Source organism: Alligator mississippiensis, chromosome 11 (genome assembly GCF_030867095.1).
Source record: "Alligator mississippiensis isolate rAllMis1 chromosome 11, rAllMis1, whole genome shotgun sequence".
In the NCBI taxonomy this organism is placed as follows: domain Eukaryota; kingdom Metazoa; phylum Chordata; order Crocodylia; family Alligatoridae; genus Alligator; species Alligator mississippiensis.
Window position 1 is genome coordinate 30,749,828 of NC_081834.1, and position 111,520 is coordinate 30,861,347.

A 111,520-nucleotide genomic window follows, 5' to 3' on the forward strand; every position below is an offset into this window, starting at 1 on the left:
CACTAAGCATGACTATAAAACACATGGCCCATACTGGGCAAACATGCTGATAGGAACCTTATATATATATATATTTTTAATTTTATTAAAAACCACACTTATGACTCTACACTTACCTGTCTGGGAGGAAGGATACTTGCCTGGTGGTAGAGCCAGACAGACTTGATGATTGAGCTCTGCTCAGTTGAAATTTTGGAACTTGACCATTGGTCTTTGCCCAACTAAATTTGGAACTGATTTGGTCTTGAAGAAAAGTATGTCCTTTTGGATAGGAGCAAAAGAGACAGGGGGGCATCTGAACCCTAAGGTCTCTGGGTCTGGGCCTTGCACAAGAATACCTGCCTCAATTTGGAGGGGATCCAAAGCCCCAGACCAACGGGTCTGGGAGGAAGGATACTTGCCCAGTGTTAGAGCCATGCAGACTTGATAACCGAGCCTTGTTCAGTTGAATTTTGGAACCTAACTATTGGGCTTTGCCTAGTTGAATTTGGAACTGATTTGGCCTTGAAAAAAAGATGTTTTTAAAAAAGAAAGTTTTTATTGCATACAAGTGCCAAAGTGCTGCTCAAAAGTGTGTTTGTGTATTACCTATGTTAAAATTTGCAGCAGTTTAGAAAAAAGGTACATGCATAAATTCTGGATGAACTTATTGTGGATACTATATGCAAGTGGCTATAGCCATTTTTTAATTAACAAAGTTATTGTTTACAAAGTTGCTCCTCATTCCCATGTGATCACGAAGTGCAGGGTCTGACAGTAAGGAGAGGGGGAAAGGGCTGCCAAGGGAAAAAGCTTGTGGGGAATCAGAGAGCAAAGAGGTTACCTGCCCCCCTCTTCTGCCCCCCCTCCAATGTATTTTCCCTGCTATAGCACTGGGAGGGAGATAAATTCAAGGCAAACTGCCAATAATTAGATTCTATATCTGGAGAATGATAACTAATTTACAGGTTTTCCATATACAGAATCTAGTTACTGGGGGGTCATCTTATAACCAGGTTCATCTTCTATTTGAGTAAAGAAGGTAGTTTGTTGTGGAGGGACAGAGGGAAGCCCCATAGTGAGGGAGAACGTGGGGCTCGGGCAGGGGCAGGTGGGACATGGGACAGAGCCATGGGCGGCTCGCTTGGGGCTGTGGGGGGAGGGGGGCTCCCACTGCTGCGTACACCCTCAGGGGAGGCATGGGGGCATGTGCCTGCCCCGCCTCGAGATTTGTGCACAAGACGAAGGCAGGCTGCCTGCTGCAGGCTCAGGGCTGCGCCAGCCTCTTCCTGGCAGAAGGCTGGTCCAGGGCTGCGCTTGAGGCAGGCAGTAGCAGTGCTGGGAGGGGGGCTACAAGGTGGCTACAGCCACCCAAAATTTGCTGTAGCTGCCCCATAACCCCCCCTCCCAGTGCCATTGCCACCCACCCTGAGCACAACCCTGGCCCAGCTGCCCCATTGGGAAGAGGCCAGCACAGCCCCTGGCCCTGAGCCCACAGCAGGCAGCCCACCCTCACCCCGCACACAAATCCAGAGGGCACATGCCCCACCATACTTCCCCCGGGGGTACGCGCAACAGCAGGATCTGCCCTCCTCCCCACCCCCAGTGCCCCCAGACGTACCACCCATGGCTCTGTCCCGCACCTTGCCTCACCCCAGCTGGGCAGCACCTGCCCCTACCCCACTCCCTCCCTAACCATGGGGGCCTTGATCCGTCCTCCATGTCCCTTCCCCCCTCCCCCAGACTTACTAGCAAGACGCTGCTCTCCAAGCTGCCAGGCTGTATATCGGCTATCAGATCAGTGTCAGCCGATATGGCTGGTTAATAATCAGCCATCAGTATCGGCTAAAAAAAAAAAAAATCTTTATTGGTCCACCCCTAGGTAATCACATTCACTTTTTAAATAATAAATATTTTCTGGAAAAATGTTTGGAAAATAGTGTTACACATGGGTCTCTTAAAAACTGAAACTGAAAGGCAAGAAAAGCATACTTCTTTAATAACTTGTGTATACACTTGCATTTAATGAGACACCATCTAGGACAGCATCTTAACATCTACTGAAAAAAAAAAAGAACAGGCCTTTTAAGAGATTCAAATAAAAGGCTAGAAGCTGTTTTTGTTTAAAAGCTGCTCCTAGGCATTGATTACTTCTGTGTCATTATGGGATAAAATTTCTCATCACCTGTATATGCTTTAGCAACTAGCTTAAACTTAGCATTCTACTCTATCAACCTCCCAAGACGCTTATTACAAGTAATTGACCTTAAGCTGTATTAAATTAAAGTTTTGTCAATAGTTCCCTCTAGAAGTCAATGCAAGACAGTGTCTAGTTAAAGGAAATATGAGCATCATTAAAATCAAGTAAATGCTAATGCTGCTAACTTTTTAGATGTAATGATACAAGAGATCAGATTGGAATACTTTCTAAGTGCTTTAGTTTGGGCAGTACTCCTCTGCATTTTGTTAGCCTCAGAATAGAGCCACTTCCACCAACAATAAAATTGTGTTAAACCAGATCTTTCTCTTCACCTCCAGACTGGGGACTAATCTTCATACTTTAATGCTGGACAAAGCAGTGATGGAGCAGCTTCCATTACTTGTTTCCTGTTTATAGCTTGCAATTTTTACCTGACCCTCTTCTATTTGCTCCATCTTGGCAAAGTGAGCACAATGGAAAGGCTAGAGGGCAAGTTATTAGAAAGCAAAACAGATATTTATTTTTATATTGTTAGAACTCTAGGGTTCTGCCAGGTTCCCTTTTGTGATTATTCTTGTTCAACACGTGAACATAGCCCACAGGGGAGACAGTAAAGAATTTAGGGTAGAAGTGCCATCAGTATACTGATGACACTTCTACAGGACATGTTTTCCACATCTGATGTAGAAAACAACATAGTTTTCTTATGTTCCCAATGCTCTGACAAAAAAGAGAACGGGACTGAGCTTCAGCTTAACTAAGGTATAAAATGGAGGTAATACTGAAGAGCAAGCAGAAGCAACTTGGCAAGCTAACAGGAACTGCTGGGTCCTGCAACTGTGGGTGGGGGATGGCCAATCTTGCCAGAGGTTTGCAACCTGCCCTGGTATCAAACCCTACCATGAATTAGTGGCTTTCACTGATAAATGTAGTGCATCATGAACTATCTCCTGCTGGATGTGGACCTTGCCCTAATCATCTGCATCATGTCCCTTCCAGTTGTACTGAACCCCGGAACCCCAGAAACTGGCACAGGAAGCAAAAGAGGAAGGCTCCCAATTTTTGTATAGAGGATACTGGGGGGTTAGAATCACAGACCAATGGGCTAAGATGAGGAAACTCACAGGTGAATAAACATTAGGGTACATACATGCAGGATATACATAACAGGTAATAAACAGTGACTCAGTGGTGAAACCATTCAGAAGCAGATAGCAAGGTAACAGCAAACACTAACAACGTACCATATACGCTGAAGAAACCTTACCCACCCACCCCCAACTCAAGAAGGAACTCCAAACCAGTCTCTGGCCCCGCAGAACACTTAGTAACAGTCTACTTTGGCTCCATGCTTGAGCACCGCTGTGGATGCTTCTAGTCTCTGCCACATCTCTCTCCAGCAGCCACCTCTCACTGCCACTCTCCAACTACCAAGTCATTTCACATGCAGTCCAAGCTCTCCTTCGCTTCCTCTCTTCCCCAGCAACCTTCTGGGAACTGTAGTTTGTGCTCTGACATTACAATCCATTACAGGCTAGATTAAGGCAATGTACGTTATTTGAAGATTACTCAGAAACCTCAGCTAGAAGAATGCACCAACCTTCCTATTTAGAAAAGAATATGAATATTAAAAACTGCAGCTTCTAAACTACACCACTGTTCTGCTTCAAGGTATATTTCAAATATTTAGTTTATTTAATACAAATCCAAATATATTTGCAATCTGAATACATGAAAACTACACCATTTTTCTTATGTACCCTCACATAAGAAATGTACTAACTAATTTGATAATTAGTTAAGAATCTTTGTGTTAAGAAGTCTACAGATTCAACTTCTAGGGAACTGCAGGTCAGGAAAAGAGACACTAGTTGTTGATATTATTCCCCTGGAGTTTCACAGAACTGGGTTTCAGTCTACAGTAACAGATTAATTTTGCCAAATGATTACTTGACCTTGAATTAAGAATGAAGAGCTATTTACTAACAGCTAGCTGACAGGCTTGAATGTTTACTACAGCTGACTATTAGGATTTAACATTCCAATACTGCCAGATCAAATAGTAAACAGACACTTAAAGTCATACACTTTCCTTTCTCATTTTATTTAACCTTTTACAAACTGAAGTTGGTCCCAACATTTTGCAGCCCTAGCTCACTTCTGAACTGTAGAAGAGAGGATACTTGATTTAAAACAGGAAGATGCCTGGTGTTACATTAAGCTACTGTGACATGAATTATAATATACAGAATACTCTCTTTAAAAGCCCCTCTTGGCTTATCAAGATTCTAAGTTGTCTAATACTATACATCTTTTGTGCTTAGCTGTTTCAACATGCTCAGTGAAGTAAAAAACTGATGCATCACCTCTGTATTATCATATTATTATAACAGGCATCCATTATGCATAATCTCGATACATAGTTACCATATTTCCTCACATACATGACACCCTGGAATAAGAAATGCACCTTGTTTTTGAAAGGCAAAATGAAGAAAAAAAAGATTTTTCTGGAGTTACAGCTGCATAGGGCACAGAGAGTCTAATCTTCAGCTGATTCATCCTCCCTTTCCTGCTTTACTAAAAGCTGAAATCCTAACTGCTGCCAAAGACTGGTCCATGGGTGAATCTATAATTCTAAAAGAGCCAAAGAATCCACAAAGCTATGAAATAGAGGAGAGACTAAGACCAGCTGGCAGACAGTAAAATTGCCTGAAGAAAGGTTAGCTTGATTACTGAAACATCAAAACCATTAAAAAGGAGAGATAATTGTTAACACCTGCAGAGTGAAAAACTACTAGCCTTTCAGTCAACTGACTACAGCAGCTGCCTGGATAGTAATGCTGCATAATAGAGCAGAAATCAAATCGGGGTACTTCTATTGCAAGCAGGAAATCAGCTTCCCTGCTTAAGACCTGTACTCCCATTTTGGGAGCCTGACTTCTTGGGCAAAGAGATGTGTGTGTGCATGCATGCGATATGCGAGTAAATATGGTATTTCCCTTCCCTTCCCCTCCATACTTTATCATCGGGACAGCCAGTGAGAGCCAGGAGGTGACAGAACCAAGCATGTGATGGCCTTAAAAAGAAATGGCAGTAAATCTGTATATTATTAACCTGGATCCAATTTACTAGGGCCTTGTTACACAGTAATTTTGGGAGGCTCCTAGACCTCTTAACCCCTGGACTGTCTGCAGATTAACATCTTAAAGTGGTTTTAAGTGCTCATTATGTGGCTCAAAGTTTCACCACTCCAGGTCAGGATTCTCTCTGATTTGCACTACCCAGCCCCTGTTCCATTAAGTTGTGGTCACTCCCCACACACATGCTGCTCAAGCTGAAGTCCTCCAGTATCCCAGGATCTCTCACACCCACACCCACAGAGCAGGGATAGAAGCTTCTCCTGGGTTCAGCATCCCTCTAGTGGCAACTCCCAGCTATAGCTCCTAGTCCTGCCCTGCTCAGCAGGCTTCTAGTGGCAAGTCACAGTTGTGTAGGTGGGGGACACTCAGAAAAGGGTGTGACTAGACTATGGGTGTGACTGGTCCAAAACCAAAGCTAGCACTAACACTGATCAACAGCTGTGCAGCTCACATTGTAAGGTATAACAAGGCCCTTCCACGGTAATTTTGGTCAGCTCCTGGAGTTCTTAATCCCTGGATTGTCTGAACATCAACACTTAAAACTAGTTGTAAGCATTTGTTATGCGGTTCAAAGTTATACCACTCCAGGGCAGGATTCTCTCTGATCAGTGTTACCCAACTTGTTACAGTAAGTTGTAGCCACTCTAGGCTACACTTTAGTGTAAACATCCCACCCACCCCTTCCTCCCCCGCTGGCCCAGATGAGGCCCACTGCTCCCCAGTGCCCCTCATAACTGACATCACTTTTTTTTTTGTGATATAATGCACAAAACACGTTTTTTATCATGCTTTGCTCAGAGACCTCTGCAGTTTTGTTTTGAAGAGGAACTTATTTTGCTCCATCAGATTCAAATAAAATCCTGAATAAAAAATTATGACAAGCAATGCCTTTGAAATTCAACTGATAATGTGGGTCAATTAATTCTAAATATAAACATAAGATTTACTGCACTAACGGTTTTGTTCAATTAAAGCTACAACATCCTAAATTAATTTTGCAACATACTATCCCATTAATAAAATGCTTAATACAAAGTAAAGTGGATTAAAACTACATCCTTCCATTTTCAATTTCCAAAAGAAAATTCCATTCCACGGAAAATTTAACTACTGCCTTCAAATAATCCCTTTTCATCTTTTACAAAGACCTTTCTGTTTTCTTTTGCGAGTCATCATTGGTATCACTCAAGTACCCTTTAACTGTAAGCTACTTCATTTTTCTCTAAAAACAAAAGAGGTAAAAGAAGAATTTTTATGCGACTACAATAGCTCAGTGAAAGGAAAGGAAGACACTCAGAACTGTGAGCTGCAATGTTTAAAACGTATTCTAATAAACAAGAAACCACATTAAGCGTATTGTCCTGAACTACTGGCTCACTTCAGGTGTTGACAGACAGGCCTTTCCTGATACTCTTAAAACAGATTTTAAAAAAGAAATGTCCATGCCCTTTTCCATCTGGGATTTGTTTTTCCAACTACTGCAGAAAGATCTCTCCTGTCCCTCTCAACTATGAATAACTTTAGTGTATGCTTTTTCTGCTACTCAATTCTTTAAGTAGCGAAGCAAAACTGGCATACCTGACAACTGCACATTGCAGCACGAAAGGATTTGAACACCAAGGGTAAGACTGACCAGAATATTTAATTTCACTGTGTTAGGTACTAGCTGGCAAAGCTGCAGAACATACGTAGAGGCATAGGAGCTGTCTATAAAGTAAAGAAACACAGTGTTTTATGTTCAACTAACTTTTGGAATACTAGAAACTCTAGCTGAAAATTTCTGCAAACTATCTGAGAATAGCTTCTGAGCTTGGAAATCTTACTACTCTTGGGTGATGAACAGATTTGCAAACCTTGATAAAAACTGATCATATCACACAGTAACCTGCCATACTGCTTACAGAAAATCAAGTTGATTTGTACACAGATTACCTATTTTGTCTTCCATTAGTTTGTTCATAGAATAAAATCTGCTCAGAGCAGTAATCATGCTTGGAAGGTCCTTTGTAGATGCTACTGTGAATATATATTAAACGCATTTAATAAAATGCATTCCCCTGCAAGCCATAGCAGCACTTGATTGTGGGTTAGGATTAGCTTATTCTGTCCTTCCGTGGCGAGTAGAAGCAACGGCCACTCTCCATTGAACAGAGAAGGCAGGTGAAGAAACCAAATGCCCAGCGCTGGCTGGCTGGCTGAGTGAAGCAAAGCCTCTGAGTAAATTCTGCTTCTAATGAAGTCAGAGAGAGTTTTGCCACTGCCTTCAATAGAACCAGGATTTCATCTAGAGGTACACCAATACATTGGTCCTATATCAGATCGATACTGATATAGGGAAAATTGAAAGTATCGGAAATCATCTTTTTTTTTTTGCCTGATGCAACCGATAATGTGGCCGATACATGCCCCATGCATGCACACAGCTGCAACATGCACAGAGCCAAGAGCGCAGCCCACCAGCTTAGAGACCATCATCTGGCTGGTAAATCTGGTGTGGGTGAGGGGGTGGGGGGAAAGAAAGGGGCCGGGGGGGGGGGGGGAGGAAGGGGTGCAGATCGAGTCCCCTAGGGTGAGGGAAGGAGTGGGGCTGAAGCAGGCACTGCTCAGCTGGGGTGGGGCGGGCACAGGACAGAGTCGTGAGTGGCTTGTCCTGGGAGTGCAGGGGCAGCTCCTGCCCTGCACACACCCCAGGAGGGCATGGGGGGGCATGTGCCCCCAGATCTGCATGCGGGGCAGGCTGAGGCCGGGGCTGCACTGGGCTCTTTCCAGCAGAGGTTGGGCCAGGCTACACTGCGCTTGGGGCACACGGTGGCGGTGCTGGGAGGGGGAGTTGGGGGAGTACAGCAAATTTTGGGGTGGCTGCAGCTCCGCCCCATAGTCCCGCTCCCAAAGCAACTGCAGCCCACCCCGAGTGCAGTACAGTCCAGTCCAGCCCAGCCCCCTTCGGGAAGAGCCCAGCGCAGCCCCGGCCCCAGCCTGTCCTGTCCCACACAGATCTAGGGGCACATGCTTATGCCTCCTGGGGCGTGGGCAGAACAGGAGCTGCCTCCCCTCCCCCCCCTACATCACCTAGACAAGCTGTGGCTCTGTCCCATGCCCTGTTCTGTCCTGGCTGAGCAGTGCCTGCCCCAGCCTCACTCCCTCCCTCACCACAGGGGCATTGATCTGCCCCCTCCTCCACACCCCTTTGCCCACCCCAGACTTACCAGCCTAACACTGGTTGCCAAGCTGCCCAGCTACATATTGGAATCGGATTGGTATTGGATGATATAGCTCCTTAAAAATCAGCCATCAGCATCAGCCCAAAAAATTTCTATCGGTGCACCCGTAATTTCATCTTTTATCTTCAGGCCAGGATCAGAAGATAGGAATAATTTTCACTGACCATGGACCTAGCACTGAGGATGGAAAGGGTGACATGTAGAATGCTGGGGAGGACGGACTGAGGGTAGCAAACAAACAACTGATAAGGAAGCTGGAAGGATAAAATCCCTCAAATCTAAAGGTGGGGGGGAGGTAGGGAGTAGAATGTGTGAGCAGCAGAAGAGACAACAGAAAAGAAAATCTGGAGGGTTTTACAGTAAATAATATATATACATAACAGTGTTGCTTATTTGGCATGCAGAATGGAAGTAAATAAGTAAATACAAATTGACCACTGATGTAAATACTTATGGATATGTACAGCCCTCAGGTTCCTGTCAAGTTGCCAATTGATGCCCTTGCTGCCGCAGAGGTTGTGCACTAGTAGATAATTTGTCAACTGACAAATTATGCTCCTGCAGCTAAGTCTCAGATACATGGGCATGTATTGCTTTGAGGCTTGTAGATATCAAATACTCTGCCTTAGTACACAGAGCACAGTAGTGGAGTTCAGAAGACATGGCAGTATCTTTTTTCAGAAGCATTTTCCAGTATATCAGTAGTAGATTTGCTGTATTTTTCATATAGAGCTAAACAAGAGCTTCTGCGATTTCTCTAGAGCCCATTAGAAAATTCCATTTTCTTCCAACATTCTCAAAAGGAAACAAATAATTTTTAAAGGCAAAAAATGGTAAACATATAAGCACAAGAAGGTTGGATCTACAAATCTAATAGATGCAGCTCCATTTTAATTCCCTTCAGAATGCTATTATTCTTGTCCCATCTGCAGGTGAGGGTAACAACCTGGAGCATGAAAAAACTGCAGACATTGATTTACAGGCAATCAACTCATTTTGTTTTGTGACACCACCATTAAACTGCAATAACTGCTATGAAGTTTCCTTTTTCAAATGCTTGGAAAGTATCAACTACTCAACAGAGTTCAGATCCATCTGATCAGGTACTCACTGAAAACCTTTCAAAGTATATCCCTGTACAATTTTTAACATCATGCTATAAAAAGTGGTATGATGATACAGTTTACTCTTCCTATTTGTCACTCTTTTAGATAACTGATTAAATATCCTCTCTTACATTTTTATTAGTAAATTCAGTTTTACTTCATAACAAATGAAATTAAGGAAATACAGTTTTCCCCCCTGATTCATATTCAAATTCTCACCGAAAACAAAAGTGAGTATATCCAAAAGCATTGGACCATGTCATATTAAATATTCTAGTACAACTATTCTCCTTCTACTAGGATGAACAGTTGTTAAGACCCCGGTAGACAAAGCCGTGGCTGTGATGATCTAGTTGGGGCTGGTCCTGTTTTGAGCAGGGGCTTGGACTAGTACTTCAGGGGCAGCCCCGGCCCGGGGGCCTCCCGCTGCGGCGCTCGGAAAGGAGCGGAGCAGCCAACGGGGCCGGGATCTCGGCACAAGACCCTTCCGCCGCGAAGTCAGGTCTGCAGCGCCCGGCGGAGCCCGAGCCCGAAGCTGCTTCCCAGTGCCGCCCCCTCCCCCGCGGGCGCGGGCGCGGGCGCGGGCGGCGCTTACCCGCCGACGGGGCGCTGCGGCCGGGCTCCCCGAGCAGGGGCGCACACAGGCAGCTGAGCACGAGCAGGGGCCCGGGGCCACCGCGGCACGTCCGCGCTGCCCGCTCCGCCATGGCGCGGGACTGAGGCCGGGCCGGCAGCGTCCGCCCGCCCGCCCTGGAGCCCCGGCCGGCCCGGCCCACCCCCGCGAAGGGGGGGCGAGGGGGGCGGCTCGCGGCAGCCCCGCCCCGCCCCCGCCCCGCGCACCTGGGGGCGGGGCCACGGCCGGGCCTCAGCACCGCGGCCCTAAGGAGTCTGCGGGAGGCCGGGGGGAGCGGCACCCCCCACAGCCGGCTCCTCCCTCCGCGCCTGCAGGGACCTCCACCAACGTCGGTGACAAATGGCAGCGCCCAAACCGAGTCTAAATCTTCAAACATTTTTTTCCCCCAATCAAAAGTGAGGTTATTTTCAGGCTGTGAGGGAGGGATGGTGTAGGGTGGGCTAGGGAATATGCGGCAGTGTTTGGGGGTGGGATCTTTTCTTGGACCCGCTGTATAGTTAGGAGACATGTTGGACAAGCTTTGAAGGCCAGGTCCCCTGCCCTGAGGAAGGGCATCTGGCGCCCACAGCCGCGGGTAACCCCTCTCCCGACTGGCCGGGTGCGGGTGGTCCTGTAAGAGATGCCACCCGCAAGAAATCGCTGCCTCTTTATTTCAACCCGTTTTGCAGGAACTACAGAGTTCAGTTAACTTTTGGACTCTGAACAAAACATTTTATTTCAGATGGAAACTGTTGACATATCAAAAGAAACTTTTTATTTCAGTTATTTTAACCTTTCATTCAACAATACTTTAAATTAAAGCTGGTGCAAGCTTGTAAATGGCCTAAGATACTTCTCACACTACTCTGCATGGAAAGCTCAATAGAAAACATTTTTATCGGTCTTTTCCCCTGCATTAATAATGCAAAGAGTGATTAGAAGGTCAAACTGAGTAGGTTGTATTTTTCTCAATGTTGTCATTGATTTTTTTCCCCTCAAATCAATATAATAAACATGCAGTGCGAAAGAAATATGTCCAAACTGAAAATACTAGAACCTAACATATTCAAAATAATATGGAAATTGCTTTTAAGATATCACCTGAGAATACTTTCAAAAGGAGACTGGACCCTCACCTTGCTGGAGTTATTTGATCCCAGCAGTCTTTCCTGCCCAGAGCAGGGGGACTGGACCCAGTGATCTCACCAGGTCCCTTCCAGCCCTAAACTTCTGTGAATCTGTGAATTTAAATACAAGAGCAGAAGAAGACAAAGCAGCTTCTATTACTTTTGCCTATTCCTCAGCCCTTAAGTTAAAAACAGGATAGGATACTGATGAAGGTACATGTATCCAGAGATTTACTCTCAGAAAATGATTAATTTTTTCAGCAAAGATCATTTTCAGCGAAATTGTATCTCCCTTTCAACTTCCTGGTACAAGTGCTGGAGTGGCCAACTAGGGGCCATGCTCTTTGTCTCTAGTGGGTTTTACAAAGTAGAGAGAGGTCCCACACAATATATTGGTTCAAATTAGTACGCTGGTGGGGGTGAGGTCGAGCCTTGTGTGTTCTCACAATGACCACGATTTTGATTCCTTTTAAGATATTTATTAAAACTCCTTACTACACATATAACACTGCTTAGCTTTAAGAAATACCACAAACATTAAAAACACAATAACTACATATATCAGAAACAATGCTCCAAACGCACTTCCTTCCCAAACAATGCTATAAGAATTAGTATTGCAAAAACAGTTACAATTACAACTAAAGGCTAAATTCGAATCACTACTATTATTTCTCATGCTACACTTACAATCCTAGAATTCCGAGAAGCCAAACCTAGATATGGTTTCATTCCTCAGTAATACAATTTAATGGGCTGGCCTCAGTAGTACGGTTCAATGGGCTGGCCTCAGCAGTGATAGGAACAAGTCCCCTTCCTTCCGTCCCACTCAGGCACTCCGCGGCTTCAGCGTGAACTAAGAGATTCGTGTTCACGGAGAGGGTGGTTCAGGTGATCAGTCTGATCTGGCCTACACTTGCGATTCTTCCTTTGTTGTTCTGCAAGTGAGGTTACCTCCAAATTGGGACTGTAGGTTACAGTTTTTATTGGGTGAGTTGCCGTCTTGGGCCCCTCCTACTCAAACCTGTCACTATTCCCAAATCTGGGCTCGGATCCTACTCAACAGGTTTCTTGCTAGGTGGTCAGTTTGTCTTCCGCAATGGAATTTGTCGGCTGACTATTTAGTTTATCTTAAATTTTGCTTTGGAAGATTTTCCATAGCACTGCGGTGACCTTTCCTTTACAACCCCATTTCAAAAGGCCTAGGGTTTGATATCTTGGAATGTTTGCTTAAGGGTCATTTTTTTGTCCTTAGGTTAACTTGTTAAAAGCCTCTAGAGATAAGATCGAGGACCAAGACTTTAAGCACGTTCATTGCAAGGCCAGGGAAAACAACGAACCCAGATAAGATGAACCTTGCCGTTTGTCTAAGTTGGCTAATGGGCATTCAAACTGTTACATTCAATATGACACTTCTTGACCTGCTGCTCACAAACAGGGATGAATTGGTGGGGAATGTAGTAGTGGATAGCAACTTAGGCAGCAGTGACCATGAGATGATTGAGTTCAGGAGCCTGAGGAAAGGAAGGATGGATAGTGAACTTCAGAAAAGCAGACTTGGACTCGTTCAGGGAACTCATGGGCAGGATGCTCTGGGAAACCAGTCTGATCAGGAGAGGAGTCCAGGAGAGCTAGCTGTACTGTAAAGAAGCCTTAATCAGAGTTCAGGAACAAATCATCCTGATGCTCAGAAAGACTAGCAAGTATGACAGAAGTCCAGCTTGGCTTAGCAGGGAACTCTTCAGTAAACTAAATTACAAAAAGGAAGCCTATAAGAAGTGGAAACTTAGACAACTAGGAAAGAATATAAGAGCACTGTTCGGGCATGGAGGGTTGAAGTCAGAAAACCAAAGTGCAACTGGAGTTACAGTTAGCAAAGGATGGGAAAGGTAACAAGAAGGGTTTCTACAAGTATGTCGGTAGCGAAAGGGGGATCAGGGATAGTGTGGGTCCCTTACTGAAGGCAACCTAGATGATGCAGAAAAGGCTGAAGTGCTGAGTGCCTATTTCCCTTCAGTCATCACAAATAATGTCAGCTCCCAGACTACCACACTGGGCAGCACAGATTGGGGATGAGGTGAGCAACCAAGTGGCAAAAGGAAAAGTCAGGGACTGTTTTGAAAAGCTGATCTTATACAAATCCATGGGGCCAGCTGGGATGCACCTGCAGGTGCTGAGGGAGTTGGCTGATGTAATTGCAGAGCCACTGGTCATCATCTTCAAAAATTCGTGATCAGGAGAGGTCATGGATGATTGGAAAAGAGCAAATATAATGTCTATCTTTAAGAAGGGGGAAAAGGAGGATCCAGGAAACTACAGACCAGTCAGCTTTACCTCAGTAACTCGAAAAATCATGGAGCAGATCCTCAAGGAATCCATTTGTAAGCACTTGGAGGAGAAGAAGGTGATTAAGAAGAGTTGGCATGGATTCATCAGGGGCAAAGTCATGCCTGACCAACCTGATTGCCTTCTATGATGAGGTGACTGGCTTCGTGTATGCAGGGAGACCAGTGGATGTGGTATATCTTGATTTTAGCAAGACTTTTCATATGGTCTCCCACAACATTCTCACAGGCAAGCTAAGGAAGTACAGGCTGGATGAATAGACTGTAAGATGGATAGAAAACTGGCTGGAGCATCAGGCTCAGAGGGTAATAATCAATGGCTCAATGCCTAGTTGGCAGCTGGTATCAAGTGGGGTGCCCATGGGGTTGGTCCTGGGGCTGGTTTTGTTGAATGTCTTCATCAGCGACCTGGAAGATGGGATGGAGTGCACCCTCAACAAATTTGCAGATGAAACCAAGCTGGAGGGAGTAATAGGTGCACTGGAGGGTAGGGCTGGGATTCAGAGTGACCTAGACAAATTGGAGGATTGTGCAAAAAATCTCATGAGGTTCAACAAGGACAAGCGCAAAGTCCTCCACTTAGGATGGAACAATCCCATGCACCAGTACAGGCTGGGGACTGACTGGCTGGGCAGCAGCTCTGCAGAAAAGGACCTGGGAGTTACAATGGACAATAAGCTGAATATGAGCCAGCAGCGTGCCCTTGTTGCCAAGAAGGCTAATGCCCTACTGGGCTGCACTGGTAGGTGTGTTGCCAGTAGGTCAAGGGAAGTGATTATTCCCCTCTATTCAGCACTGCTGAGGCCACATCTGGAGTATTGTGTCTAGTTTTGGGCCCCCCACTACAGAAAGAATGTGAACAAATTGGAGAGTGTTCAGCAGAGGGCAACAAAAATGGTTTGGGAGCTGGGGCAAATGACTTATGAGGAGAGACTGAGGGAACTGGGCTTATTTAGTCTAGATAAGAGAAGATGGAAGAGATTTAATAGCAGGCTTCAACTACCTGAAGAGGGGTTCAAAAGAGGATGGAGCTAGACTGTTCTCAGTGGCGGCAGATGACAGAACAAAGAGCAATGGCCCCAAGTCACAGCAAGGGAAGTTTAAGTTAGATATTAGGTATTAGGTGATAATTTTTTTTTTAACCAGGTTACCTTATAGAACAGAAAAAAACACGAGTATACCCATTTGTACATATTTTTAAACTTCCTAATAACATCCAGAATATTAAACAGTACTTCATAGTTTATCATCCTCATGTTCTTTATTAGTAAGTAACATTTTAAACATTTTTGTTTAATTTTTTCTTATTCTCTTTGTCATAATAAGCTGAATGCTGTATTTGAGTTATGTTTGTGCAGAGAAAGAATAATGCAGTCAGCATAAACCATCTGAAAAAAGGCTGCTTACACAGTAATTTTTTTCAAGAACAGTTCTAGTTTCTGGTTATATTGATTAGTATGCTCTACAGTAAGCAGTGACATTTCATACATTAAGAACCTCTTTACCATTTTTTTAGGCTTGATAATTTCTAACTTCATATACACTAAGAAATTGATTCTTCATTCTTTGCACAGTGAAACCTCCTATTGATTTTAGGTGTTCAAAGATGTACAGCTTGACCCTTGGTTTTTATCTCACATGTGATATTCAGTACAAGATTATAGAATAAAAATATGCATTTTTGTCTCAAAATGTAGCATGAGAATATAGTCCCGGTCTTATATTATCAGCAGATGTTTCTGTGTTTTTTGAACACACTAAAAAATCACTCACTAACATTTCCCCTGTTCATCACAAATCTGTAACTTGATTGTGACTAGTCCACCACTGCATTGCACCATGTGTATTTGTATCTCAGTTTTGCTGTTGATAAGCTATGTATATACTAACAATATGTAGGAATTGCTATTGGTCTTTTATTGTCACAGTTTATGGTTAAAAGTATTGGACATAATACACTATCCGCTTTGCAAAGGAGAACTAAATATTTTTATTTCTTAACTTTGAGACTGATTGCAGATGGATCCTAGCTAGCTGAAACAAATCCTGCATGGTATAAGAGAAGTGCCACTAAGTGCCTAGTGTTACATGCCCATCATTTTGTTGAAAATTTATATCAAGGCTTATGTTTAAGTATTTTTATTATTATAGTACATAACATTTCTAAAATACTTTTCTACTGCTGTTCTGAATTTGAATATAATATTAAATGTAATTGTAGGATTAGGGATATGATTCTGTGTGCCCAAGTAATTGCATAATATTTTAATTTCTGTTATCTTTTATAGGACCCTTTTTACTAAAAGTAAAGAGTTTTGAAGGTCCCAACTGAAGTGACTTCTATGAATCTTTCTTCAGTGTTGTTACTGCAGCCAGTAAATTGACAGTTTCCACTATATAGTTGAGAGTATTTTAACTTGAAAGCCAGCAGTAAAGTTAATTACAGATAAAAATAATGAGCATCTCAGTCCTATTAGAAAATCAGAAGAGTTTTTCACAAAATTCTGTGAAGTATATTTTTGGCAGATTAAAGTAAAGTGGTATGAAATGAAAGAGTAGAATATTCAAAATGAACCTTTAAAAACCTATTTTAAAAGTCATTTCTGGAAAGTATGCAATAATAGAAGTAGTGACTAGAGAAATTAAAAATCAGGGAAATCTTTAGAGATAAAGTTTAAATGGAGAATATTTTAAACTTTTTAAAGAAAATGAACAAGTTTTCATTTTTAAGACAGTTAATTGGAAATCTGTTCTGAGATTACAAGAAAGAGAAAAAACAAAAATGGTACTGCTGTTATCTGAAAGCAAAAGATTCTTTTACTGAAGTGATATATTTGCTTACTTGTAAATAGTTGCAAGGGAGTCTATTATCCATCTTATCTACTTATATAGCCCACTTTACCATGGTATCCACGCACAGACTTGAATGTATTTATCCTTACAGCACATCTCTAATAAGTAACATCCCTATTTCACAAGCCATGGCTGCTTGCAATGTTAAAAAAAACAAAAAACAAGAAGACACATTTAACCAGAAACTCCGGCTTCAGTGGGCTTTTTAGTACTTTTATAAAGGGGAGTCAATCAGCTATTAGATAAAAGTGCCGCACCCCCCCCCCCCCCGCGTGCACTCGATCTATACAGACATCAGATGAGCCGGGTCCAAGTAACGTGCTGCCTCTTTTGGGTATGTGCTGGGCTCAGTGCAGGAGTGTGCCAAGTTTAAAGTAAAGCACCAGGGTTGTTTTGTTGGGGGTTTTTTTAATGTCTGCAAGCAGCCCAGGAGGCCCAAAGGAATTAAATCACTTCACTGAAGTTGCACACATCTGTGGCAAAGCTGGAACTTCAACCAAGGACTTCAGATTCCCAAGCTAGTGTCTAATGCATAGATCTATCCTCCTTCCCTTTAGCCTAAACCAGGGCTTGATTAACATATAGGCAAACTAAGCACATACTTGGGCCCTTTGTGAAGAAGGGGCCTAGTAGTGCTTATTTTACATATTATAATTATTGAGTGAAAAAGAAATATAAATTACAATATTAAGTAGGGGCCCACTAGTTTGTTTGCAAGGGCCCACTAAAGGGTTAATCTAGCCCTGGCTTAAGCCATACTCTGGTCAGTGTAGGTCAGTGCTTCTATTGCACAGAGGACCAAACCACTCAGTAGGGCAGATCCTTGTGTCCATGCAGTTTCACTAAATGAAGTGGTTTTCCAAGGAGGTACCAAAGACACAAGCACAAAGGAGTAAGGCCTTAGTTGATGTAACTCATATATATAGGGACCTACCTAAATCATGGCAAGACAAAGGGATTTTCGCAGACCGTTCACCATGCACAGAACAGATTTTGTGGTCTTTTTGCAGTGAGCATCCCCTCACCAATGATTGGCTGAGGGGCCCTGGCAGCCTTGCCCCTTGCTGCTGATTGGCCCAGAGGCAAAAACCACAGCATAGTTAAATAGCAGAGTCTGCAGAAATAACAAATAAATGTCTACATTATTATAAATCTAAGTATTAAATTTAAATCTAAATTGAAATATTTTGTGAATATAAATTTATACCCAATCTGAATTGTAGCTAATATCATCATAATGTATTATTAGCATTCTACAAAAAGTTTAGTAATACTAAATAATTCTAACCTTGATAGAAACAGTTCATATTAGTTGTTAACTAGCATGCAGCATCCACCAATATTTGCAGCTGACATCTTTTGTCTTTGTGGTCTGAACACTTGTCCGTATACTGAGATCACACATTCTGCAACCACTGAATTTGGTGGAATGGTAAGGCAGTGTTTTGCCAAGTTGTAGAGATGTGAAAAGTGATCAGAAATGGAGTCCCAAACCACAGTCAAAGGCATCTGGCACTCTTTGCAAAGTTCATGTAAGCAGAATGTTCCTTGTCATGCTCTTTCTGCCATCCAGGGATTGATTTCAGTCGCTGAGGGTCAAATCTCAGTCAAGATACCTGGTTAGGGTAAAAAATGCAAACAGCACTAAAAAAGGGAGGCACATGGTTGTTTAAACCACAGTGGTCGTGACAGTACTAGCAGTACTGATTCAACTTCACAGCTATTGCCTAGAATAGTTCTCGTCTCCACTGGTTATCACATTGACAGTCTGAAAGTTGTGATGGTACGTCTTTGACCCGATTTATCAAACCCACCTGCGTGTTGTGTGCTTGGTGAATCAAAGCCTGTCTGTCAGCTTTCAAACCACATTAGAAGTTCCATTAACTGGATCACAAACTTAACTTGATCTTCAATGTCACCCTATCTTAGGAGATCATGTAATTTAGGTATGTACTGTGTGCTGGGTGTGATTTCAAGCTCTTTGCACACAGATTGCTGATAGTACTTCATATTGCACAGTAACAAACTGCATTAAACCACAAATTCCATCTTGTAGGCACTGGCTGTGGTGGAAGTGACACAGTCGCATGTAGATCCCACTTTGATTGGCAATGGACCCCCTGTAGTGAAGCTTACAGCCTGTACAATATTTGAACTCTTTTTTAAAAGAGGAAACCAAACTATCCACATCAGGAAAGGATGTGTTCATTGCAGGTGATATGAATTGCATTGGGCATCATTCCATGGAGCACATCAAAGAAAGCTTTACACGTATATGTTGCATTATCAGAGAGAAATGCCAAAATCTTGTTAAATTCTAACCTGTAGTTTACAACAGCCTTTATACAGCGTGTGCCATGGTAGAAAAACTGACAGACACAATGTGAACCAGCTGTGTTTGAAAAGCAGGCCGGTCACAGTCTGTCCAGCTTCTAGGTACAAGTAAAGTGTGCAGAACATAGTTATCTTGAGTATCTCTTGCTTTATCTGCTACAGTCAAGATTGATTCATATTCTGGTAGTGCAGATTTTGTAGACTGAACATGTGAAGCAATAACCTTGGTGAAGCTTGTTTGCACATCGGAAACTGCCAGCATTTGGCACGTTTGTTCAAGTAGTCCTGGCAAGCAAGGTTCTTTGGGCAGATATATCTTTTATTAGATCAACTAAATCATTGGAAAAAAGTTCTTTGCCATCTTTTGGGCACAAACACCCTTCGTCAGGGACAGGGAGACTCTGCTGCTGTTATATGTTCTCCAAGGTACAAAAGAAGCTAATTTATAACAAGCAGATCTGTGAAAATGCAAATGTGTGGAAGTTAGGAAGCCAATGGGTAGAGATAGGAGGGGAGAGGGGGAAGGAGGGAATTGTGTGAAGAAATGTAAGTGATCAGCTACAGGCAGGTTACTGGGGTGTCAGATGTCAGGCAGGTTGTAATGTGTCATAAATCCAATGTCTGTATTAAGTCCATTTTGTATCCAGTAGATTTATGAAGTGAAGTTCATAGGGTCATCTACGAAAGGTGTTTTGTAAGTTCCCTTTGAGGATTAGAACTGAGCGACTGGAGAGAGAGTGGCTGTTTTGTGAGAAATGCGCACCCACAGGTGATTTAATATTTTTGTTCTTTGATGGATTTTTGGTGTGCATTCATTCTGGTATGCAGTTGTTGCTTGGTTTCTCCTACATATTTTCCATCAGGGCATTTAGTTAACTGGATGAGATGTACTGCATTTCTGGAGGTGCAGCTGTAAGATCCAGGAATGGTGTTGGTTCTGTTGTGGAATGTAATTATTGTGGGACTGGTAGAGATGTGTCGGCAGGTTTTATATTTCTTGTCCTGGCATGGTCTGGATTCATTCGGTGTGGTTTGGGTCATAGGAAGTTTGCTTCTGGTGATGAGGTTAGTGAGGTTCGGTGCTTGTTTAAAAGCTAGGATGGGTGGTTCTGGAAAGGTCAGTTTAAGAATTGGAGAATACATAACATTAGCAGAGTCTCTTTATGCCTGATGAAGGGCGTTTGTGCCCAAAAGCTTGCAAAAAAACTTTTTTCTGACTATTTAGTTGTTCTAATAAAAAATATCACATCTAGTCAAAGAACCTTGCTTGCCTATGTCCTTAGACCAACACAGCTACAACCAACAACCCTTCAAGTAGTCCCTTCATTTAGGGTTCTCATTTTTCTCCACAGGAATGTTGGAGGCCACAAATATAGCCTCTCTTGTCAAGCTGCTTTCTGTACTTCTTTTAAAGATCAAGGACATAGTCATTTATTTTTTGCTCTGACTTTCAGCCTCTGCAGTAGCCTTTCACTTTATATGTGATTTAGACTCTAAATGCTAATCAACGCTATTTTTTCTTGACACATCCAGAGCCGCATTGCATGATGAACAAAACAATTTACAGGCCCTCGCCATTCGCAGGGCATATGTTCTCGTATCCCCCATGAATGGTGAAATCCACAAATAAGGTACTGTGTTCATGAATGCAGTGCCCCCAGCGGCTGGATGGGGGGGAGGGGCCATGGCTCCAGCAGCGATGGTGGGAGCACAGCAGCGGCAAGCTCAGAGCTCCCGAGGAGCTGCTGTAAGCGCATAAAGTGTATTTAAAACGTGGGTTTGGCATTCACGAATTTTTGAAATGGCGAATGCCGAACCTGCAAATAGCAAGGGTTTCCTGTACTACCATCTGCATACCATCTGCATGTAGGGAACTGCCTTACATGAACCTGAGCTGACATGTATTCAGCTTACTTGGATTTCTTTTCACGCATCATCTTCAGACTGCAGCATTACACCTGGCTTTTTAAAAGATGGTACTGAAACCCTTTCACTTTCCTGACTGGCACCTTCATTAAGTCCACATCACTAGCTCAGCCTTTCTTGAGCCATGTGCTTAATGGCTGCAGGAATTGCCACACTTTCTTTGTATTCCAGTAAGCTTTTTTTCTTTTTTCTTTTTTTTGCAATTCTGTGCAAAATTGTGGAAAATACCATTTTTCACAGGGATTGCGGAAACCACTGTTCTTCATGGTTTCCACAAAAATCACAAAACCATGATTTAAGTAGGACCCTACTCATATGCCAAGAGGCAAGAAGGGAGAAGAAGTACAGGAAAAAAAAACAAGGAGGAAACAGACTTGAGGATATAAAAGCTAAATATAGGTATATCTCCCCTCCTACTTTAACTTAAACACTGAGCAAATGGTGAGGGGAGAAATGTAAAGATACACCAACATACACCAACAGCCTGACTCCTTTATCCCTATTTACTTATACATCACATACACAATTGCTATCCCTGGGGTCACTACCTTAAGGCAAATATTTGTTATTTCTGCTCATGATACAGGATGCATACTTCTCCAGTTGCAAAAGGCTCTATGAATGATGAATAATTCATATTAACAATGGACACTGTTTTTTCAGTAGATGTATATCATTTTATACATGTTTTCAGTTTTGGGGGTTTTCTTAATGCATAGGCTTTCATAATCCAATGCCAAGTAAATTGGCATTGCATTATAAAATTGACTGGGTCAAGGGGAAACACATAAAAGACACTTCTTGTCATCTTCCCAGAATATAAAACTAAACTGAAGGTACAACAGTAAATCCAATAGAGTGCAGCCATAAACATAAATTGAACTTGTTCTCTGAGTTGTTATACCCATTAGATAAAGGTGGTATTGCTTCTTTTTGCAGGTATGTTGCTGCCATTTACAAGTAAATTAGAAACAGTTATAGATCAGGGGTTGGCAATGTTTTTGGGCAGAGTGCCAAAAACACCCGCAACCTCAAGTTGTAAGATGTTGCTGTGCTAGGGGTGGACAGTGGGGGAGCCACAAAGGTCCCGATCCTTGTTCTGGCAGTGCAGCCCTGGCCCCTTCCCGAGGTGCAAGTGCCAAGCAAAATGCCTCACGTGCCACATTCTGGCACGCATGCTGGGTGTTGCCTACCCCAGCATAGATAGTTTAGAAATTATTACTGGGAAAGTAGTAAAGAGTTGCATTGTATCTTCATTATATACTGATCTTAACATGTTTTATTTTGCTGCCAATACATTTAATACATGTTGTGATTAACATTCCTAGTAGGTGACTTACTAGCTAAGAATGAATACTGGCTCAAAACATTTTTACCATGCACTCATGAAATCTACACCATCCTGGTTTTAAATTTTACTGTACAGTACCATCAAGTCATACTGATGCTTCAAGCTGAGAACCTTAATGCTTATTTGAAACACGTCTGTTACCATGAAGAATCACATGAACTTTTGGTGTTAAAATACCATTACATTTAAAGAAGCAAAGTACTTATGCTCTTCGTGCTATGGTCATAACCTGTTCTACACATGCTAAAGAGAGAGAAAGGAAGATAATTAAACAAAACCAACACAGACATAATGTTAAAAGTAGTAAGTTCCTACAAAGCTTGGAGATCTAAATTAGGTTCAGCGTAGTCAAATTTTCTCTGTCCCTGGGAAAATTGAGAAGACCTTTGGCAGGTGTTACTATAAAGCTGCAAGGTTCTCCAGCATGTATTTACTATTGAATAGATTTTTTTCTATTCTTCATCAAATTATCACCAAAAACTAAGAAGAAATTGACTTCAGCTTATTACAACTTTTCTATATAGTTCAGATGTTAGATAAATGCTGTTTATTGAACAGCATATTAGCAGTGCTGCAGGCCCTTATTCATCCTGTAGGCACTATCCATGGCAACAGCAGAGACAGCCTCTGCAGAATTACATTAAACTGCTCTGCCTAGGTCATAAATTCCTTAAAAAGCCATTAATACAACATTTAAAACATTTCCTTACCAATATTTTAAATAACAGAACAGATCCTTTTAAAATGTAGTATTACTCTTCACCATTTGATTATATATGTACTTAATTACATCTGTCCACCCAGAATAGAATGCAGATTAAAAAATTACGGAGACAAAAATATCACAACTAGCTTCCCTCTGCTTTTACAGTTTTGCTTATTGTGAATACAGTGTTCAAAACATTCTAAGCATTTTGGTTCTTCACCATACTTGAATGTTTGGCTTTAAAAGTCTGCAGAGAAAAACCTAAACAAAGTAACTATTTCCCCCCCACAATTTCATTATTTGTCTCCATCCATAGCTTGTTTGTAAAAATACATTAAGTTACCCAACAAATGCCCCTTCCAAGTATATTTATATTGAGTATATAGAGTGCGCAAAGCTAATGACTGAAATAGATCCTCACAAGTCAACAGTATGATGAATTTCTAGTATATTCACTAGTATGCCTAGTTTCCTTTGCAGGTTGCTTCAGTTTCTTATTATTCTATTTTGGCAATCACCTTTGGGACCCTATCGGATACCTATATGGCTTTCATCATTCCAGCATCTATATCCCTCAGTGATCCTAAAAAATGCGATAGACAAATTTTTAGCATTCCCAAAGAAACCTGTATGAAATATTTACTGTGCCAGGAGCATCGGTACTGTACATACAAGTGATAGCTTCATTTATGTGGAAAACAGTTGTCTGTACTGCAAAGGTATGACTATCTCATGCATACATAGCATAGCTTAACTTTAAACTGGCTAATTTAGGGACTGATGGCAGCATAACTGTGGTAACAAAGTTCAGAGTAAGCTTTTACCAGAGTTCCCAGTCAGTGTGGAGGTAATAATTAGGGCTGTGTGAAGCTTCAGGCCCCGATTCCATTCAGCAGAGATTCAGTCCGATTCAGTGGCCGAATCTGAATCCAAATTGAATCAGGAGACCCTTTAATCTCTCCAAATCAAATCAGAACCCTCTGAATTGATTCGGAGAGATTTGGACATAGAAACAGATTTGGTGATTTGGAAATAGAGACAGCTTTAAATGTTTTTTCTACATACCTCTAGGTAGCAGGCAGCTCATCAGTGCTGAGATGCTGGGGCAGATGGAGCATTCCACAGGAGCGCAGGGGCTCCCCAGCACACTCACCAGCAGACCCAGAAGTGGACAAGAAACACTTCTGGTGCACTTCTGGGTTCACTGCTGAGCGGGGGGCGGGGGGGCCATGCTCTTGTGGGATGCTCCATCCGCCCCAATATGTGTTCACAAGCTGCGCCTGGTACCTCGAGGTATGTAGAAAAAACATTTAAAGCTGTCTATGGCCAAATTGCTGATTCTCCGAATCAGCATCGAATCTTCAGATTTGGATTCGGCCGAATCAAATTGGGGACAGTGATCTGAATCAACTAATCGAATCACCGTCCCCAATTTGGGCCAAATCCGAATTGAATATGACCCTTTTTGCACACCCCTAGTAATAATCACCAAGCCATGCAAGTGTCCTCAGTGGCCACGTGCAGTCCGTCACTGAACTGAGGCAGCAGGCAGTCATTGACAATATGCGACATGGTATGTGTTTTGCCACAGCTACAGTCTGGATTGTCACAAAAACCCCAACGGTGGAGACTGGGTGCACACAGACCTTGCTTTGTCTGGAACCTATTCAGCAAGGCCCACTGATGACATGGCAGGTTGAAGCCAGGTGGGCAGATTGTAGATCTGTGATAAGGAACTTGTTTGGTAGTAAAGTTGACCTCCATTCCTTGCACCAGAGGGTTTCCAACATGGGGTCCTGGTGTGGCAGTTTGGATCACAGTGGGTGTCATGATTGTAGACATGCAGCAGGTGGATTTAAGAGATCATCGTATTGCGGCAGACTTGGATTGGTGTAAAACTCCAGTAGCTTGCTAGTTGCAACTTCTCATTGGCTATGAGAGGGAACAATGTTGCTCAGGACTGGGAGCCATGGTAGAGGAGTCAGTTGAAGAGCTCCCAAAATGATGCGCATCATCAAATGTAGCTGCACATCAATGAGTTTGGTGTGTGATGACTGGTTCCAGACCGGTTTGCAGTACTTTGCCATAGAGTACAAGATGGCAAGAGCTCACATCCTTAGGGGTGAGGCCCTTGTGCCCCACGATGACCCAGCCAGCTTGTTAAGGAGGTTGTTGCATGTCTTAAATTTCATTGCTGTCCTTTTCAAGTGTTCATGGTAGCTCTATGTCCAGTCTAGCATCACTCCCAGGTAGATGGGTTGTGCTTTGTGCCTCAGCCTCTGACCATTCAGGTAGATGTTCAGCTTCCAGGCAGCACTGGCATTGCATAGGTGGAAAACATTAGATATTGTCTTACTGATGCTTGGCTGGAGGCACCAAGTCTTGCAGTTAGGGGTGCAGTGATATATTGGTTGGCTATCAGATCAGCACCAATAAAAGGGGAAATAATGTTATCGGGTTTTTTTTGCTTGTTGTAGCCGATAACTGCAGCTATGTGCCCAGAGCACCCTGGTGAGCGTAGTCCAGTCCGTGTGTCCTGCTGCCAGCCAGAGCCTGCAGATTAGAGTGAGTAGCGGGATGGGGAGGAGGTGCTGAGGAGCAGTCATAGGGCGTTGAGCTCAGCAACAAAGGGACCATTACCAGCTCCAGCTGCTGCCATGGCAACACTGCTTCACATGCACTGCCATGGCAACACCAAGCACGCAACAGGGACCTGAGCACCAGGGCTGCATGCGGGTGAGGTAAGGTGCTACACCAGGGACACTGCATTCCCACCAAGCTCCTTTGCAAAAGTGGCTTCTCCCTGGCAACCATGGGAGGTTGGTTGCATGGAGCCTGCCAGCACCGAGGCAGCAGCGTATCCTGGGGCTCCAAATGTGCCTGGCGCCACTGTTCGCATGAGGGTCTGCTCCACCCACTCAGGACAGTAGCATGGGCTGCGCAGACAACAGGGCTGCGGGTAGGAGCTGTGGGTGAGGGAGCAACATGCGTGGGAATAAGGCGGTCACTGCCTTCCTCACAGAGGGCCAGAGCAGGCAGAAGGCATGTTTACGTGTTATAAATGCAAAACAAAAAGATTTATGTCAATAGTTTAAAACACTTTGCACTATTACTAAATATTGGTTATCAGATCAGCATCAGCTGATATGGTTGGTTAATCATTGGTTATCGGTATCAGCCAAGAAAATCTTTATCAGTGCACCCCTACTTGCAACAGTCAGCCAGCTTTGTGACGTCACTATTTACAGCATGTTCTAGCTCAGAGAAAGTCTGCACCTGGAATTCACAGCAGATGTTATCAGCATAGATTGATTTCCATGACTGGGTTTGTGACAGGTCATTGGTGTAGAGGTTGTACAAGATTGGAACAAGCACATATCCCTGTGCCTGCAATCTAAGCCTAGCCTGAGCATCAAATTTATCCTCTCTCAGCAACTAAGCTTATATTGATGGTCAGCAGTAGGTCATTAAATAATCCCAGGGTTCTAAATTAATTGGATGTAAATATAAAATATTTTTAAAGACCACTGTGGAATACATATTCTTCAACTAGTAAATGTTTACACAAATTTAGCTTGGCATTTAGGCATCGACTAATCAGATTTCTTCTAAAAAGAAACTGAAAAAAATTCAATATATATTATAATTTATATGCAGCAAATGTACTATGAAATAAATGAGATTTTTTCATATCATTTAATTTTTATTTTTAAAGATTCTGAAAGAACCTGATAGAACAACATTTTTATTTGAAGAAACAAGATGAAAAAAAATTGTTTTGGTTGAGACTACAGTAATTTTGGCCATATCTGAAGAGGTTTTGGGGTTTATTTTTAATCAGTCAAAGCTCTCTTGGATGGGTAATACAAAATAAAGTGCTAAATGACTCGGTGTCTTTCAGCCAATCATATTTAAATCCCATAAACATGAGATTTCCATTGGAAAAAGGCAAGATATGCAGTGTTAATCTAGAGAAAAAATGAGGACTTAAAATCCAACAGAAGACAAAAAGATGCATTCAGTTCAGTACCACTTATGAGTTGATGTTGTTTATCATACACAAAATGTTGTTCTTCAAAAAACCAAGATATTTTAAACTGAGAAAAGAGACTGTTACATATATGGTATTTTCTGCTGACCCTAGATGAACTCTTCTGTGAAGGAGAAGTTGTGGTTCCTCACTTTTTGTAAGGTTTCCAAATGTTTCTTCTGTATTTCTTTATTTGATATCTCAAACATGAAAATTTGAGCTTCAGTTTATACAGACACAAGTTATTTTTGTTCAAATATTTTACTTCTTTTAATAGTCAAGTGTCTGGCTTGTCAGTACTCTTTTTAATACCAATAGAGTGTTGTGATGTTATTCAAGGTCCAGCGCTTAGAATGTCCAAAGCAAATGGATAAGGTTAATGAGAAAGGGATGTAATCTTTTTCTGCAACGTTGTCAAGCTAGCTGTCAAGAAAACAAGGCTATACACCATCTTTGCTCACTGAAATGCAACAACCTGGGTGTGAAAGTACTCAATTTAAGAATTCTTCTATTTTGACAAACATATCTTGGAAAGACAGTTTAACATTTTATTCCCTTACAAGTCACTTGACAGAAGTATGTTTCTGACTTGTGAGAGAGATCTTTACCTATTTTTAGCCAGTATTTATTTCAAAGCACATATCTTTTGTGGAAGATTATAGTAGAAGTGTTTACTACAAACCAAATTAGAAATAGTCCTACTGCTTGCAAGAATACTAGTCAAGTAGACATAACTTCTCCTTACTGAATGTAATATGCCAAACATTACAAATAACCTATACATGCACTTAATTCTGTAGAAGCACAAGCACCTCCCTAAAATGTGCTCCAAGCTTTTCACAAGTCATTGTAACTGTCTTTTTTTTAACTTCTATTCTTTACCACATAGCCATAAATTATTATTTTGAGTTGCATGTTCCAAACTAATTCCCTCAAGAATCACTGTACTTGGATGCTACAGATGAAGTAAGAATATTCATTAAACTTTTAAAATTTTATTGTAATAAAAATAAGCATAAGAAATAAAGAGAAGTTGCAGAACTGAAATAATTCAATGTAAGAAATGGCAAATCATGGACATGGTGATTTGTATGACAGTAAGCATCTGCAAAACAAAAACAGGAAAAAGCCCAACTCCTCCACTGCATCAGTTTTTGCAGGTATCCACACACTGGAAATACAAATGATCTGTTACTGAAACAGGTCCCAGGTGATCTACAAAATGACCAATTACATATTCTATTTATCTTTTTCTTTTTGCTCCTTTTCCTTCTTTTCACGTTCAGCTTTTGCTTCTTCCTCCTCATGCTGTTTTATCAACTGTTCCACCTCTTTTTGCTTTAGAACCCTTATAACTGTCTTTCCATTCTCTCTTGTCAATGTTGCAATTTCAACTGAAACAGAGAGAAAGCATATGGTTGACACCTGCATTTTTATAACTGCATTAGATAGTTTTAGAAAAAAGCAACAGCCAAAGTTACCATTACTAGTTAGAACTGTCAAAAGGAGTCAGAGGGAGCCAAGCAAAAAGCTCTGACAGCCAAGGGTACTGAATTCAGCTCCTTTGAACATCTCTGCCTATGGCCAGAATCCTATCAACTTCAGTGAACACATCTAGGGAAGGTCAGTAAGACTGCTCTCATATGACAAAATACTCTAATGCTCGTCTATAAGCTTAAAAGTCATTGCTGCATCCTCAAAACCTGCCACTGTCCATTGAAATCATGAAGCAATTTAATAGCTGATTTGCTAAGAATCCACCCCCCTTATCTGTGACTCAAGACAATTGTTTTTTCCCACAACCAGTTTGCTAGTCTTTTCACAGAAAGCATTTAGGATTTCTCAGCAAAATAAGTTATTTCAAGCTGAACTAGAGATATGGAAAAGCAACATTGTTTACCTTTCTCTGCAGAGAGTTTACTAACATCCATGGTTTTGTTTAGGACCTTAACAGCTAAAGCAAGTGCAGACTTCAAAGTCATTTCCCCTTCTTTGTAGTCTTGCTTTAACATTGACACTGCTGCCTGTAAAACAATGTATATAAACAACTACTATAAAAAAGCTTTTTTTCCTGTCAGATGTCAGAAAATATTAATGACAGTATTACTACATGAAATGTTTTATAGCAATTATGTTTGCTTTGTAGTAGCAACATCTGTGTAACTGGCACAGCCCATCAAATCTATTAACTATTAAATACATAAACTGGTCAAGTCACTGATTTACATTTATGTCTTCCTTAATAAAATAAAGCAAAATAACTTACTGCACTGTTATTCCCAATACATGTGGCTTTCCACCCTCCATAATTTCCACTAGGATCACTCTGATAAAGCTGAAATCCATAATGCTTATCCCAGCCAATGTATAGCAATGAAACACCAAAAGGACGTTTTCCTGTTAAAAACAAGGGTATTAACACACCAAATTTAGTAACAAGAATTGTCATGGGTGACATTAAAATATCAAAGAAAACTATTAAATCCTCTTATGTGAGCCAGGATTTCATACAGCTATCTATGCAGGTCTGCTACGTTAGATAAGCTCCACTGCAAATCCTTCCTTTGTTTCTTCCAAGATGTAAGGAAAAAAAATAAGCTGGAGACTTACTTCACTTTAACCCGACCAGAAATTCAATTCCATGACCAGAAACCAGCTCAGTATTTTAAAAATCAAACCTTCAGGAAACATCCTGAAATTTCTATCTTAGAAGTTTCAGAAGACATGCACTTTGACGGGCCATATATCTTCACTACAAATATACTGGATGCTAGGACATTTACTGGATTAGGGATTCTGGCATTTAAAACAGTGATTACTAGCATAGGTGAAAACACCACAATTCTCACATTAGGAAACACTCTCTGGGACCCATGGCAAATTAACAATGCCAGTGCTCCCCAGCTGCTAAATGTATGAACCTGTACAAAGCTGCGGTGGCATAACTGAGGTGGGTGCTGAGGCAGCAGTCCTGACCATGTTTAGAGGGAGCAGGGGGGAGAGGGAAGCTGAGGGAAGGCCAGGAGTGCAAAAATACCTATTGTTGCAACAGCGGTTGATTGCCATTGGCAGGGTGGCAGCTGGCATTGTCTCATTTGCTGCAGCAGCCCAGGGTGTGGAGCTGCCCTTTTAAGCCCATCAGGAGCCCCACAGGCCAGAAGACATGGCACCACACCCAGGGTTGGTCAGCGGCTTGATTAAACACATCGGCACTATCCGGTTGCAGATCGACCCCATGCATGAGCCCAGTGCAACTCATCTGGCTTATGGGGCTGGATGGGTTGATCACTACAGACCTAAAACAATCTTCCTCTTGTGCTATGGGTGAGGTTAACGCCCAGAAAGTTTAAGGAACCCTGTTTACAAGGTCCTACATTTCAGCCACTAACTTCTGAGCAGTGACTGAATGCTTGTATCTACGTTAGAGGGTAGGGCAGGATGGCACCTTACAAACATAATGAGTTTAGAGGCATGGACTTTTGTAGGCAGCAACTTATTTCATCAGATGATTTCATAGTGTAGCACAGCTTCAAAGCACAGCACCTAATGAAGTAGGTTGATACTAGTTAGTCTCTAAGGTGTCACCCTTCCTTACTTCAGACTAACATGCCTAACCACCTCTCTATATCAATACTAGCAACCTTAAGATCTGTCCTTTACTATTACTGTACTACTTCTGTCATACAGAAGTTAATTAATCCTTGCAAATCATTTTCTCAGGTATCATTTGCTGCTTTAGAAGTTTATAGGGCAAGTACATGACTTAAGCATTGTAAATGGCCCTATAAAAATTATTCCCAAGACATTTAGGGGCCTCTAAAAAGTTCCACGCATTACCTCCAAACTGTGTATAAGCTTGCTTAATGTCACACAAGGCTGTTACCAACTGCTCACAAGGAATTGGTTCTTGATATTGCAACAAATACCTATTGTTAACAAGAAAGATATAGTTAATAATGTTTTTTATTAAAAGATAAATTCTCTATTCTTAAAAATAAAATGTTTTGCTGAGACCAATGATAGCTACCCAAGTAAAAGAAGGGTTATTACAAGGGGATGGACAATTAATTACCTAAGGAGAAATGAGGGGTCTTAAAATATTACAAAAATAATAGTTAAAACTAAGCATGCCTCTACATTTAGAATTTTTACCACAAATTCTTACTTATAGACATTCTTCTCACCATGTTAAAGTATGCTTTACTAAAATGAATGTGATTAAATTAATTATTGAATAATAAACCTGATCCTTACAGGTCATCAACGCATACACAGCAGAAGTTAGGGGTACATGTACAAATATGGCTTAACATCTATTATAATAAAGGGCTTAGTTGGTCTGTCTGTAATGCTTTTGGCCAATTGCGCATGTGCCACCAAAAGGGCGGGCAGCGATTGGCTGCAAAGGCCCAACTTTGTGGCAGCAGTGAACACCTGAGCAGCAGGGCTTCTCCCCACCTCCCAGCCTGAGAATGAGGGGGAAAGGTCACGGTGGCAGCACCCCCCACTGCCCATCCCCAACACCCCCTGAAACAGCTGGCAGGGAGGAAGGGGAACGGGAAGGGGGCCCTGGCAACAGCCAGCAAGGAGGGGGAGGCGGTGGGGAGAGAAGGCTGCACAGAGCCCAGGTGGGCACGGAGTGGGGGGGAGACAAAGGTGGGGGTCATGGTGGCAGTTGTTCTTGGGGCCGGACAGCAGGGAAGGAAGGGAGGGAGGGAAGTGGGGACAGGGGTCATGGTGACAGTGCCCCACCGCCCGGCCCCAACAACAGCTGGCAGGGAGGGAGGAAGGCAGGGGAGCAGAGAGGAGAGAGGATGGAAAGCGGGGGGAAGCCCTGTTGCTCCAGAGAGGAGGCAGAGCCAGGCAGGGAGCTGCCATGCCGAAAGTTGGAAGAGGAGGTGGCAGCAGCAGGACTGTTTACATGGCCAGCTCCAAAGGGTGAGCAGGAGGTAGCGGGGGGCACGTAAACATTCCCTGAAACACTCCATCATTCATGACGGGCAATTGGCTAGTTTTATATATAACGACTTCATACTTCACAAAGGGATCATAAAATGGAAAAAAAGTATTTTTTTTAGAACAAGCCACAACTATATTAGAAGACTTTGTATGACAGTATTCTCCTTATTTACTGAGACATATGCTCTTTAGGTATTTATCTAATCTCCCACTATTGTAAGGTGTAAAGATATTCCAAAGGGGATATGTCATCTCCACCCTTGTATATTTTTAAGCATCTGTCTAACCTGCTCTTGACTGGGATGGTTTAGTTAAGGACAACTGCAGCTTGAGCAAGAGGGTTGGACTAGATGACCTCACAAGGTCCCTTCCAACCCCGCTATTCTAAGATTCAAAAAGGCACAAACAGTTTTCTGCTTCCTTAGTTTGATTTGTCAAATCCTCCAAAACTGGAAAAAATATATATTTATGGAGTAGGTAAACATATCCTAAAATGTGGGCAGAAGTTAAAGAACATACTTTTTACGTTAGTAAATACACACAGCGAAAAAGAATAGCTCTTCCCTTGTTAAGTAATTTATACTGAAGTCTGAGTTACTCTGAAGTTTTTAAGTAAAACTACAAAGACATACCTTTGTGCAATCAGTCTCAGTTCATTTGTTAGAACATTTGCATCTGAAGTTATTCCTGCAACACTGCAAGCCATATCCCTGAAATACAAATATATAAGTATATTGAGTTCTTATTTTTGCCAAAGCAAGTTATACCTTCATGCAGTACTTCAAGGAGAAGCAACATATTTGCATATTGTTTATCAAAACCACACTTGGAAAGATTTTAAATGTTCACAAGCTCTAGCCACAGCACTTTATCTGATGCATGTATGTTACAAGTACTGTATAGGAAGATCAGTAATATTGAGATGATGGACTTTATACACTGTACGGGTTTATACAAACATGTAGATTAATGCAAGATTATTAAATTCTAAATATCAATAAGAGATCTCTAAAGGAGCCATTAGATATGCACACTACTACTTTGCAGGCCATAATTAGTGTTCTGCTAGAGCCTTTTAATCAGCTCAAACAATGGGATGCCTAATAAAATATCTAAAAATTGTATATGAATGGAAATTTCTTATTGATATGTAGGTGCTTGTTCAAATAACAAATTGTCTGATTGTCACCGGAATAACATTTTGAGAGAAATAACTATTTCAGATGAGAGTAGTACATTTATTTTTAGCAGAATGTGCCACATGTCCTTGATAGTTCGAAGAGGTTTTAGCTTAATTAACTTACTCGTGCTGAATTTGAGATGTCTGCAAGACATCAACTACTCAAAGCAGAAGAGACAAGAAAAATAAGCCAGACAGTGCATTTAAGGGGGAAAAGGGGAGTAGTATGAGGAGATGCAACTAATTTCTAGGGCTCCGTGAAATGGCTGTGTTCCACTTCAGTTTCGGATTCAGCCATTTCAGAGGACAGTGATTCATTTTGGTGTTTCAGATCACTGTCCTGTTTCATTTTCGCCGAATCTTCTGGAACGGGCTCCCAAGGGAGGTGGTGCTCTCCCCTACCCTGGGGGTCTTCAAGAGGAGGTTGGATGTGCATCTAGGTGGGGTCATCTAGACCCAGCACTCTTTCCTGCCTATGCAGGGTGTCAGACTCGATGATCTATTGAGGTCCCTTCCAACCCTAACATCTATGAATCTATGACTGTTTCAAACAGGCTGCAAGCTTTGCGCAGCCCTACCCAGCTGGGCAGGGCTGCAGGGCCCCAGCAGGGAGCAGGACGGGACCGTGGGCAGCTCATCCAGGGGAGGGCCACTGCCCTTTGTGCAGGCAGGGAGGCCCCTGTGCGGATCTCTGATCCCTGTCACGCTGGGTCGTGGGGCAGGGAAGCAGCACAGAGCTGCAAGCAACCCTGGTCTCTGCCGCACGACTCAACTCCGCAAGGAGCAAAGAGCTGCACCGGGGGTCTCCTCATCACCGCTGCCCACCCCACGGTGTCTCGGTGACGTGGGGCTGCATGGGGCAGGCAGCAGCGGCAAGCAGACCCCAGCACAGATCTCTGCTCCCTGTAGAACCAGGTCGAGCAGTAGGGATTGCCCCGCCCCTGGTTCTATGCCCCCAGATCTGTCTGCCGGGTTGCAGCAGGCTGCTGCTGCAGGCTGGGGCCAGCAGCAGCACCATAGTCTTTCTGGTACTCGGCACAGTTTATGCCAAGCAGCTGCCGCTGGCCCCAGCCTGCAGTGTCAGCCTGATTAAACCCCCAGCACAGATCAGGGGCCTGTGCCCCCTGGGAAGAGCTGGGGAAATGATCAGAAAGCTGGGGGAAATCGAACCGGGAGCTAGATGTCAATATCAAAACAGTTCGTTTCCACCTCCCTCCTCTTAGTTTTTGTTTCCCTGCAAGCCTGGCTCTGAAACTTCCCAAAACACTTTTGAAAAGTTTTGGAGCCTTCTGAATTCATTTTGGAGCTGTTTTGGAGCCTTCCATTTCGATTTGGATTCCATGTTTCGGGTGCCGAAACACCTCTGAAACGAAATGACTGCCAAAATTTCACACAGCCCTAATTACGCCTTTGACCACAGGAAACTACCCACTGGATATGGCCCCATAACCAGCCCTTGGCTGCCCCAAAGATCAAAGGAAATGGAAGGCAGGATAAAGAGTCTCTTATATTCCACGTGCATCAAGGCAACTGAGATGAACTCAAATTACTGAGCCCCACGTTGAGGGCAAGAAACAGTTTCTGATAACTACTAGCAATAGATATAGCTCCTAGAGCAAGGCTGGCAATTATTTCCACTGGAGGGACACTTAACAAGTTTTGATGAGCTGTCAAAGGCCACAAGGATACACTTGTTAAACTCCTAGGCCCAGGCCCTTAATGAGTGCCCCACCCATTGTCACCATTCTGAGATCAGTAGTCCCGCCCCTAATCCCTGACCTTTTGCCACAAGACATCCATCCCCATGAAGTACTCTTTCTGGAAGAAGGGAGTGTAGCAGGGACCTGGCCGAGCCCTGTACTCACCAGGGTGACAACTGGCAGCATGCTCCACATGCGGTGGACTCCTGATCGGTCCCGCGGAAAAGTGGCGAGCCCATGGGCTGACAGTGCGCTCCACCACACCGTTGTTCCCTCCACAGGCCAACCCCCCAGGCCAGGGTGAGAGTCGGAACCCGGGCTCCAGCCTGAGAACAGGGCAGGCGGCCAGCTAAGACAGTGTTAGCTAGGGCCCAGAAGTTGCAGGGTCGGGGGCTGATGAGCCCCTCTGGGGCTCTCAACATCTGGTGGCAATGGCAGCAGGACACATGGAGGCAGGCAGGGATCTGGGTTAGCCCAGACCAATCCAGAACTCCCTACATAAGACAGTAGCCCTGGAAGAGGAGGAAAACCGGCGTAGGCACTGGCCCACATCACATCCCTCCACCAGAGCCAAGGACCTGGGATCAAGGACCAGTGCAACACTGGCTCTCCCTACAGAACTCTGACTGCCACACAACTGCTCGAGGGCAGGTATCTGTAGCAGCTCCACAGAGGTTTGTAATGCCCATGGCCCCAGATTACCCGAAGGACTTGACTCAGGACAGACCAGCCCACTTGGATTGGGCTCATAGCAAGGGCAAACCCTCAAGAGCCCCGACTGCCTGAAGGAACGTGGACGAGATATGCAGCTGAGCCAAGGCAAGGCCTGAAGCAGGAACAAATATCATTATTTAAGTTATATTAGTTTATTCATTTTCTAATGCAGGCCAGGCGCCACTGACTGTAGAACTTGATTAAGACCTCCGAGCTCAGCCAATGTATGCTGACACTGGGCTGCTTGGTTACACCAAGTTGTGGCGGGCAAGATATGAAAATAGGGGAATGAGACACCTGTTGAGTGCGCGACATATGGGCTCCACCCCAGTGTGGCCGCTCGGGCTGGGTCCCTCTACAGGGTTGCGATCTTGGAACTGGAAGTCCCACCCTGTCACATGGTCCACGATATAAGACCCATCCACCTGCCACCAAACCTTGCCCCAATTACCACCATGTTGGTTCCCCTACCCTTATCACATGGTCCCCGACATCTGAAGGTCCACCCCTTGACTAAGAAACGCTGCCCCTCCACAAGGCCCGCCCTCATGGTGCATGGCCTGTCCCCGAGGCCCCAGAAGTTCTGCCAGGCATAACTTATCAAGTAGCGAGGGGTTGTGACCCCTCTAGCAACCTGCCCCATCACCCTCAACTAATCAGTGGAGCTTTCAGGAGCATCAAAACGCCCTGAGAATGGCACCAAATCAACTGAATCAAGGGCCATACACAAAATATTTCAGAAGAAATCATTTTAACAAAGTATAGGTAAAAACCCAAATCATTTACTAAAAATCAAACATCTACTGTAACATATTTCAATTTTATTTAAAAAAATCTTTTTGTCCTGATTTATGTGCTTTTATAGTATATACAAAGGCAACTGCATAATAGCTGAAAATGAAGTCTTATTCTAGCATAGTGCGTGTAGGCGGTAGAGAGGTGTATGGGGAGGGTGTGGCAGGTATGTGGGGCAGAGTGCGGTGTGTGAATGCGTGTGCGTGCTGGGGTGTGTGGTTGGGATGTGAGTGTGTGGCAGTATGGTAGGGTGTGGGGGGAGTTGGGGGGGGTTTGGCTGTGTGTGTGGGTATGGTAGGGTGTGGCTGAGTTCCTGAAGGGGCCACCTTCCACCCACTCGGCCGCCTGCAGGTATCAGTGATCATGCCAGGCAGGTGGAATGGGTGGAAGGTGGCCAGGTGGCCCTATGCACTGGGGCAGGAGCCAACCAGCCTTCTCCCCATTCGTTTTTTAACTTGGCTGAGCCCAACCCATCTGCAGGTTGGGGAGGGGGGCGAGGGAAAAGAAAAAAAAAATGAGCACTAGCACACTGCAAAGGGGCAGGAAAGCAGCTGCAGCTGGCAGGCAACAAGGGAAGCCTGGCTGCTTCCTAGGAGAGGGGAGGGGAAGAGCCAAGTTTGGTGCTGACTGCTCCCTTGGCCTCTAACCCATGCCCGCATGGCTGAGCTGCAGCTCACTCCTACTGCCACTCCCATCCCACCTGCCTCCATCGTGTTGCCATGCACCAGGCTCTCCCCTTCTCCTGCATATACCTTTTGCATCTAACTATGCAAAAAGCTTCACAGCTGGCTGGAGGGCAGCAAGCTGCAGGAAGAGTCATCTCTTTCCCCCTCCCCGCCAGTCCCAGCAACACCACCACTTAATCTCCCTACACGCTGCCCAGAGCTGCAGCAGGGACAGGAGGAGAAGCTGCTCGAGGCAGGGGGAGCAAAGAAGTGCACCAGGGCTGCAGCAGCAGCAGATCCACCCAGAAGCTGCGCACACTAGCCGGGGCTGGGGTTAGGGCCAGGGCCCCTCCAGCAGGCAAGGGTAGAAGTACAGCACGCTACCCCGGGCAGGAGTGCGTGGGGCTCAACTTCATGCTAAACACAGCAGACACAGCAATTAAACTGGTCAGGGCCCACCCATGGGTCAGATCTAATCAGCTGGCAATATATTTATTGCCCACCCCTGTCCTAGGGAATTAGTAGAAGTTGACAAGTGAACACACAATTTCTACTATAGTTATGTCAAAGAAATCCAAGGCACATTATGTTTGTATCAATGGGGAAAACATTTAAACACATACAGGATTCAGTCTACATAAAAGGCAAAAAAACTCTTTTTTGTTTTGTTCAGATGCAATGTTATTGCAGAAATGTGTAAAATGGTTGAGTATTAAAAACAGAACAGGAATGAAATAATGGAAATAGAAGACAATATATGCAACAGTACCCAACAATGAAAGGTGAAACCAGCAAAAGAGTAAAATATATTTGAAAAGCAATCTGGTAATTTGAGAAGCAAAAGAATCAGAGGGCACTACTCTGCACACCAATTTTCCGTTCAAGTGATTCTGCCTGAGCATTTGCTTTTTCCATGGTATTTAATAAGGAACACAGTGTCTGGCTTTAAGGTTGACATAGTCTATAACACCTTGTATGTGCAAATACCAACTCTCAGTGAAAAGAAACATTTCTACATTTTATTTCCTAGGTGGAATAACCCTTACATTAAAGGCAAGGGCTGTTGTAATCCTGATCTGAAGTTTCCTTTTTAAGCAAAACTACTAAAGTTACAGCTAACAAAATAATCTCACTGGCTAAGAGCATAAAAGATGAACTTAAAATCTCTCAAAGATTTAGTTTCAATAATGATTGCTAAAGAGAAAGATAATCAAATACATTATTACTGATAAAAGCAGAGAAAGATTCATCAGCATCTCAACTTACTCATTAAGCTTGTATATCTTCTCCGAAAAGAAGACTTCATCAAGAAGTTTGTGGATGTTGCGCCTCTCTGCAGCAAGCAATACACCATTATTTGCCAGAATTCCCAGGCAGGTGCCTGCATGTCCAATTGCTTCCATAGCATATTCAACCTGATATAAGCGACCTAGAAAAAGAGTTTCAGTTAGTATATTCAGCCCTTATCTTTGACCAATCCTGATAACATCAAACTAGACTACCAAGCATGCTCAACCAATGGTTACTAAAAGCTAAATGGTGATCACCCCATCCTAGGAACAAGTCCTATGGCTGCTACTGGTAGCTGAAGGTAAGGTGGATTAGTGCCTTATAGACTAACTAAATCAGAGAAAGCACATGCTTTAAAAAGCAGCATCTGACAAAATAAGCTGGTATGAAGAGCTGAAGGAAGCAGAGCTTCCAAACAGAAAACAGTGACTAGAAAACAAGGGGTACAATTAAACTGTCAAGAACGGATAAACTCACACTAAGAGAGCCACTTGGCCTTTACTCAGTCCATAACTACTACCAGGCTTCAATGCCTAGTTTATTTTACATTAGGCCTCTCCCACTCTAATAAACAAGCCCTAAAAAGCAGCAATTACTACACTATGTAGTAGGGGTGCACCAATAAAAACTTTTTTGGCCGATACCATATTGGCCAATACTGATCCAATTGCTGATATGTAGTCCAGTAGCTTAGAGAGCAGCATCTGGCCGGTAAGTCTACTGGAGGGAAGAGGCATGGGGGAGGGAAGGAGTGTGGCAGCTTGAGGCCCCCACAGTGAGGGAGAGAATGGGACCAGGGCAGGCATTGGCCAGCTAGGGCAGGGTGGGGTGGGAGATTGTGCTGCAGGCAGCTCATCCAGGGGGCAAAGGGGGCTCCCCACCTTTGTGCACACCCCTGGGGGAATGCCACAAAGGGACACGTGTCCCCCAGATTTGAGCATGGGGCGAGGACAGGCTGTCCGCTGCAGGCTTGGGGCTGGGGCCTGCACCAACCTGTTCCTGATGGGGGTACTGGGCCGGGGCTGTGCTCGGGGTGGGCAGCGCTGGGAGGGGGGCTACAGCCACGCTAAAATTCACCATAGCCCCCCCCCCCCCCATAATAAAGCAAAGGATCTTTAATGCCTCTGTTCTTAAATCAAAAAATTGAAAGTAGTGCTCCACTTTGACCACACAGTTTTGGGTGTTATTCCTAATGTGAAAACCAGATTTAAGTAATATTTGACATATCAGACAAAGTGTAAACATCCAACATGACAGCTTTTCACAAGTTTAGCTGCTATTTAATTTTCAGAAAAAGCTGAAGGGTCCAGTGATTCATTCCCATTCACAAAAAATACCTTCTGGAGAAAATATAGTAGTTCTGGAATCATATCTTCGAGACTGTTTAAAGAAAAAAACAAAGCAAAAACAACTTACTTTTTCTGTTCTATTGCCACAAGAAGAAATTTTATACTAGTCATCTTTTCAATCACATGTAGAAGCCATCCAGTGACCCCACTCTCTTATTTACAAGAGACAGCAAGCAGCACAGCAGGCAATTTTGTTGCCATTAGAACCTTTCATTGGTGGTCAAGGAGCAAGTATTTAATGCAGGGGTGGACAACTATTTCAGGCAGAGGGCCGCTTAATGAGCTTTGGTGAGCTGTTGAGGACCACATGGATAGCCCTGGCCCCTGACAGTTGCCCTGCCCCCTGATCGCCACCTTGGGACCAGAAGTCCCACCCCCTAACCCTTGTCACTGGAAGTCCCTCCCATTGCTCCCCCACCCCCCATACTCCTTTTGGGAGGGGGTTGCCACCTTAGAACCAGAAAAAAAACCAAAGCATACACTAAAAGTCCAACACCTACTATAACATATTTTAATTTCATTACAAAAAATATTTTGGTTATGATTTGTTTGCATACTGTATATAGAGGTGACCGCACATATTTGTAGTCTTGTATATTGTGGGGGGGTGGTTGGGGATGTGCGTGTGCGGTAGGGGGGTTGTGACTGTGTGGGGGGCAATAGGGTACGTTGGGGGGTTGTGTATATGTGGACAGTTGTGGGGGCAGGGTGTGGGTGTGTGGCATTTGTGAAGTGCGAGGGAAGGTGGGGAGATATGGGACCCCCCCCCACGCTTCCTTTAGGGTGTGGCAGCAGCAGGCGGGGGCACTCATGCCGTCAGGGCGCAGCCTCCACTGGGCAGTCTCTATCCCCGGCACTCCCTGCCGCGCACATGCAGCCCCTGCACTCATACGGCATGGGAGGGAAGCCCCATGGGCCCAGCCCTAATGTCCATGAGGGTGGGAGCAAGGCACAATAGGATATGTTGTTTTTTTTGGGGGGGGGCAGGTATACACATGGGCACCTCACTCACATCCTCATAGGCGGAAGGGCTAGGCAGTGCACAACTTGTGGGTGGGCGCTGTGGGCTAAATGAAAGTGCTGGGCAGCCACAGGCTGTATTTTACTCGCCCCTAATTGAATGCATATTTACCTCAATACACTTTTCCCTTACTCCTGGTCTTTCTTGTGAAGTTTGAGCCCAACCCTGCAATATTTCTGTGCACGTTTTTCCAGATAAACTTAAACGTTACTACTGGCAAGAGCGGAGCCTCCATTTCCCACTGATTATCTGTTATCTGATTTAGCTGTTGAAGAGTTTAACCAATTAAGTGAACAAGGGACTAAAGAGCTGAGCCGTCAGGTATTAACTCACCATGTTGCTGGGAAGTTTACGTTAGGCTGCAAATGAAAATGAAAGTTGTCAGGTGACAACAAGATACCCAGGGCACGCCGAGGACGCTGGAGGCATTTATTTAACCAGGACGCTTGCACTACAGCACGGGTCCCCAAACCGGGTGACATCCCGCCGTAAAAGCGAGGCACCCACCCCCTCCCGCCCCCGCCCCCAGCAGGGCAGCAGCACGGGCCCCGGGGGCTCCCGCCGGCCCTGGGCCGCGCCGAGTCGAGCCCGGCTCCTCGAGGCGGCAGTGCACAGTCATCCCCCACCCCCCGCGCTAAGCCCGGGGCAGCCCCGCAGCCCCCGCCGAGCCTGGACACCCGCCCCCCTCGGGGGCCCGGACCCCACCCCGCCCCGCCCCCACCCCGCGGGCGCCGCCAGCACTCACCGCGGGGCTCCAGGGGCTGCGGGGGACCGGTCAGCCGACAGCACTCCACACCGGCTTCAGCCAAAGATGGCCGCCGCGCATGCGCGCTGGCTCTGCCCGGCCGGAACCGAAGAGGCGGGACCTGGATGTGACGTTGAGCCCCGCCCGGCCGCGGGCCGCAGGTAGAATCGCGCTCACAGCACCCCCCCGGCCGCGGCTGCCTCGGCCCAGCTTCCCGCCCCGACGCGGTCAACGCCTGGGAGCGTCTGTGCGCCCCGGCCTGCTCGGCTCGAGAGCGCAGGGTGGACGGCTACAGACATACTGTGAGCATAGGACCCCCTGGGGCTATTACACATTAGGAAACCCCCTAGGGGCTCCGGGTCCAAAATAGAGGACACGGGGTTGGGGGGGGGCAGTGACATGCCAGTGCCCTGCCCCTGCCCCTCACTCCCAAACCGCAGCCCCCTGCCCCCACCCCTTGCTGGTACCCCTCTCCTGACCCACAGCCCCTGGCACTGCCAGTGCCCTGCACATCCAACCCACAGTGACCCATCCCCCTCCCAGCCCTGCTGGTACCCCTCACTCTTGACCCGCAGACCCCTGCCCCCCCAGCCCTGCTGCCCAAGCAGCTCCTGTGTTGCATGCACACCGGCTCTCTCACACACCTCTTTCTCACTCTCTCTGGTTGCTGGAGCCCGCACTGGGAGTATGTGATCCCCAGCAGCCACTGGCACTGCCCACTGCTCCCAACCCCAAACAGCCACCCCAGGAGAGCAGAAAACCCTGACATTTGCTCTTAATTTAAAAACCCACCTGGATGCAGCATAGGGGTCCAAAAAAAAAGACATGTTCAGGAAAACCCGGATGTATAGCTTCTGTCATAACCTACGTTTAATAACTGCAGCCCAGTCCCAGCACTGCAAGTTGCAGGTTTCCTTACATCCCTGTGTATCTCCTCAGTGGAAATATGCAAGCTAGGCCTGGGCAGCACTGGCATAGGCATCTGCAGTTTCAAACCAGATCTTCTCAACCACTTCTTGGCCCACCTCAAACAGTTGGACTAAGTGCTTCCATCCCACTCGGGCTGTGATCATCAAGTATTCCTGATTTTCAGGATATAACTGCAAAGTGTGAGCCGCTACTACCAGCGATTGAGAGAACCTACCGCTCACCAAAAGGAAGAGGGCACCTCTCTCCTCTGGCGTCAATGGCACGATGCTTTCAAACCCTGCAAGCACATGTCCTCCAACGCTGAGAGGATCTTTGCTCTCAATCATCATGTACATGATTGCTATGGCTACTTCAAATACATAGTAACCGTAGCTCATATCACTAAAATCCAGAATGCCAGTCACTCTGTACTGTGCCCTCTCAGAGGAAGATGCAGGGTTGCAGTCCACCAAGATGTTATGGTCATTAAGGTCCCCATGATTGATACCTGAATGCAAAAAGGAGAGAGAACGTATTATGTACAAACAAGAAAAAGAAAAGTAGTAAACAAAGAGTGGAAACTTTGCCCATTCTCTTGAGAAAACTAAATTGAAAACACGTACATATGAAGAGGGAATGAAGTTAACACTCCCAGATTAACTGCATGCCTATTCTGGTCTGCCTCAACAGAACCGAATCCTGACAATATTGCTATAACTCTCATGCTTTCCTGGTTCTTTATAAGAACCTGTTTCATTATCATATATAAGCACATTAGATAAGTGGCATTTGGATGTTTATGATTTATTACTTAGCTTTTATAGCACCTAAAATGTGCCACCTGCTATCCAGACACAAAGATTCATGCACAAGGTCATGAAGCCTTTCACTGCTGGATTACCATTGTCACTAATTTAGGTTATTTTGAGAGACATTGCTCTTTGACAACTGTCAGCGGCCAATATGAAATGAGTAAGAAGCCTTCATCTAGTTCTACTAAACTCTTGTTATATTATGAAAATCTCCACAGTAATTGGCACCCTTGCTGGGAATCTCAGCAAACAGGCTAAAACTAAACTCCCTTTTAACTCATGAAAATAATTCATTCCTCCCAGGCCTGGTTTGGGTCTTGTTCACCGAGCATTGCGAGCAGCTTGTATATGTTCAGGAGTACAATAAACAATTTCCTATAGTGCCCTGTATTTGGCTCTTTTTATAAGCACGCAAATTCTCTTGGAATCATTTCTTACATTCAGGAAGTCTTACAGCAAAACTGTGTTAGAAACTACTCACAGGCTCGAAAATTGCTTAGGTTGGGTAAGATTTTCTCTTTAAACTGTTGAATTACTTGGCTCACAACTTCACAGTATTCGCTCTGGCCCAGGGCATGAATATACTGATCCAAAAGAGGAACATTTGCCAAGTTCCAAATGAACTTCCCTCGATGAAGACTTTTTACTGATGGATGATGGAATTTCTTCAGGAAATCATAAAATAGAAAAAAGGATATAAACGATAGTTTCGTTATTGCATACAAAGGCAACAGAAAGTCTTTAATGGACTTTAACTGGATTTAGATCACATTTATAGAGCAGCATTATGGCTTTGATGACCATTGCCACCAGTGTCCTCCCGCAAGATGACCTTATCATCCACTGCCACCTTTGGGTGAGGCTTCTGTAAATCTTTCAGTAATGGAGATTATCCTAAATTATTCATTAAAATAGTGCCTATGATAAAATCTTACACACATGCGGCTGCTTTCAACCTCAGAAATCCCATGGTCTCTCACAAATTCTATACTGTGTATAGAGTCAAAGCACTCCTCATTAAACTCAAAGCATCCTTCAGAAAATGCTAACTCTTAGCTTTCATTTGTTTCTGGACTATGAAATAGCAGAAACGCTCTATTGCAAAGGACTCAGAAAGACCATGAAAGGTCAGAGTGTTCTTGACACTATGGATTCCCATCTGATAGCTCTGGGTTTATCTTATGAATCATGTGCAAGTGTCTGCACACCTAACTGTTAATACTGCGTGGCACTCTTAAAAGAATCTCAAGGTGTCACTTTCTATACCATCCAATAATACTTTATTGGCACAACTAGCTGAACAAATGTTGCTCAAATAAAAAAGAGAGAATGTTCAGGTACATTAGGAGAGAACACACAGCTGTGCAAGAGCAAATGCTAGAACAAAGCTTTACTTTTCTAAAAAAAAGTGTCATGAGATCAGGAATGCCCACCCAACAGAGGCAGGTGTCACCCAGAAGACCTGCACACAATTATATTATGTGACTCATTTACCGGAAAAGGAGAAACAGCCAAGTCAGCCATACTCTAGCAGATCTAGGGAGTCTAGGTATTTCAGATTTATTGGTAATCCATAAACTACTAAATTATTTTCTTAATCCAAAAAGTAATATTTTTTTTAAGCTGTGCAAAGGCAGAGGGGCAGACAAGCATCTATTTGTATTTATGCCCTTATATTGGAATTCTCTCTCTGCATTGGTTAAGATGTCTTTAAGGCCAGATTCTGCCAGATGTATAAAATATCAGAGAACATCGGCCCAGATTTTGCTGTAGAATGAAATATCAGTTTAAAACTAGAGCTCTTGGTTTTAATAAAAGCCACTAGATATGCATGAAAATCACAGATACAAAGACCAGGATACTGCCTCAAAACTACAATGTGATTACAGCACCTCCAATGCAATAAAAAGAACACCACTTGTAGAACAATGCCACCTGCTGACAAAATACTACAATCTTCACATAGTGCCACACACAGTATCACAAGGTCAGTGTATGCATTAGAAGGCTACTCTTAATGTGAACTGAACTTTATATTAAAGTACCAGACCTTCCCAGTAGTCTGCCTGTCACTGTTTATCATTTTGTGACAACACATTCCTATTGTTTTTTGTAAATATATACATTGTAAATGTAAATTGTATATTGTAAATATATATATTGTAAATGTTTTTCCTCTCCTTTGTTCCCAGGTGAGACATATGCAGACTAACTGGGAAAAGAATAAAGTCAACTGTTCACAAAATGGCATCAATTGCATAAAGAAAATAAACTGGGAAAAAAGAGAATGTGTACCATTATCTCTGCTTTACAGACAGGGAGCTGGAGCCATGAGCATATATTTAACTTTTTCAAAGTCACACAGGATATCTGAACCCAGCCCTCCCAAGTCCCTACCTAATGTACCATCCTTCCTACCTGACAGTATTATTCAATCCATTGCATTTGTTCAGTCATATAGGTATGACTCTCACCAAAGACCTTACCCAAAACAATTTCCTGTGCATGGGTACCTGCTACTTTTCATGTTAATAATAAGTGAAAATGATCTTCAAGCTGCAACTGTACCAGCCAGCTGCTGCTAAACTGCTGAAGGGTGGCTATGAACTGCCAAGTTTGGATTCAGATCCAAACTCCCATAAATACCAGGGTTATTCACAGTAGAAATTTTGATTTAATCCCATCTAAAGAAAAACCCAGCACAGCTGCCAGGGAGGCATTGGGTTTGAAACACGCATTTAAGATTTCTGGCCCTTAATCCTGTAATAAGCTTTGTTGACCAGCATACAAATTATTAAATACACAATATGAAAAGGCTTTTTTAAAAAAACAGTAGGAATCATTTTTGTTCTTATTGCTAGTAATGGTTATAGTTTACAGGTCTTCAAAGAAGGTCAAGGGAATTCAGATGAGATCACTAGCTGAACAGTTCATTGCTGAAGAAACACAGGCTCCATCATGCTACTGCATGGCCAGATTTGTATTGTGACCCACCTCCCCAGGCCCACAACCAAAGGGAGTCTGCTGACAACTATAATTTTTTGTCATTAGGTGATTATTATTATTATTTAGATTTATGTCCTGCCCAATCCAGAAAGGCTCAGAGCAGTTTACAATAACAGACAGACAACTCACAAGGTAACACAAGCAAACATCTCAATCAGCACTCTAGAACTGTACAACTCCTCAGCACCCCACTTACTCCTCTGCGTCCTCCACCTATTACGCTGCTGGAGAGCAATCCTCCAGCCTAGCCAAACTCTGCTTTGCAACCCTCATTCGCACTGAGGTATGTCAAACCCCCTCCCACTCCCCCCCTCCCCCCAATCACTCCCCTACTTCACATCCAAGGCTGATTCCCTCCTCCATCCCCCAAAGAACCTCACAAGCCCACACTCCCTCTCCTGCATTAATGAGATATAGGCACACTTTCTCTGAGATGATCTTGAATCATTTCATGTGCCATGTTGCACAAAACCTGCATTTAACATCCAGGTCCCAACTGAAAAGGAATTTCAATTGCTGAAAAGGGAAAAAGTAAGACTGTTCTCATGAGTTGGTTATAACTGAATTTGCCTAAAGAAAGAAGTGAACAAACAATCTTTATTTTCAGTGAAGGAGAGGACATGAAAGGAATGGAGAAGGGGGCATAACTAGAGAGGTATTTTTCATGTGGTGTAACAGAATGGTTATTCCACAAGCAACTGTGTCATACATTACTGTATACATAAATTGGGGCTGCCAAGCCCAGTCTCTACCAGTCATTCAGGAGCAAACTGAGCTCAAAATAGCTTACCTACTGGAACCTTGCTTAAAAGCAGACTCCAATTTTGCTCCGTTCAGCATTTAAGAAGTTAAAAGAAAAAAATACTCTTCACCCTGACTAAAAATAGTGGATTGTATTTAAAGAGAGCTGTACCCTCAGAAAAGCTCATCTAAAGCATTTACCTTATGTTCACTAACTTTGTTGGCTGTTTGATGACAAGGAACAGGCAAATGCAGGGCTGGGAGAGGGAGAGGAAACTATGGGAGGCACCACCCAGAACTTGCAGCTCATGTGGAAAGTGGCAACGGTAAATTTAAGCCAAGTTTGTGCTTTCATTTTCTTGGACTGCTTCCAGGACATAACTTAGGCATTTTTTACGGAAACAGGATTGCAAGGGACCTCCTGAACCACTGAGTCCTTTCTTCTGGTTCACAATAATTTTTTCAACCATTATCTATAAGATTATCCACTCCAACCCTGTCCCCATACAATAGCCAGGAGTATTAAATAAATGCCTCAAGTAGAGGAGGACAAGGGTGCTGTCAATGCCTTACCAGTACAATGACAGGGAATGTGTTAAGTTAATGTATGCTCAGATGATCCTAGGAAGACGACCAGGCTCTGTACTGCAAAAAAGGCAAAAAAAAACCCCATATGCACTTTGGCAATCACAGAGAAGCAATTTCTTCCTAATCCCAAATCTGGCTAGTGGCTTGATCCAGAGTTCATGAGCAAAACCCAGCCAGCAGGCATCAGAGGTTTCCAAGTACTGGCAGGAGCACTGTACACTGTAGCCAAACTCCAGCTCCAGATTCATGAAATCCTATCAAGGGTGCCATGCAATATGAGCACTGTTCAGTATGCAAACACCTATACACAATTCACAAGATAAACCCAGATTTCAAATGGGAACCCAGAGTGTCCACCACGTTCTGACCTGTTGCGGTCTTTCTTGTCACAACCCAAAGTTGTGAGTTTTTGTTTGTGTGTGCTTCGGCAACGCTAAATTATGTTCCCGCTAAATTGCAGCTTCCTTGCACGGTGGAGTTCTCTGCTGCGGGAGAGAACTCCGGTGCAACGGGGAATTTCCCACCAATTTGAAGCTTTCTTTGCATGGTGCATTTCTTTTGCATCTCAGAGATGCACGGTGCAAAGGAGTTCCCGCCATTTGTATGAGAGTTCATGCCACATTATTGGCCAACTCTAATATATGGACACGTAATGGCTAGCGATTGGCTTGCTAGCCGTATAAAGGGCTTGGGTGGCTTCCGCCCAAGTTGGAGAGAAATCACTTGTAGAGAAATCACTTAGAGTGTGAAGATCTCTAAGCGCTGCGGATCCTCACGGACCCAACGCATTTCTTAAGCAGGCAACAGAGGTCTAAACAGCCTCTGGCCTCTCCCTGTCGCCAAGTGCAATCCTAGACGTATCCCTTTCCTATATACTCAATTTTCGAACCCACGGAGCCTTAACAACTCTGGGGCCTGAGAACCGAACAGAGCCCGTGGAGCTTTGACAACTCCGTGGGAAAGAAATTGCCGAACCCGTGGAGCCTTAACAACTCCGGGGCCAAAGAACCGAATTTGTCGTAGTCCTCCAACGAGGATTTAAGCGGAGCTGCACCTGGAAACTGTCCAGCCTACACCGCGACCATCTTGGGTGTAAGTAAATAATCTTTAAATCAACCATTACGCCTCTGTGACTAATTCTAGCCTGTGCGTGCCTTGCCGCCGCACGGTCTCCTCCGACCCCGCATGCCCGGGCTGCTGGCCACAGCCCGCGTACACAAAGACGGGCCCGGCTCGCCCCCGGCCCGCACACTTCTAAGTTCAGTGCAAGAGAATCACGGCTCTAGTATTATTCCATAGTCAAAAAACAAGTGAAGGCGAAAAGCTGGCATTTTCCAAGAGATTCCTTGAGTCTAAAAAGATTGAGAACCATTATGTTAATACACCCACTACTCTATGCTTCAAGGAGTATGGCTGACGGCAAAAAACAATTAGTTTCTTGCATCAAGTGGATTTCAAATGAACAAGGAGGGAAGCTGTTTTGGAACCAGATATAGCTTCCTCCATCTGTATCCTGGTCTGACTAGTGCCAGTTGTGGCATAAAATATGATTCCCCACGAAACCATAAGACACTTAGCACAGATCTTTCCTATGCCAATAGGAGGATATTCTAATCTAACCTTTTTGTCACAAGGACATTCTTATTAGTCATTGTCTGTGGCATAGTGACCAATAGGAAGTCCAATGTGTCCATCAATTTGCAGTACTGTTACAACATAACAATTATCTTATTTTTTTACCACTGAAAAGAATAAGGAAAGCTCTGGCTAGAACACAGCTACATGCTATAACATGTACAATATCACTGCCACATGTCAGGCCTATTTCATATTTGCAGCTGTTTTGTTATGTACTCAGGTTCACTTCAAAGCTATAGGACTTATGCAATGCTTATATTATAGTGAGATACTGACTCAGCTATTTTTATGAGCTGAATAAAACACTAGGTGGGAATGAATCAGTGCCATTTGCCTGCTGAGGACAAAAGGGCTCACCTCTGAAAGAACTCTGTCCAGTCTAGCTGCTAGCTTTCCAATCTCATACAAAATCTGAGGATTGGTAGGGCACTTTGCCAGAGGTGTGCCAGGGAGGTAGGTCAGCAATCTCACCATGTACTTTTTTGTCAGGGACCCAGTACCTAATAAGCAAAAGAGATACATTGTAAATGCATTCCAGCAAAGATTATGGGGTACAAGAGTGAGAAAGGCTTCAAGATTGTAGAAGAAATAAGATGCAGCTGTTAAAACTGACAAATCACAGTAGAGGGTCACATTAGGAAACGGCCTAGCTCAGCACACATGGTTTGTAAATGAAACTCCTTGATCATACATTTGTGATTGACATTACACACAGAGGTTCATTCATTCAACAAGTAAGTGATTCCTTCCAGAGAGTCAATGGGCCCAAAGAAAACTCAGGTTCAAATCATGATTTTCTGTAGCAAAGTGATAGATCCTAATTGCCCTATGCAAACTATAGCATGGGGACCAGATTCAAATGCAGTATTTCCCACCTCCCAACACATAGGTGACTGCTAGGGGGTGCACATGCCCCCCTGATGGCTGACACCAATGCTGTCGTCAGGGCTGGTGCCCCCAATGACAGGGCCACCATCAGCAGCAGCACCTTCTTTGGGTGCCCTCCAGATTCGGGAGACACCAGCCACTCATGCCCCAACTTAGTGGTTAAGCAAGAGCTTGCTCTTGCCTTATAAATGGACCTGTTTCAACCTATGTCCCCAACCACAGACAGAGCTGGACAAATAATAAGTAATATTACTGATCTGATTAATATTGCTTCTTTTTTATTATTTACCTATGAAAAGATCAACATTTTATTTAATTCCTAGTTTATTTGCTAAACATTTTTTATTAATTCCTGCTCTCGTCAGCTGATTTGGGGACAGCTTATTTGATATTTGAGTTGTGCTTGAACACAGAGGTCACATGGCAGGATTCTTCTCCCAGAGTAGATGAAGATCGTTCTCAGGCCCAGATTTCTAGTACTGTACACTACCAATTATGAATTCCCAATTCCTATGCAGCAAATTCCTTCTCTGCAATATTTAAGTTGCTGTTTCACTTATCAGAATAGTTACAGAAAGTAAATGCATAACATGATCAAAATAATTAAATGGAAATTAGAGCTGATATGTGCACAAGTTCTAAGGAATTTATTCTTCATTACTGAACCAGGCCACAATCCAGTGTGGAATCAGAAAAAATATATGCCTTAAACTTTGATTATTTTAGTTATAAGATGACATAACCGCTTTGTGTAGAATTGCTGGCTCTGTACAGTAGAACAGATAAGGGCAAGTGTTTGTTCTCTGTAACTCTTCTGCAACTGCTTTGCTCACCGCGGCCTTGAAGGTAGAAAAAAAAGTATGTACAAAGTAGATTTCCAGGTGCAAGAAGGAGGTTTGTGAACTAACCCCACCTCCCCCATAATTCCCATCCTGATTACAGCAAAGAAATAATGAAGTAATATTATAGCCGCTTTTCATGCTAATTTCACTATATGATCACGTGAGTTGTAAGCGACTGTTAAAAAGTATATAAGCCTCCTGATTTTGCTCTTGGGGGGAGGACCCCTTCCAAGTGCTTGGGAAATCCATGTCACTTTGGAACTCCCCCTACAGCTGTAGTTTCTTTTGAATAAAAGCTTCTGCTGACCTGACCCAAAAGTACTCTGTGTGTGTTTCCACGACACAAGCTACAGCATTTTAAAGTACATATCTGCAGCCATGTCACACGTTTCATTCCTCCCCATAACAGTCTTGCAATAGTGCATAAGAGTTGCCTATGCTGTTGCAAATGCATTTGTGCTGAACCAATTTGTCATGGACTAGTACTGTTTTTGCACTAAGTAACTCAGTGGTACCTTGTGGCATGAGCATGATAAAACAATGGGAAGTAGGATGGTAGTATATGTAAAAGTTCTTGCAGTCTCTCACCTATTGATTCTAGAGACATGATGTTACCATCTTTAGTCAGATGGGGCACAGCTGAAGGAAACCCTTCAGCATTCAGAAACATCATGATCCGTGTCTGCACTTCAATGAGTTCAGGATTCTGGCTGTCTTCAGAGTTGATTATTTTGAGGACATAATCATCAGCACAATCTGCTGTTCCTTCCTTCCTTGTAACACGCACATGAAAATTCTGATCATCATAGCTGGGGAGTGCTCTGATCTCAGACACTTTTAATCCAAATACCCTTTCAGTCAATTCAATGGCCTCCTTTTCATGGAGTGCTGGTTTAGTGAGTGTCTGAAGTTGCTGGTTGTCTCCAGAAGACATTGTGTGCTCAGATGAGAAAGAAGAGTGAAAGATCTCATTGGTATTCTGTCTCTCAATACTGTACAAGTAGCAGTTAGTATGACAAAACATCTAAATATAGCAAAAAGACTTTTCATAGACTTCAAACACTTACTAGCTGGAAAAGAAGCTGTCTAGGATGAGTGAAATTTAAACCATTTGGGATTTCTCGTTCTCCCTTTCTTCCCCAGTTCCTTGTTTCTAAGCCCACTATCTCCTTTGTTGCTTTTCCCCCAGCAAATTTAGGATTTTACTAAGAAATAAAACATACAAGAACTAAGCAACTTATTGGAAGTTAGCTAATAAAGTTCATAAGCATAATATATAAAATAGCACCATGCAACACAAAAAGATACCAGGCACACAAGTAACTTACAAATAATTTTCTACAGAAGAGAAGGATTAAGAGCTGACACAATGCTCCTATGTCGAATCCAAAGATAAAATAAGTCTGCAGCAGATATCTATCATTAAAAATAATTACAGGCTTTCTGCCAGCTGTTGTAGTTCAACAGTCCAATGATTATTTAATATTTGAAAATTCCAATCAAGTGTTCAGTTCCCCCAAGGTCCCCCCACCCCTTTCTAACTCTTGTTATCGTTATCCTTTTTGTTGAAAGTCTGTGCTTCTCTGCATGAACTACAAGCCATGATAATAAACCTTGGACTCTTGAAGCAGCGCTAACCTTTGCACTGTCCATCTGGATCAAAGGAAGAATAGAAAAGTGCGTGTCTAAAGGGACCATCTCACAATCACAAAATTATGCTCCCAGGGCTCAGTAACTATCTATTAGACTTGACGTAAAATGGCTTGATTCAGGGCCCAGTATTGTTTTAACTGCCACAGTTTTGGACTCCTCAAAGCAGTACATCTAGGCTCTAGACTCCCTTATACCCTGCTATTGCCTAAACTCTTGCTGACTACATCTTTTAAACCGCTTGATTCTTTCAGTTTTCCTGCAGGAAATCCTTTACCATTGGCAGGAAGGAAGGCAGTTTTCACACCAGCTAAGAGGAAGTTGATAACACTTGGCTAAGAACACACACTGTGTTAGGACACACTGCTTTCATGAGAGTTACTAGGAAGTAAAACATTCATTTAAAAAAATTCAGCTGCAGAGGCCACCCTATGTCCTGGAGTAGAAATAGGACTGCTTCTTAGATGAGGTTTCCCAGCTCAGCTGTACTGGCGTTTTTCTATGTCAAGGCAATTTGCCCTTGTATGCTTACACTGGCGTAATGACACCAGTAGAAACCTCTGCTCTAAGTCTGGTGCCAAGCAGCTTTTCCCCAGGCTACCACTGGTTTAGAAAACTAAAGCCATTGTGGGGGGGTGAAGGACTGTAGAAATGCAGTGGGAATTAGATCACCCAAAAGACCTCTTTTTTGTTTTTGTAACAGAGAGAGAAGAGTCTCTAAGACGTTTTGTGTTGTTTTCCTGTCGGCTTTTTCTTTCACGATTGGTTAAATGTGATCCCGGACAAAACTGCACAGACGAAGAGCTGAGACAAGCCAATTACAAGGGTGTTGTTTTTTTAAGCATCTCAGCTGATTGTCCCGTGGCCTGCACCACGGGCCGGCTCTGCCGCTGGGACCGCCACGCCATCCCGACTAAGCAGACAGGAAACCACGTCTGAAACCCGCACCTGCCACCGCCACAGACTCTACAAACCGCTCCGGAGCCAGGCTGCGCTGCCGGGACGTCCCGCCCGTGGGCCGCAGCGGCCCAGAAGCGCGGGCTTCCACTCAGCCCCGCGGCTGAGGGACGCGCCGCGGCCCAGCCCGCCGCAGCTGCTGCTGCTGCAGCTAGACAAGCTCCCGCCTCGCGCGAGGAGATGCCGTGGGAGCCCCGCCTGGGGGAGGCTCTTTCCGGGCGGCGGGGCCGGGGCCGGGGCCGGGGCCGGGGCAGTTTCACGTCTCGTGCTCGGCTTTGAGCCGCGGGCTGTGGTTAAACCGGCGGTTTTCAACCTGGGCGCCCGGCCCTGCGGTGCAGGACCCCGCACTTACACCCAAGGGGCCCGCCTGCCCCCCCGACATGTGCACAGGGGGCCGCAAAGCGGGGAAAGGGTTAAAAACTACTGTTTGAGAGAGAAAGAGGGGGCTTGCGCTTCAGGCCCTAGAGGGAGCCTGGGCACAACTCCCGAGCCCGCCCAGGGTTTCGTGGCTGGTGTTGGCAAGTCACCCCGTCGTGTCTGGGCCTCGGACGTGGCTTTGCACCCAGGACCAAGCACTTCGGTCTGTCTTCGCTTCCAGGATTTCCCCCGCCCCTCGGTGCCCGTGAACCAGGATACCAGCACGATCCTTGAGAGAGAAATGATAAGGCATTCATTAAAATAAGTATTAAATGTTGAATCTGATTTAGACAGTTGTCCAGTGGGTTTTTAAGATGTAAAAGTAATGTGCATTTGCCTTCCTGCAGTAAAGTCAGGAATGTCATTATATTATGTGATGAAACCTCCTGGAATAGATTCAAAGAGTTGGCAGCTGCAGACTACACAGCTAACTGCCCCCATCTACACTGAAGGCCACAAAATGCACACCTCCTTCAGTAATGGGCTAGGTAAAAGGGAGTTGCAAATTTTTGCTATTTTCTTAGCAATCTTTCATCTGCCGGCTACACTCACCCCATGGGATATATATTTTATTAATGAATAGCACTTGACAGCAATCCTGAGCTCAAGTTTCTAAAATCAGTCAGGCAGAACACTCAATATTTTGCTGAGTAACAGTAACAGGCAACAAGCCGAAAGGGTGGCAAAATAATCTAGCCATGCTGCTGCAGTACGATAAACAAGATTACAGGGAACATTTTCTTTTCTCTATTATGTAAATTAGAATCTCTACAAATAATACAGCCTCATTAGACCGAATACAGCATTAGCATGTACAAAGAAAAGTGACAGAATCCAACTTGAAAACTACAAAAGCTATTTCATTATGTGAAGTCCCTTTCATATTCCAAGAAGTTTAATTGCCAAGGCAACCTTGTTTTCAATACAAATGGAACACATAGGCATATATTCAGCTGACAAGGAAAAAAATAAGGAAAGGCATTGCTTAATAGTTAATATTCTACACTAATTTTAATATTGCAAGCAGGCATTAATTTTGTAAATTTGTAAGCATCACCTAAGTACATTGTTTTCTTTAACTTCCTATTGTCAACTCTGTTTTAGCTAATAAAGTTTACAAATTACCAGGCTGAACTTTAGCTAACCTAACTTTAGCATTAAAGAATCATTAAGAACTTAGGAGTTGGTTCAAGTAATTTAACCAAACAGATCAGTTTGTTTGGTGTCAGACAGGTATGGGTGGGAGGTGGGAACCCATACATAGCTTTCTATGGGGAGGGGGGCAGAAATTACATATGGATGAGGTTTTCAAATATTTACTGGTTCCCTTAGGAACAGCTGAAATCTATGCTAATTGCACATGAACAAGAACATAATTTAGAAGCCCCAGAGATAGTGCTTTGAAATATGATTGTACACTTGTAATATCTGAGGAATCTCCTACATCAGGGATGCCTCCTAAAGCACAAGTGTTCAAAGTACACATCTTGTCCAATTAAAGTAACAAAGACTGATCAGATGCATCTCCAGATTTCGGTTTTGTAAAAAAAAAAAAAACAAAAAACAAAAAACCTAACCTTTTTCAAGGTGTTTTTCAAGCAATTAACCCTCTCACCCCAAAAGGCATAATCAGTTATTCACTCCTGCTTTTGAAATGCCCAAGGAAAACATTCTAAAAAGGTTTCTGCAATGTTGTAACCTCAGCACTGCAGCATTGCAAGCTTGTGAGCGACTTGAGCACTGTGTGGAGCTTCAGAAAGCCTGGACTCCTTGGAGTTTTTGGGCCAGGGGAATGATAGTCAGCCTCACCCACAACACCATGTGAATCAAACCCAGGGGGCTCCCCATGGGTGCAGAAATGTAGTAAGTAGTGGAGTAGTGGCACCACTCCCCTGCTGCCAAATTTCTGGACCACAGGGAACCCCACAGGCTGCACATGGCCCTACACATTAGGTTGCACCAGTGTGTGGGGTCAGGCAGGGATGAGGTCATGGGCGACTGGTGCCACCTTAGTCGGGCGGGGGAGGGCAGGGCACATGCCCCCCCAGCGACCAAGGGGGGTCCCCCCACAGCCGATCTCACTGACCAGGAAGTGGGAGTGGCCACAGCACTTCACCCAGGTGCTCCCACTTCCTGGCCAGTGCTCACAGGGGGGGCACTGGAGCTCCTGCCTGCCCCCGCCCATCGCCTAAGCAGGGAACATGGCCTGTCAGGGGTCACACCAGCGCTCTCAGGGGGTGCATATGCACCTCCATGCACCCCCTACGCGTCACCACTGGATGTGGTGTTGCTCTGCAGCTGGATCTGGCACACAGTGCTGGATCACAACAGACCAACCCTGTGTGCAGACTGCAGACTGGCCCTGTACCACTCACCTGCTTTATGGGGCCAGAAGGTTGAGTACCGCATGGCTAGGGTAAGAAGATACACACAGCTGATATGCTGGAAGGAGACATTTTTCATGTGATGTTTTACCTGGGGCTCCCACAAAAAGTGGAATCAGGATCACAGGAAATCAACCACATACATGTTCTCCCCTTCTATATAATATTTTACATTTTAAAGAAACCTTACTGAGGGTGCAGGAACAAACCATCCCAATGTGCAAGAATAGCAAATGTGGCAAGCAACCAGTCTGGCTTAGGAGAGGACTCTTTGGTGAGCTTAAACACAAGAAGGAAGCTTACAAGAAGTGGAAGCTTGAACAAACTAGGGAGGAGTATAAGAATATTGCTCAGGTATTTAGAGATGAAGTCAGGAAAGCCAAAACGCAATTGGATCTGCAGCTAGCAAGGGATGTGAAGGGTAACAAAAGAAGCATTTCTACAAGTATGTTTGCAACAAGAAGGTCAGGGAAAGTGTGGGTCCCTTACTGAATGGGGGAGGCAACCTAGTGACAGACGATTAGGAAAAGGTTGAAGTGCTCCATGTAGGGTGGGCAGTGGATGCATAGGGGTTGCACATGCATCTTGAGAGCATTGGTGCACCCCCAACAGGCCATGTGCCTTGCTTAGGCAACGGGCAAGGGGGGCAGGCAGGAGCACCAATGCCCCCCCCCCCCCCAACGTTGGCCGGGGAGTGGGAGGGCCATGATCGTTTCCTGGCTGGCGTGATCAACCGTGGGAGACCCCTGATCAGTGAGACTGGCCAGTCACCCATGAGGGTGGCCATCATAAGAGGACAGTCTAGTTGTCCTCTGTTGATACAAAACTGGACGTCTTTATGTCCTCTATTTTTCTTTTGAAGAGAGGCATATCAATAGAGGCAGCCAGATGCCGAGCGGTGCAGGGGAGGGGGAGGTGGGGACAGTGTGTGGGCGGGTGGGGAGGGGAAGTCACCAGGCTGGAGTGTAGCAGCAGCAGATCCTGCATGCAAACTTTCCCACTGTGCAGAGGGGTGCCGCTGCCCTCGACTCGCCCTGCCCCTGGGAGGCAGCGGTGCTCCATCCCTGCATGTTCCCCCTAAAACCAGCCCACATACCCCTGGTTGACAATCTCTGATCTACAGAACGTGGCATGTTGAGTCAGAGAAAGCTAAAGCAGATGGGTTTGGGATCAACCTCTCAAGAGAAAAAGGCATTTTAAATGCATTATTGCAATTTCTTCGCGGGAAAAATGATGCATACATGAAATATGATACAGTTTTCTTTATTAAAAATAATTTACAGCATCAGTAACATTTTATGCTCATTTGCCAACAACTGAACTGCCTCTTAATATCTATATAATCTCTATACAATACGTAACATACTGAATTTAAAACATACTGTTTTGTTGGCTTTAAACAGCAGACACTGATTTGTAGTTGCTTAAATAGGATTAATATACATGTTGCTGTATATGTCCTTATACTTATGTGTAAAATGTATAAACAATCAACACTATCCCAAAGTTCTGGGCAAAAACATTTAGAAAAATTTGAATAAGATTCTTTTCCAAATCAAATCAAATCAAAGAGAATTTCAAGTTAAATACACCTACCACAGCAAGTCACTTTAATTGCCCTCCTTTAAAATGCTTTAAAATACATCAGAGATTTAGTCCCCAGTCCTCCAAATGGCCTGTATCTTGCCATTTCTGCAAGACGGATGTCACTGCATAGGCCTTTCCATTTCAAACTAGTGAAAGCCCAGTAGTGTGATCAAAGTTAAATGCGTCTCCTGTGTTGCCGTCTTACTGAGAGAGGGGTTGTATGATGCCTATGTATTTGGGTGGAGGGGAACACTCAGAAATAGTCAAACTGGTTCTTTTTGTAGCAAATTCCTAACCTGCGAAAGCAAAACACTTGGGTACATTGTGTTGTTTCTCTCAGCATCACCATGCTTCAGAGTCACGAACACGGACAGCCAAATTCAAAGCCAACTAAGGTCAATGAAAAGATCCCCATCAACTTCTGTAGGCTTTGGATCAGACGTAAGATAACAGCAATGGCAGGTTTCTAAATTCCAAAGAAATGAAGCTGTGTTCAAGTTTTCTTTCACTAATTTTAAGGCATAAGAACAGCAGAATTAAAAGTAATAACTACAAGAGTGAAATCAGCATGCCCCATATCAGAGCTGAGCGGTTTTAATATTGAAATAAAACACACCTGTGGGTTGGTAAGTGCTGTCCCTTAAAGTTGTACACAATCTCACAATACTGATTTACTTTGGATGTGGCTTGGACCACTTCTCTGATTACTTCTGAAGCAACAAGTGTTTTATTGCAAGAGAGGGTGGGAGCATGTGCTCCACTCAAGCAATGGCAGTTATACTAGAGAGATGGTTAAACTAAGTTCTTTGGTGCCAAGTATCAGGATTTCCATTTACGCAGGTAAGTCTGCGTGAGGCAGCATGACTGATTAGCATGAAGAAATCCCATTTGCTTCCCAATAACCACACACACACACACACACACACTCTCTCTCTCTCTCTCTCTGTCCAATAGAGAACACGCTGCTTAGCTAGAAAGAGTGAGATTAAGAAAGGCCTGTTTTTATACAATAGACAAGATTTGTTTCTCAAAAAGACAGCCAGGACAGAAAACATCTTTGAGTACTTTAAACTCAGCAGCTGTACCACTGAGGAGATTTTATGTTAAATCAATGCTTTTCAAACACTATCCAGAAGCAGTTGTTGGACTACCACTTGAATAGCTTTTACCTCTGCTAATAAAGAAAGCAAGCACAGTGGGTGAAGTGCACAGATTACACACGATGTTGAGTTTTATAGAAAGGCTTTTCTTTTTTACGATGCATGATGATGCAAAAAAGCACTTAAATGCCAATAAAACACTGGTACAGAATGAAGCAATCAAGGCGTTCAAATTCCTACTTGAAAGCTATGTTCTGAACTCCCAATGTGATGAAAATTAATCGCTAAAATTCTATAACGTTTGCGCCATTTTTCAGGACTCTGTTAAAAGTATACAATTTTAAAAGATTTTTTGCATTAAAATTTCCATTTCAAAACTCTGAAGGTTATTTTATGCCTTTTTATGCAAAATAATAGCAAGAGTTTATTGCCTGAGTATGAGTTCATAGTTTGTTTTAAAAATGCAACCTCTCATCTGTGCAATGAAGCTGCAGTTCTCATAAAGCACGGGTGGGCAAAATGCAGCCCGGGGGCTGGATGCGGCCTGACAGCCATTCTATCTGGCCCGCAGAGCCCCTAAAAATTTTAGAAAATTAACGTTAGTCTGCTCTGAGCTGCCTGTCATGTGGCCCTCAATGGCTTGCCAAAACTCAGTAAGCGACCCTCTGCCCAAAATAATTGCCCGCCCCTAAGGAGTTTGATATCAAGGACACAGTTAATAAAATAATAGAAATCCTGGGAAGTACAAACAAAGAAATAATTTACAGGGCACATGAGTGGACTAGCTAATATTTAAATTGCCACCTTAATTCTCTCCCAAATGGAATGAAAACTCATAACCAGGTAGTTACAAACCAAATTTTAGACTTGAAGTTTTAAGTTACAAGGACAAAGATATCTGAAACTACTAAGGATTTTGTAATAACTTGGGTAAATTAAAAAGCTGTATTTTTATATTTTCGTTAAGTGTAAATACAGAATATGTTCCTGTGTTGAGACCATATATCTCCAATTGTAAAATAATGGAAAATAGGGTTATCATGAAAGTGCTGATATGACCAAGACTATAGCAGTTCAAATGGCAATGTTGTAACAGCCGGTTTTGGTTCAAGTCTGAAACATTAAGTACAGTTCTGGTATTTGTTTAGAAGAAAAAAAAAATGTTAAGGACACATCAAAAGGCAATATGGCTCCTTCAGCCAGGTAATGTTTTACAATGTAATTTAAGATGAAAGCATATAGCAATTGTAGGCCATACTTTAAGGAAAAAGAAGAAAACCTAGAAGGCCAGTAAATTTTAAGAGGTTCTCACAACTCAGCTCTTCAGTTAATTTTGTGGGGGAGTATTTTGGTTAATGACACTGCAAACAACAAACATATTAATAGCCAGTATCATAGAAAGAGAACCACTAAACTGCTTCAGAGGTGGCCAGATTGCCCAGCTGAGTGATATAGTAACTTGCCAAAAAAGCTGGAGAGCTGCATCTAGTTTGCATTAAAGAATTTATTGCAGCTATTCCAATTTTCCAATACAGATATGTGGCCCCTGGAGATTTCTCATCTCCAGGGTACAATATTACATGTTACTCGAAGCAATGTTATATCTGCACATAGCTAGTGCCTGCCATCTCCAGAATGAAGGCAAAGGAAGTCATGGTGTAGGCAACAGGACTCTGTGGGACTCGCACAGACCCTTTAAGTCAACCCACAATTTAAATAACAATATTCAAACCTGAAAATCTGTTTCAGAGCTGGATTCTTAGCTTCCACAATACAAAAAACCCAGTTTTGTCTCTATCATTCCTTACCATTTTAAACCAACAGACAGCAGTATACAGATTTACAGGTGCAGAACTAAAAGGAAAACACCTGCAGAAAGAGTCTTCTTGCATAATAATGTTCAGCACAATTCAGTTTCAGATTTCACATAGTTTATTTACAAAATGGTCTGATAAAACATTCCCCCGCCCCATACTTACAGCTCTCTGCCACAACACACGTATGTCGATTTTAGCAATGTTTAATAGCACCATTCGTATATTATTTAAAATCAGGAAGGATCTGGTTGCAGTTACAATGATTCACAATCTTTTAACATCCATGGACGAAGTAACTTTGAGCACACTAGGACTGTTTGCAGTTCCACGGTATGGATTCCTGGGGTCACACAAGGCATTTTCAGAATAACCAGTTATGCAAGGTATCCATATAGTCAGTAGCTACTACAAGAATCTTCGAGCCACGTAGTTTAGAATTCCACCATGTTTGTATAATGTTATTTCCACATCATTCTCAAACAAGGCAATCACGCTGAATGCTTTTCCAGTGTTTGTCTTAAAAAAAAATTTAAAAGCCAATCTGTTAGTTTAGTTAAAATTAAAAAATTTAAAAAGCCAACCTGTTAGTTTCAATTTTTTTTAAAAAGTTACTCCAAAGAAACTTTAACCACAAACCACACAGCTGACAAATGGAGATCCAACACCAAATACACCAACCATTCTAATATTCATATTGCTGAGGCTGAATTAAGGTTGTTGCATTAGGGTGCTGCATTGAAAGGGGGAGTAATTAATACAAAGCATCACTACTGAGCCTGATGTGTAGGTAATAAGCATTGCCAGAGACTATTGCCTCCACCTGCCTCTTCCTTGTTGTCACACATTTGTATGAGAGGACTGTCATTCAGCTCCTCGCTAGAAGTTTCTTTGTTCAGGGAAGAATTTGGAACAACCCAAACAGAGGGACAAGTAAAAAGCAGGGATATATTCTGGTGACCTTAAGCAGAAAGCAAAAGGTATGTAATACTTTTTAAAGCACATCAACATTTTACATTGCACTTCTAACTGTATGCACCTGAAATAGATAAGTTCAAATCAGTTTTAGAGATACCTTAACATCCAAGGTCATTCCTGGAAACAGCTCTTGAGGAAATGATATAGAAAACTGTTCTTTGCCACTCAGGCCCAAAACACTGGCATTTTCCCCAGAAAGGAACTGAAGCGGAGCTATGCCAATTCCAATCAAGTGACCTTTATGCATCTTCTCATAGCTTTCTGCTATCACAGCTTTAACACCCTGTAACATGTTAAGAAAGCTCACATTTGTTTCTAATTTCATTAACATGGTCTGAATAAAGTGAAGGGTAATGCATGCTATTATTACAATAAGCACCAAATATTGTTCTGATCAGTGATGCTCAGACATGCCTCTCTCTAAAGCCAGTGGAAGTCAGGTTCACTGGAAAAGAAGGGACCTGACTTGTTTGGTCCTACAGGGGAAACAAACATGCTGCAGTACCAAGAATAAGTTGTTTCTACAAACAAATGAATGAATAGACCCAAGAATCAAACTGTACAGTAGCAGCAAGGATATATTTGCACACTTCCTTTTCAGAACATCACTTTAATCTAAATTTAAGAAACAAGTGTAATTAGCACATAGAGAACCATCATCAAAGGCAGGTCCTGCCTGACCAACCTGATTGCTTTTTATGACCAAGTAACTAAATCCTTGGATGACGGTGTCACCGTGGACCTAGTCTTTCTAGACTTTAAGAAGGCCTTTGACATGGTCTCTCACCCCATCCTCATCAATAAATTAATCGACTGTGGCATTGATGCCTACACAGTTAAATGGGTAAAAAATTGGCTGATGGGGCGCACCCAGAGAGTAGTGGTGGACAGGTTGTACTCAACCTGGTGAGATGTGAGCAGTGGGGTACCCCAGGGCTCGATCCTCAGGCCCGTACTGTTTAACATTTTCATCATTGACTTGGACAAGGGGGTGGAAAGCACTCTGTCCAAGTTCACTGATGACACTAAGATGTGGGGCGAGGTGGACACACTTGAAGGGAGAGAGAGGCTGCAACTAGATTTAGACTACAAAAGTGGGCAGATGAGAATAGGATGGGGGTCAACGTAGACAAATGCAGGGGGCTGCACCTCGGGAGAAGGAATCCACAGCATACATACAGGCTGGGGAGTTCCCTTCTTGAAAGCACAGAGGCGGAAAGGGACCTTGGAGTCATTATTGACTCCAAGATGAACATGAGCCACCAATGCCAGACCGCAGCCAGCAAGGCCAGCCATACCTTGCCATGCATCCAAAGGTGCATCTCAAACTGGTCCAGAGAGGTCATACTCCCCCTTTATGCGACTTTGGTCAGGCCGCAGTTGGAGTACTGCGCCCAGTACTGGGCGCCACACTTCAAAAGGGATGCGGCCAGCCTGGAGAGGGCTCAGAGGAGGGCCACCCGCTTGGTGAGAGGCAGCAGGACAGACCCTACGAGGAGAGACTGAAGGACCTGAACCTGTTCAGCCTCAGCAAGAGGAGGCTGAGGGGAGACCTAGTGGCTGCCTACAAGCTCATCAGGGGAGATCAACAACAAATAGGTAGAGCCCTTTTCTCCCCAGCACCACCTGGGGTGACAAGGAACAATGGTAATAAGCCGATGGAGAATAGGTTTAGGTTAGAGATCAGAAGGCAATATTTTACCATTAGGGTGGCCAAAATCGGGAACCAGCTTCCCAGGGAAGTGGTCCTCACCCCTACCTTGGGCAAATTCAAGAGGAGGTCGGATGATCACCTGTCTGGGGTCTTGTGAACCCAGCATTCATTCCTGCCTGTGGCAGGGGGTCAGGCTAGATGATCTGTTCAGGTCCCTCCTGACCCTAGCTACTATTAAACTATGAAACCCCAACACATTATGCTGAAGCTGCTTAAGATATAAAGAACGCACAACAATAACTGGCTGGCTCAGAGCTTCTAAGTAGTGTGCTCAGAGTCCCCACTGAGAGCAGGTACAGCACACATGGACTGGAGCTAGACAAATACTGGGGATGTAGCCCCATTGAATTCAGGATAAGGGATTCTTCATTTCTGGGTCAATCCTGGTAAGTTATAGATATTTAAATTTCAAATATCAATCCTAATAACCAACTGATTTCATCTATGCAAATTCTAGTGGGGATGAACTACACATTACAAATCTTAAAAGTACAATATAAATTGCCAATATTTAAAATTTAACCGACTGACTTTAAGCGAGTTGGTGTCCTAAACTAAAGGACATTTGAAAATAACATTAGCAGAACAGTACCAGTAAAAAAGGCCCTTTTGCAACCCAATCTCTTGAGCTACCCAAACCATACTTCTTCCCTGCCAAAATAATCACAGGAATGCCTTCCTTTTGGTACAACTCTGCTGCTTCAAACACATCTAGCTGCAAAAAGAAAAAAAAGAGAAAGTAAAAACATACCAGTAAGCTTCCACTTCCATTGTTTTTAAACAGCTGTGAATTAGTTATTCGAAAAAATAAATCCTCACCTTTTGTCCTGATGGAAAATGAATTGTTTTAGGGGCTGGTTTTCCTATGAACTTATTTAAAAGCTTGATATTTGCAAAGGTACCTCTGGTCATCACAGCATCGTTACCTCTTCGAGCTCCATAAGAATTGAATTCACGAGGTGTGAGGCTACAAGTAAAGAGTAGTGCATATTCAGCAGAAACATCTAGTAATATGGTGTTTTCCATCAGTATTGATTTATTTTACAAGAGTGTTAAGTGGTATGAAACTTAGCTAACTAACATTACAACCACCACTCCAACCTAACTTAAGTGGCTTTTGGGTGACAAAATCTAGAGGTGTAATCTTGTAATGAATGTAGCTAAGCACTCTATAACAAAAATTAGAACTTGCAAATATTGCCAGATCCCTGAGTCTCACATGTCAGATAGCAGAGCTAGTTGCCACCTTCTTGCTTCTTCACAGTACCATTAATTAAGACCAATGGAGATAGTTGTGAGCAAAGAGCACAAACTAGAGGCCACTCATTTTAATATGATTTTTGTTGATATAGTGAAGCAACTGTGTAAAACAAAACCAAATGGACAGTCTGATTCTGTGAGGTGCTGACTGTTTCCGATTTCAATGGAGGCTGCAGGCATTTCGCATCTCACCAAATGGTGCCAAAACAAGGCAACATAAAACCTTCACCCAAGTTCAATTTTTCCCCACTGTGTTATACCCATCAAGTGAACTTAGAACATTTTTTTTAATGTAACAAATAATCAATGAAAAAAAAAAAAACAACATCAGCAAAAGGTCAGTGCCATCTGCTTTGTAAATTAATTTGTCTAAGTTTTGGCATACTATTTGGCTACAGACTTGATTCCATTACAAAGGCCTATCCCATTAAAACAGTGTTTAATCGTACAAGTCAAACGTTCACTGTAATCCAAGACAAAAAAAAGATTTAAAAGGGCATTGCTGATTGTCAACTACTCTCAACCACTACCACACTACACTCTAACCAAGACATGTACTATTCATTTCTAATGAATGGCTTTTACTAGAGGCGCACCGATACATCAGTCCGTATTGGGTCAGCACTAATAAAAGGAAAACTGACAATCAACAATTGGCCGGTTTTTTGGCTGATGCGGCCGATAAATGAAGCATGCATGTGCACAGCAGCAGCACGCACATGGCCAGGAGTGCAGCTCGGCAGCATGGAAAGCAGCATCGGGCTAGTAAGTCTGTGGGGGGAAGGGGGTGTAGATCAAGGCCCCTGTTGTGAGGGAGAAAGTGCGGCTGGGGCAGGCGCTGCACAGTAGGGCTGTGCAAAGCTTTGGTCACCAATTCAATTCGGCAGAGATTCGGTGGCCAAGTCTCCAAATTGAATCAGGAGACCAATTAATCTCTCCCAAATTGAAATCGGAGGCTTCCAATTCAATTCTGAGAGATTCCGAAAGATTTGATGATTTGGACATAGACACAGCTTTATGTTTTATGCCTCAAGGTACCAGGAAGCTCGGGAATGCTTAGATGGTAGATGAAGGGTCCCACGGGAGTGTGGGGAGGTCTCCAGCATGCTCGGCAGCAGACCTGGAAATGGACCAGAAGCACTTCCAGTCTACTTCCAGATCTGCCACAGAGTGCACGAGGAACCCCCCTCCTCCCCACCTTGGCAACTGGTGCCTCCTGGGTCTGGGGGGCAGCCAGAGTCCCCTTGTGGCTGCTCCCTGCGGTGGGGGGGCGTGGGGTGGACCCAGAACTGGACCGGAAATACTTCCAGGTCCACTTCTAGGTCTGCCGCTGAGCACGCAGGGGGGCCTCCTCCGTGCTCTTGTGGGACGCTCCATCTGCCCCACCATCTCAGCGTCCACGAACTGCGCCTAGTACCGAGGTATGTAGAAAAATCATTTAAAGCTGTCTATGGCCAAATTGCTGATTCTCCGAATCAGAATCAAATCTTCAGATTTGGCCGAATCAAAATTGGGACAGTGATGTGAATCAATTAATCGAATCATTGCCCCCCCCCCCCCCATTGAATACAGCCCACTTTGCACACTGCTACTGCACAGCTAGGGCAGGGCATGGGACAGAGCCAGTGGCTTGTCCAGGGGGTTGAGGAGGGACAGGGTGCAGGATGGAGCTGCAGCTTGTCTGGCAGGTGAAGGAGGGGTGGCTCCCACCACTGCACACACCCATGGGGGTATGTGACCCCTGATCTGTGTGAGGCATGAGGGCAGGCTGCTTGCTGTGTGCTCAGGGCTGGCACCAGCTTCTTCCAGGTGGTTGTGCTTGGGTTGGATGGGGCAGGGCGGGGCAGGGCAGGGCGGGGCAGGGCAGGTGGTAGCAGTGCTGGGAGAAGGTCTATGGGGGCTAAGGTGAATTCTGGGGTGACCATAGCCCCTCCCATACCCCTCTCCCAGTACCGCCGCTGCCTGCCCCACCCAACCCAAGGGCAGCTGCCAGGAAGAGGCTGGCACCAGTCCTGAGCATGCAGCAGGCAGCCTGCCCTTGCCATGCGCACAGATCTGGAGGGGGAGCACATGCTCCTCATGCCTTATGCCTATGCCTCTCCCCCACCCTCCCGGACAATCCACCGACTGTCCCACACCCTGCCCCACCCTGGCTGTGCAGCACCTGCCCCTGGCATAGCTCCATCCCCACTCCCTCCTGCATTGCAGGGGACTCTATCTGTGCCCCCAGACGACCACTCCCCCCCGACAGACTTACCAGCCAGACTGCTCTCCAAGCTACCAGGCTGCAGATTGGCAGTCAGATTGGTATCGGCCGATATGACCGGTCAATAATCAGCCATCAGCACTGGCCAAAAAAAATCTTTATTGGTGTACCCCAAGCTTTTACATAGAAAAGCCGCTTTCGACATTAAGTTTGGTAAATGAAACTCCCCACTGATACAGAAAATGTGAAACGTATTTGTTCTGCTTAATAAATGTTAAAACACATACCCTTTATTTGTCAGATATTTAGCAGCAGCACTACTCCTTGCAATGCTTCCCGCAGGTGATATGTGATCTGTAGTTACAGAATCTCCCAAATATAGCAAGACATGGGCTTTTTCAATCTGTTGTATTGAAACTGGTTCTTTGGCCTATTGGAATAAAATTGAAGACATTTTCCCCCACGATCCTTAGCTCAACACATTTAAACACATTTGTCCATCACAAAAGAACTGTCAAGCCACAGGCTCCAGTCAGTCCTGGAGATGATCACAACTTGGAGATCATTAGAAATGTTTAATGATAAACAAATTGATTTAGATAAGCACAACCAACCTTTTGCTTTCCTTTTATGTTAGTATTCAAAACATCAAAAGCTTGGGTAGAACCACTGTACTTACAAACTTATCAAAAAATGAAGGACATCTGATATAAGTAGACTTCAAATCCCATGGAAACAAAACTGACTCTGGTGCTTCCAGAAGGTTCCATCGCTTGTCTCCTTTCTATAAATAGAACCATATTAGCCAATATAATAAAGAAATTGTAAAAAGATGATCATAAATAGCTCTTATAGCAAAAATTGTTATGAGTTTTCTTCTGTATTATAATATGGGGGATAACACCTTAAAACTATATGATTCAAGAATCTCAATCTAAGAGAACAATGATGCCCATATATTTATTACCTGGTATTTGTAGCCTCCATAAAAAGTGACTAGCAAGTGGTGTTTCAACCAGAAGATATTATAAAACTATAATTAAAATACTTTAGAAAACTATTAAACTGACAGGCTTCTTACCTTGATTTTTTCTTTTAATTCTTTAAACATGGATGATATCACATACTCTTCTTCTACATGCTTTAGTTCTTCTCGAGTGGGCCAAATATCACGCAGGTAGATATTTTTGCCGTTAGGGTCAACACCTATGTAAAAGATTTGAAGATTGGTATAACTGTAAGCAAATCCAACTGATCAACTTCCAGGCTTTATTTAAAGATGCCACCAGCTAACTGAACAGTTTATTTCTTCAAAACATGTTATTCTCTTTTCAGAAGTATAAAAATATATACTTTGTGCATACTCAGATGCTAGTTAAACAAAAGTGACTTCTTGAAAAACTGAGACGATTACATGCATTTTTAACTTCTCTCATAGGATAAACTACTTTTGGAAAACAGAAGAGAAGAGATGACATGGTCCAAGACAGACAATCCCTTCAATATAGGAAAAAAAATTGCTGCCATTTAAAAGGTAGACATTTTAAACAGATTTTAAACCAAAGCAAGCCTGGCACTTCTGAAATATGAGATATAAAAAGGTTACCTAAAGGCTCAGTCTGGAAATCAATATTAACGGTGCCAGCTATTGCATAAGCAACTACTAATGGTGGAGATGCAAGGTAGTTGGCACGGACGCAATCGCAGAGACGGCCTTCAAAGTTTTTGGATCCAGACAAAACTCCACAAGCAATTAGGTCACCCTGAAAGGTAGAAACAACCATATTTCTATGTCCTCTCCCAAAACTTAAGATGAATTAACAAGTTTATTTAGTTTTGTTGCTCTTAAAGCTGCCTTTAGTTGTTTTTTTTTCTTTTCAGTACATATGGTAGCATACTTAAGGCACTTTGCTCTCCTACCAACATTTTCATTCTGCCCCCTCTTTAATTCTGTTCTTGGTCCCTTCCCACAAAGCCAGTTTGACCAATTCTCCCCTTTCCTACATCCTATGTTTTGTACCCAACCTTTCCTAGATTAAGACACTCAGAATCATGACTCCCCTGAATGATAAAAACAACTTTAAGGATGGAACAGCTTTCAGCACTGAGATGACTAAAGGGATCCAACAAACAAGCTCTCTAAAGTCTGCTGTCTTCCATCACATGTGTGACTACATTGCGTCTATATCCTGATACATATACATGTGCTTAGACCTGCTACTGCACATACAGCAAGGGAGTATTAACTAGGGCTGTGCAAAGCTTTGGTTGCTGATTCGATCTGGTGGAGATTTGGGCCAATTTGGTGGCCAAATCTGAACCAAATCAGGAGACTCTCTAATCTCTTTAAATCTAATCGGAACCCTCTGAATCAATTTGAAGAGATTCAGTAATTCAGACAGACACAGCTTGAAATGTTTTTTCTACATACCTCAAGGTACCAGGTAGCTGGTGAATGCTGAGATGGTGGAGTGGATGGAGCGTCCCACAGGAGCATGGGGTGTGGTCCCTAGTGTGCTTGGCAGCAGACCCAGAAGTGGACCAGAGCACTTCCAGTCCACTTCTGGATCCGCCAGGGAGCGTACAGGGGGGCACCCCTGCACCCTCCTGGCTTGGCAACTCTGCCTCCTGGGTCTGGGGGGAGGGGGCATCCAGAGTACCCCTGCAGCCGATCATCGCACCAGGAAGGGTAAAGGGGGGGCCCCCTTGTGTATCCCCCGGCAGACCCAAAGTGGACCAGAAGTACTTCCCGTCCACTTCTGGGTTTGCTGCCCAGCACGTGGGGACCCCCCACCCCGCAGTCCTGTGGGACGCTCCATCTGCCCCACCATCAGTGTTTACAAGCCGCGCCTGGTACTTCGAGGTATGTAGAAAAAACATTTAAAGCAGTGTTTATGGCTGAATCGCTGATTCTCTGAATGGGGGACAGTGATCCGAATCAACAGCTCAAACCACTGTCCTCAATTCAGGCCGAATCCAAATCAAATACGGCCCGTTTCGCATACCCTTAGTATTAACCACCAGAGAAATTTTGTATCACTTCAATGCTGACCCTTGCTTTACTAGTAATAGCAAACAAAAAGAGAAAAGTCAGGGTCATATATGGAAATTTCATGCAAAATAAGAATATACATATTTCACCCTATGACTGAAATTAGTGTAAAGTTGTATTACCTATTTTTTTAAATTTCACACAGCAATATTAGTCCTTTTCTGTACAAAAAATACACTTCAAAAAGCACTGCAAAATTCCAGCCAAAGATATGCATATGGACTACCATACAATCAAATATCCAGGAAACACACAAATATGCTATATCATGCTATGCTATCTGCTATATTATACAAGTACCATAAGAGACTTTTAGCTATACCTGCTTTATCGCATTTCGAATAGCTTCTGGCAAAGGGGCCATGTTCCCAACACATGTTGAACATCCATACCCAACAACTTCAAATCTGTATTAAAAAATTGGATTAAGTAGCACATTATAGTGAAGCATTTATTAACAGTCAGATTTAGGCACTTTCTAGTATGTATACTAAAAAGGGAATGTAAGTGGCACCACATTACCTTTTTGTCCCAATGAAATATAAAAATTGCCAATCACTGAAGTATCTCCTAATGTATTACCATTACTTAGTGAAATGTAAACAGGGGCAATATTCCTTGAGCCAAGCACAGCTAGGGTCGGTTTCTTTGGTTGTTTTTTTTCAAATAACATTCTAAAATTCTAAGTTAATATTGCAAAACGCAAATCCTATTAGTTTTGCTACTCAATCATCAGAAGCACACAAAGTAGGGCTGTGCGAAGCTTTGGTCACCGATTCTATTTGGAGGAGATTCAGCCCGCTTCAGCAGCCAAATCTCCAAATCCTAATCGAATCAGGAGACCCATTAATCTCTCCAAATCAAATCAGAAGCCTCTGAATCAATTCAGAGAGAGTTGATGATTCTGTCATAGACACAGCTTTATATGTTTCTTCTACATACCTCAAGGTAAGAGGCACGGCTCATGAACACTGAGATGGTTGGGCAGATCAAGCATCGGGGGGGCGGGGGGTGCTGCGCACTCAGCGGTGGATCTGGAAGTGGACCAGAAATAGTTCTGGGTCCACTTCTGGGTCTGCTGCAGAGCACACAGAGGACTCCCTCCCCTGCCTCAGCGACTGATGTCTTCTATGTCTGGGGAGGCACCCGGGGTCCCCCCAGAGCCGACTGCCGAGCCAGGGGGTTACTGGGGGGAGGGGGGTCCCCCCCGCACTCCTGTGGGACGCTCCATCCGCCCCACTATCTCAGCGTTCACGAGCTGCGCCTGGTACCTTGAGGTATGTAGAAAAAACAAATAAAGCTGTGTCTATGGCCAAATCACTGATTCTTCTGAATCAGAATCAAATCTTCAGATTTGGATTCAGCCGAATCAAAAATCGGGACAGTGATCCGAATCAGCAAATTGAATCACTGTCCCCTGAATCGAGCCGAATCCTAATCAGAATCGAATACAACCTGCTTCACACACCCCTAGCAAGGCACTTGGAGAAACAAGCTAAGGTATGGCGCCTGTCCTGAGTAATTTACAATCCACAGTTCCCATCTCCTCATGTATAGAGTAGTTTGATAACAGGGCTCCACTTAAACACAGGCAACCACCTGAACTTTGTAAATTGCATATGGGAGCCAAGGGAGTCAAGATCATGATCCATCACTTCATTAGATACTCGAATTTAAATAAATAAGTCATCCCACTGTCAATGAGACTATTTGTGTTTGAAGTTAAGCATCAAACTGAACAGAGTTCATGTTTATGGAGTATATATAAAATACACACATTTCCATTTTTACATCAATATGAACAAAGGAGAAGGTGAAATTTACCCAAGTTTGCTAAGATATGGCAATACTCCACTCGAACTGAGATAATGTGTAACCATTCCACTGCCTGGAGATAAACTTGTTCTTATATAAGGTTTAACCATGAGGCGGGCTTCAACAGCTTTCTTGGCCAACAGACCTAATGAAAAACAAACAAACACACAATCAAATTAGAACTTTTGCAAAATTAGAGGAAGAGCAACTGTCTAACTCTCAGCTAAAAGTTCGGAACTCTAGGACTTCCCTGAAGTGAACACTTGCAGGTTCAAGCCATTAGTCATGAAAACCATATAAACACCAGAAAACAGTAATAAAACAAAGTTAGTTATCACCACTTAAAACATACCTGCAGCAAGCATGACAGATGGATTGCAGTTATTTGTACAACTGATTACTGCAGCAATGACAATACACCCATGAGACAATTTGTATTCATTTCCTTCATACTGAACCGGCACGACATCATTTTGTTTCTCAGCTGGGATCTGAAACCCTTTGAGGCCAGACTGGATGACAAAAATAGATAACAAGTCAAGTATAGGTAGGTCAACACTACAGAGTTAAACAAAAGCATCTCAAAAGAGCATATTTAGCTGAATTACCATTTTAGAATCATAAGCTCAGCAACAGTGGAAATATATTTATCACATTAATAGACTGAAAACAGATTTTTTTAGAGCGATGCCTTCAAAAACAGATGCAAGGACTCAGGCCTTTCACAGACAGATAATTATGCACTCACATCTTTCTTAATAATTGCTGCTTATTACTTTGCATGCATCCCAAAAGTAGGACCGAACTCCTAGATAAGTCCTCCTCTTGTTTGAGGTTGAGCACCCTATTTAAACGGCACACAGTAGAAGCAGCAGCATGTATCTTACAAGACTTGAAATGTATCACAAAGCAAGTTTCAAACTGTTTTCATGTCATCTATAACTGATCCATTAAAAGCAACAACTTGGGCAGCATGCATAAGTATTCCATTTACCATATCTAATTGCATACAATTAATAAGCACTATTTTTAAAACGGTCTGAAATGTAACAAAAAGTGGGAGTCAATCTCAACAGAAAGCTGTTCTACTAGAAATCTTGACAGAAATCTGGAATTCAGCTAAATGGGATGTGGGTCCCTCCTAAAATCCTCAGGACTTTCAGACATTTTCCCTACCTCAGCCCCCTACAATGAAATATTTGCCTCATTTTTTTCTCCCAAGTGAGACAAGGCCTCCACCACTGACTGCTTGCATTGCAGCCCTTTGGTTAGTTTAAAATTCCCTATTACAGACAGCCAAATGAAAGCATTTACCTCCCAACAAGAACTGGAGTTTCAATTCAAATAATGAGACCGATTTGGAAGAATTTTAAACTTATTCTTAAGCAATGGCATTCTACAGCCATTTTACCCCAATTTTGTTTTCAATGAGAAAATTTCAAAAATCTGCATAAAAACCAACTAGAAATGATATATTACTTGAATAAATGTAAGTATTTGGGATACCTTACTGCTCAGCTTTTAACTTCTCTGTCCAGCAGACTCGTAGGTCCATAATGCAAATTAAGACATTCTGGAAACTTCTAGAGGTGCACCGATAGATTTTGGGGGCTGATACTGATTGCTTATATTTAAGGAGGCATATTGGCCAATATCTGATACAGCTGCCATCAGGTGGTAAGTCCAGTGTGGTGGAAGGGGAGGAAGGGTGTGTGGGTGTGGGCCATGGGACGGAGAGGCAGCTTGTGGAGTGGGGGCAGTTCCCACCACTCCCTGCACCCCAGGAGGGCGGAGGGAAGGGGGCATGTGTCCCCAGATCTGTGCTGGGCAGGTGGCAGTTGCGGTGTGGAGCCAGAGCTGCGCAGGGCTTTTCTTGCTGGGGGCTGGGCTCAGAGTGGGCTCTGGTGACACTGGGAGGAGGCTGCAACCACTCCAAATTTCGCCACAGCTCCGTTCCCAGCCCTGCAACACCGCCCAGCACAGCCCTGGCTGAACACCCCACCTCCACCCAAGCACTGGGAAAAGCTGCAGCTGAGGTGGCGTGGGGCTGGGAGTGGAGCTGCAGCAAAATTTGGGGGCTGCAACTGCCTCCCAGCACCGCCAGAGCTTGCTCCAAGCCCAGCCCCTGGCAAGGAAAGCCCCATGCAGCCCCAGCTCCAGCTCCACCCCGCAGCTGCAGCCCGTCCTGTACAAATCTGGGGGGGCCCCCCCCAGGGTGCAATGGGAGCTGCCCCACCCTGCACGGCACCACCTGCCCCTACCCCCATTGCAGGGGCCTCGATCTGCCCCCACACTCTTTCCATCCCCCCCTCCCCCTCCGACTTACCAGCTGTAGGCAGCTCTCCATGCCGCCAGCTCTGTTCCATGCTGCACTGCAGCTGCGTGCAGCACGGGCATTTATTGGCCAAATTATGGGCCCCATTGGGCCAGTATCAGATATAGACAATTTTCTTCATATTGAACTGATCCAGTATCAGAATGATGCATCAGTGCACCTCTAGAAATTTCCAAAGATTTTTTTTTACTGTTTAAGACTAGTTACATTCCTGTAATCTCTTGCATGCAGAACTAAAGAGGCAACTGGCAGAGAGACCATGAATGTGATCTTGTAAGATAAATCATGATATTGAGTAGTGTCATTATATAGTGTTCAGTGTGAATGCCGAGATTTACAAAACATTTCACGCCAAGTACTAAAAGCAACTTTCATAAGTAATAAATCATACACACCTTTTCATTTAAGCAGGCTTGGAAATCACTTTTCATATCTGTAACAGCCACTCTATCTTGTGACCTCTTTGGGCCACTGACACATGGAACTATAGAGCTTAGATTTACTTGAATTGTCTAGAGAGCAAAAAAAGATGCATTAGGAATCATTGTTATATTTATAAAGACAAATTTAAGCATAATTTTTAGTAACTGCACCCATTTTCTTAGAAATCTAAGAATTAAGTTTTTCATAGAAATAGGAGCCTTACCAAAAAAAAGTCAAAGTGCAACCACAAAGCCATTACCAAATGATGAACTTTGACACCACCAAACTCCTGCTCATTCTAACATTTGACCCACCTACTGATTTGAAAGAGTGAAATGTAAAGAGATTCTGCCTTTGCTAATTCATATACTGCATGAATATGTATTTTACAAAATATTTAAGGCTACAAATTAGGCTATTCAGACACAGATGTCTGTTAAAAGCTACCAACCATTATAACAGAATAAAAATTATGAATAAGCGATACTGCTTATAAGGACCGTAATATTGCAAAAATAAAAGTCATTCTGAAAATACCTGGGAATACTCTGGTTCTCCTGATGAAAGCTGCTCATTTCTGAACAGCTTCACAGCTTTAAGGTATGCTTCCATGGACTCAAGCCCAGTGTCACCAAAACCTTAGGAAAACATTTCCAGACATGAAAACCGTAGGAAAACAGTACAATGGATTTATAACTAGTGTAATGAATTGCCAGCACCGTGACAAATTTACGCCAAGTATGCACCATGTCACAGATTCCAGGAACAAGAAATCTTGGAAGGCGTGACACTTCTGACTTTGCACTTTGATCAATGTGCCAAACAACAGTCTTCTTGCCATGAATCTGCACTAGGCACATCCATGCCTTAGTTCTACTGGTAGTTTGACAAAATCTCAGTCTAGAAAGACAACTCTAAAGTGAAATACATCAATCCTTACAATGAGGACTGAAAACTCCACACAAACTAAAGGCCTACTCATAAAGAATATGAGCTCTCTCTTTATAATTAAGAATCTCTTTTCATTTTAATTTGATTACTGAAATCTAAGATGAACCTCAGATTACTTTAGACAGAAAACATGTCATACAGCTGATTTTTCTTTTTATTACAAGACAGCCTGTATGGAGGGGCATCAGAAAATAAAAGTCCCAGTAACACTTAGACAAGTAGTGAAAACACATATTTCAATTGCATAAAAAATGGAAATGGAAAAAAAAATTTCAAGAAATCAGTGGCCAACACCCAAAAAGCCGCGCAAAGTAGGCCTGTGCGAAGCAGCCTAGCATTTGCTTTGGATTCAGCCGATTCAGGGGACAGCGATTCAATTTGGTGATTCTAGTCACTGTCCTGAATCAATTCAGCTGAATCACACAGGCCTATCCCCCACCCACTCTCCCAGCCCCAACCGCCCCAGCTTCTGACACTGAAAAGAAAAAAAAAAAAATCCCGACTCTCTGCGTGCTGCCAGGTGGGGGAGTGATCCCCACTGCCCAGCACTGTGTGGGGAGCTCTGCCACAAGCCCCCCCAAACCTCTCCTGCAGTTCCAGCACTTCCCACCCCCCATGGGTGCCCCCCTCCCCCCTGCAATTCCAGGCAGGAACCAGTGAGTACAGGGTTTTTTTGTTTTATTTTTCCTTATAAAAAGGACTCCAGTAAACATTAAGGGCTCTAGGCAGGAAATGCAAGAAAGCTAGAGATGAAAGCAGTTTATTTTGCCCAATAATAATACTAGAATCTCTCATTCATTGGCAAGAGAAATAAAAGTTTTCCAGTCTATTACTTATTTCTTTCAGAACTAACTTGAGGGAAAAAAGAAATCATCTGCCATGACAATAACTCTGAATGCTCAAAGATAAGATGACCCTAAGTAATGTAAGTAATGATGACAATGATCATACCCAATCACTAGGTGGACAATATAACCAGGTTAGTGTAAGTTTCTGAAGTGTGTTAGGTATCCAGGTTGTAGCCATATTGGTCTAGAGGAAAAGGCAATCGGGACTCGTAGTAGAGATGATATCTTTTATTAGACTAACAAGATTTTTGCAAAAAAATATTTCTTTAGTTGCAAGCTTTCGGGCACAAACACCCTTCATCAGGCATGATGAAGCTATGAACTGACTGCCCATCTATTAACTCCTCTGTGAAATCCTATGAAACATGAACTTTCATTTCTACCCAGGAGAACTTCTACAATATTTTCTCCAATGCCTGATGAAGAGTGTTTGTGCCCAAAAGCTTGCAATTAAAGAAAATTTCTTGCAAAAATCTTGTTGGTCTAATAAAAGATATCATCTCTATTATGAGTCCTGATTGTCTGAAGTATGCCAGTCATCTAGTTTACCAAACTATTTATTTAAAAAAAAAATATTTCCTAGCTTAACAGCAAAACTGTAAGTACTGAAACAAATAGGACTAAGCAGTTCTGAGGACCAAATGCCATGTATCTTATGAATAGAAGATACTCATTATGTGAAGAATAGTTGTTAAATTTTTGAGTTCACAGACTCTGTAAGATTAGACAGTAATGCCATAATTACAGCATACTACTGAATTCCAGAATTTAATATATTATCTCTTTCCACCAAGTTATAATCCAGCAAAAATGCTGCCTAAGTATAATGCACAATGTAGTTTTAGATAAAGGTACATGGCCATGTAAATATAAAATGCCAGTATGATGAATTGGTGTCTTTTCCTTACCTGTATGCCTTAAGTGCTTTAGTGTCACATTGTCAACAGGGAAAAAGCTCAGAATAGCACCATACTCAGGACACATATTTGCTATTGTAGTTCGGTCAGCTATAGACAGCTGGGAAACTCCAGTTCCAAAAAACTCAACAAATTTTCCAGCTATCCCTGCTTGCCTGAGTTGCTGTTTGAAAGAAAACACAATAACAATCTGAGATACGAGGAGACAATGGCAGAGGAACATTAGGTGCAACACTTCAAAATTAAGAACAATTACAAACTTTTTAATAAAGCCAAATAGAGCAGAAAACCTCACTGACCTAAATCACATTGATAAAAATGTCTTAAAAATCACACCTCAGCAACCCCCATCTCATTCTACTGCTCAGTTCTGCAGAACCAGTTCAAATATAATTTTTAAGAAACACTGCTGAAAAACTCAAAAAAGCATAAGTAATATGAATTTTCATTCAACAGCAAAAGCATGAGCAATTTGGAGAACTGTAATGTTGCAATCTGCAATGTAATACGGGAAAAGTCTAATTACAATTCTATTCCCAGTCTCATGTTCCCCAGGCTGTTCCTCCTTCCCCACTTCCTCCTCCCAAATGTGAATACAGTGAAATTTTAGAACGAGATGACCATGAAAATAATGGCATAACTGTTTTTAGAGAAGAGGTAAAGAAAAAGTATTTTTATTGCTTGGAATGAGCTATTTACTGCACAAATTTTTAAAGTAAAACATTCACCTGGAAAAAGGAAATAGTTAAGCAGTAACAGTAATGCAGGGGTGGGCAAAATGTGGCCCAGGGGCCGGATGCAGCCCACCAGGCCATTCTATCCGGCCTGCAGGGTCCCTAAAACATTTAGAAAATTTATGTTAATCTGCCCTGGGCTGCCCGTCATGCGGCCCTCGATGGCTTGCCAAAACTCAGTAAGTGGCCCTCAGCCCAAAATAATTGCCCGTCCCTGCAGTAGTGATTGACATGAGACTTACTCTTTTATCCAAAATGATCCCCTCAATCAGATGAATATTCACTATACCAAAATTCATCTTGCTGACATGATTCACCTGTGACTAAAACCCAGGAGCGCGGCTTGAGAGGGCCGCATTCTCCTCTCATTATACCAGCATAATTTTGACTTTAGTAAATGACCCCCAATTTCCTTCAGTATAAACAACAGAAGAATCAAGCCCAAAATTTTGCTGGAACATTTTAGAGTCCAGGTGATGGATGGCTTTTGAATTAATGAACCTCAATAAATGGTAGAGAACACTACAATAAGCTATATAAACCAGTGGTGGCACACCTTTTTGCCCTGAGGGCCAAAGGAGTGGTGTCCAACCCAGAATGCATGGGGGGGGGAAGGGAGTTGGGGCCTGCCCCAACTCAGCCACTTGGGGCTTGAGAATTTAGCCGCTGGAGAGGAATGGCAGTATGAACTGTCATTGCTTCCCCACTACCAAATTTCCTAACCTATGAGCCCCACAGGTCAAATGCCATGGCTCCATGGGCAGGATGCGGCCCATAGGCCATGCGTTACACAACCCTGCAGTAAAACTTCAATTCACCTAAAGGATAATTTGCTGTTATGGTTTGCCAACACTGTTCCAATTTCCTGGCAGTGGCCTCTCCCTTAATCTCACCCCTCAGTGATGTAATCCTGATAACTGGTCACTATTGGATACTTCACAATTATTTGCAGCTTCTTAGAGGAGCCAATTAAGCCAAGTTTGCTTATTTGAAAAAGTATTATAAATACACAGTTACATATGGAAAGCCTGTATATGGCTGTTGGTAAAAGGAAAATAAGAAGTAGGTAGTTTTGTATTTAGGAATCATCTATAACAGGGGTTTTCAACCTTTTTTAAGGAGTATACCTGTCCTGGGCACACTTCTGGTGGAGTGGGGGAGGGAAAGGTAGCAGCAACCTGCCCGGGGGGTGGGTGGGGGCCGTGTAGCAACAGCCAGATGTGGAGCGAGGGGCTTGTACATGGCAGTGTGGGGAGGTGGATGGTGACAGCACTGCCCATCCCCCAACATCCGAGCTTCCCCCTTCCCCCCACATGCAGCCGTTGCCTGTTTGGTCCACAGAGGGGAGCTGCTGCCCCTCCTCCCTCTCCCCCCGCCCTGCTCGTGGGAGGCAGCAGCATGAGGTGGTGGATGGCGGTGCTCTGTCCCCACCTACTCGCGCAAACCCCCTAGCTGCTTTCCAAGTACCCCCAGGTGTACACGTACCCCCAGTTGACAACCCCGATCTATAGCTGTGCCTGAAAGAGACATGTTTAATGATGTACCTATGTTGAGCCTGCCAGCATTTGTTTCACTGCCCCAGTAATTATTCATTAACCAAATCTGCTTGGTATGCAAACAGAATGCTTTGTTACCTTTGTAATGCTTAGGACCACATCAATGGATGTAGCAAGTGGGCTGGCAGAGCCTGTCAGCTCACACCCAACCACCTCAGGCAAAGTGAGAGTAACTGGCATTCCCAGCATTACTGCTTCTGTTTCAATACCACCAACACCTAGGGGGAGAAATTAAGTTATTTTTATCATGCTAATTAACTAGCACAAACATTTTAAAGCAAATATTAGAGTCTAATCAAATGCCTCCTGATGTAGGCTATAATAATTTGCACTCCATTAGAGAATACATGCATCTTATATTTTTTTAAAAAGAAAACTAAAGAGAAGATGATAAAGGAGATGGGCCTTTAAAAAAAAACCAAACAAAAAACCCCAGAACGAACACACACACACACACGCGCGCGCAACCAACCACTCAAGCTATCACATTTTAATCTGACTGAGCTACTGTCTCAAACCCAGGTCTGATCTTATAGGATAAGTGTATATTTACCTGAATTTCACACTGTACATCAATTTAAAAGAAACAGTATTTATCAGAATGCTGTATTTTTTCCTTACATTTCTCAAAATTTAATAGACCATTTATTGCTGGTGAAGTGTTAGCCTGAAGTTTCCTTTGCCTAAAGAATAAGCATTTCACTTACAACAGTTATGGAAGCTTCTTCACATTATGTCAATATGCAATTGACCACAGTAACACAATCCCTTTTCTTTTTAGGGTCTAATGATGCCATAAGAGAACATATCTATATGTCACGTAAGTATTTATATCATCATAATGTTGGAATTCAAACTGGCATGCCTTATGGAATCTTTCTAGCTAATTTTAGGAGACTTGGAAATAGATAACTAATAGTATCTGAGATCATTATTTGTATGTCACTTCATTCTCCCTTTAGAAGCATTTCCCCCTAAGCATAATTTCAGGATCCAAAATACTGTCAAATTTGAGACAGCATAATATCCTATATGAGAAATATATTCAGTAGTAAAAAATTTCTTTTCATATAGTAAGAATATAGTAAATGAAATTAATATCCAGTATAACTTACCCCATCCCAAGATCCCCAAGCCATTTACCATAGTTGTGTGAGAATCTGTGCCAACTACACTGTCTGGATATAGGAAGTCTTTATGCTGAACAACAATTTTTGACAAATATTCCAAGTTCACTTGATGTGCCATTCCAGTTCCAGGTGGAATTACAGAAACGTTCCTAAAAACCTTTGAACTCCACTAGAATTAGTCAATAGAAAAAAAACAAAACAAACAATCAGTACACTACAAGTCAGAATTCTTCCATAAAGGTATATTAAATTCTGTTCAGCAAAATAATTAAGTCATGCAATTATGTGACTTAATTATTTTGCTGAACAGAATTTAAAGAACAGAGTAGTAGTAAAGAACAAAGTAGTAGTTATTTATATACACTTGGCTCTTTAAATTAGGAAAGAATTAAAACATATTTAAAAGCTGAAATGCCAAACAGTGACATTGTAAAAATCTACATATCTACTTTCTTGTGTGCCTGCAGTCGCACCTGCTGCCATGACTAGCTGTGGTTTCATGATTACTACCAAGCAAAGAGCAAAAGGTTGGGACTGTAGCTGTAATGCAAAAGTCAGTTTAGCTTTCTAAATATATCCTACACACATTACATTTTCTCTAACCCAGTTCAGGAGTACTGACTGTTAATTCAACAAATGAGTACCAACTCCTTGGAAGCACAATCTACCTACAAGATAATCCTATGACTTCAGACTAAAACATTTCTGAGCTGGTTAAGCAGTCAGCCCATATAGAGATAGCACATAACCTAGGAATGATACTGCAAGCTGTTGAATTTATTCAAAGCATTATCATTTACAACAGAATTCACAATGTTTTGCACTTGTATTTTCCCCAAACTGTGCATGTTCACATTATTTAAAAAACACAACGCACAAGCAGCTGAAAAATCTGCAGCACAAAAATCTGACCTTTGAAAATGTGAAATTTCAGAAGGTCTCATACTAAATTCTCCCTACCATCTTGGACTGCCAAAAGTCACTTGAAAGATAAAACATCAAGTCCAACTTAAAAGTACACAAAGCCTGTACAAAAAGTTACATACCTTAAAAAACTGAAGCCTCTCTCTATTCCTACCAAATTCCATCTCCTGGTTTTTTAACACTGTTTCAGGCCTACAATGAAATTAAAATAAATTGATTAGCATCAGAATCTTGTCTTGGATTATTAATAATGAGATTTGCTTTTTGCTTGATTAAATGCTCATTCATTGGTGCAAATGAAAAATTAATCTGAAACATTTTACTGGACTGCCCAGAAGAATTTCTTCCTAACAAGAAAGTCAGGAATGTGGAAAATGTTCCCTGAAAAACAGTGGAGCAAGGGGCAGGTCTTCTTATCAAGCACAGCAAAATTGAGATGGCTTTTCAGCTCTGATTTGCCTAAAGCAAGTAAGCTCAAAAAACTCATTAGAAAAAACACTTTTCTCAGCATGCCAGGAACAAATTACTACCGTCATTTAAGGAAGGTATTTGTCCTGATATTTTTAAAGGTTGCTTAGCTCAGCCAGTTAAATGTCGAGAAAAAATAGTGTCCAATTCATGTCACAGCGGTCAAAAGAGATATGTTTATCTTCATCTCTAGTTCTAACTAGAAAGCCAACAAAATACTGGCAAACTTACTTGTAGAACCTCCAGAATTTGTATTTAGTGATTCACAGATGCTTTTACTATACATAATCAGGATCTGAATACAACAGTAGATGGTTAATTTTCATGCATGTTTAGCCATCTTTTTAATAAACCAGAGTGAAATGCACTGGACTGTGAGATTTTCAAACTACTTTTGGCTTCTCTGAAACTGAGTTTTTGTAACAAAGACAGAGGGAAAAAAAAATCCATGGGTCTCCAGTTGATCTACTACAGAATCTTTCCCCTTTTCTTTCCAGCAGTGTAGGAAGGCCATATTGGTATACTGTCTTGGAAAGCCCTAAGGGGCAGTCATCATCACTCAAGCTGCAGCTTGATGAATGCCACTGCTGGGAGAAAAAGACATACAGATGCAAGCAAATCCATGCTGCTGGAAATAACATTTAAACTTTTCTTATCACATTACTTTTGCTTGCTTCAGGCAGGTATAGAAGGGGATGGTTTACATTTCTATAAAATTAGCAATACAATCAATACACCGTATTGCTGCAGGTCTCTCTTTGATACCACTTAAAATCCTAGAAATGTCATCCAACTGAAGACAAGGACATGGTCAATCTATCAGAGAAAATAGGTGACAGCTGAAAGATGAGGGTGATTATATATAATTGTCATAGATGAAGTGGTGCAAAAGGACCTATAAATAATACTGAATCTTGGGAAAAGGTGAGCAAATGACATCCTTCGAGACTGTCACATAAGGCCAAGATTTAATGCTGAATTTCCATGCAATGACAGATGAACTAAAAGTCCGCATCCAGACAAGCACTGCCCTGTAGTATGTGGCACATACCTGTCTGCGGTGTTACACTGCAAATTCAGGTGTTCTCCATGCTGCAAGGTAGCAGCGTGGGGAACCCAGGCACAAAAAAAAGTAGGGCAGTGCAGTGGCACTGTCTGCTGCCCAAAACCAGAGCCTGGCTATGAGCAGCAGGATCACCATGGTTCCACCTCCCCAAGGTCCCCAGGCAAGGCTGTTGGGGCCAGCACAGTTGTTGGCCCCAGCCTCCCCTACCCCACCTGGGATAACCTGCCACACACCAGAGGCTGAATGGCGCAGGCACTGCCCGGAGACAAGCAGCATCAGTACAAGGTGCACGACCGCTTCTTGTCCCCAGGGAAACAAACATCTATGCTCGTGTGGATGTAGCCAAAGAGTTTTTAGCGGCCTGGGGGTTAATACAGAGGCCATGTTCTTAGCTGGACTAGGGATGTCCGGAGGAAAGGAGTGTTGACGGAATCCTTAAAATCTACTGCAAGACAGTCGAATGAAAGCCAAAAAGAAACTGGTGTAAAATCTGTAAATGTTTCAATGGTGCTTCAAAGTAAGATTTACTAATCTGCAGAGTAACACCTCTGTACTACCACTGTCCTCACAAGAAAATAAGACAAGTCTCTAACACAGATTTAAACTGACAATCACAGACAAAATGAATAATTGTTTCATCTAAGTTGCTCTACATCTTGGCAGAATGATCCATTTTAGGCTTGCTTAAGTTTCTGCCATGTTAGACATCTTTCTAAATGTTCAGTGTTTGGCTGGTGTGGGAAAAGCAGCTGTGTGTTAAATGTACCTCTGCATCATCTCCATGAGCTGCCATGGGCATTCTAAATGACAAGGACCTGTAGAATTTAAGGTGCACTGTTTTCAGAGGACTGGCAGCTTATATTTGTGTGGTAACTTTTGATATAGGTTTGTTTTGGAGTGACACAAGTGAAATGACACTTTTAGAGTGGCACAACTGTTTTGCTCAATGTTAAGCTAAAAAATTCCCTTCCCTCCCAGCCCCCTAAAAGAGTGAAAACTAAAAATCTTGGACTAGGACACATGATCCACTACAGGGATGTATTCTATTCAGTAAACACATCAATTCCATCTTTTACTGAAGGGAGTGACTAATAAAAGTAAAGCAAAGCATTTCATACTCAGGCACTGGTTGAAGATGAAAAGGACAGAGGATGGGCGTGTTCTCAATCTGTGCAGAAAATTGTCCTGAGTTACGACTCGATTCTCCAGCACTACACGGCCCTTTGCAGCCAGTCTGGCCTCTACAGGATAGCTTCCGAGGCTGCACTTTCAGTGGCGAAAGTTTTGCCAATGGTTTCTGTAAGTCACCTCCTCCAGGATTTGGAGCATTCTGTATTGCACTGTCATTGTAAATAGAAAATAAGGTAGAACAAAAAACTATTTTTCTGTTGCAAAAACACCTCAAATTATTAATATGCCTAAAGGTAAAACTGTATTTTAATAACTGCCCTGATGCAAAATAAAGTAGCATTGAATAGATTTATCACCAGCTGTACTCCCTGGTTAACTAACAAAAGAAGGTTTTAATGACTGTCAGGATTTTAAAAAAGCCTGTATTCCCAGATTCGTAAACAATCCACTGCCTTTGTCTGTACCAATAGAAAATGAATTTACTGACAGGGCACAGTAAAGGCCCATCAGGTTACACAAGCTTTGAAGTAAAAAAGGAGGGTTTCATCTGAGTAACGGGTTAGTGACCGTGTTTAGTTTAGTTTTTACTCAATGGCAGCATCATTGATATTACTAAATCCAAAGTGACTTGTTTACTGCTGAAGCCTGCTCAAAGCAACTACCACATTTTGTACTTGTGCTTTCTGAAATTAGAGCTCAAGGACTAAAGTAATAAACATTTATAACTACAGATATAAAAGTACTTTTGAACCAAAGGGCAAAAAACAAAACAAACCAAACACACTAATTCAAAACTATTTTGAAGAACACCTATGTACACTACCTATATTTATACTATATATTCAATCTTTACATGAACCTATTGAAAAAATGCACTGTGAAAGGGTTTGATTTTTTATATTTCTAATGGTTAAAAGTGAATAATTTGCCACTTTGGTAAATAAGGTAAATGTTTTAGCTGCCCTAGTAATAACAAGAATGCCTTACAGCTGTGCAGCGTCAATACACTCACTGTATTGCCTCACATTGCTTCTTACCCAAGTATAAACTCAGTCTGTGGTGCTCAGGCCAGTGGGAAATGGAAGCCTGAACTGAAAACTACAGAAAGTGTGTAGACCTCTATGGGAAAGGGCCCCATATCTCTCTCTAGCAGATGCTGACAGACTCCTATAGGTTTCCCAATACTAAAAACTAGAAGACCTAGATTTATCATTAGAAATCAGCATACATTTGAGGCTTCTTGCCAACATCTGACCATTTTCACAATTTCACATTAGACTCAGTGTAATTTGGGCTTTTTCTTCCAAATATGAGGAAAGAGAAACAAAAGAAGCAGACTTGCATAGAAGCTGCATTACAAAAATAATTCTAATTTCACAGCTATGTATTCTTGTTTAGAAGAATGAAAAACAAACACAAAAAAGGAAGTGATATTTGTACTTAAAAATCTAAATAAATACAAAAAACAGACAAAAGCCCTGTTTTATCACAATGTTTCTGACCTTTTTCATTGCCTAATAGATGTACATTATCTAAAGTGCATCATCTACTGCAACTGGCAAGGATTTCTTACAGTAGTATTTTTTGTTGGAGTGATTTTCAACCAGGGTGCCTTGAGATCCTTTCAGTGGTGCTGTGGGGTGCCACACAGTTAGCACTGTTAGGTGTGAAAACATGATTAAAAAAATACACTGAGTTTTCAGATAAGAATTAATAGTGTTAAAACCATTTTGACCTGCTGAGATATTTCCAAGTTATTTGTAACAGAAAAATTGGTTTATTTATCCATAGTCAAGAAATGAATGTAAATTAAGAGCTGGCTTGTTCCAAAGGGTGCCCTGAGTATAATGAGGAGTGCTTTGGGTCTAAGAGTGTCAAGAACCACTGACTTACCAGAACATAAGGAAAATCCAGCTGCTCCAGACCCCCATGGTTGAGGGCCTGTGCTGTCACAGCCTGTTCCTCCCTAGCTTACCTGAGACTTGACTTGAGAATGTCACTTATATGATGGAGAAGCTCTTCCATTTGTGCATGCCTGCAACCTGTGCTCTCCATCTTGACAAGCTAGTCCACTGAGTTCAATTGGGATTGGATGTCAGACAGTACTATTATCATGAGTCTAGGATTGCTTTCATATGGGGATATCTAACAGTACAGATCTTTCTTGCACGAACATTTATCATCATTTATTTAAGAATTAATACATAAGATTCCCATAACTGTTACAGCCTACATTTCTTCTAACAACACAGCAGAAAATAAATGCGAGATTAAAAACCCTGACCACCACTTGAAAATTAGAGTGAATTGGATATTAGTTTAAATACCATTTACTGAAGTCAATCTGCAAAGAATGGTCAACAGTAAAATCAGTTGGGCATGCAGGATAGACTTTCATAGGATCTCCTCCAAGAATTTTCACTGCTTCCCTCATGGCAGCAAAATCCACCATTGCAGGAATTCCACTAACAAGGAAGAAACAGAAAAAAAACCCAACACTTAAGCTGCATTATGTATCAACAACTCACTAAAACCAAACTATTTATATAAGCTTGTTTCCAATTCATCCTACACAGGTGCATACTCATAACCACAGAATATGTAATTATTTCACTCTGTATAATACATTTTAAAGAACATTATTTTTAGTTGGATTTGTTAAAATTCTAATATAATAAATGGCTTAGTCCATCTGTCTGTTTGTCCATAATGCTCTTGGAGCACTCTGACTGGTTACTGAAACAACCTATCAGAGTGCTCCATGAGCGTTATGGACAGGAGGCAGCAGCAGCCAAGCACCACCATGATGGCAGAGACAGACAGGGAGGAGCAGGGAGGGCCAAGGGCCAAGGCCAGCACTGCTGGCCAAACCACCCCCCCACCCCCTGATCCTTGGAGGTGGCGGCAGCACAGAGTGCTGGCAGAGGGGGACAGAGGGACAAGCTTCCCACAACCCCTGCTCCTGGGAGGCACAGGCGGGGGGGAAGGGAAGGGAAGGGAAGGGAAGGGAAGGTGCGTTAGGGTTAGCAAGCCTCCCCCCATCATTCTTGATGGGCAATTTGCTAGCGTCTAAATAAGAACTTTGCAATATTCTAGTCCCCCAAGAATGTTGCACTATGTTCATGATGACATGTTAAGCAAGAATATACAACTCCTTGGTCAACTACTTACTTTTGGCATTTACCCTTTTACCTTTTTATACCCCTGAATTCTGAAGATACCTTGTCATTTCTAGATACATAGTAGCTGCATAACACCATTGCTATGCAATAGAATATAGTGGTTGTGCATTTTAATACCCCTTTGGAATTTATATTTTGGACTTATGAAACTATTCATATCAAGATCTCAAAGCACACTACAAAAATACCATTATCTCAATAACAGATGACAGAAAGACAGAAAAATGCAAATAAAGTGAAATACCTATCCTGCTCAAACAAACTGTTACCAAGTTAGTTGTCCATACTTTGGCCCCTATTCTACAAATTAATCCTTACAGACATACACCTTTAACCACCATCTGTAACTGAACTAAACTAATATCTGCACAAAGGTCTGCCTATATGGAATAAACTGTAGGATCACCACCTCTGTTACTACATTGTGTACACATATACAATAAAAAGCTCTGTTATCCCCGTTACTTGAGGCAGCACCAGCCACCGCTTCATATGCTGTGTCTGGGATGTCCCTCCACCCCTCCTGAGGCATCACCGCCCCTCCCGTGGGGCTTGCAGGATAGGAAGGTGGGTCCCACACAGCCCTGCACAGCCTGTTATGCCGCTGGGCCGTGGGGGCTCGGCAGCGCAGGCTGTTTTACCCCGAGCCATGGGGGCTCGGAGAAACCGGAAGTGCCATGCCAGGCACTTCCCATTTCACTTTATTTTACAAGCCTGCATGCCAGTTAGTGGAGCATGCCAACTTGTAAGATGCTGGATAACAGAACTTTTACTGTACGTGCAATAAAAATTATTGATTTCCATTAGGGGTGCACCAATAAAGATTTTCTTGCCCGATACCAATAGCCAATTATTAACCATGCATATTGGCCAACACCAATCCGATAGCCAATTTACCGGAATGCAGTCTGGCAGCTTAGAGAGCAGCGTCCTGTCAGGAAGTTGGGGGGAGGGAGGGTGAGTAGGGAAGGGCAGTGGGGTGTGCGCAGATCAAGGCCCCCCATGGTGAGGGAGACAGTGGGCCTGGGGAAGGCGCTGCTCAGCCAGGGCAGTGAATAAGAACCCCAGGACCAGGAGCAGGAAGGAGACATGAGTGGCTCATCCAGGGGGCACGGGGGAGGCTCCCTGCTGCTGCATGCACCTTTGAGGGAGGCATGGGGGGCATGTGCCCCCCTGGATTTGTGGGTGGTGGCAGGCTGCCCACTGTGGGCTCAGTGCCAGAGCCTGCACCAGCCTCTTCCCAGTGGGAAGGCTGGGCCAGGGCTGGGAGTGGGGCAGGCTCAGCTGCAGAGGGCGGGGGGGGGCAGGGGTGGCAGCAGCAGCTACAGGGAATTCTGGGGTGGCTACAGACCACCAAGCCCTCCCTATTGCTGTCCCTGCTCAGGGCACTCCACTCTGCTACCTTTCCCTCAGGAGCCCTGCACTGCAGGGTAGGCAGAAGATGCAAAGCCAGCCCACGACTCCTGAGGGAAAGGCAGCAGAATGGAATGCTCTGAGCAAAAGCAGTGCTGGGGGAGTTTAGGGGGCTATAGACACCCCAAAATTCCCCACAGCCCCTGCTCCCAGTGCCTCCCACACTGAGCACAGCCCCAGCCTGGGCCTGCCCCTCCCCCCAAAAAGGCTGGCACAGCCCATGGCCCTGAGCCTGCAGTAGATAGCCCACCTTCACCCTGCACACAGATCTGGGGAGTACATACCCCCATTCCTCTGACAGGGGTATGCACAACAGTGGGGAGCCACCCCACCCTACCTCCCCCACCCCACCCCACACTGTATCCCCCTGGATGAGCCACTGGTGGTCACTCCTGCTCCCAGGGTTCTATTCACCACCCTGGCCAGACAATGCTCTGCCCCTGCCCCACTCCCCCCCCCCCGTCACCATAGTGGCCTTGACCTGCCCCCCCGACACCTCTTCTCTCCCCAATGCCCCTTCTCCCCCCCACCCTTGCAGATTTACCAGAAGATTGCTGCTCTCCAAGCTGCATTCCTGGCCACAGGCATGCTGCAGCTGCATACATGCACACTGCATTTATCAATGATACTACTGGCCAAAAAAGCTGATTGCCGATAATGTTAATTTTCCTGTTATTGGTGCCAGTCCAGCAGTTGGCCACCATTTGTTTTCAAACCAGAGAAAAAAAGTAAAAAATCAGTGTACACTAAACTAAAATTCTGAAAATCAAATGTTAAATTGAATGAAGAAAACACATCACTTACGTAAAATCTTGAAGGAGAACTCTGGCAGGACAGAAGGGCACTTCAACATTGTTCTGTTTTGTTTTCCAGTCTAGAATGTTCAGCACATCTTCCTTTTTTACAAAGAAGCCATCACAGTTACGGATAGCAGCTTCCAACAGTACCCGTACAGTGTAAGGCAGATTATCTAGGTCAAGACAAAGTAACTAAATTAATCAAAGGAATATTTGTATCAGATTATGGTTTAATTATTAATATCTTACTATACTAAACAGATTTGTAAATCGCAGCAGTGAAACTCACCAACTTCTTTAAAGCATAGGAATGAAATATAGTTTTACTAAATATTAAATTAACCAATATGCAGAGTGGTAAAGAAGGAAAGAAACAGAAAACAGAGCAGCAGATTAGACAGGGAACAGAGGACAGGTACCAGAAAGCAGAGTGGTTGATCAAGTAAAAGAATGGGATTAGAGTGATACTCAGGGAGTGCCACCGATTTGTAGTGACAAAAAGGCTGACCCCTACTACCTTAAATGCACAGCATCAATGAATAACAAGTCACCTCCTCCGGGCATGTGGCAGAGTTTTGTAAGAGATCCAAACAAGAGAGAAGAATGGGTTAATGAACCAGAGAAAGGACAGCACACTGCACAAACAGGATAAGATAAAGGCCTGTACATGCTTGCAAGAGAAAGATGTATGGAATGTCAAGGCTGTTCCTAATCACAAAGCAAGAGGAACAGAACAAGGAGACTTTTTTGCACTATTCAATTGTAGAAATCACATTTTACACTTAAAATTTGACCATTAAATTACAGTGGGATACCAGGTTAGATTTTAAATGCTAGAATACAGAACACTATGTACAGTCTTGCCTAAGGTTATATTAAATGGTGACAGCAAGACAAGAAATAATTTCAAAGGAGAGCTTCAAAGCAGGAGAAATCTGGACATTTAATTGAACAGTTTAATTTGACGTTACTTTGGATTAAGTTAAAGATTGGCGGAAGCTTTCAAATAAAGAAAAATATAGGGACTTGAACAAAAACCAAAAAAAAAAGAGAAAGGTTGTCAATCACCATTGAGAGCTTTGAACGAGACCTTCTTGGGTACTCGATTAGAATGCGAGTCAGTTGCTTCTTTTCCAAACATAATTCCATTTAATGCAAGTCAAGGGACAAAAGGCAGAATAAAATCAATGGGAAAAAAGCATAAGGAAAGTGAACTAGCCGGTCAAAGGGTTTTAAGTATAATTGTTTTTAGCTCCAGAGACCAATGCTGAAAATCTGAATAAAGGTTAAAAGATGTATGTATGGTCTTAGCCTACTGAATGGAGTCTGCCACCTAAATTGGGGCTGCAAAGTTTGCCTGCTTAATTTAGGTTAGGTACATTTACAGTAATTGACCGGTGTATTTCCTTTTTCAATAATGCAAACAAAAATAAGCAGTATAGAAATCAGATTAAAAGTTCATTTGAATAGGATGAGATATCAAACACAGTACATTCAATATTCAAATTACAAGAACAAAACAGTTTAGTATCCCTAATGGCCGTGTTCTCCCCTGGGGTTAGAAATATGGGGTCTCACTTGTGCTTCTAGCTGTATGTATGGTAGCCTAAGACTGACATAGACAGAACAATATTTTTTAGTCTCAACCATATGGCTGCCATTTTCCTATAAACAAATACCTATGCTCTCAGTTTAAATATGCAGATGACCAGACTCCAAAAAGTTAAGAGCAAAAGATATCAATTAACTCTCGCATTAAAGATCACAATTATAAAACCATGCACAATCTGATACTTTACACAAGCATGTAACCAGTGATCAGAAAGACTGCAGGACAAAAAATCCACAGGCAACATCCAGGTTGAATGAACTGGTTAGAAATCCAGTCTGTGATTGAGAAGCTAAGATTCCTACTAGCACGGTGTCCCGTAACCCTGCTTTGGAACACTTTAACACTCCTCTCTAAAGGATTTGAAGCTATCCACATTTGCTAATAGAGAAAAAATCCCCCTTCACCCCTCAGAGTATTTTCAATTGTTGGATCAATTCTACTTCTTCTCAGTTTCAATTTTCAGTCCTTCTCTCTAAGTAGCTCTAGTGACTTTTGCTGTTGCTCACAGGTTTCCCAGGTATACAGAGAAAGTGAAAGAATACTGCTTATTTTCATTGCTATCATCTAGGTCCTAAAAATTGATTGTTTTTGTTACTTCCACTCTGCCATTGATGCTTGGTAAAACTATGAATAAAGGCAGTGAAGAGGTCTCCCAGCAGTTTGTGCACAAGATATTTGCTGTTAAAAAAGCTAGCTGTTTTTAAGTGTAGTCTTAAATGCCACAAATTGATTAAATAGAAAGTGTTTTCCAAGAAGGAAGTTATAAACAAATTTAAAGCAAAACAGAGTAATTTATTAGTGAAAAAATACATGCATAAATTTAAAATGAAACATTATTTCTTATTTCACAGGGTGACACATATTCAGTTATTCTATATTGTGTAACTGTTTTGTCTTATTTCCTAATTAGACTTATGACAAATCTCCAAGAGTCAGCATGAACATAATGCTACTTAATACAGTAATTTGTCTGCAGAGAGAAACATTCATCTACATCAAAAGGACTATTCACACAGTTTAGCTCAGCTGATCCCTCTGCAGCAGTTACACCAGAAGCTATGGCCTACCTACCACAGGTTAATCTGAGGGACAGTTATCTAACATGTCGAATTGCTGAAAAGAACAGAAACAAGATCATGGGAAGCAGGGCAAGAGAGATAAGAGTAATAGCAATGGTAGTATTAAACAGATTTGGCTTCAGAGAAGACGGCAACAACAAAACTAAGCGTAGCCCCGTGAAGTCCACCACACAAGATGTATGAAACAGCAACGATGAGATGTTCACAGCTAATTAGATGATCCAGTTGAGACAGAGCTACAGAAGCATCAACAGCATACCAGGACCAAGGGGGAACTCCATGAAAAGCTTTCACTGGACCTATTTGGCTCTAACTAGTTTCATGGACATCAAGTTCTCCCAGAAATTATGACTGTTCAGAGTAAACACCATTTTACATCTGTTATATAACTGCTACAAGTTCATGTCAGTCAAAACTTTTCTTCATATGACAAGTTAAAAGAGCTTTCATGGGGGGGGGCGGTGTCACTGCTTAATTCTGTAAAAGAAGCACTGGCCATGTTCCACAGTAGAAGTGACTGGATTTATCATGTGAAAGCTCAAGAACATCTCTGCCTTTCTATTAGCAAAAAAGGCTTCTGTGAGGCATCTTTTCTTTATCTGACTGAAGCTAGGTTATTAATAAAACATAACACAGCAGTAAGCTTGCATAAAACCTGCTGAAAACAACATATCCACTCCTGCATCAGACAGCATTTCACAGCAGTAAATGGGTGCAAGTTTATTCAATGGAAATCATATTAGATATTAAAAATACTATTTACCATACTTGGTGCCTCCAAGTTTAGGGACATTGTAAAATTTCTTTTCTGGATTGTCATTTAAACTTTCAATTAAGTACTGGAACGGGCATTCTGAAAAACAATGCAAACATTATGAAATAGAGAGGAAAGATACTGTAGTGGCTCAGGCGCTGACTCGGGATTCAAAAAAAACTTAAGTTTTAAATTTAACAGCCTTCTATTCCGCCACAGACCCTCCCAGGGATAAATCACTTGTGGATAGATTTTTTAAAGGGTATTTTGGAACCCAGCAATGCAGACAAGCACTGAGTGGGATTCTGAGAGGTGCTCAGCAAGTTAGGCCCCTACAGGCTTTTTAAAAAATATATCGCAAAGAGTCTCTCTGTTTCTTTAGGAACCTAGACATATTTATAATGTGGCCCTTATACCCAGAGTCTCAGTTCCCCCATTTGTAAACAGGCTTATTAGCATTTTCTACTTCAGCAGAATTTAATATATTAAAGAATAAGTGTTGCTCAGATACCATAGTAATAGGGACACCAGCACCTAGCAAGCAAACACACACTTCAATACAGGCCTTACTTAAAAAGCAAAGATAACTACTATTTTACACATTTTAACTAGTTTTTTTCTACAGAAAGAATGTGTCCACTCACATAAAAATTAAGATAGACAGACAATGTCAATAACATTATAGAAATGCCTAAAGAGTCTGTATATTGCATATTGATGGGATGTAAATTTGGATTAAACCCCCCTAAAAACAGATTCCCCCTCCTCGCCCCATCATTCAGTCATTTATGAAGAAATGAATGGGAAAGATGTGCAGGTGTGTAAGTATTTGTGGGCTGTCCCTCGCCCCTGGCACGGCAGGGAGCTGGCACCCAGTGGAGCCCCTCCAACCCCAGCGCAGTTATGGGGGGGGAGGAGGGGGGCAGTGCTGGGCCTTGGGCTTTCCAGAGGCGAAGTCCCATCTCAGCTGCGTCTCAACACCGGCCAAGGCAGCTCAGGGAGACCGCGGGGCGGGGCGGGCCTGGCCGCTTCCACCGCCGGGGAGACCAGAGCGGACCCCGAGGCCGCCCCGCCTCCAGCTCGGCATCCGTTCCAGCCCAGCGCCCGGGAGGGGGCCGCAGGGAAGGCCCCCCACCGCTGCTCGGGGCGGCCGCACCAGAACAAAGCGCGTGAGCGGCGTCGGCGACATAAAGGCCCAGGAGAAGGAGGAAGCCCCGGGGACAGGACGGGCCGAGCCGAAGGGGTCGCAGCGGACGGGACCTCAACACGGGGGCGGCCCGCCCCGCCCCGCCCCGCGCTGACCTGGCCTGACAGAGTCCATCGCCGGCGACCATATTAGCTCTGCGTGAAGAGAGGGAGACGGGAACGAGCCGCTGGGGGCACCGGGGCCAGCGCCAAACACCGCGAGACTCGCCACCTCCCCCTCAGAACAACCCGCCCGCCGATTGGCTGCTGCAGCTCGCGCGAGAGCTCAACTCCCGGCAATAAAGGAAACAGGGGCCATATCTCGCGAGAGATGGAGAGGTGGAGCAAGGCGGCCCATTGGCGCTTTCGCGTGTTGCTCCGGGCCTCCCTGCTGCAGGCGGAGGCTAACTTGTTTTGGCCCTTGAGGTGCATGAGCCCAGGGTCACTGACAGAAGCCAGCTCGGGAAACACCATGCATCTGGGTCCAAGAAGGCAGTTTTCTTTAAGTCTCCCTAGACTAACTGTTCTTCTGGCATGGTTTCGTCCCCGCGAGGTGTTGGGGCTTAATGCCCATTTTGTGAAAATGGGAGGCTTCTCTCTAGCTTGCTCCTGCGGCCATACGGCTGAGGGCAGGCAAAACTTGGGGACATCTAAACCCCAGCCTCTGTGCTTGGTCCTGCACATAGGATGCCTGCCCAAAGGCTTGGGAAATATCTGAGCCCCTGGTGGGGGTGGAGGATGTTTGCCAGTTGTAGGGCCACTTATGGTTCTGGACTGACTCATGGATTTGAACTTGATTTGGCTTGGAACATGAAAGTTTTCTTTTAAAAAAGGCCAGGTCGTCTGCCAGCCAGGCATGTCGCAGCTGGGAGGTGCCGTCTGAGCCCACAGTGGTGTGTGAGCGCCTGCAGGCAGGGAGAGAATGCACCTTTCTTGACTCGAGCATCTGCAAGCCCAAGCTGGCATCAGCAAAGGCTGAAACAATCCTGATGTGGAGCAGGGTGTTAGATCTGGGGCTCACAAAAGCTTATGCTCTACCTCTTTTATTTAATTGGTGACTCCTTCCATGCTGTTCATGAGGTGGAAAGGCACCCTGCTGAAATGGCTCAATGCTGCCAGAACTTGAGGGTCTTCACTCTCTCCATGTTTATTCAGATATTGATGTCTGGAGGCTTATACCTTTGCAAGCCCACAATTCCAGTAGGCTACCTATTGCTTTTACATCTCCTCCTTTCAGTGTGTGCGCAGTTTTTTGCATTTGGTTTTATCTTTATTACAGCTATATAAAAGGAGAAGGACACCCTTTCATATACTTTCTGTTCTTACGCATCAATAATAAGGTGCAGCACATGTTATCACCTATTGATTTAAGTAAAGTTTTTTTACATCTGCTGTAATGGAAATGTTCTTATCTAGAAAATCTTCTTTCTCTTGACATGTCTTACTGTGTACTAAGTGCAAAACTTTTGGCAGAGTTAAGGGGTCCTCATAAACAACACTTTGTCAAATTAGGATTAGCAGAGACACCTGTAGGCTTTTATAACCTCTTATGAGTCTTGTAACCTTCTACCCATACTATATTCATACAATATTTACATGGGTCATTCCAGTGAAGTGAGTGCAATTCATGGGCTAGCCCATGAGAAATATAGACATCTTATACCCATTTTCATCATCAGCAAGTATAAGATGCTAGATAGAACCAAGCAAAACTATACTGGAAATTATTCCCTTTCCAAACCTAAAGCATTCAAACAAACAAACAAACAGAAAAGGAAAAGATTTGGGCAAATGGGGAAGAGTCCAGAGAAGAGCAATAAGAACAGGGAGGGGTGTGGAAACATGGTCTGTCAGGGAAGGCTGAAAGAACTAGGTCTGTTTAGCAGAAAAAGAAAGAAAACTGGGGATGGAGAGACGTTGAATATGGAGGTGGAAATGTTTTCCTACGTGTAAAAGATTATAGACCACAATAAATTATTTTTTGTGTTCACTGGTAGTAAGACAAAATGCAATTAGCTTCACTTGCAGCAAGGGAGGTTACATTTGATGTTGGGACTTTTTTTCTAGTCTCGAGATAGTTAAGCACTGAAGCAGAATGCCTAGAGAGGCTGTGGAATCCACTGGAGACTTTAAGAGTTTAGAAAACGTCTTTCAGGCACAGTCCAGATATAGTTAATCCTGCTTCATAATGGACTTTCTAATGTCCTTGCCCACCCATACAGTCTAATGATGTTCATACTAAACATGTTGTCTTTCTTTCTCCTTGCAAAGATTTGTGGCACAGAAACAAAAGAAGTCTGCTAGGATCAACTTGCCCAGTTTGAGCTTTTTTCTGCAGTTTATCTTGCCACTTCTGACTGCCTCTTAAGTGCTCTACCTGACTAGCTGCTTTTCTCTCACAGCCCCTAAATTATTTCAAAACCTGTCACCTTTGCTAAAGTTAATCCACAGGCTGATGGCATTTGTCCACTCAAAATCAAGCCAATAGCTTGAGTTTTAGCCACAACAGGAAGCAGTGGAAAGAGCTGATGACTGGTAAGAGAAGTCACTCCCATACTTCCCTGTGCTCAGTGCTTTTATTTCTAAAATTTTTCACTGTGCTAGTAGCTTCACTATCAGTTGCAATCAGGTGAGCACTAGCCTCGATGTGGTTCTAAAAGGCTCCACATTTTCACTCCATTATCATTGAACTTCAGGTTGGAGGCATAGTGGTCAAAATGTTGTTGGCTAGTCATGGTCTCACCATTGGTCTATTGACCAAACCATTTGGTCATTAGCTATAGCTTTTAAGAGCAGTGATAATTTAGACAAACCTTAGGGCTGTACCCATCCCTTCACTTACCCAGTAAAGGAGAAAAGAGCTCGTTAGTTCTTCCAGACAAGTTAGACATCTTTTGCTGAAAGGTTGGTTGAGGTGGCTGTATTTACCTGTTTTTTTCACACAGCAAAGGCAGAAGTCAGGGTAGGTCAGATGCTAATGAAGTAGGCTGTTGCACACAAAAGCTCCTGCCTCTCTGAAGCAGCTAGTCAAAAGTGCCTCACTGCCCTGCCTTCTGCCTGACTTGAGACTAATAACAGCTAACTGCTAGGGCTGTGCAAAGCTTTGGACAGAGCTTTGGATCCAGAGAAGCTTTGGACACTTTGGGGTCCGAAGCAGCACATCCGGGTCTAAGCGCTGGCCTTCCGGAAAGGGTTCAGAGCCGCCTCAGAGCCACCTCCGAGATCCGGCCATAGGGTATAATGGGGAAACAACGAAGTACCTATAACTTTGTCGGTTTTTGTCCGATTTGGATGAAATTTTCAGGGGTGGTAGGCTCTGCAGAGAGGATGAGGCCTGCCAAATTTCAAGAAGATCTGTACAGGAGTTTGTGGGGGGGGGGAACAATGCTCCAAATTCTTGAAAGAAAAACCCATGTCACATCTAGGCATTACAATATAGCAGGGTGAAAACTGCAGGAGTGGTAGCCTATGCTGAGACCACAAAGCCTGCCAAGTTTCAAGATCAGTGCAGGAGTTTTGGGGCAACTGTACCCCAAATTCTTGAAAGCAAAACTCCTGTCACGTCTACGTGTTACAACACAGGGGGGTCAAAACTGGAGGTCTGGTAGCTCTTACTGGGGCCACAAAGCCTGACAAGTTTCAAGAAGATGGGTGTAGGGGTTGAGGAGGAACTGCACCTCAAGCTGCGGACAAGCAAAACTGGTGCCGTGGGTGCTTGTGGGACTGACTTTGTCTGTCTTGGGGCGGGGAGGGAAGCTGCTGTGTTACCAATCAATCAATCATGATTTACTCGGGGACCAGCTCAATACACAGGACCTAGCTACTACATAACGACTTAACAAGCATCAATTAGCACCTACAAAACCAGGCTAAGGAGAGGAAAGACTCAGTACAGACAATCAACTGCCCCAGGACAGACAGTCTTGGCACGAGTTTTGTCTGTCAGCAGCTAGGGGTGCAGGGCCCCGGGACCCGCCCTGCACCAATCTCTTCAACAGCTGGCAGGCGTCACGGCCTCAGCAGGGGCCACCATCCCTGCAGCTGTCACCCTGCTGCGCCTTAACACACGCAGTGTCACCCATGGCATGAGTTTTGCTTGTTCGCTGCTTGAGGGGCAGTTCCCCCAAAACCCCTGCACTGATCTTCTTGAAACTTAGCAGGCTTTGTGACCTCAGTAAGAGCTACCATCCCTGCAGTTTTGACCCCCCTGTGGTGTGACATACAGCCGTGACATGAGCTTGGCTTTCAAGAATGTGGGGTACAAATTTCCCCCAAACCCCTGCACCAATCTTCTTGAAACTTGGCAGATTTCATGCTCTCAGCAGAAGCTATCATCCCTGAAAGTTTCATCCAAATCAAACAAAACAACAACGTTACAGATATTTCATTGATTTCCCCCATTATACCCTATGGCCGGATCTCTGAGGCGGCTCCGAAGCTTCGGACAAATCGAGGCGGAAACCCGGTCTGGAGCTCCAGATCGGATCACGGCCATCCAAAGTGGCGGGATCTGAAGCCAGGTCGGATTGCTGCCAACTCACACAGGCCTACTAACTACACCTATCTGACACAGTAAAGTGCAGGTTAGTAATAGTTTGTGTATTAAATTGACCACCAGAGGGTGTGCTATGACTATAACATAGGCAAATATACAGTAATTAATTAACATTGATCAACACAAATGAATGCTGATGTACTAAAATTAGAGATGCAAAATGTATTTTCTATGGCCTAATAAAATGTATGTCAATGGTTATAAAACTCATACTTGATTCTATGTTTCCTCGATTCAAAGTGGGGAAAAATGAAAGAAAAATAGGAACATCTGACCAGAAGGACAATCTAGGTCATCACCTCCAAACCTCCATGAACACAGGTGGCCATTCAATAGACACTAAGTCAAATAGTCTACAAAGTCATCCACCTTGACCTCTCTGCCCCTGCAAGCCACAAAGCACTCTCCAACACCTTACTACAAATTGCAGTCTTTGGTAAAAGTAACCCAATGCCTGCAATGTGCCACAGGAAGAGATCTCTGCCAATCTGACTTAAGAAGAATTACTTCCTGACCCCAAATCTGGTAACTGATTTAACTCTGAACGTATGAGTTCAACACATCATCCAGATATTTGAGAGATTTCTCAGTATCACTAAGAGTCACAACACACCTTACCCAATCTTTGATGTTTAAATGTATTCAGACATGTAGACATTAACTGTACAGACACATCTAGAGTGAGATCAGTAAAAGCAGTCATACAGTGTCAGCCAATCTTCATTAATCAATCAAACCACACTATTTCTTCTTCCCTGGATTAAAACTTGAGTTAAGGATATCCCTTTCCCATAAAAGAACAAATTAGAGCTTATCTATGAGAATATACACACCTGTGGCTCAAAAAAGCACCCCAGAATCCCTACACCATTTAGTTTGGTCTGCAGTGATTCACAGTTTTCTTGTCTATTATTACTGCCATTTCGCTCACTGGAAAAACAGCACCTGTGGAGACATTTGGATGTTGGCAAAACCTTTTTTTGGAAAAAATAGTGCTGAAAAAGTTGTAATTCTACCAGTGTTTAGACTTAATTGTTCACAGTTCATCCTCTATAACTGCAGTTGAAAAGAAAAATCTCCACGCATTTTCAATTATTCTCTCAGAATCAAAAAAAGATGAGTGATAGGAATCAAGGCAAATCCCAACTCATTCCTGTCTTCTAACTGAGAAGCAGCTCAGTCCAGTGTTTAGAGCGTACAACTTCAAACTGAGGCTTACATTCTTGTCCAGGGTGCCTACATTTTCTGTGGGACTGTGAAGTATTTAGAACTTTAATTCATTCCAATTATCACATTTGAGGCAATGGGAGATCCATGTAGATGGGCTTTCAGAATTGAGCTTGTTTCTTGATGAACCTAATTCATATGCAGAATGGAGTTAGTGATTCATGACTTCTCAAACAGGTTGCTGCAAAGGATGATTGCTTAATGAAAAATGTTTTGCAAGCCATAAATGGCACTTGCTACAGTAGTACAAAGTATTATAAATAGCATTATACATTTCCCTCACTATTTCTGTAATACTGAAGAGAGCCCTATAATTTGTGCACCTGACATGATAGAACAATCTGTCCAGGGAAAGACAAGAATTCATTGGTGAATTACTTTAAGTGTGGACAAAGAACTAGAAAATAGACTACACAGAACAATCTCTCAGCAGCAGGAGACAGATAAGATGGGATCTATTGCTAATTTCTATTTATTTTAGTGTTTAGCTTCAGTAAACCAAAATAATTGATAAATAAGCAAAAGCAACTAATTTTTTTTTCCTACTCAGAAGTGAAGGGCGATGATTAAGGATAACACAATTTGAGAAATCTCTGTAGAATGTTTATGTAAGGAGATATGGTCAGCCCAATCTAGCAAGAGTCTGTAATACACATGAGTAAATCCACAGAGACAGGTAGGACCAGTAATCTACGTGTAGATAAATGACTCCAAAGATGTTGCTCAGGGGCATGTTAGTTTTAAAAGGAATGAAAAGTAGATTTAATAATGACAGTTATCCAACAATAACATGACCAAGTGTTGTAGAGTTATGCTGAACAGAAAGAATTACAGTAGCTAGCCCAGCAACACCCAAGGCCAATCTGCTGAAGTCACTGGTTTGGATAAAATAGGTCAGTACAGAATTTAGTCCTCTTTGACTTGAAGAAGTTCTATATCAGAAAGATTTAATCTACCCTGACTGAGTTCCCCTGTCACTAGTAAATATAAGTTTTGTAGTAGTATGGACACAAACCACTCCTAATGCCACCATAAAGTCTTCAAGAATACCAGTGTGAAATTTCTGCTGTAGTATCTTGTAGCTTTAGGCTATTTTTCCTACTAGATCTTGCTCATGAGAGTAGCTAGTGCATATCTGGAAAGAAAATGCATTTTGAAACTGCTAAACTTCATGGCAGGGTGGGAAGAATGGAAGATGGGAAAGGTATTTTATGCAGTTGGTTACAGAAAGTAGTACAGAGAATCAAGAGCCCAGTTAGCATGATCAATCTATCCTCTTCAGGATTCTCAGCCTCTGTCAGGGAGCGATTCTTCAGGTTGACATTTATGCCCTGGCTTACTTATAACCTATTTATTTTGATTATTATTCTCCAAAAAAGGTACTATTTGAAGGAAGTCAATCATTGGTCCCATCTGTTCTTCAACAGATGTACACAAAACTTTACAAAGTATCTCCACTTCATCAACCTCCTGGATACTAAAAATCATGGACTAAATATAGACATTGGATTTATGACACATTATAAACTGCCTGACATCTGACTCCCCAGGTATCTCTCCACTATTCATCCCCCTTTTCTCTCCCCACCACTCCCCCCTGCAGCCTGTCTCTCACCCATTGACTCCTCAATCTACATTTTCACTGACTACCTGTCTTGTATGCATACCAGCCCAGCCTCTGGCTTCTTTACTTTTCATTCCATCCAGGAAGAGCACACACCAACTGCTGAAACTTCCTTAGCCTGACAAAGGGTTTTTGAATCCAAAAGCTTGCTTAATAATTGTTTTCCAACTATGTAAGTTGGTCTAATAAAAGATATCAGATTCACCCAAAGAACCTTGTCTGCCTATGTCCTTAGACCAACACGGCTACAACCTACACCCATTTAATAGGTTGGCTTTTTCCTGGGTGTCAGTTGTCAGTTGTCCCATCTGATTCAACAGGGGTCCAATGTTGCCCTTGCTTTTCCTCTGGCTCCTCACATATCTGAAAAAGGACTTTTTATTGTCCTTGATACTTGAAGCTAGTTGGAGTTCAGTTGCAGCCTTGGCTTTCCTGGTTTGTTCCCTGCAGGACCGGACCAGTGCAGAATATTCCTCCTTGGAAGTGAATCCCATCCTCCATCCTTTGTAGGCCTTTCTGTTTTAGCCTCAGGAGGTCTGCTAGATCCCTGGAGAGCTAGGGGGGCTGCTTGCCATCTTGCTGCCTTTTTCACTGATACATCTGCACACTTGCTTACAGGTTTCATTCTTGTAAGTTGTAAGTACACAGCTAACCCCTGTGGGTTTGATGTTGGTTGATTAGGTGTTGGTTGTAGCTGTGTTGGTCTAAGGGCATAGGCAGACAAGGTTCTTGGGGTAAATGTGATATCTTTTATTAGACCAACTAAATAATTGGGAAATTGTTCTTTGCAAGCTCTCAGGGACAAACACCCTTCTTCAGGCAGAGGAAGAATCTACAGTTGTATTGTGCTGTCCTGGATGGGATAGAAGCCAGTATGCAGAAATGCAGGTCAGTGAAAATGCAATGCATGGCAGTGAGGACTCAGAGGGGGTGAAAGACAATAGATTAGAGATTGGGGTCGGTGGGGGGAGGCAGGGAAAGAGGGAATGGTGACCTGGTGATGGAATGTACATGGTAAATTGTAGAGATGTGTACCACCATTGAATCATTTCCATCTGAACTACAAGAAAACCTATGGGACTTGATCCCTCCCACTACCCAACACAGGAACTTCTACATGCTCCTTAAAATCCACAAACAAGGGAACCCAGACAGACCTATCATATCCAAGAACAGAACCCTAACTGATAAAATATCAGGTTTCATTGAATCAATCCTAAAATCTCATCACCCAAACAGACTTTCTATGAAAACTTAAGAACATAGACCACCTTCCCAGCAACACCCTCCTAGCCACTATGGACATTACCAGCTTATATATTAACATCCCACACCAGAATAGCATTCAAACCTGCCTTACATATGTACAAGATTACAAATCAGAGTACAAAGCTAAAGGTATTACTGAATTTACACATTTTATCCTCACGCACAACAACTTCACTTTCAATAACTAACAATTCCTCCAGATCATGGGCACAGCTATAGGCACCAAAATAGCCCCACCATATGCCAAACTTTTTATGGGCCACCTGCTCTGAGTCTATAGGAAACTAGATTCCAAGGATACTGAAAAGGGCATCTACATTTCTGGGTTTGGAGCAAAATTCCTTTCCAGGCTAAAGCAGAGTAAGAGCAAGTCTATTTAAATTCCATGTATGGCATAAAAAATCAAAGGGCTTCATACAAATTCTGTAGTTTAATAGATTTCATAGACATTAGGGCTGGAAGGGACCTTGGAAGATCATTGAGTCCAGCCCCCTGCCCCAGGAGCAGCAAGTCAGCTTGGGTCATAGGATCCCAGTAAGATAAGCATCCAAATTTCTCTTGAAGGCATTCAAAGTAGGTACTTAAACCACCTTTGATGGCAGGCTATTCCAGACCTTGGGGGCTCAGACAGTAAAGAAATTCTCCCTTATGTCCAGCCTGAAATGGTCTTGTAGGAGTTTATAACTGTTCAACCTTGCCATCCCTTGAGGTGCTCTGGTGATTTAGGTGATTTTAGAGGGGAGAATGGGAGCAAGGAGGCCTGGGCCAGCAAGGCTTGTTACTTCCTGGAGAAGACTAGAGAGAGTTATTGCTCGTCATGCCTACATCAGTGATTTTTTTTCTCTTAAAGACATGAAGGAGGCTTTCCATTTGCAGCATATGGTCTCTTACATGATCATCAGGACCCTAGGGCTGAAGCTAATAGGGTTCTAGACCAAAATGGAGTCAAGAAGTCAAAACAAGATGCTGGTTGACCATAGGCTACATCACAAGTCAACTGCCAAATGACAGGCCAGCTCTAAAGCTCATTTTGTGTTTCCCTTTGGATTCCTTATTTGGAAGCGGTTTAAACCCAGAGGAGGAAATGATGGAAGAGATCAGCCTGCTAGGCTTCAAGGACTCACAGCTTCCATCCTAAAATGGTTCTAGTTTCTGGCTACTGGGAGGCACTGCTTCCTTCACAAGGAGTACAGCAGCTGGGACCTCAGGAGGGAAGCCAGACTTCTTTCTACTGAAGCAAAGCCATACTGGACGTTCACCCTGAGGTACTAACAAACACTTACTAGATCCCTTTTGCTAGGACCTTTTTTTAATCAAATAGCTTAGACCAATACAGAGAAATAAAGGATAATTCCCTCAGGTTCAAGTCCATTCCCCATGGACTCAAGTCTTGTTTGACCATTTTCCAGGACTTAGTCAATATAAACATATTTTTTCAAACCCTACCTTTGAGTGCTGAGGGAAGGGGAGGAAAAGATCCTCCTCCTCCTTATTACATAGAGATGGGAGGCCTTTAAAAGAGTGACTCACCACCCAAGAACACATTTTTGTGGGTAGCTCTTGCCTTCCTCTGGCACCCTGCCACCTGCTCCAGGCCTTACAAAGTTCACCTTGATCATGACTCAGCCCTCAAGCCACATCAGAGCTCTTCTTCAGTTTCTCTCTTCTTTCAGAGCCCTGAAGGCCCCACTAGCAATATCCTCAAGAGAGCACACACAACACACCAAACCTCAACTTAAACATCTGCCAAACCCAGAACATGAATCTCGGATCCTGTCTGAATGAGTCATCAGACTCTTTGTTCTTCTTTCAGGGCAGTTACCCACAGGAGTGCTGGCCAGGGCCCCTTTCTTAAAGTCCAAATCAGGCACTAGATTCTAACCAAGTTCTTTCATTGCTCTAGAGTCTCTTCACTTTCAAGCATCCATTTGAAGGAAAGCTAGGTCCTCTGCAGATGTGCCACCTGAGTAGTTACCTGCTTCCTTGTGCAGCTATGAGAACTAATTAACTACACCAGTTTAACTCCTTCCCTGCTACTCAAAATGTATCCACCTGATCATAGGCACAATCAAGAGGAAGCCTGCTTCTGTAGCTTAGTGGTTATGGCACTTCCCTAGGCAGGGAGTTCCTGCATTCTGTCTCCAAGGCTTTTTATGCATTTTATATTAGTCAGTGATGAATTAAAGAAAAACAAAAAAAGGCCTTCCACCAGGGACAAGAATTCAGGATTCTCCTCTCTTTAAGGGACTGTTGTGGTACCTGGACCACAGAAACAGACTGCTTCTTGTTTATTCCCAGTACTGTTTATGGGCTTTTTATATATTCGACAGTCTACTTGAAAAGGAAAACCAAAAGGAAAAAAAACATAACCCTGCCAGCAGAGACTAGAACTCCTCTCTTTTCAAGAGAGTTAGGACTTGAACATGACAGCTTTGGTCACCTGCATTCCAGCTAAACACCAGAACCACTAGGATGATTGCTAAAATAGTCTGTCTTGGTAGAAAGTCTGTCCTGAGAAAACTTACTGACAGAAGCTTCATCCAATATGCCCTTTTGCAGAAAGAGTTTGGGATTTGATAAACTAGCATTTTTAGATGAAAAACTCATTCATCAAATACTGTTTGCCAAGAGCTGTCAGTATACAGAAGGCGCTAACAATGTTACTCTTGCTCTCTGCCAGCAAAGGAAAACAGGTCATAGCTTCAGTTGTTGGCTACAAATGTCCAACTCGGGATCCTTAAAATTCTGGTTTATTAGGCGGATTGAAACACTGTAATGAGTTAAATCATAAACCCTGGGGCTGGTCCCCCCCCCACACACACATGTACACACATGCACACATACAGTAGCAAGCTACAAGAGTCCAGTATACCTATCCTACAAGCACTGGAGTCTGCCGTTGATGGCCAGTCGAGGCTTCTTTCAGCGTGGTGTTATCCTCCAGAAGGGGGTCGCCGGCTGGTCCTTCTGGCTGGACAGGTCTGGTCAAGTTGGAGATCTAGAGGGCACCGCTGAGGGTCACTTTTCACTGCCTTTTATCTGTCCTTGGCAGACTTTGGTGACTCCCCAGTTTTCAGGTTTGCCCAATCCCAGGGGTCATTGACCCTTGTAGGACCACCCCCCCTTGGTGGCTACTGGATGGCATCTGACAGCCCCAGGGGTCATCCGCATGTCCGGTCGTCCGACAAATTTTGAATAGGGCTCTGGGAGCGGTCAATCTGGAGATATTCAGCCCAAAAGTTGGTCCCTGGCATTGATTAACTCAGGCCAGGGCTTCTAGCCCTTGATCAGTGACGTTTAGAGATTTCCCGGTTGTTACATTGTCTTCTATTGAGTTCTTCCATTGGTTGATCTGCAGTTTCCTAGGTGTTAATTGCTGCCTGCTACCATGTTACACATTCAATCACTGATTCACTCGCTCTTTCAGGGGCCAGCCTGATACAGGGAAGGGCAGTTAACATTGTTAACATTGTTACAATGTATAACTTACTTATGAAACTAAACACATTTAGTTGAAAGTTGAAAGGTGAGGAGTATAAAATATAAGCTACAAAAGTAATGCCATGGCACACAAATAGATAAAAATACCAAAATACAAGGGGAGATACAAAATGCGCACACACAAATTTCAAAACATAATTCTTTATCTTAAAGTGAAAGAAAGAGGAAGGAAGAAAAGGTAGAAGAGGAAAAACATATCCAAGGAGAGGAGAGCAACTGCAGGCAAGAGGAAAAGGGGCTTTCTGCTACATAGTTACTCAGCATGCCCTTTTCATGTTACCATAACTGCAACTATGATCTCTTATAAATACATCACTGTGTGATTTCAACTAACTCTTTGCCCCTCTTTTTCTCTTCCTACTGCCTTAAGAGGCTCCATTCTGCTATTGTCTTTGGTACAGTCATTATCTACAGTTGAGATGAATTTTAGGCTTAGCTCATTTCCAGGTTTTTCATTATTATCTTTATTGACTTTTTTCAGGGAAGCATCTGTCTTCATTATCTTCAGCTAAGTACTGATGGATTTTTAGAAGGTGCATTAATGTGACATTCATTCTATCAATACCTATTTTGCTCCCATGGGTGTTTGTTTTTACACAGGGCTTTTGAAAGCTCCTTCCCACATCACTGCATTCTCAGCTGCATATATGCCCACACCTGACCTTTCACTTGTTGGGCCTGACACTAAGAAATGGCAAGAGCCCTCAGCTCCACCCACCTCAACTGGAGTCTTTGCAAGTCCAGGCTTCTTACATGTTTCCGCTGCATTCTGAATCCCCCCCATGCCATGTTTCCTTCCTTTGCAGCTTCCTCACACAGTCCATCTCTTTTTAATTTCCTCTGAACACTGGCAAACAAATTATTTTCTGGGCAACATACTACCTAATCTTTGTTTATCCTGAATTAGACTCTAGCTGAATATTCTACTTTCCCATCATTTCAAAATTTCTGCTGATGGTTTTAATCTGCACCAGTTTTTGGCTCTCAGCCATGGGTTCAGAGGGCTTTTGCTTGTTTATTTCAAATGAAGAGAGTGAAGCAATGGAAAAACCCACGAGAACAAACAAGGTGCTGACCTCCAACTACATGTGCTAAAGCAGAGATCTTTTGGGGATAGCACAAATGATTTTATCTGTACAATGGCAAGGTCATTATTTAGACAGATATGACTTTGGAGCTATCCAGTTACCGTTCCTTCAACTCAGTATCTTTCTGGTTCAAGAAGGATGGATGAATTCAAGAAGGGTTGAGTGAATTCTTTAAGGTCAGGATATAAACTTAGTTTTAAAGGGCACATCCAAATGAGCATGCACATGCAGTTTGTAGTGCCACAGACCTGTCTTGGCATTTGCTGCACTGCAAATTTGCAGCATGGTGAGTTTTTTTGACACCAGGAGATCCTGGTGTAAAAAAAATCTGCACCAGAAAAAAATCAGGTGGCACATGTGGTGGCAGCATGCACTGCTCAAAACCAGAAACTGGCCAGCCTCCACGCACTCGGATTACCACTGTTGCAGCCAAGAGGCCCCCAAGATTCCAGGTAAGGCCTCTCCTTCCCCATTTGGAGTGCTTTCCCTGTGCTAACCCCACGTTCAGGGGCATGCATCTGGACAAAAAGCCGTGGCATGTATTTGTGCTGCTGCTTTTCTTCCCATGGCAACTGCATGCTCCTGCTCTTGGGGAATCAGCCAAGGAGTCCAAGTGTTTCAAACTCCAGGCCTAGACTCTGACACCACACACAGACACCACACAGACAAATATGTCTGCTACACTCCATCATCCCTTCAGTTGCTCTCTCAAGTAGTCTCCTTTTTCTGGTTGTGACCTAGATTGTTTTCCCATAATATCATAACAAAAGAATTTCTCATGGCATTTCAGAGGAAACTAATCAAGAGCCTAAACTGCATCCAGATTGTGCTCAGCTTCTGGTCATTCCCCAGCTGCTTGATCTGTGCCTGAGTGTTTGTATTTCTACTTTACACATGTCAGTCTTTGAATAAAACATTCCTAATGACTGTTTCTTCAAGGCAGACTTGCATGAAAGGCAGAAACTGTAGAGATGAGTCATAATATCCATAGGGCTTTTCTATCTCCCAGATTGTATTTGTTATTGCTTGCAAAAGCAGTGATTTATATATATCACTCCCAGGTAACCAGAACTTTAATAGAAATTAAAAGTGAACCTCTACGCACAGAACAACAATCCAAACTAACAACTGAAAAAAGTTGCTTAAGATTTATTAATCAGACCTCAGTAATTACCATACACTTCAGTTTTACCTTGCAAACTAATATACCAGCCAATTGAATATCCAATGTGGTGTGACATACAATCAATGCAGAATGCAAGATACTGATATCAGAGTTTCCCTTTGATCAGCTGCCTCCTGATTATCATAATGACAGGTGTTAGAGGAATAACCTAGATGGAAAACATGTCAGACAGTAAAATCCATTTTAAATTGATGCATGTTCTGTTGGATTTCTGTATAAAAATGACTTTGAAATGGTCCAGAGGGAATGATGGATAAACAGAAGCTTAGCTAAATGTGCTGCTTATGCTGACCTAGAAGCCATTACCTCATGGTGGCCATCTTGCACTTTGTTTCTTTTTTTCTCCAAACTGCCTCCCTTTCCTCACCTGTGTAGGATCCTGCCTGATCTTCTCTGCCACTGCAGACCCAAGCTTCCCTGCTTTCTCACATAGCAGCAGTTCCCCCTTTGAAGAATGATGAGGAGCTTCAATCATCAGCACATTCAGATCACTGGTTCCTAAATCCTTGTCTTTGTAAGATCTCTATACAGTTAAAGAATTACTGCTACAGCTAGACCCAAAAACAGTTTAGTCAGGGATGATCCTACCTTGAGCAAGGGGCTAGATGACCTAATGAAGTTTTTTCCAACCCTATTTTCCTATGAAATGCTGTCACTCAGTTCCTGGGTTCTCCCTGGAGAGTGCCTGTGAATATATATCTAGAAAGCATAGGGCCCATGCATGGACAAGGAAAGGCACCCCCAAGTCAGCCCTCCCCTGAGTAGCTTGAGAGGTACTCTACATTCAGAGGAATGTGGCTCCTCGCAGAGTATCTCTAAAAGTTGTCCCCTAGTTATACATTAATATATTATTAAGCAGTATATTAAAACAAGTGGTGCCCTGATTTCTCCCAATCATCCATTCATCAGGTTTATTGTTGCAGAATAATGGACTGATTTATTCAAGGAAGGGCTCAGTGTTTTCCGCTAAAGCTAAGGAAATGTTAATGGTGGTAGGGAAATCAGCTTCAGTGATGACTGAACCTGAGGGCTGGGAGAGGAGGGGGAGGGTGATAAGCTTCCTTTCAGGGACATCTGGCCATAATCCCCAGAGGGAGCCAGGGTTTTCAGGTCATTTCACTGTGGACAATAGGATGCACACTAGTAAATGCTAACTTTGTACATCAGGGGCTTAATCACACCTTTTGGGACTTTAAATGCTGGTAGGTATTGATTGAGGTAGGGTTGGGTAGAGTGAGGTCGCAGCTGCCCTCATCATTCATATGGGGGTTGTAGTCCACAGAGACCACAGATTCTAGCATGAGATGTTCCATATTGATTCAGGTGACTTGGCAATTAAAAAACCCTGTGTATTGCTTCAAGCCATTTGCCCTACACTGGATGAAGCCTAGCAGGCCTAGCCAACCAGTTTGGCCATGCATACCAAGAGGGGTGCACTCAGCTGCAAGCCCAGATGAAAGTGGAGCCTGGCCTCATTTCATGCAAATTGGTTGTTGTCCTTGGACTTTTGACAACAGTGTGGATTGGGCAATGTTTGGGCACCCTTGGACTGAGCCAACGGTATTGACCTAATTAAGTGAAAATGGCATAAGGGGTAGAGATCATAGTCTGTGTGGAACAGAGAGGTGGTAGGCACTAAAGCAGGACTGTGTGAATAATTAGTTTTCATGCTTAAAAAAAAGACCCTCATACTCCCTCCTCAGCAACTTCAGAACAGCCTTGCCCCAAAGTGCTTACAGTCTAAGGGCGAAATTATGCAAAGCTTCCTCACACTGAGTTGCCTTTGCAAGCAGCTTTAGTGCTTTCTGCAGGAATGACTGTAAGACTGGGACTTTAATTGGATGAACAATAAAGTGAGAAAGGAAGCTGTGGTGTAGCATAGAAGAATATCAGTACAGTGTGGCAAAGAAGCCAGTGGGCATTTGGTACTAATTAATTTAAATTGGACTTATACTGTCCAGGTGTATCTATCTCTGCACTAGTTAAAGTAGAGGGAGACTCGCACTATTCCCAGCAAATGAAAAGGTTCTCACAGTTTCTGGGGTGCATCATGCTGATTGCATCTGCTTATAACTCACTCACATAAATTGTTCCCTCTACCAGACATGTTAGTGTGCTACCATGTTTTATGCCACATGAAAGCAATTGCCCCAACCCTTTCAAATACTATTTGCTGCTGCAGTATCTAGCTGTGACAGCTGCTGCTACCACACAAACCTTTCACCATCTTATTATTTAATGAGCTCCAAAAACTTGTTTCAGCCACATCTAGCTCATTGCAAGATATTTCTAATCTTCTATTTCCACAAGATATAACTATACATATTTCTCACCCTGTTTAAACCTGGTAATTTCCCTCCCCTTTTGTTTTGCTCTAGCATACTGATGATACAAGGTGGCTAACTGGCCAACTAATTACTCCAGCATCCAAACGATAAGCCCCAGGGGAAAAGATCATAATTACTTATTCAAAAGGATTCATAAAATTAACATATCCTGAATGAATTCAAACTTAATTTAACAGGCCACTGCACTTATTAAAAAGCATTTTGCACATGCATTTATTTAGACTTAGTTCAGAATGACTGCTCTTTCATAAGCTATCAGGGTCAAAACAGCAGTTTGCCTAATCAGAGATGTCAAACAGTTTAGAGAGCTATGCTGCACTTTGTTCAGATGTATGTAATTTGAAAGGCACACAGTGAAGCCATTCCTTAGACTTTAACTGTAGTACAGATTTCAGATGGATCCTGGAGTCCTGTTCTCATTCAATATTTGTTTAAAAAAAGAAGAATCTGATGGAAGAAATTAAGTCTCTTTCTCTTTGGATCAGATTAGGGGCTTAGTTCACTGAA

General features: G+C 43.2%; 4 protein-coding genes and 1 long non-coding RNA gene across 8 annotated transcripts in view; 1 reads left to right on the forward strand and 4 right to left on the reverse strand.

Moving 5' to 3' along the window:
- CHRNA5 (cholinergic receptor nicotinic alpha 5 subunit) overlaps positions 1–10,429 on the reverse strand; it is a 23,628-nt gene extending 13,199 nt beyond the window's left edge. Inside the window, exon 1 of the mRNA XM_006261353.4 lies at positions 10,245–10,429. Coding sequence (XP_006261415.1) covers positions 10,245–10,356 — 112 coding nt within the window. The 5' untranslated portion in view covers positions 10,357–10,429. The remainder of the gene's footprint in view (positions 1–10,244) is intronic.
- Positions 10,430–27,913: 17,484 nt separating this feature from the next.
- PSMA4 (proteasome 20S subunit alpha 4) lies at positions 27,914–41,502 on the reverse strand. Its single transcript, XM_006261345.4, has 9 exons — positions 41,353–41,502; positions 40,941–40,966; positions 39,575–39,617; positions 38,214–38,376; positions 32,526–32,603; positions 30,772–30,860; positions 29,201–29,331; positions 28,835–28,958; positions 27,914–28,328 (listed from the first exon to the last, which is right to left on the reverse strand). Exons 2-9 carry the CDS (start codon positions 40,941–40,943, stop codon positions 28,174–28,176), a joined length of 786 nt encoding a protein of 261 aa, XP_006261407.1. The 5' UTR covers positions 40,944–40,966; positions 41,353–41,502; the 3' UTR covers positions 27,914–28,173.
- On the forward strand, positions 41,487–45,361 carry LOC132243996 (uncharacterized). Its single transcript, XR_009455613.1, has 2 exons — positions 41,487–41,654; positions 45,266–45,361. It is a non-coding gene; the product is annotated as an uncharacterized LOC132243996 (long non-coding RNA).
- On the reverse strand, positions 42,199–53,524 carry HYKK (hydroxylysine kinase). Of its 4 annotated transcripts, none has more exons than XM_014606066.3 (5): positions 53,375–53,524; positions 51,365–51,716; positions 49,404–49,546; positions 43,555–43,738; positions 42,199–42,769 (listed from the first exon to the last, which is right to left on the reverse strand). In XM_014606066.3, exons 2-5 carry the CDS (start codon positions 51,708–51,710, stop codon positions 42,306–42,308), a joined length of 1,137 nt encoding a protein of 378 aa, XP_014461552.1. In that variant the 5' UTR covers positions 51,711–51,716; positions 53,375–53,524; the 3' UTR covers positions 42,199–42,305. The 4 variants fall into 4 exon arrangements, with proteins under 4 accessions (XP_014461552.1, XP_006261405.2, XP_059570746.1 ...); XM_006261343.4 differs by having other exon boundaries at positions 51,365–51,981; XM_059714763.1 differs by lacking the exon at positions 53,375–53,524 and adding an exon at positions 51,844–53,368.
- Positions 53,525–57,431: 3,907 nt separating this feature from the next.
- On the reverse strand, positions 57,432–94,461 carry IREB2 (iron responsive element binding protein 2). Its single transcript, XM_006261342.4, has 22 exons — positions 94,333–94,461; positions 93,040–93,129; positions 89,593–89,758; positions 86,521–86,658; positions 84,181–84,402; positions 81,651–81,720; positions 80,590–80,773; positions 79,553–79,692; positions 77,176–77,347; positions 75,006–75,106; positions 74,441–74,557; positions 72,063–72,222; positions 71,720–71,855; positions 70,218–70,302; positions 68,450–68,606; positions 67,925–68,049; positions 67,523–67,627; positions 67,131–67,273; positions 64,197–64,344; positions 63,970–64,092; positions 61,761–61,946; positions 57,432–61,204 (listed from the first exon to the last, which is right to left on the reverse strand). The coding sequence occupies exons 1-22, from the start codon at positions 94,349–94,351 to the stop codon at positions 61,094–61,096; spliced, it is 2,898 nt and encodes a 965-aa protein (XP_006261404.2). The 5' UTR covers positions 94,352–94,461; the 3' UTR covers positions 57,432–61,093.
- Between the last annotated feature and the right edge of the window lie 17,059 nt (positions 94,462–111,520).

Excerpts from the sequence above, each read along its gene's own strand:
- PSMA4 (XM_006261345.4), bottom strand. Across the intron at positions 32,604-38,213 it reads AAGATATACAAGCTTAATGA|GGATATGGCTTGCAGTGTTG; the intron begins GTAAGTTGAGAT and ends TTTGTATTTCAG. Across the intron at positions 28,959-29,200 it reads GTATTGGGAATAACAGTGCA|GCAGCAGTGTCAATGTTAAA; the intron begins GTAAGTTATTTT and ends ATTGTTTTACAG.
- HYKK (XM_006261343.4), bottom strand. The coding sequence starts at position 51,800 with ATGTTTTGTCATACTAACTGCTACTTGTACAGTATTGAGAGACAGAAT. Across the intron at positions 43,739-49,403 it reads TGGACAGAGTTCTTTCAGAG|AAATTCCATCATCCATCAGT; the intron begins GTGAGCCCTTTT and ends GATTTCCTGAAG. Across the intron at positions 42,770-43,554 it reads CCTAAGCAATTTTCGAGCCT|GTATCAATCATGGGGACCTT; the intron begins GTGAGTAGTTTC and ends TTTTGCATTCAG.
- IREB2 (XM_006261342.4), bottom strand. Across the intron at positions 80,774-81,650 it reads AGAGGCTTCAGTTTTTTAAG|TGGAGTTCAAAGGTTTTTAG; the intron begins GTATGTAACTTT and ends GACTAATTCTAG. Across the intron at positions 67,274-67,522 it reads CTTCATTTTTTGATAAGTTT|GCCAAAGAACCAGTTTCAAT; the intron begins GTAAGTACAGTG and ends TTATTCCAATAG.